Raw genomic sequence first — 120,000 nt, forward strand, 5'->3', positions numbered from 1 at the left:
AGTACTTATGTTAACTTTATGAACTTAAATACAAATACATTGGACATAAATAAGACAATAGAAATGTAATACCAGTGATTAAGCTACTAATATATACTGAAGTAAGTAAAGCGGGTCATGTTTGCATGTTTGGAATTGGAACAGCTGAAATCAATAATATATCAGTATTCCGATATTAACCTGCGGGCCGCATTAAGTGAAGGTGGGGGCCGCATGTGGCGCCCGGGCCGCCAGTTGCCCATGTATGGTCTAGGGGTTTGATCCTCACTTCGCGTGGCGAGAGGTCCCGGGTTCAGATCCCTTAATTCAAATACAGTATATCTCTCCTATCAGGTTTATACGATCTGGAACCCTTGTGAGATCTTGTCTCATTTATATAAACTCTCTGTGGAAATGTCAATCCCTCTCTTCTATGTCTCTTCACCTACCAGAGAGAAAGCATTCTCTCAGTGCCGAAAATCCCACACAGCACCAAAACCTCTACCTCTACATGGTTTTTCAGTCTGGTGGTGTCAATCCGTTTCTCTACAGTCAAATCAAGCTGAGTGATGTCTATCAAATGCACCACATCTGTCACAGGCTCAAAGACAAGCTAAATAACTGAATTCAACACAGGGACACCACCTGCCATTTGCACATTTCCAATGATTGCTTATTTTTTGGCAAATGTGTTCATTGACCTTGATCTAAACACATTTTATCAATTGATTTATGGGCCATCTTGAATTTGACCTCTCACGGTCCTCAGGGGTCAAATCTGAGTTCCCACCACATCTGAAAATAGTGGATATAATGACAGCAATGGTCATCACAATGCAATTCTTTAAGAACTGATTTTTACCCGTTTCTGTCAAGTTTGATTTGCTGGCATATTGACCTACAGCAACGAATACTGTTTGTTTATGTTTATGTTTTTAAAGATAGTGTACAACGCAGGACACCCAGCATTTATACACAAGGTTACACTGCCACTTGGTGGATATGCCAATACACTACAGTCCACTCTGTATTGGAACAATTGCAAGGCTCATCATTTCGCCCTTTGGCAGAAACCTTGCATCTCTATTTTTCAACATTGTATGTTTTTCCCCCTGTAAATGAATCCCTTACTTCGTCGTACAATAGTGTCAGCCAGGCAGAAGTAGCAAAAATAGCCAATCTACAATTGTACTTTCTGTTTGACTATGTTCACATTGAGCCCATATTCAGAATACTGATTTTTAGACCAGCAGCTAAAAATGAGGAAGTGAATGTCAGACAGAAGTCTTTTAAAGTGAAATGCCCCTTTTAAGTTTAGTTTAGCTTAGATAGTTTCACTATACATCATTCTAATTGTGTTTACTTTAATTTGGCATAATAGGGTGCTATACATTATGAATTGTTTGGTTGTTGAATTTACAGTAAATGCAACTAACATGGTTAAAATGGAGTTTGAAGTTACAATGGGTTTGTATAGGAAGGGGGCGTGTCTGATAAAAATTTATATCAAATATCTAAATACTGAATCAAGCAACTTAAAAACTGTCCAGGGTGCTCCCAAAAGCCTGAGTAGACAATAAAATGACCAAATGTTTTGGGTAAAGTGAAATATCCCTTTAAGTTGCTTGTATTTCGTATTTAGATATTTGATATTCATTTTATCTGCCACGCCCCCCGAAATGTCCATATATAGGCATTATGGATATCCAGTTGTCCAGAACGTCCGATCTAACTTATATGCCCGTATATGGGCATGACAATTTATGGGTATATACTGATGACATCAGGCATCTCCAATCTCCATATATAGGCTTAAAAGGTACATGGACTGACAGATACAGAGATCTCCATATATGGGCATAAAAGGGACACATACTTTATTACATTCCTGTTTTATTATTTCATATTTGATTTTACTTTTATATCTTATAAATTAGGGGTCAAATACATTTCAAATGACATTATATAAACAGGTAACAAACAAAAGAAATAAACAAACAGCTCAACAAATCAAAATTTCTTTCACAAGCCCCTTCCCACCCAAACAATTCCCATTGTCCTTTACCCCCTCAAATCACAGATCCACCCGTAAACGATAAACAAAGACACAACATCAGTTACATATTCAGGGCGCTATCACGGACGGTCGCTTACTCGCTTTACAAACAATAATAAACAGCCCCTCTTTAAGATCCGAACGGCCTCTTGTATCCGCGGTTCCGAGATCCGTCTATTATGTCCTTATATCCAAACGAAACGTAAATGTCTTCCGCAACGACGGTCCAAATAATAACTAAAGTTCGGGGTACCCCTTAAATTGTAATCCAATAAACAGTACGCACGGGTTTATCTCACCGGCAGCGGCTCTGTCAGATTCCACACACCGACCAGCGTCTCATCCATAAATCCAGCGCTCGTAACCCCACGGCAACAACGACAAGCTCCTCTTCCGCTGGGCTCGCTAGTTCTTGCGTCTTGGCTGCAGCTTATTATGTTTAAACTTAATGTCTTAATGACTCCCGCGTAATCAGACCCATTACCCCTCACGCAAATAGGAAATGTTCATATTGACTTAAAGTCACTTCATAGTCACAAACAAGTTTCATATCAATCCAACATGCATAGGTCGTCAAGCAGATAAATATAATAATATAATGTGCATTTGTCATAAACTATAAACAAAATAAGACAAAACAAAAGAAATGGAAAAATTGATAAAAGGTACAAACTTATTTACCCCTTCTCAACTACTGATATTATAATTGTATATAAATATATAGATCACAGGCAGACTGACCATGCTGCGTTGAAGTGGCTCATATCATTCAAGGAGACAGAGGGACAAGCTGCCAGATGGATCGAGCAGCTACAGGCCTTTCAGTTCACCATACAGCACAGAGCGGGTGTGACACGTCTCTCACGCCGACCGTGTGCCCCAGGCTGTGGCCACTGTGACCAAGCTGAACAACGTGAGGCGGAAAACCTACAAGCTGGCGAGGTTGTCTGTCAGGCCTTGTTACCAGTGAGAGAGAGAGAGAGGGTGGGGAGATCTGACTAGGACCACTCCACTTCATCCACAGGTCGATGGCCTCTTGAAGCGTTTCATGCGGACCCTAAATGCCCAGTTGACTCTCACCACTGCCCCTGATCAGAGTGATTGGTACTTGCAGATACCGCTTATCCTCATGGCGTGTCGAAGTGCTGTCCAAGAGTCCACTGGTTGTACTCCTGCCTTGTTGATGTTGGGCAGGGAGCTGAGGACGCCACCTGACCTGGCCTATGGACGGCAGCCATAGGCAGCCATTTGGCTGGGCCGGAATATGCCAGAAAGTTACAGGACCAGACGGAACTGGCCCACGGCTTTGCCAGGCAGCAGGCAGAACAGGCGGGAGCCCGTCAGAAGCGCGGCCATGATGACGCATTCGTCAAAGGTCAGGACTTCCAGGCTGGGGACTTGGTCTGGGTGAATGGGCCCAAGAGAGTGAAGGGCCGCTGCCCCAAGTTGGACAGCGTACATATTGGGCCCTGCTATGTGGTCAAGAGAGTGGGGGAGGTGGTGTATCGTGTGAAGCTGGCTCCTAGGGGTCGATGGTGGTCCGGCACCCCTAATAGGGACATAAATGGCGTATTCAATCCCGATATCCCCATATATGGATAACTGACCTACCCAAGTCTGAAATCATAGAATCTCTCCTGGAACTCTATATATGGAGATAACTGACATACCAAGCTCTGCCATCAGAGACCCCCTCCTAGAGCCCCATATATGGAGCTAACCGAAAGCACACAAGTGTCAGCCTGACCTCATAGACCCTATGTTTGGGCATTACTGACATCGGGGCTCCATATATGGATATGACTGACATCACCCAAATGACAGTAGCACCACAGCCAAGAGCATAAATGAAATGAAATCCAATTGTTCATTCTCCGTCATCTCTGAACCCTGAAGACATCAACTACCTCTAAGAGAGAAGCAAAGTGTCCTTGTTATTTCAGATATCTGCTGTCCTCTGTGCCAAGATGGCTGACCAGCCATTCAATAGAGACCAACAGGAAGCTGACAAGCTGACAGCTGACGGAGGTAAGTAAGCCCTTGTATAATTATGTATTAATTTAATTATATATATATATATATATATATATATATATATATATATATATATATATATATATATATATATATATATGTGGGCAGGATACCTGCATGTCTTACCAGCACAAAGATTGTTTTAGGTGTTGAGCGGTCGTGCAGTCCTCTCACCACCCTCTCGCCTTCAGAGGGTCATTGCCCAACAGGTGCAGAAACTGCCACGTGTAGAGCGGCCCAAGAAGGTGCATCTTTGTTATTCGGAGATATACATATATACATATATATATATATATATATATATATATATATATATATATATATATATATATATATATATATATATATATATACTGTGTACATACATCTACTGATGCCTAATCTGGACACATCTTCAGTGATGTTCCTGGAATCATAGGACGTTTCGGGTCTCGCAACATCATACGCCCTCCTACAGGTGACCCAGCCAGGGCTGATCAGACCCCAGCTTGTGTCCAGATGGCTAGCTAGCTACCATGACTCCATGGCTCCCCTCTTTTGAGCCACAGCGATTTTGAGGCCCTCTCTGCCGCATCGGTGGTACTGCGGATTGCTCTCCTCTTTCTCTCTCCCTCGATGCCTAAACTGCTGAAGGCTCTGACCAAGGAACGGGCTGCAATATGGCTGGGGAACTTCAGCTGATGTTCAAGGTCCACCAACAACTGCCAGTCTCTTGCAGACGTCAGGATGCCTGCAGATGTTTTTCTGGCAGAAGTTGGCTTGTCCCCAGCTCTGACAAAGGCGATGGTGTTCTTGGAGTGTCGGAACTGCTTTGACCACGCCAGTCCTGTGCTGATGGCTTCAGCAATGGTCTTCAGGACTTGGTCATGCCTCCACCTGTACCGTCCATCTCCAAGTGCCTTTGTACAGCAACTGAGGATGTGGTCCAGGGTTCCTCGCTTGGAACACAATGGGGGCATGCTGGTGTCTCTGCTGTGCCCCATGTGTGCAGATTTGATGGGCTTGGAAGCACATCATACACTGCCTGGATTAGGAATTTGATGCGGTGAGGCTCGGCTTTCCAAAGCTCAGCCCAGGTCACTTTCCTCTCAACCGCATTCTCCCATCTTGTCCAAGCTCCCTGTTGCTTCATTCCCACTGCCTTGCAGGTTCTTGTCTCCTCCACTGCCGCTCTCACCTCCTCCTGAACAAGACGGCGCCCTTCCTTCCCACTGGTGTTCATTTGGGGAGTTGGAAAGGATCCTAGCCCAGCTCGACCTTGTGTGACCACTCCCACCAGGCTCTTGTGACGCAGCCTTGCCTCTGCCTCTTGAACTGCTTCCTCTGCCCTCCATTTCCTGCCAGTCCTGGTTCACGGGGGTCTATGAGGTTGTTACACTCTCCCAACTCCTGCTCTCTTGCGGGGTCGCTGTACGTCTGATTCAGATGTTGGTCTATGTCATCCTGCGAGGAGGCCAGTTTGCCACTGCGCTTCTGCCCCAGCAAATCCTTAGTGAACTTGAAGGGGTTAGCGATGAAAGCGGCTTGTTTACGTGCTCTCTCGCACCGCCACCTCCGATGCCACTCGGCCCGGCGGAGAACTCTGATGTTTTTCCGAAGGATGCACATTAGCTGGGCCAGGCCAGTGCGTTCCTCTTCTCCTGCCGCCTTGTACTGGGACTTGAGCACTTTCATCTCCTTTCTGATGTTGTGGATCCTTACAGCTCTTTGATTCTTTGAGTAAGATGTTCCGGAGCTTTTCTTCTCCTCCTCGCCGAACCGTTCAGCTGCGATGCTGACAATGATTGTTGTCATAGCTTGTAGCTTCCTGTCGGCCTCTCCCTTCGCCATTGCCTCCAGAATTTGGTCGACATCGTCATCGAACTGCTCCCAGAGTGAGGTCATGCTAGCTGCAGGCCATTTGATCCGCCTCCTGTCAGACTTGATGCTCGAGGGAGTTGTCTGCAACACTTGGAGGTTCTGGGCACTATGGGGTGACTCCGGGCCTGGCACCTCCTGCGTCTCACCAGGTGTAACACCTGTGCGTTGTGTTGCTTCTGCTCTCAACAGACTCAGTCAGCAGACTTTACCGCATGTACACTGCTTACTCATAGTCGTTTGTCCATTGCCTGGGTCCGTTGTCCGTAATTAATTTGGAGAGCATTGTGAGCTTGTGAAACCCACTTACTTTCTTTCTCCCTGTGTGTGTGTGTGTGTGTGTGTGTGTGTGTGTGTGTGTGTGTGTGTGTGTGTGTGTGTGTGTGTGTGTGTGTGTGTGTGTGTGTGTGTGTGTGTGTCAGAAGCCCAGTCCAAATGGTGGAGCCGTCCTCACATCGTGGCTGCTGCCATTCTGATCATCACCATCGTTGGTTTGTCATTTGCACTCAGCGGTAAGGCAAATCTAATATTCCAGTTCTATTTGTCTGCATCACTTCATATTTCCTGTATAGCAAAATGATTACTATCAGAATATAGATATATTTAACGCTTAACAAAGAATAGCCTATACGTAGGTAGTGGTTAATTATATGTCTGATCTCTGTTCCAGTGTGTGCGGCGGCTGCAGGTGTAACTACGAATCAGGAACATGACGTATTTATTGTTGGCGGACAACCAGCAAAGCTTTCGTCTGCTGTCAGCGTTCAAATAGTCCGTGGAGCGTCCAGAAATCACATTTGCAGTGGGACTGTCGTGGACAACCAACACGTTTACCTTCCTGCACAATGCCTCAAGTAAGTTTATTCAGCTATCTTTAATATAATAGATGCATGGCATGGATTAAAGCCGTCTAAATTAAAAAAAGACAAGAATATAGCATTTATTTTTCTTCCAGGGACATCAACCCAACGACTGCACTGATAGTCCAGTATGGAAGGACCAACCTGGATGACGAGGGCGGTGAGACCAGACGCGTTAATGATTTCAGGATCAACCCAAAGTGGGATGAAACGTAAGGATGTGCACGGCTAACCAAAATCAAAGTTGTTATTGTGCTATTAATAACTAATATTGGATTATTCTCATCTCCCTATAGCGGGCGGTGGAGCAACGACCAAGCTCTGCTGAAAATGGACTCGCCTATCACCTTCACTGAAGACATCCAACCTGTATGCCTGGCAGACGACGACAGTTTGTTTCCTACCCACACCAAAGGCATCGTGTACGGCTGGGGTGACATCGAATCAGGTAAGCACGGGACCCCCAAAATGGCACCATGTTATAATAGGCCAACATTTAGGTGAAAACAGCAGATCTACAATAATCGCATAAATAATGGTTTCCATTTTTAAATGGTTCCTCTGTTCACTGTATGTAAACACTTAAGCCATTGTCACACAATGTGAGCTTGCAGATCTGCTATTTTCTGAAAATGTGTTTGCCAAAAACAGGGTCGCAGGGTTGAAAGTTGTTTGTTTGTATTTATAGGAGCACTGCCACCACCTAGAGCTCTTCAAGGAGTCAACGTTACCGTAACTGACCATAGAGCTTGTAAGGAAATCCACGGCGGAAGGGTAGATGACGACATGATCTGCGCAGGAAACCTGGAAGGAGGCCAGGACACGTGCGACGTAAGAATGCCATTCAAATCTTAATGGAGCACTTTCACAATTACTACAGCCTTTCTCTCTTCCTGGAAAGTTAGTACGCTGAAATAGAATCAATAAATCAGATGTAGAAAAAAATGTAAGAAATTGTAAAGACTTTACATTGTAAGAATGTAACAGTGTGCTTCAACAGTAACTGAGCGCTAGGAGAGTTAACAATGCTTTACTTGTGTTTTATCAGGGCGACGCTGGAGGTGCCCTCATATTCAAACAAGGTGATGATTCGGTGATGGCAGGTTTTGTCATACGTGGACCTCGAACTTGTGGCATTCCAGGCGTGCCCACCGTTTACTGGACGTCCAACAAGAAGTTCATCACCTCTGCCATTGAAGGTGTGTTCATGTTTTAACGTCCTGGCACACAGTCATTGAAGCAATGCTGTGTGTGTGTGTGTGTGTGTGTGTGTGTGTGTGTGTGTGTGTGTGTGTGTGTGTGTGTGTGTGTGTGTGTGTGTGTGTGTGTGTGTGTGTGTGTGTGTGTGTGTGTGTGTGTGTGTGCGCGCGCGTGTGTGTGTGTGTCTCATTAAATGTAAGCTATTTAATTGTATGTATTTAGAGCTGTCCTGGTGTGTTTTATCATGTGTAGAGATGAGAGATCCACTTCCAGAGTGCGGGACTCGGCCGCCTGCAGTTGGACAAGACAAGGATGAGGACGAGGCTCGAGACGAGGCTGCAGTTGTCCGTATCGAGAACGGTCAAGTGGCTGCTCCACATTCCTGGCCCTGGATGGTGTACACCGAGGTAAATATACATTATACATATAAATATACTTTATACAACGCGTTGAGAGCTTGTAGATCGGCTATTTTCAGAATGTATATAAAGTGTTGGAGCTAATTTTCATACTATAGTAACACATTTGGCTGGGGACCCCCTGGAACCCCCCTCAGAGACCCCTGGGGGTCCCCGGACCCCTCTTTGAGAACCACTGAGCTAATAGAACAAAGTCATATCTTGGAGAAGTGCTTAATTTATGCTCCATTGTACGACGGTGTCACACGGCAAAAAGAGACGATTTACAAGCTCACAATATGTCTGCCTTTGATTCACACATTACCTTTTAACTTTCAGTGGTCCGATGGAAGCTTTCTTGGGGGTGGAGCACTGATTAATCAGTATTTTGTTGCGACCTACCACGCCAGGTAATACAAACATACATATTCATGACATATAAGTAAACACAGTTTCAACCTGGCCTCACTATTCTGGTCATTAGTCATTATAGGTGCAAGATGTCACAAAATGGACAAAAACATTCAAATGAATAACGAAAATAGCTGATCTACAAGTTCACAACGTGCCACAGCAATGCGTTTTGACCTTGTAGATCGGCTATTTTCGCTATTCATTGCACAACGAAGTATGTAGGGATAAAGTGGTTAAATATGTCAAATGTAACAACCAACCAGTAGCTCTGCTACATTTGGACAAATGTTAATATAGTTACTTATTGATAATGGAATGAAAGTGAAATCATCATTTGTTTCTGTTGTCTTCTCCAGTCCTGGTTTCTATATGGTGTTGGGAGCTCATGACCTTTCCTCTACCACTGAGGACACTCAGAGGATCAAGGTTGAACAGGTATGATCATCAAACATGTGTCAGAACATATTACATAACTAACACTATGTTCACACTGACACACCAGATCTGATGTTTGGCCTCTCTGGATGGAATCAGATGGTTTTATCAATATTTTATCTTATGTGGTTAATCTAAACATGTGTCTGTCATTTCTCTGATAGGTCTTCAGGCACCCCAACAGGACCATCTCCAACTTTCCTCAGTATCGCATGAGGTTGGCCAAACTGTCCAGCCCTGTGAAGTTTAACAAGAATGTTAAACCTGTGTGTGTCCCTGAGGCTGGTGACTTCCCCCCTGCTGGCACGACCTGCGTTATCACTGGATGGGGGCGGGACCGCGCAGGTGAGGAAACAACATGAACACACATTCATGTCCTGGGATGTAAACAGATCTGCACAGCATTAACGTAACTTCCTTGAGGGCTTTAGGGCGGGACTTGCTGTACTTCTGCTTAGAGACTTCACTGGCAATTCATAATCTCAATATTATATTCAGAGTGAAAATAGATGATCTACAAGCTCACATCACATCACAGCATGTTGTGAGCTTGTAGATCGCTATTTTCACTATTTTTGAAAATGTGTGAACAATAAATAAATACATCCGTATTTTTTTTCCTATAATGACATGCCAAAAATAGGGGTTAAAAAGTGGTTAAAATATGTATTTTGTAAAGGAATTGAATTGTCCTCTTTATTTATAGATGAGTGTGTACAAAGTCCTCAACTTTGAATCCTGTGCGTTTTTTCCCTCCAGGACCACCATACCACACTGACCTGCTCCATGAGACTTCTGCCACTATCATCACCAATGATCAGTGCAGACGTGACTATCCTTGGCCCGAAGAAATCACCAACACTACGTTCTGTACTGCAGCCTCTGAGTCCTATCCCTCCGTGGTGAGTAACACAGAGATGAAAACATCAACATGATATTTACACATAGAAACACACATTGAAAAACACAACTGCTTTTTGTTTCAGAATGACTGGGGAGGACCTCTGATGTGTGAGAACGACGAAGCCTCCTGGACGCTGTTTGGTATCATCTATGAAGGTTGGCGCAGATATCCTTCTGTGTACTTCAACGTCACCTCGATGGCTCCGTGGATGAACCAAATCCTCAGAGCAGACGAAGCCAGCCGTCAAGTCTGCTTTAAGAGATTTGATGGTTAATACTTCAGTTTGCAGGACAGGTGCACCTCTGAGAAACATCTCACACACGCAGATGAGTTAACCTCTTCAACCCTGGTGCACCTGTTTTCATTCAATTAACCACTTCAACCCATTCAAACCGGGAAAGCATCCGTGACAAAAATTTACAAAAAAAGGAGATCTACAGATCTACAAAAATAGCAGCTCTACAAGCTCACAGCGCGTCACTTCGTGCCGCGCTGCAGCTTGTACATCTGCTATTTTAGAAAAAAAAGTGAAAAATATAGATTTTTTTTTTAACACAAACCCTCTCTTCTGGGGGGGGGGCCCCTGGCACAAAAAAACATTTGATGGGGGTCCGCAGCCAAATACATTACAATTTTGGGGGGTCCTTGCCACGAAACAGTTTGAGAACTACTGATTTAGAAGACATTTGTAGAAAACCCTGGTCTACCTGTTTTTATTTAATGAAAGGGGAGGGGCCCTCCCTGCACGCTGTATGGGTGATCTCCCTGCACCGGGCCGGCGGGGACCGGGCTCCTGGCGGAGGGAGACCCGTTTTTTTTTTCCACTGCCTAGCAACAGGTGCCAATAGTTGTTAGAAAAGGGGTAGAGGAGGACAAAAAGGGGAAAAAAAATCCAAAGAGAAACACATAAAAAGCCCCTCAGAAAGCCTTACCATGTCTATGTCTATCTTAATTTCTTTTGTTTCTTTTTATTCATGTAAAATGTAGCCAGGGTTTGTTTTTGTTATGTTTTTTATTTGTTCTAAAATGTCTGTCAGTATGTTGTTTTCTTTTCAAATGTCATTTTTCAATGTCTCTGACTTTGTGGATATTATTGCCAAAATTATCAATACTTTTACTATTCTGTGCCTACGGGTGGACAGACCTTAGGAAGGGTGAGAAGGGAAAAAAATAAAAAATAAAAAACACCCAAAAAAAGTATAGAAAAAAAAATAACTTTACAGAAGGGAGCAATAAAAAAGGGGGGGATGTATTTCCAAATGCCATTGGATTTTTTTTTTGGGGGGGGGGAGGGGGGACAAATTTAACGTTGACCAGTGTACCAGTATCTGTCCTGAGTTTGAACTATATGTCAATAAAACTCTCTCTCTCTGTATGTACTTTGTACTTGTGTCTTTTACTTTTAATGTACTTGATGGGATGAAGATTTTACCATGACATAAAAAAATAAGAAAATAAAATGCAACTTTTTAAGTGTAACCTCTTAATTATGGGTTGGTATGCTATCTATGGAATTTTTTCCTGTCAAGAGAGTCCTTTATACCAGAGGGTTATTTAGTAAATTAAATGAGTCCAGCATACAGGAGTTTCAGGGGGTGAAAAAAAGAAAGAAATCTGCCTCTGAGTCCACAGTGGCCCACACTGCCCCAACTGATTGTACCATTTCTCCTGTGCCTCATTCCTGTCAATATGTTTTCAAACACCAGTGTCTTTTGAATTCTTACCCCATACACATCTTCAAATGAGTCCAGTGACTCTGATTCTGGGCTGAGCATGAGTGAACCTTCCTGATCAAGTAGGGCACTCATTTAAGGGAAAATACAAAAAGTTAGAACAAGGAGATAAGAGGTTTATGCCCGACAGCGACGATATGTCATAGATGACTGATGTCATAGACTAGCCAATGAAGATCCACATGGAAGCAACGCTGTTATTATACCCCCCCCCCCCCCCCCCCCCCTCTCCTCATTTACACCACGGCACAGAAGGGGTCTCAGGTGTCTAGAAGAGGGTGTTGTTGTGAATTTAAACAGTTTGGTGTGTTTGTAAATGTATGGGTTCATGCCGTGAGTGCATGAGAACTTTTATTTCACTTAAATCCATGTGTCCATGTGGACGATTGATAATTAACAACTAAATTGTCGGATGATAAGGCCGCCTGTCACCCCAAAAATAATAACTTAAAGGGCAGTCGTCTGCTACAGTGTGTGTGTGGGGAGGATTTAATCGTGCAATCGGCTGGACAGATCAGCACCTAATGTAGGCCTAGTGTTTGTGCACACACTATTATTATTATTCATCTACTTTCTTTTTGTTTGTTTCTGTTTTCTTTTTTGTTGTTGTTAGCATATCGTTGTTGTCGGGCAGAAACCTCTTATCTCCATATTCTAACTTTGTATTTTTTCGTAAATTAACGTCTTATACTTGATCACACTACAGCGTCAAACAAAAGCATCAATAGTAGCAGATCTACAAGATCGAAACGCGGCGCGAAGCGACACGTTTTGATCCCTCTACCATACACCAGACAGCAAACCGCCCGCCTATGCACAGCCACACCAGAACAGGCTCCAAAACACCTTGGACAGAACCTTTCTCCACACTGCTGTCCAGGGTGTGGAACAGCCTACCAGGGACCAAGTGAGGACCACTTCACTTCTGTCTCTCAGGTTGCAACAACAAGGAGGAACCAATATTTTATTGTTCCCCACTTTGAGAACCACTGCCCCTAGACCAGTGTTTCTCATAGTGGGGTTTAGAGACCCCTCAGGGTTCCTTGGGGGATCCAAATGGACCCTTGCAGGTCTGTAACTCTGAGAGTGTGCAAATGGAACCAAATGGACCCTTAAAGGACCATTTCAGAGATTTTGAAAAAGATGAAGCAGACAACCACATACTCTTCCTGATTGTGTCTTTCCAGTCACAACATGGCCTTCCCTGAATCGCCACTCTCAATATACCATTCTGCTATGGACAACCGGAACACTCGCCCCAAAACACACTCGCCCCCATTTTTTTCGTGCCCCCCAGCAGTTAAGTTTAGTTAAGTTAAGTTTAGCGATAAGGTTAGGTTTTGGCACCATTTTACTGAGGTTACGTTTAGGAATAAGGTTATGATAGGCATAGTTTTACTGAGGTTACATTGAGGAATATCTGGTGGCGACCGAGGTCGGTGGATTTGACCCGGGCGAGCGTGTTTTGGGGCGAGTGTTCTTGTATTCTTGCAGAGTGGTGAGAGGGATAGTGTGGGCAGGATAAGGGCCTAGATCTGCTCTTTTCGGCTTTCGGCTCACCAACTAAGGCCACACCCGCACTTTAAAAAATATATAGAAATTGCATTCATAAAATCACAGCCATAAAATGTTGATGTCTTATTAATACAGCAATACTTGCTATATAAATGGCAGATCTACAAGCTCACAACATGTCACAACGTGACATGTGATCAGCATTTTTTTCATTAAAGATATTTGGTGTAGAGGGAAAAAGGAGCAGACCCAGCATAGAGCCCTGGGGGACTCCGGTCAACTAAGTACGTTACATGGGGTTTAAGTGTTTCAACATACAAGCTGATGAGACGTCAGTGCAGACAAGACCATGAGAAGATAACAATGAAAGGACTAACCGTCTCACAAGACCAAGAGGAGACATGATCCTCCCTCATGAGGAGACCATAGACAGTAAAAGGTATGGACAACGTTACGCCCATAGACTCTACAGACCGTAAACAAAGCCTATTTAATCCGCCATCTTTCTATATCCTATGCACTCAGAGATGAATGCTATTGGTTGGGACCAGAGCGGGGGGAGGGGGGGATGCTATTGGTTGTGTAGCTTGTCAATCAAATTATCACAAGGTAGCCACGCCCCTCCTACAGCATACTGTACTTTATAATCAATTTAAAAACAAATGGGGCCATATTTACCAAAACGCATATCATGGTGATTGAAAGAAGACTTTAAACTAGCAACTGGAAGCATGTTGCATGACGCATGTCATATGAGCTTGTAGATCTGATTTTTTTGAAAAATCGTGAAATATTTTGCAAATCTTTGAATATATATACATTTTGTATATATTTAAACAATATATATTCAAAGATTTGCTAAACTTTTCATGATTTAAAAACAAAAATTGCTGATATCGCGGCACTCGCGCTATGAGCTTGTATATCTGCTATTTTTGAATGGCCAAAGTATAAAATTATGGTTCAAGTGTTACACAGATGCGTTCCCGGTTTTAATAGTGTTAAAACACTTGAAATCAGATGCTCTGGTTGTGTCCTCTCTTCACTGATGTTCACATAGGTTTTTGTCACTGCTCACTCCTACAGTTATTCGTAGAGACAACCACACGTCTCCTCCGATAAGCATGTCATCAAGGCTGCTTCTTTTCACCTGACAGGTGAGTTTGTACTTGTCTAGTAACACTCATCTTAAAGGGAACGTATAGTCTTCATGTTATCCCTAAGTTAAGATCATTGACTGTTGCCCCTCACCTTCTGTAATTACTGTACAAAAGCATTATTCAACCTGATCTGTTGTATTGTTCTCCATGATTCTTTTTCACTATATTGTCCATGTCTAACAGAGACAGACTTTACAGTATGACCCGTATTGCCTCCAAGATTAGTGGACTTACCACACCCACACTTTCTGATGTGAACAATAAGGCCATCACACGTTTAGCACTTTCAATAGAAAATGACACTGATCATCCCTTACTTACAACATAGTCACTGCTCATGGCCATCTGGACGGAGATACAGAACTTTGAAATGGGAAAAAAGTTTGTTTTTGTAGGAGTTTTGTCCCTTCAGCCATTGCAGCATTAAACAAACTGCCTCTCTGATATGTTTTTTTGTGTATACTGGGGACTTCATGTATTGTGTCTTGGTGTTATGTTGTTCTGTGCTATATGGTGATGTGTTTTTCTGTTGGAACAGACTGTGAAGATCAATGTCCCTGAGGGGAAACTAAAGACAATCATTATCATTAACATAGTAGTTAGAGCCCGACCGATGCCAGATTTGTGGGTCCGATGCCAATCTCGAATTTGGAGAGTGAGTCCTAAACCACCGATTACCTTTATGTCTTTGACCCATATTTTGTCAAGAAGCAACATTTTTAATTGAACTTAACTTAGATTTGATTCAAGTTTCTATTACAGAACTTATAAGCAGAACAATAGATAAATAAACATAACTTTTTATTTAACCACTAGTTCTCCCCCAAAATGACTTTTTTCCCTATCGATTAGTCACCCCATGGAGACTTGAATTCATGGATATATTTTTTTTTTGTCTCATTCCTAAGCCAATAATTGGATGACCAGCAGCGGTTCCGGTAGGAGACACAAAGAGTCTCCTTTGTGTCTCCTACCGGAACCGCTGCCTACCGGTCTGCTGGTCATCAAATTATTGGCTTAGGAACGCAATATAAAATGAAATAAAATATCCATGAATTCAAGTCTCCATGGGGTGACTAATTGATAGAATTGTTTTTGGGGTGAACTATCCCTTTAGGCCCTATTCAAAAATGTAAAAAATATATACGATCTCTGTGGAGTCTGGGGGTTAGAATCCACCGCGGTGCTTCCGGCTTTGTCAAGCTCAAGCGGAGCCTGTCAGCAGGGGAGTGATGGGCGGGAGGAGTAGGTAAGACGAAGGCTCTACGTCCTCCCGGTGGGGGCTCCTCCTCACTGGCAGGTGAGTCAGTATGATACAGCAGCAGTGACAACACACAGTAAGGTGTGGGGAGGAATCAATGAGGACTAAAAGTGGGGAGAAAAAAAATAGTTCAAAGCAAAACATTAAATGAAAATGAAAAAACTAAAAACAAATAGCCGATCTACAAGCTCACAATGCAAGGAATCGCAATGTTTTCTCCTATAACAACATGCCTAGAACAGGGACGACAGGCGTAAAGAGGTTAAACATCAGTACACATTGACTGCATGATATACCGCTGTTGTAAAACAAAAGTCAAACTAGAAGTCTCCGCCAGGTCAGGTAGATTATTGTGGCCTCCTGGTGGCGCTATAATAGGTCAATGTGAAAAGGGTGCCATTTCCTCCCCTGGCCTAGTGGGAATGTGTGTGCAAAATTTCACGGAAATCGCACACTGCATTCATGATTTGAGGAATTTTGTTCAAAACGGACCTATCCTGCAAACTTTGGAAGCCAATGTTAGCCAAGTAGGATGGAATATGAAAAATCAGACAGATCTGTGTTGATCACATGGCTATGGAGATACTGTGTACCGATTTGCGTGTTTTTTGGACAAAATCTGTAGGAGTAATATCAAAAAATGTGTTTAGCAAAAGTCGGCCTCATGGTGGCGCTATGACAGGCTGATCTAAAAAATGTGGGGCAGAGGTTCTGCTGTGGCATCCAGGGAGTGTGTGTGCGCAGTTTCACAGCGACCGGGTCAACGGTGGCGGAGATTAGCTGGTCGCAGACAGAAGGACGGACACACACACAGACGGACAGGGGGCAAAACATACTCTCTCGCCATGCCTTTCAGCCTGGTGGAGACAATAATGATCTACCTAGCCTGGAAACCAGACTAATCTGCCATTGCAAAAAAAAATAAGTTGCCCTCATCAGATTTGGTCTGGCACGGCTCAGTTGTGATTGGATTTCACTCCCGCCGAAGTAGTGAGGGACCAATCATATGGGCCGGGTTTATCACCAGTGGCATCTGTTGAATTGGCCCCTTGGAAATGCAGGCTCCACACAGAGATTCCAGACTAATATCTACACAGTGATATTAGTCTGGCCACCAGGCTATGAGATACCGGACAAACCCACATATGGGCAGTGGTGGGAAAAGTACTCAAATGTTTTACTTAAGTAAAAGTATCAATACTGCAATGTAGAAGTACTCTGATACAAGTAAAAGTCCAAAATAAAGAATTTACTTGAGTAAAAGTACAAAAGTATTGGTATCCAAATGTACTTGCAGTACCAAAAGTAAAAGTACTAAAATATTTGAAAATAGCAGATCTACAAATTCACAACGCGTTGCGATGCGACGCGCTATGAGCTTGTAGATCTGCTATTTTCAAATAGCCTACGTATAAATAGGTCGAAAGTGATCAATGTATGTTTTATAATAATTCGAATCTGCAAAGTAACTAGTAACTAAAGTTTTCAAATAATTGTAATGGAGTAAAAGTACAATATTTACCTCTGAGATGTAGTGGAGTAGAAGTAAAAGTATAGACAATTGGAAATACTCCAGTAAAGTAAAAGTACTTAAAAATGGTGCAGCACTTGAGTAAATGTACTTAGTTACTTTACACCACTGCATATGGGTCTGAACCTGGATGGATGAAACACAGTGGTTCAGTAATATCTGTTCCCAGCACACTCATCAGAAAAGGTACAGAAGCACATCACAGCAGAACAACTTAAAAAGCAGTAAAACAGCAAAACACTGAAGAATTGAGAGATCTTGACGTATTGAAAATACTCTGGAATGATTCTGTTAAAATAGAACCGTTTAATAATTAACCTTTAAAAGGGAAATGTCATCATCTTCATCAGCCAGAACAAACGAGAGTCTGAACAGGCTGTGAGTACAGTTTACAACATTTAATATTATAGACATTTTATATACATTTCTTTTCAGCCGTTTTTTGTTTTGCTTCTTTGAGACACAATCTTTCAAACCTGTCGTTTGTAAAACAAATAAAAGTACAAAACACCAAACTGATCAGAATGTTGTTGTTTTTTTCTCCTCGTTTTGGAAGACTAGAAAAAAATACTTTGATGGTACTAATCGTGGTTCTTGATCGTGGTATTAATCATGCAATTAGACAAACAAAGATGTAGTTTGGTACACCACACATTTTAGCATGTTTGAAAATAAAATGGTTTTACAGAATAAAACAAAGGTTTTATGAATCCGTACGAGCCTTAAAATACGTCCCCTAGCAACACACACTGGCCCGTTACCTGGCAACTGTTGCCACGGTAACCATTTGGTTGTGACTGATGAGACAGGTTTTAATTCTGCAGTGAGACCGGTTTTAGTCCTGCAGTGAGACAGGTTTTAGTCCTGTAGTGAGACAGGTTTTAGTCATGTAGTGAGACAGGTTTTAGTCCTGTAGTGAGACAGGTTTTAGTCATGTAGTGAGACAGTTGGCCCTGTAGTGAGACAGGATTTAGTCCTAAAGTGAGACAGGTTTTAGTCCTGCAGTGAGACAGTTCTATAGTGAGACAGTTTTTTAGGTAGTGAGACAGGTTTTAGTCCTGCAGTGAGACAGTTGGCCCTGTAGTGAGACAGGATACAGTCCTAAAGTGAGACAGGTTTTAGTTCTGCAGTGAGACAGGTTTTAGTCCCGCAGTGAGACAGTCAGTCCTGCAGTGAGACAGTCAGTCCTGGAGCGAGACAGGTTGTAGTCCTGCAATGTGACAGTTAGTCCTGCAGTTAGACAGTTTGTGATTCTGCAGTGAGAAAGTTTGCAGTCTTGCATTGTGTGTGAGACAGGTCAATCCTGCAGTGTGTGAGACAGGTCGCAGTCCTGCAGTGTGTGAGACAGGTCGCAGTGCGAGTGAGACAGGTGTAGGCAGATGTGCGGGGGCGGGGCTATAGCAGAGAGGATTCTTAAAAAACACTTTATTTTACACTAATATGTTAAATATGCAAATAATGCTTGAAAAGGATGACAATGATTGGCCAAAACAGTTCATTTTCCGCTACATTGACGACGAGTAGGGGGCGGGACTTTAAAACGCAGGGCCACCCAACCACCCACCCACCCACCCACCCGGAGGATGGAACCGTGGCCGTGGTAACCGCGTCCTCCTCCCCGTCCCATAGGCTGTAGCGTTTCAGGAGCAGCAGTGTTTTTGTGAAGGGTCCTCGTGTTGTCCTCTACGCCAGTGGGTCTCAACGTCCGGCCCGGGGGTCCACCAGCGGTCCAAATGGACCCTTGCGGGTCTGTAACTCTGAGAGTGTGCAAATGGAACCAAATGGACCCGTAAGACGGGTCCATTTGGTTCCATTTGCACACTCTCAGAGTTAAATGAAGTTTACAGAATAGATTAGGATACCACTATGGTTTAGTTCAGTGATTCTCAACTTTTTTAAACTTCAAGGACCCCCAGCTGGATATGCATTAGACCAGTGGTTCTCAACGTTTTCAGGATGTGACCCCCCCCCCCCCCCCTACCCTGACAAGCACTTGGAATTGTAGGAGTTGAGGCATTACATTTAGTTTGACTCGGTTCCACAGATAAATAGTGAAAATAGCAGATCTACAAGCTCACAACGCCTCACAGTAGATATGTATTTCCAAATTGTTTCTCCTCTTCTTTCTTGTATTATTTGACAATTTGGCCCAACGTTTGACCAGTTTCTATAGTATAGTTTGTTGATTACTTTTGATGCAGTAATGGTCTTTTTCTTTACTTTTTCTTTTCTTTTCGAGGTGTTAAAAAGGTCTTAAACGTCCTAACATTGTCACTTTACCGTCATCTGGCGACCACCCACCCCGGGGGTCCCGAGCCACAGGTTGAGAACCACTGCATTAGACCCCCACGCCACACTTTTTTAATCTCTGGGACCTCCAATCTACACTGTAAGAAATCCTCAGTGTTAATAGAAACCCATTCCTTTTGTACGCTCCCAGAGTTACAGACCCCGTGTTAAAGAGTCCATTAAGGACCCCCTGGTGGTCCCCCGGACCGGACGTTGAGAAACCAGCGCTCTTTTACACGTACACCCTGGCGAGGGCGTCGGCCCCCGCGGAGGCGATGTAGGCTTTGGAGGGGTGAAAGGTCACGTCGTAGATGGCCTCCTCGCTCTTCTTCCTGTGCGCCGTTATTTCCTGAACGCACGTCTTGCTGTCCAGGTTCCACAGGCGCACCGAGCAGTCGTGGCCTGAGGGGGGCGACACAGAACAAAGAAGTTACAACCTCTTATTGACACTTATCTCACAGATATTTTTGCTGAGCTCAACAAGCTGAACAGCTCCATGCAAGGAAGATTCAAACGTTTTACAGCTGTACGGATTTATTAAAAAGATGAAAAGGTGGATACAGCGAGTGGAGAGTGGTAATATAAGTAGCTCGGGAGTGGCTTATTGTCGGTAACAGCCCATAACACGCGGGAGTCTGTCCCCGGTACAATGCGCTAGACCCCTGGGAGATGGATTGCTGAGGTTGAGCTCCACATCTACCATCAGCTCCAAGCCGAGCCGTGCTACCAAGCCGTGCTACTCATACGCTGAGTTGGCAGTGCCCGGGATCGAACCCATGACCTTGTGGTCTATAGGCGAGAGCTCTACCGACTGAGCTACCCTGGCTATGTCACAAAACCTGACTATGTTTCCATCATTTGAGGATTATACTGACAGTACTGACATTAAAGACATTATCAGTGGCCATTTGAGGAGGCTTGTGTCTCAATTTGAAAAGTACTTTGCCGAGTCTGACCAGGATCTGACCAGATCCTGCTCCCATTCAGTGATGCAGCAGCAGAGGGTTCAAGCTTAACTCCCACAGAAGAGGATCAGCTCATTGACATGTCCGCAGACTCTGTTAAGAGGCACACGTATGAAACACAGCCCCTTGCAAAGTTCTGGATGAGTTGTAAGGCAGAATTCCCAGAGCTTACAGCAAAATCAATGAAGTTGTTACCTTTTGCAACAACCTACCTCTGTGAGAGTGGGTTTTCCACACTGACTTATCTGAAGAGTAAGTACAGGGCTAGGCTGGAGCCAGAGAATGACATGAGACTGTAGACAGACTGTGTGCAACTCACCATGCCCAGAAATCACACTAACTGTAAGTGTAACTTATAAAAGTTATTGATGCTAAATTATTTCACCTTTTGCTTCAGTGATTGGAATAGCCTTGAATGAAAATGCTGCATTTTTATGGTTTTGTCAAGAAGTCAGGAAGCATGTTGTACCTTGTACTCATTTATAAAAAAATATATATCCACAAGTTTCCTAGGGGTTGTGGGCATCACTTCCTGTCAATTTGATTGGATCAAATTGACAGGAAGTGATGCCCACAACGCCCTAAGGAAACTTGTGGATAGAAAAAAAGAAATGGAAAAAAGAACAAAAAGAGAAACTTGTCAAACCAGCTGTGAAATGTGTCTTCAGTGTTGCACATTTGTCTCACATCACACAATTGTGTGATTGACTGAAAGAGACTTATTTTGAGAGAGGACTTGGGCTGTCCTGCTTGGTCCATGCAGGGAGAAGACACTTTTGTAAATAGTTTATGCATTCAAATGTGTCAGTATATCCAACAAAAATGTTGTGCTTGCCAATGATATCCCTGATCTTTACTGATAATAAAAATGCTTTGAAAACCTTTTTTTTTTGTCCAGCTCATGACTGTGATAGTGTGATTAGTGAGTAACAAGTAAGAAAAAAAAACTGAATCTTAACCCATGGAATGGTGCATGAACCCCCACCACTATTGTGTGGGGTCGGTCTATGATGGACCCACCCGACACAATAGTGGTGGTCCCCAGGTTGCTTTTAGTCAGGATGGTGGTCCCTGGGTCAAAATCAGTTGAAAACCCCATGTCTAAACAATGTACTATTGAAATGACCATTTGAAACTATAACATACCAGGTAAACAATGAACTTAGCATCCATTGGTCCACACAGTGGTGGAAAAAGTACTCACATTTTGTACTTAAGTAAAAGTATCAATACTGCAATGTAGAAATATACTCTGTTACAAGTTTTTAAAAAAAAATGCACTTGAGTAAAAGTACAGAAGTATTTGCATTAAAATATATATAAGTGCTGAAAGTAAAAGTACTCATTTTGCAAAATGTCCCATTTCAGAAGTTTCCAGATGTATGAAAATGCTTTGAAAATAGCAGATCTACAAGCTCACAACGCGCCACAAAGCGACGCGTTGTGAGCTTGTAGATCAGCTATTTTCAAATAGCCTAAGTATGCATAGGGATGAAGTGGTTAGTGTATGTTTTGTAATGATAATCAAAATCTACAAAGTAACTTAAGTTTTCAAATAATTGTAGTGGAGTAAAAAGTACAATATTTGCCTCTGATATGTAGTGGAGTAGAAGTAAAAGTATTGAAAATTGGAAATACTCTAGTAAAGTAAATACTTTACTTTATTTGTTTATTTAGACAGGACAGAGCATATTAATGAACGTCACATGAACGTAAATACACCGGATTTAGCAAAGATGCAAATTTTCATCCGCAGTCCTCACACAAAACATAAAATCAGAAAAACAATACACTCGAACACAGTACACTACTGCTCTCTGCTCTTCTATTGAGATCCTGTGGTCTGGTAGGACACCTACTGGCTGACAAGTGGTACTGCCTGGAAGGCCAAATTCAACATCTCCCCTGATTTAAGAAGGTTTATTCTTATTAGCTCTGTGGTACAAATGTCACCACTGAGATCTCAGGAGGGACAAAAGTTACAGATTGCACCTTTAACCTGAATCCAACTTATTATTAACAAAGATAATTTATAAACAAAGGGGGGGGGGTAACCCCCATAACTCTGAAAGTGTACAAATGGAACCAAATGGACCTATAAGTGTCCATTTGGTTCCTTAACTATCAATCATTTAGCTGGGGACCCCCTGGAACCCCCTCAAGGACCCCACTTTGAGAACCACTGCTTTAACCCATTCAATCCGGGAAAGTATCTACAAAATGTCTTCTAAATCCTAACAGTTTTCTGAAAACCTTGTTATAATATCAGTGGTGCTCAAAACTTTTCATGTCAAGGACCCCCAACATTATATGTATTTGGTCGCAGACCCTCATTTCAAAATATGTTGTTCCAGAGACCCCCCCCCCCCCCAGAAGCAAAGATTTGAGTTAAAGATGTTAAATTGTAAAAAAAAAAAGAAAAGCAGATCTACAAGATCGGTGCCGCGTTATGATCTTGTATATCTGCTATTTTTGAATAGCCCAAAGTATAAAATAATGGTTATAGCTAAAGAATCTAAAATGACACAGATGCTGTTACATATCTGTGTATTTAAGAAGGGTTCTATTTATTATAATTATTGCACAGTGTTTGGTATGCACCCTGACCTAAGAGCCGTCAGCAGCCGTGTGCATTGGCAGTGTGTAACATGCTGGCCATGGTGTTACACACTGTCCATGGAGATGGTGCTCAGGGAAAGTTTGGTCTAAATGTGGTGTCCAAAAGTTTGGTAACACCACGTTCTGTACATCCTGTTTGTGAAAATGTTGAACTTGCTAAGAAGACATGTTAAAATGAAGACTTTCGGGGCAACCTTCGGCTGACCGATTGTTAGATTACTTGTTAAGCAGTTTGATTTGATTCCTCCATAATACAACTCTGTTTGTGATTTTTGCCTATAGAGCTACCGGCGCCAGTTTCATGTACAAAGCCAACTTTTTATGTAGTTTAGAGTAGTTAGATTAGAGTAGAGTTCTCTTGTAATTTTCATTTGGTGTAGATAAGGTTAGTAAGAGGTTTAAAAGTAAGGATAGGTTTAGCTTGGTTTATTTGGTTATTGCTTTGCGCCGGGGCTCATTTTCTGTGTATGTCTAAAGTTAAATTCTTGTCTTGAAAATTGTCTATTTGTAAATTCATTGTATGTACAAATTCATTTCAAACCTAAAAAGAAACCAAAGGAAGGTCATGCAATAAAACAACAATTCACTTTTCAACCTTATGTCACGGTCCTTTCATTCCCTAGACTAAGGATCGTAACAGATGCGTTTCCGGATTAATGAATTAATAGATTAATGAATAGATCTCAGTGCTGATTGGTCACTTACTGCCCAATCTGGGAACCCATCGCCAAATGAAAAGGAAAAACATTCTTGAGAGATTACTTACTGCCTGACATCAGATAGATGCCGTTTGGGTCCACAGCCAGACTGGTCACTGCGTCCAAGTGCGCCACCATGGCATGGATCACTTTCCCTGCACGCACACACACACACACACACACTTATTAACCATATTCATTTTCGTAAAATTTCACATTTCTTTCTGTTCCTTTCTGTCTTTCTGTTACGCCAATTGAACCTTTTTCAAGACCCGCCTGTGTTCTCGCCCCTCTCTCACAGCCATTATTAGCTGCTGTTGCTTGGTTGGACAGAAATATTCTCTTTCCATCCATTACCACGTGTTTTTCCTTTTTTTTTTAAACGTGGCCTCCGTAAGAGGAACATCTCGGGTGCGAACACAAACAAAGCTGATTCAGACAATATAGAACATCACCAAACCCAGTACTGTTAGTTTTTTTAATAAAAGTGTTAACTTCCTGCTGATTTTACTATTTGAAGATCCGGATCTGCGGATCCAGTCCGGGTTTTCTTCTTAATACAAATAGCAAAATCAACAGGAAGTTAACATTTATATTAAAAAACACAAACAGTACTGGGTTTGGGGATGTTCTATATTGACTGAATCATCTTTGTTTGTGTTCGTTTACTTGCTAAAAGAGTGACTTTGAGGGCTGTTTTACCGTACAATGTAAGTCAATGAGGAGCATATTTTGAATTATCCATTTCTAACCAATGGAGCAATTATTTTAGATTTCTTGTCCAGCTTTGGAGTTGCATCATGACAAGGTAACTACACAAGCCAAACCTCTACCAAAGTGGTCTTGCCCTTTAAGCAAACTCAGCATAAACAACCAGAAGGAGGCCGAACGAGGGCAGAACAAGGTGGATGGAGCCTGCTTTTTGGTCGGTCAGGGGCCAATCAGAAGGCTGACAAAAGGGTCAATTGACCCTTTGTCACACACAGCTGTGTGGAAAAGAGATAGTATGAGATTAATGCAGTCAAAGTCTCACCTGATTTGTTATCAAAGAACTTGATGTGTCTGTCCTCGTGAGCTGTGATGGTGATGGGTAGTGTAGGGTGACTCACCACCCTGTTGATGTGGTTGATACCTGACACAACATGACACACACAACATGGTTTATACCTGACACAACATGACACACACAACATGGTTTATACCTGACACAATATCTTTACCATAGAAATACATGGAACACTGTCTTTACCATAGAAATGCATGGCAGACTGTCTTCACCATACAAATACATGGAAGACCGTCTTTAATATAGAAATACATGGCAGAGTCTTTACCATAGAAATACATGGAAGACCGTCTTTAATATAGAAATACATGGCAGACTGTCTTCACCATAGAAATACATGGAAGACCGTCTTTAATATAGAAATACATGGCAGACTGTCTTCACCATAGAAATACATGCATACATGGCAGACTGGCGCTGCCAGCTCAAAAGGCGTTCTATGTGGACAACGCCCCCAATAGTTCAAAATGATTTTTAAAGTTAGACTTACAATTAGGAAAAGATTCAGGATGTGTCCTCAAAGTTTAGTAACACTAAAGTATGTGTGTGTGTGTGTGTGTGTGTGTGTGTGTGTGTGTGTGTGTGTGTGTGTGTGTGTGTGTGTGTGTGTGTGTGTGTGTGTGTGTGTGTGTGTGTGTGTGTGTGTGTTCGTACTTGTGTCTCCTTGTCCGTGGAGGACCAGGGTTGGCTGAGAGGTCTCCAGGTCAAAGGTCACGATATCTCCACTGCTGAATGACGTCACCATGTGGGCGGGGTCACAGCCGATGAAATCTACTGATGTCGGGATGCCGTGTTCTACACACACACACACACACACACACACACACACACACACAGAGCCATTTAAATATATATTCAAATCATTTGAAAATTAGATCTACAAGCCTGAAGCTTTGTGATCTTGTAGATCGACTATCAAATCTACATTTTTCAAATTGATTGGAAAACTGCACTTTATGACAAAATATAGGTTCCAAACATTGGTAATCAATGGTTAAGGACATTGGTTCTGGGACCAGGGGGTCCGCAGCAAAACGAGGAACAGTTTCAACACTTTAAGTGTTAAAATATTAATTCGGGGGTCCTTGACATGAAAAGGTTTGAGAACCACTGCTCTAGTGTTAAGTGTCACGTTTTACAGATGTTCTACATGTTGTGCAGATTTATCATGAAACGTTTCTTTTTACTTTTTTTGGCTGTTCACGAACTTCTTTGTCATCAAAAATACAGCGTATGATGCGATTATATCAGATTCAACACATATGGGGTCAGATAAACCCTATACATATAAATGCAATGCACATAAACATACAGTATATTTACACTTTTAAAAATGTTCAACCATGTCAACAAAACCTTTTATTTTTTATTTTGAAGTATGAAATTCTGTATTTCAGTTCTTAGTGATGACCAACATATTAAATATGTGATCATGAATTGTTTCTAACTGTATGTTTTGATATACATTTGATATATATTTGATATTTTGTGTCGTTTGTTGCAGTTGTTTGACTGCTGAATGTTTATTGGACCACAATGCTTTGTTTTTTCTGTCATTTAAAAAAAGAATCAATCAGATATTCAATCAATCAATCAATCAAAGTTCCAACCTGTGTTAGCAGAGAAGGTGTTGATACATGGGTCCTTCTCCTCCGGGTTCCACAGCTTGACCGTTCCGTCCGCAGAACACGACAGGAGGCGGTTCTTAATGCCGCTGTAAGCCAATCCCCACACAGCGTCTGTGTGGCCCGCCCAAGAGCCCGCCAGCACCGTGGGGTCTGATTGGACCACAGAGAAAGGGGAGGCGTTGATAACTTAATGGTTACATTTGCCATATGTTTTGTCATATATTTCAAAGTTGTTACATTGTATTGTTGTGTTAGTACAGTCCCTTTAACATTTCACTGTTTGTACTGAGAGAGATGCTAGCTTCATTGTTTACCCGGTATCCAATAGTATCAATGTATAGATTATTAGTTTGATAGTATAATGTTCAGACTGATGCGTGTGTGTGTGTGTGTGTGTAGGCCTGTCCCGATTCAGCTTTTTCACTTCCAATACCGAAACTGCAGACATGATTTACGTCTGATACCGATCCGATCCTAGTTGTTTTTTTATATTGGTCGATATCGATATCAATCCGATACCAACATGTATTTCTGTCTCTCTATTCTGACTGATATCAGGCAGGCAGCATACTTTTATATCTTTACTTTTGTATTACTTATTTTGTAGTCTGGAATGTTGGGAAAGGCTTGATCCAATATATACGTCCCCAGAATAATAGTCCACAACACACCCATTTATATGATTTATTATTAACCAATGGGTTCAATCTTCTGCTGATATGGGAGTACTCATATCTAAGGTGCATGCGTGTGGTGTGTGTGTGTGTGTGTGTGTGTGTGTGTGTGTGTGTGTGTGTGTGTGTGTGTGTATGTGTGTGTGTGTGTTTGCGTGCGTGCGTGTGTACACCCTACCGTAGTTCTGGTATGGGTCAACAGTAGAACTTGGTACGTTCCAGCAGCAGATGGTAGAGTCCACTCCTCCAGTGAAACACTGAGCTCCACTGGAGCTAACCGCTAACGACAACACCGCTCCGCTAGCAAAACACAAAGGTTACAATTCAGCCCTCACTTATCACATTAGGAGGATTTTGCATGTGTAGTGTCGCTCTGTGTGTGTGTGTGTGTGTGTGTGTGTGTGTGTGTGTGTGTGTGTGTGTGTGTGTGTGTGTGTGTGTGTGTGTGTGTGTGTGCGTGGAAATGGCCTAATAAAAACTATGAGTGTGTTGATGCATACCTGTGAGCTCTGAACGTATAGATGGGTTCCACATCGAATGAGGCACTTCTATAAAAGCACAAACACCTTCATGAATATCATCATCATCATTCGCATAAATGTCATCATCCTTATAATCAGACCACAATTAAAAGTTTTCATTTTCTCTCCAATTTAGTCGTTATGCCAACCCTCCTCATGTGTACAGTATAGTGAAGTCCCTGTCACTGCTGACCCCTAGTGTTGGTGTTGGGGAAGGCATAGACAACCACACTAGTCCCCATGTAACACATTAGAAGTCTCCAGCCTCCAGTCTCACTAGGACTGTGTAACGCATGTGGAGGAACACGCCATCCCTCCCTGCTCTGTTCCCTGCAGGACAGGTGCAGTGACAGAGATCACCCTCCCCTGCTGCTTCAATTCTGTTCGCTGGAAGCGGAAGAAACTGCAGAGGAATCGAATCCCAGTTTCCACAGAGGAGGGCAGAAACTCTATCCCTGCGCCACCCAGACACCCCTATGTGAATGAATGTAGTGTCTATTGTATAGTCTACTGTCTGAATAGATGTCGTAGTAGTAGTAGTAGTAGAAAATAGTGGTAGTAACAGCATTAGTACCTACGTACTTTTTAGTAGGTAGCGTTTTGGTGAGGTTCCACAGTTTAACCGTGTGGTCTTCAGAGACGGTGATCAAGCAGGGTTCTACAGGATGGAAGGCCAGACACCGGACTCCGTCAAAGTGACTCCGCAGGACGAACTGAGGACTCCATGTCTTACGGAACGAAGACTCCTTATTGGACAACAGCTGTAGAGGAGCAGGATGTCACACGTTGTGTGTGTAAGTGAACAGTTTGCGAGTGCGTGTGCGTGTGTGTGTGTGTGTGTGTGTGCGTGTCTTACGTCGTAACTGTAGTCCGTTTCGTCGTTGGTAACGGTGAGGTCAGCGAGTTCACCCAATCCAAGGACACTCTCTAGGACATCGTCTGGCCCCGCCCCCAACATGAAAGACTTCCCACTTCCTGTTGGGAAGGACAACGGCTCCACTGAGAGAGAGAGAGAGAGAGAGAGAGAGAGAGAGAGAGAGAGAGAGAGAGAGAGAGAGAGAGAGAGAGAGAGAGAGAGAGAGAGAGAGAGAGAGAGAGTTCTCATTGAGATGACAGAGCAGAGATGTCACTGTGATAGTTGAGTGACTGTATAACAGTTGGCTAACAATGTATATACTCTCCACTACACCACTGGTTTTAGTCTCTCGAGCCAGACTGTTGCCTCCCACAAGTTTCAAACCCTTCCGTCAAACAGTGGTTCTCAAACTTTTTCATGTCAAGGGCGGCCTTAACACATCCACCGCCAAGGGCTAATCTCATAATGTACTCACCAGTGCCAAGGTTTTATTGTTGTTTTTTGTTTTTTTCAGGTCGCCATAGGCCCCGTTAAAATCCTTTAGATTGCCCGATCCACTGTTTGTAAACAACGGGCACATGTCCTGGTGTCTACTCGTCGAGACCGCGTGTCAAACGGAGCCGCCATGTTTGAGTTCTGATCGTTTATGTTAACATGGGAAATGCGAGGATGAAAAACTACATGTCCTGTACAGGTTTTACAGGGCTTTTTGTGTACGACTTAGAATGAAGGCAGACGGGAAACAAAAAACGTGATCGCACTTCCGGTCGACATCGGGTGGTGTTACACTGAAAATGGTCCCCCTGGAAAATTGAAAAAAAAAAAATATCGAAAAAAAGGAAAAAGCACCACAGCCCGTAGGCTACGGGATCGGCGCTTAACCGTTGGATTTAACGGCCCGTAGAACTACGGGCCCGGCGGTCAATGTGTTAATACATATAATGTTGGGGGTCCTTGACATGAAAAAGTGTCGGCGTTGTCGGCGTTGTCTCAAAAATAGTAGATATACAAGCTCATAGCGTGGCACCGAGTGCCGCGCTATGAGCTTGTAGATCTGCTATTTTTGAGAAATCGTAAAAATGTGTGCAAATCTTTGAATATATATTTTTTCAAGCGAACATTTGTAACTCAAATCTTTGCTTCTGGGGGGTCCCTGGAACAAGATGATGAGATGGGGGTCCTTGGCCAAATACATATACATTTTGGGGTCCTTGACATGGAAAAGTTTGAGAACCACTGACATAGTAACATAGTAACCCAAATATATGAGCTATGAGCTTGTATATCTGCTATTTTTTAATAGCCAAAGTGTAAAATAATGGTTATAGGCTGTTGCTAAAAATCTAAAATGACACAGATGTGTTCCCGGATTGAATGGGTTAATATGTCACTTGTAAACCGTACTGGTATACTGTCATTTTTATCAATAAAGGAAATCTCGTACATACAGAAATGTTGTACATAATATTGTAGGTGTTTCTTACATTTTGAGCCCTGGGTCCAGTGTCTTGCTCAAGGACACTTTGACACGAACCCCTTTGAAGCCGGGGATTAAACAGGGAACCTACCGATTCCCTACCCCTGTGTACTGTTATATTATACAGTTTTGTGTGTGTGTGTGTGTGTGTGTGTGTGTCTCACCCCATTCCGTTCCGTCTCCAGAGCTGCGGGCCTCTCCAGCCCCCTCACCCTCCCCCTCCAGAAAATCAAACTCCTTCATCACTTCCTCCTCCTCCTCCTCATCATCACCCTGCTCCGTAGCCAGACCCTCATTACACATCTACACACACGCGCACACACACACACACACACACACACACGCACACACACACACACACAGTATTACACATTTCGTATCGTCTCTGTAGGATGGCAACCTCATATGTCCAAAACTGTTACATTTCAGGATTCAAATGGAGAACAACGATATTATACACATTATACCTAATGCTTTTTTTATACTTAAGGTCTTTACACACCAGCTGCAAAATGAATAAACAATACGAATAATTTCCCATCACATGACTATTCATAGTGTGTGTGTGTGTGTGTGTACCTTTGTTTTGTGTTTTTTTGGTCTGTGTTTATCTGTGATGTCATCGATAATGTCTCCCTCATCATCCTCGTCTTCATCGCTGTCGTCGGCGTTCTCTAGGAAGTTAAACGTCTCCAACACGTCAGGACTCCTACACACACACACACACACACAGAGACACACACACACACACAGACACACAGACACACACACACACACACACAGTGTATAAATACATATTCACAGATATTACAGTAATCACGGCCGGGATATCCTCCTATAATTAATCAAAGCTCTGTAGTGGTGTGAAAAAATCTGTTCTGCCGGTTGTCCTCAGTGGCTGGAGCAATTGATCTGAATTTGCACACAGCCATTCACCATTACCATGCGCACAGAACAGCGAAGCCCGTTTTTCACTTTCCCGAAATGTCAGCTGTTTATTAGCGTTTTTGTGTTCGCTGGCTCCCGGGTTGCCAAATCATGTGCGCATATCCCCCCACGGGTATGGTCTAGTAATGTATAAATGGTACATGATCCGTTATCAAACTGTTAAAAGCAGGGGTCATCAACAGGTCCTCAGAGATACTGCAGGGGAGACCGCCAAATCTTTGTGCGATAGGGACTATATTTTTCATTTTTTCACATTAACCACTCAGGGTTTCCACTAGACAATTTTGGAGCCAGCCACCATGGCCGACAGGATTATATTTTATCGGCCAAAGAATAAATGTATCGGCCATATTTATAGGTAACGTCACATGCGTGTTTGCAGATACATGCACCAACCAACTGATCATTACACCTCGTTACGTTAGCGATGAGCTTCTTTCCACTTTATCACAGATGCAATCTTCCTGTTTTTATAGTTAACTAAATAATATCTATCTACTCTATCATGCAGAGGTGTTGCGCCAAAAAAGAACTGAATAAAGTGGCCGCGAGTGAACTGCTTGTGCGACTCCGTCGCACAGTATGAACAAATTAATATATGTTTTGGGCTTTACATCTCATTTAGCTCTGGTCCATAGCAAGAAGGAGTTCTCCTTAACGCTATGGCGTAGGGGTGTGCCGACATATCGTCCCGCGATATATCGCGATACGTTTTCGTGGCGATATGTATCGTTTTGGAAAAAATAAATATAGTTTTTAAAAAAACTAAAAAAAAAAAATTTGGGTGACATGTTTCTTTTTTTTCGGGTCAGGTGCCCTATTTGGATTCAAAAAGGCTATTGTAGCTGAAAAGCTACAAGTTTGCATGTCTGAATAATGCAAAAACTGAATTATTTGTTTGCATTTGCTTTTTTTCTCCCCCATATATTTTCATAACAAAAAAGTGCGTATCGTATCAAAATCGTATCGAAGTTGTGAGCCCAATATCGTATCGTATCGTTTCGTGAAATTAGTGTATCGGCACACCCCTACTATGGCGCTTTTGAGCCTTTGCACCACAGCAGTCTTTAGTAAAAATAATAAAAAGTTGAAAGCCTACTCTACTTAGTGGGAACACTTTGAGCCCCCCACCTCACGTCTAAAATACACTTTTTGGACAGAAAAGAAAATATTTCACCGGATGGAAAAATCTGGTCAATAGAAAAATTCCATTGACCAGATCTGTAGGGGGCGCAGTGTGTGTGTGTGTGTGTGTGTGTGTGTGTGTGTGTGTGTGTGTGTGTGTGTGTGTGTGTGTGTGTGTGTGTGTGTGTGTGTGTGGGGGTGTGTGTGTGTGTGTGTGTGTGTGTGTACCTCTTCAGCTCCTGCTCTTTCCTCTTGGCGTCGTTTCCGTTGATGAGCAGGGCGCCGTTGTGCTGAGAGGACGACAAACCCAACAGAGAACGAACTCTCTGACAACGAACGTCTAGGATAGTGTCTGTGTAGCCTACCTCCTGAAGATACCTGCAGAGAGAGAGACATAGAGACAGACAGGGACAGAGTGAGAGAGAGAGAGACATTAACGTCTAGGATAGTGTCTGTGTAGCCTATCTCCTGAAGATACCTGCAGAGAGAGAGACATAGAGACAGACAGGGACAGAGTGAGAGACATTAACGTCTAGGATAGTGTCTGTGTAGCCCACCTCCTGAAGATACCTGCAGAGAGAGACTAAAGCCAGATTCCATTCCCCAAAGCTCGGTCACTCGCTCACTCTCCTCGCTTCCTCCACTCGCGCCTAAGCCCCGCCCCTGCGAGGAGCCGAGGATTATTTGTGAGGACGAGTGGTCGAGTGGTTGCCGTCAAAGGATCGGACTGCACTGGGTCCGTCATTTCAAAGCGACAGAAAATTCCGCGATCACTTATGACGTCTCAAACAGCTGGACCAGAGCCGTGGATGAAAATATACATGCATAGAATAATATGCAGGTATAGAATAATACAGAATATAAGAATAGACAATTCATCAATGTGGATGGCCACATTGTTATCTTTATAGTTAACATTTTGTGCAAAGCCATTTATTCCTGAAATAGTGAACGAAGCGCCAGGATGAGCAAACTTACATTTATGAATTAAATCCTGACCCGTCCCTCTTTTTGCTCGTACAGTCCCCAGACCCCCCACCCCCCGCAGCAGTCCCGCACGGCACTGCTGCTTATAACAGCCACCGTATTACGTATTACAGAGTATATCTGACTCTGAATTACATCATTCATGCAGGGTAGCCATACGTCCTCTTTTACCCGGACATATACTCTTTTGGGGGGTTTCATAAAATCCTTCAAATGTTTGGGATTTTGAGAGTTTGGGTGATATCCCTCCCACTTCTGGGACGAAGAAAAAAGAAAAAAACTCAGACGATTTTGTGATTTTGCTTGATATTGTTTGATAGCGAAATAAATCATGACTGATAGACATGAAAGAAGACCATTCACAGCAAATACAGAATTTTTATTTTTAAGAATCGGTTCAGAATTAAATGAGTACGGCTATAGTTAAAGCGTAAAGTGTCCTCTCCTATATTCAGTCTATATATAAATACAATACATTATTTTAAACATAATCTTTGTCACAGTAATTTATAGTAGTCCATGCACTGCATTGAGACATGACGCAAGGAGAGAAATGAACTATCAGCTTTAGACAGAATAAGTGTGCACAATAGAGCACCGAAGTCCTGACGTGACTCGTTCATCCCCAGGTTTGCGGAAGTAATTTCTCTATGGAGAATAACATTGGGTCATATTAGAATCGTCTCATATAAGAATTGTGGTCCAAAAATAAACACCGCGTGTCGGCGTTATTGTCAGGGAGGGGGTTCTGTATCGTTTATGATAGTCAGTCACTTATATTTGATACAGTCTGTTTCTGGCGAAAATGTAACTAATTCGGCGGAAGTAACATTAGCGTTTTCTCACCGTCAGTTGATGCTTCATATCCATAAGAGTCAACACGCCGGGGTCATTTGTTTATTTTTGGAACACAGTTCTTATTTGACGCGATATTAAATACGTCTATGGGATTCAGAACGGGGGTGGAAAACTGCGAACCAGGTAGACAAACAAAGGATGTGTAAATGACGTCAGACTTCGGCGGTCTATATACAATGTATATAGGCTAATTGTATTATACTTTATATCGTATTGTTGCGTCTTTTCAGTCAATTTACACTGTGTGTGTGTGTGTGTGTGTGTGTGTGTGTGTGTGTGTGTGTGTGTGTGTGTGTGTGAGATGCGCAACGAGTGATCGGCGGGGGCGAAGGGGGGGGGCAGCCGGTGTTTTCGGGGCATGGTTTCGGGTTTCAAGCAGTGTGTGTGTGGCCACATGTGGAGGAGGACCATGTATACGTCACGGGAGAAGGGAAAAAACAAAAAAAACGTGTACACGTGATGCGGAAGTCTGCCGCGGAGGAGCTGTGGAGAGTGGTCGAGCCTACACTTGATGTACACTCGCTAAATGCGGAAGTAGAGAGCCTCCTCGGCTCCTCCACTCGACTCCACTCGCCTCCTCCAAGAAGCAACTGAGTAATTGGAATTTAGCACATCCGGTTTGGAGTCGGAGTGACCGAGTGGGAGTGAGCGAGTGGCCGAGATTTTCGGGTTTGGAATCTGGCTATAGAGACTAGCCTGGGATCAATACCTTTTTCGGGTGTGTGATCCGGTCGGAAGCGGAAGCAACCCTATATGCCTCACCCCCAAATAACTCCGGCCACGATCAAGGGCATTGTCATTTTAGGACAAAATACAAAATAAATATAAATGTGAGTGTAATTTCCGGAGACTATTTAGACTAGTCTACCTTTGTAATCGATTCAGCATTTAAATTGGGGAACCAAAACAAAGCGGCTCCGCAAAACCGGAAGCAGCAAAAACCGGAAGCCAGAAGCTATTTATTTTCTTTTTTTAGGCGTTGCCTAGACCGGATCACACGGGCCATTTAATAACGAATACCAGGCTGGAAATACTGGTGATGCGAGGTTACATAGAGACAGACAGGGACAGAGAGACAGAGACAGAGAGAGAGAGAGAGAGAGAGAGAGAGAGAGAGAGAGAGAGAGAACTTTAACCCTGGCGTGCCCATTTTAGGCATGTCATAATATGTTCCAACATTTGACAAGAAGACACCATCTTATGATGAAGTATAAAATAGAGCTTAAAGCTGCAATCTGTAAGATTAGTGTTCTGCTAGGGATTCAAACCCACATCCCCTGCATTAGTGCCAAAATGTCTACTGTTGAGCTGTGACTGAGACTCTCTTTGGACTCTCAGTATAACATGCAGTACCCCTTGTCAACCAGTAGGTGTCCTACCAGACCATAGGATCTAAACGTGTCAGTGGAAGAGTAGGGAGACCACACTGCACATGAACCAGTTATATTGTGTTAAACAATTTAGACCTGAAGCCCATTCTAATAACACTTTATAAATCATAAGAGTTTCTGAAAAACTAAAAATATATATATTTCTCAGCCTCTGCAGCAGATGGAAACATGAAATGTAAAACATCTTTGGCTTTTCCTGAAGATTACTTTCATTTGCCCTAATGTTCATTAAAATATTATTACAAAATCAATTAAAAAAAGAAAGAAAGAGACATTTATGGAATTCACAATGATTTGGTTGTATTTCCTTTGATTATAATTTAGATTATCAATGTATTTTTAATGAACATAAGGGCAAATGAAAAGTAATTTTCAGTGATAGCCAAAGGTTTAAGCTCTCAAATGTTTCTTTTAGTTTGTTTGTATATATCTGCTACAGAGGATGATAAATAAATATATATAGCAACAAATGACCCAGACGTGTTCCCAGCATGAGTGGTATAACAACGTACAGTATAGTAATGTTTCATGAGTGGTATAACAACGTACAGTATAGTAATGTTTCATGAGTGGTATAACAACGTACAGTATAGTAATGTTTCATGAGTGGTATAACAACGTACAGTATAGTAATGTTTCATGAGTGGTATAACAACGTACAGTATAGTAATGTTTCATGAGTGGTATAACAACGTACAGTATAGTAATGTTTCATGAGTGGTATAACAACGTACAGTATAGTAATGTTTCATGAGTGGTATAACAACGTACAGTATAGTAATGTTTCAAACACACTAAAGGTTTTGGACTCCAGCTTTAACCCATTCAATCCGGGAACACATCTGTGTCATTTTTACATTTCTTTGGCTATTCAAGAATAGCAGATATACAAGCTCCTAGCGCGGCACTCTATGAGCTTGTAGATCTGCTATTTTTGAAAAATCTAGAAAATGTGTATATATATTTAAAGCGAATATTTGTGACTCAAATGTTTGTTTTGTTCCAGGGGGGTCCCTGGAACAAAACATTTTGAGATGGGGGTCCCTGGCCAAATCCATATCTAAAAATGTTTTCTAAATCCTAACAGTATGTTGCTATATCAGTGCTGCTCCAACTTTTCCATGTCAAGGTCAAGGACCACCAAAATTATATGTATTTGGCCACGGACCCCCATCTCAAAATGTGTTGTTCCAGGGACCCCCCCAGAAGCACAGATCGGAGTTAAAAATGTTCGTGTAATGGGAAACATTTGCCGATAATAGCAGATCTACAATCTCACAACGCCTTGCGCGGGGGGGGGGGGGTCCCTGCTTCATCTCTCTCTCAGCTAAGGGGTCCTTGGCCTGAAAAACTTTGAAGACCCCTGGTTTTAAACAACGACAAAAACACAGAGAATAGCTCATCTAGAAGCTCACAACACGACAGATTGTGAAACCTTTGGATAATGTTTGAACATTTGCATAATGTTCACCTATAATGCCAAGCAAAAAAATCGTGACACGTCAGCTACATAGTTGCTGATATCGATATCGTCCTAAAATGTAATATACTGATATATTGCTCAGGCTCTAGTGCTAATGTGTCTTGTTCCATGTTAAACAATACCTCTACATGCTGTAGAACATTGGTAAATGATTCATATTTATTTACACACACACACACACACAGGCACACACACACACACACACACACACACACACACACACAGGCACGCACAAAACAAACTTTTGCACTTAGCGTCATTCATGTTTTACCATATCCATTCGCCAGAGTGGTTTTGTGTGTACAGAGTGTGTGTGTGTGTGTGTGTGTGTGTGTGTGTGTGTGTGTGTGTGTGTGTGTGTGTGTGTGTGTGTGTGTGTGTGTGTGTGTGTGTGTGTCTCTTACTGTCGTAGAAGCTGTCTTCCCTTAGCCTGGGACCAGACGAATCTGCGAGTGCAAAAAATAAAATGCACTCTGCGCAGTGATATAGTCTGTCAACGCCAGGCTAGTCTTCCCTGTTTCCAAGTCAGCTGACTGTCGGCAGGAACTGCTGACACCTCTGTGTCTTTATATTCCTCTAGAGAGGAGAGGAGAGGAGAGGAGAGGAGAGGAGAGGAGAGGAGAGGAGAGGAGAGGAGAGGAGAGGAGAGGAGAGGAGAGGAGACATTTTATGTGGATGTATGGTGTTGTACTGTTTGTAATGTAAACACAGTCTATAAACCGACCTCCGGTTTTTGCCAGACCCAAGGGGTCGGGCTTACATGAGGCTTTGTACCTGTTTCGTCCATACATGGGCATGGTCACTTTGTCCTCCGGCCCCAGCCAAAAAAAGTCTGTCCCCCTTTCGTCCATACATGGGCATAGACACAGGCTGACACGTCATGTGAAGTCCGGTATAGCCGTGACGTAGTGCTCTGATCTTATAAAGTACTTATTCTGGGTCTGGCAGAACCAGGTCTCCTCGTCTTATTATTATTTAAAAACAATGTTGTTTACCCCAAAATAAATGGCATGGCTTCCATGTGGATCTGAGACTTCATTGGCTAGTCTATGACGTCAGTCATCTGTGACATCAGTACTATGACTTCAGTCATCTATGACATCAGTCATCTATGACATCAGTACTATGACTTCAGTCATCTATGACATCAGTCATCTATGACATCAGTACTATGACATCAGTCATCTATGACATCAGTACTATGACGTCAGTCATCTATGACATCAGTACTATGACGTCAGTCATCTATGACATCTGCACTATGCAGGCATGCAATCAGAGCAGGGGTGGAAAAAGGTGACAAGATAGGGCATGTGCACAGAACAATTTCTGGGGCCCAAAAACATTTTAGCGGGTGGGAACACCACCGTGTTAAGCTATACAGTTTGTTTTCAGTATTCTCCAGATTATTTTCTCATTGACTCATAAATGTTAATAGAAAATATTGTTTCCCTGATAGGCCTGCCACCCCCAGAAGCAAATAATTGAGTAAATTATTTTGGCTAAATATATATTATATATTCAAAGATATGCGCACATTTTCAAGATTTTTCAAAAATAGCAGCTCTACAAGCTTGTATATCTACTATTTTTGAATAGCCAAAGTATACAATAATGGTTAAAATGGTTAAAATGATTGTGACATGCATTAACCTATTTAGCTGGGGACCCCCTGGTACCCCAACAAGAATCCCTGGGGGTCCCCGGACCCCACTTTGAGAACCAATGATCTATGACGTGTGACTCCAAATTTGGGCAAGGTTTGAGCCTGATCAGAGCCACTTTGACTCCATTATGAAAGTATAAAGTTAAACATTTCAAAAAGTATACAACGTGAAACAGACAAACTAAAAAACAAAAAGTCATTTAGGTCTCCTGAGCCATCTAGAAGAGGGTCTGTGAGTCTGACCGGGGGCTAATCTCACAAACAACTGCACTGAGCAGTGCAAAATGTACATGCTGCCAGCAAGGTCAGCATCATAGACTTTCTGTACAGTTATGTAGATCTGATCTCCTACCTGTCTGGTAGCTGGACGTTTTGACTCCCTGGTTCAACTCTGTTCCATATTTTAATTTGTGATATTTAGCTCTGTGGGGAAAACACAAAAAAATCATATAAATAATATTAGAGCATCTTTAATCATCATATTATTAATCAAATTATTTTTTATGTATAGTATCTGGATATCCATACAAATCTTATATATAACATTGCAGCACTGACACATTCATACGATACATTTACAGAAATATATTTGACGCTGTCACAACAATATATTGTTATAAAGATGAATGCTTGTTACTGTAACTTGCCTCTCTTGTTTCAAAGCGTATTCCAACATTTTTATTCGTCGGACCAAATCATTCTTCAGGTTCTCTTGTCCTTTCCTCTCTCCCTGGAGGAACGCTATCCTCGCCTGGACCACGCACGCACGCGCGCACACACACACACACACACACACACACACACACACACACACACACACACACACACACACACACACACACACACACACACACACACACACACACACACACACACACACACACACACACACACACACACACACACACACACACACACACACACACACACAGTAAGCTCGAAGGTTTTCAAACTTTTTTTTATCAAACCGGGGCAGAAGGAAAGAAAAATGGGGGAGAATAATAATAATCATTTTAATAATCATTTTTATTTCAATTCAAATTCAATTCATAAGATTATTGTGCCAGTTTGCACTTACATCAACCTGGCATCCCTAAACGCGTCGCGTTTAGAGCTACTTTTGACACTTTTGTGTGACGCTGTAGTAATGATCCTATACACGAATCCACGGAGCACTGCTCTGCGCGCAGCCATTGCTGCGGTGTCAACGCTCCGTGGACGCGACACCGCAGCAATGGCCGCCTACAGGCAGCTACAGGCAGCGCGTCTGTGGATTAGTCTATAGTAGGGCATTCATTTACGGAAAATAAATTGTTAGATAAAGGAGTTTTCTGCCCGACATATTTTATACTTTGGCTATTCAAAAATAGCAGATCTACAAGCTCATAGCGCGGCACCGAGTGCCACGCTGGCACAAAATATTTTTGAGATGGGGGGGGGGGGGGGGGGGGTCGGCAGCCAGATACATGTCATTTTGGGTGTCCTTGACCTGAAAAAGTTTGTGAAAAGGCTAGCATGACAGTAGTAAAAAAGGCTAGCATATACAGTATGGAGCTGACTCATGGTTTGTTTATGGTTATGTTGTCATAGTGACGTGGCCGTGGTTTGTTTTTGTTGTCATAGTGACAAGGCCGTGGTTTGTTTATGGCTGAGCCTGGCGCAAAGAAATTAGTCAGCTCCATTTATGGCTACAAAAGGGAGCATGCCCATATATGGCCATATATTGATGACATCAGGGATCTCCATATATGGGCATAAAAGGGAGCATGCCCATATATGGCCATATATTGATGACATCAAGGATCTCCATATATGGGCATAAAAGGGAGCATGCCCATATATGGCCATATATTGATGACATAAGGGATCTCCATATATGGGCACAAAAGGCACTCTAGATGTGAGGGCCAAACTTGTACTTAGTTACTTTACACCACTTGTCACATGATATGTACATGAGTCAGAGTCATGTTGTTAAAACACAAGGAGAATAGGCTACATGAGAGCCTTTGTCACTTATGGACAATCTATTTCACAAGTAAGTGATACACCAGAGACTTTCTACCAATGATGATTAAACTGGTGAGATCATTTATTTGTTATTTTGGCTGCTCAGTTGTAGATTATGTGGATTCTTTATTCTATGATCTTTCCTGAGAGTTATTGGATTCTGTTTTGTTGGTTTGGATTAAATTCTTTCTCAGTGAAAAAATAAAAAGAATGATCAAATGTCAATTAATTAAAAAGAAAATCTACATTTGTGTACATGTCACAAATGTTTGCACTGACGCACACACTTTATTCTACGACCGCCTACGTTGTGTTATGGACATAAACTGTATGGCAATATTATTTAGGTATTTACATTGCAATTTATTACATTGCAATTTTATTTACATTCAATTATACAGTATATTAAACAAATGGGATATTAGATTGTCCTCTTCCGTGCCTCAGTCTTGGGAATACATGGAAGGAAGAGGGACAGAGACGCAGGACACCATATTTTAAATCCTGGCCACAGGATATTGCATAAAGCTGTGTGCATTGTTAAAGTGTGTTGGGTAAAATACATCTTTATGTGTGAGTTGAGCTATACGTAATAAAAATGGATATGAGTTGTAACTGTGCTTGCACCACTTTATTTTTGTTGACACAAAATCTATTCGCCAAAAATCACTGATCTACAAGCTCACAACTAAGTTGCATTTACACCAAATATGTTTTTCCGTCTACAAGCTCACAACGCGTCCACGTTGTATGATCTGCTATTTTGGGAAAAATCATGAACATTTTTGCAAATCTTTGAATATGTATATATATTTTAAAACATTTGTAACTAAAATCCTTGTTTCTGGGGGTCCATGGAGCTAAATATTTTGAGATGGGGATCCGCGGCCAAATACATATACATTTTGGGTGGTCCTTGACAAGTTTGAGAACCACTGATATATATAGCAACATACTGTACGTTTAAAAAAAAAAACTGTTAGGATTTAGAATTTGTAGAATCCCCAGAAGCAAAGATTTGAGTTACACATTTTCGCTTTAAAAAAATATATATATTCAAAGATTTGCAGCTTGTAGATCTGCTATTTTTGAGTAGCCAAATAAATCTAAAAATGACACAGATGCGTTCCTCCCGGTCTTTATAGGTTAAAGGACAAGGGTTCACTAGCATGAAACCCTACATTCATAAACAAGTTCACTGGTTGTCTTGTAGACAGTTGTCTACTAGCTTGAAACCTCTACGTGTTTGTGTGTGTGTGTGTGTGTGTGTGTGTGTGTGTGTGTGTGTGTGTGTGTGTGTGTGTGTGTGTGTGTGTGTGTGTGTGTGTGTGTGTGTGTGTGTGTGTGTGTGTGTGTGTGTGTGTGTGGGGGTGTGTGATCTCACAGTGCACAGCACTGGACCAGTCTGAAGCTACAGGGAAAACTGGCTTTTATTCCTTTTGCAAATCACTCACTGTCCCATTCTGTCCTCTCAAATAACACTATTGGTGAGGACATTCTAATCTTCACCATTAAAGCACGTCTACAAGTGCTGCAGACCAAGTTTAACTTGGCAACCTGGTATCCATCAGAACATGACCCACACGGTATTCTACACCCAGTACCACATGACAAAGAGACAGTCGCACACATCTTAAATGGCTGCAGCCACTATAAAGGACTGTACATTGCCAGACATGATCGTCTGGTGGATCTGGTCTCAGACAGAATCAGAGAAGTACAGGAAAGGACAACAAAAATGTGTAAACACAGCACTGTAAAACTAGACTGGTTTGATCACAATGACACACATGTCAATTCACTGCAAGATATTCCAAATACCCCAGATATTGTGTTCATTAATGAAATGAGAAAAAACGTTACTATCTTCGAAATAGGCTGCCCATTTGATTTGTATATGGACATTTGTTTTACATCCAAACGTATGAAATATCAGACTTTGGTGGAACGTATTATGGCCTTGGGATATAACTGTCAACTTATTGTCCTTGTGTTTGGGAGTCTGGGCCACGTCCACAAACTTGTGCTCCACGGCATGCAATTAGGAGGATTGCAAAAGACAAATGCAAAAAAGTTGGCTAAATACTGTTCTGTCTCAGCTATTATGGGCAGTCTGTCTATCTGGAGAAGGCGATGTTTCATTTACCCTTGAGTGGCAAAAATAAATAAAACACAACTGTTGAATTTCTGTATATAGTATGTCATCAATTCGTTATATTTTTTCCTCTGTGTGTTAAGCATGTGCAGCAGTTGTATCTGTTTTGCCCGTATAATGTGACCTTCTTCTGATCAATGTTTGGATCTATCATGTATTGCGCTTTTTGTGCAGATCCAAATAAAATAATTCAAATGTGTGTGTGTGTGTGTGTGTGTGTGTGTGTGTGTGTGTGTGTGTGTGTGTGTGTGTGTGTGTGTGTGTGTGTGTGTGTGTACCTCTTCAGCTCCTGCTCTTTCCTCTTGGCGTCGTTTCCGTTGATGAGCAGGGCGCCGTTGTGCTGAGAGGACGACAAACCCAACAGAGAACGAACTCTCTGACAACGAACGTCTAGGATAGTGTCTGTGTAGCCTACCTCCTGAAGATACCTGCAGAGAGAGAGACATAGAGACAGACAGGGACAGAGTGAGAGAGAGAGACATTAACGTCTAGGATAGTGTCTGTGTAGCCTACCTCCTGAAGATACCTGCAGAGAGAGAGACATAGAGACAGACAGAGACAGAGAGAGAGAGAGACATTTTGGGCATGTCATTATAGGCAAAAATGTTCCAACATTTTACAAGAAGACACCATCTTATGATGAAGTATAAAATAGAGCTTAAAGCGGAAATCTGTAAGATGTGTTCTGCTAGAGATTCAAACCCACATCCCCTGCATTAGTGCCAAAATGTCTACTGTTGAGCTGTGACTGAGACTCTCTTTGGACTCTCAGTATAACATGCAGTACCTCTTGTCAACCAGTGGGTGTCCTACCAGACCATAGGATCTAAACGTGTCAGTGGAAGAGTAGGGAGACCACACTGCACATGAACCAGTTATATTGTGTTAAACAATTTAGACCAGAAGCCCATTCTAATAACACTTTATAAATCATAAGAGTTTATGAAAAACTTTACATAATTGTCAACTTTCACTAAAAATATATATATTTCTCAGCCTCTGCAGCAGATGGAAACATGAAATGCAAAACATCTTTGGCTTTTACTGAAAATTACTTTCATTTGCTCTAATGTTCATTAAAACATAAATGCAATATCAATAAAAAATAAATAAAGAGACATTTATGGAATTCACAATGATTTGGTTTTATTTCCTTTGATTATAATTTAGATTTTCAATGTATTTTTAATGAACATAAGGGCAAATGAAAAGTAATTTTCAGTGATAGCCAAAGGTTTAAGCTCTCAAATGTTTCTTTTAGTTTCTTTGTATATATCTGCTACAGAGGATGATAAATAAATATATATAGCAACAAATGACCCAGACGTGTTCCCAGCATGAGTGGTATAACAACGTACAGTATAGTAATGTTTCATGAGTGTTATAACAACGTACAGTATAGTAATGTTTCATGAGTGTTATAACAACGTACAGTATAGTAATGTTTCATGAGTGGTATAACAACGTACAGTATAGTAATGTTTCATGAGTGTTATAACAACGTACAGTATAGTAATGTTTCATGAGTGGTATAACAACGTACAGTATAGTAATGTTTCATGAGTGGTATAACAACGTACAGTATAGTAATGTTTCATGAGTGGTATAACAACGTACAGTATAGTAATGTTTCATGAGTGGTATAACAACGTACAGTATAGTAATGTTTCATGAGTGGTATAACAACGTACAGTATAGTAATGTTTCATGAGTGGTATAACAACGTACAGTATAGTAAACACACACAAGGTTTTGGACTCCAGCTTTAAGCCATTCAATCCGGGAACACATGTGTCATTTTTACATTTCTTTGGCTATTCAAGAATAGCAGATCTACAAGCTCCTAGCGCGGCACTCTATGAGCTTGTAGATCTGCTATTTTTGAAAAATCTTGAAAATGTATATATATTTCTTAAAGCGAATATTTGTAACTTAAATTGTTTGTTTTGTTCCAGGGGGGTCCCTGGAACAAAACATGTTGAGATGGGGGTCCCTGGCCAAATACATATCTAAAAATGTTTTCTAAATCCTAACAGTATGTTGCTATATCAGTGGTGCTCAAGAGCTCATCTAGAAGATCACAACACGACAGATTGTGAAACCTTTCCATAATGTTTGAACATTTGTATAATGTTCGCCTATTGACATGGCCAAAACATCGGGAGCTACATAGTTGCTGATATCGATATCGTCCTAAAATGTAATATACTGATATATTGCTCAGGCTCTAGTGCTAATGTGTCTTGTTCCATGTTAAATATTACCTCTACATGCTGTAGAACATTGGTAAATGACACAGACACACACACACACACACACACACACACACACACACACACACACACACACACACACACACACACACACACACACACACACACACACACACACACACACACACACACACACACACACACACACACACACACACACACACACACACACACACACACACACACACACACACACACACACACACACACACACACACACACTTTTCACTTAGCGTCATTCATGTTTTACCATATCCATTCGCCAGAGTGGTTCCGTGTGTGTGTGTGTGTGTGTGTGTGTGTGTGTGTGTGTGTGTGTGTGTGTGTGTGTGTGTGTGTGTGTGTGTGTGTGTGTGTGTGTGTGTGTGTGTGTGTGTGAGTGTGTGTGTGTTGGCAGGAACTGCTGACACCTCTGTGTCTTTATATTCCTCTAGAGAGGAGAGGAGAGGAGAGGAGAGGAGAGGGCACATGTTATGTGGATGTATGGTGTTGTACTGTTTCTAATGTCATCTATGCTGTCTAATGACAACAGGCTACATTGATGAGGTGATAATAACTATACTCTCTCATTATGTTGTTCTTGTACATGTACCTGCTCCAGTGGTAAAGGGAGCTGGTTGGGGCTGGTGGTGGGGGCAGCCTCACTCGTTCCTGTCAAAGTGACAAATATCAAATATGGGCGATGTCTGATGGAAACCTTGTACGGACAAAACCGTTACCTTTCAGGAGATGGCAGAAAGAACCTGCGTTCCAATGGATTAAATGTATCATTTAGTCACAAGCTCTTGTTTACACTTTTCATTGGTTCTATATTTATCAAACCCACAGACACACTAAATCCTCATCAATTTCAAAATAATAATCTGTCTACAAGCTCACCATGTGATGCGTTGTGAGCTTGTAGTACGGCTATTTCTGCTACTTTTTTGTTAACACTCCAGTACAACAAAATGGGGAATTAATTTACCAACAAACATAAAGAGATACAAGGTTTCTGCCAGACAGCAACGATATACACAGATACATTACATTACATTACATTACAGTCATTTAGCAGACGCTTTTATCCAAAGCGACTTACAATAAGTGCATTCAACATATAGGTAGGGAACGAAACTACTAATCACCAGAAGTCTTAAGTGCATTTCCTGCAAAAACAAGCAACCAAGAGTATACCTAGCGCTAAGGTAAAAGTGCAATATATCAGCTACCTACTTTTTTAAACAGATGAGACAAAATAGCAAAATCAAATGAGCACGAGCTAAAACAAATAAGTGTATCGACTAAACAAGATCCAATAAAACAATACAAAAATAAAACAAGAGTTCGTACAACTAGTTAACAACAAGTAGGCCAGGCAAAGAGGAAGGGTAGTGTTTCCTGAAGAGGTGGGTTTTCAGCCTGCGGCGAAAGATGGGCAGTGACTCTGCTGTCCTGACATCAGTGGGAAGTTCATTCCACCACTGTGGGGCCAGAACAGAAAAAGGTCGTGACCGTGTCGATCGACCAGAAGGACCCTTGAGTGACGAGGCAATCACTCGCCCCGAGGTGGCAGACCGAAGTAGTCGGGAAGGGGTGTAGGCATCGACCATAGCCCGGAGGTAAGAAGGAGCTGTTCCTTTCACTGCCCTATAGGCTAGCACCAGGGTTTTAAACTGAATGCGAGCCGCTACAGGGAGCCAGTGCAGAGAACGGAGAAGGATAGTTGTGTGGGAGAACTTGGGGCGGTTGAACACCAGACGAGCCGCAGCTTTCTGAACAAGCTCCAGAGGTCTGATGGCTGATGCCGGAGCACCAGCAAGGAGGGAGTTGCAGTAGTCCAGGCGGGAGATGACAAGAGCCTGGATGAGCACCTGGGCTGCCTTCTCCGTGAGGAAGGGGCGAATCCTCCTGATGTTGTAGAGGAGGAATCTGCAGGACCGTGTCACTGATGCGATGTTAGCCGAGAACGACAGTTGATCGTCCAAGGTCACACCCAGATTCTTCGCAGTCCGAGTTGACGTCACCACAGCATTATCAATGGTGATGGCCATGTCTCGTGCGGACAGCCCTTCCCCGGGAGGAACATCAGCTCGGTCTTGTCCAGGTTGAGCTTCAGGTGGTTCGTCGACATCCACTCCGAGATGTCAGCCAGACAAGCAGCAATGCGTGCCTCCACTTGTGTGTCAGAGGGGGGAATGAGAGGATCAGCTGGGTGTCATCGGCATAGCAGTGATAGGAAAAGCCATGGGAGTGGATGACAGCACCAAGAGATGTAGTGTATACAGACAGACAGACAGACAGACAGACTCACCTCCTCATGGGACCCCATGCCTCCCTGCTTGGCACTCAGTTACCATGTGCTCATGTTTGAAATAATACCACATCAGCATCAAGGGTTGGATTGGGCGCCTCGCGCTACATAAACAGGAGAGAGACTCCTGCCCTATGGGCCACAGATAAGAAGATAGAGGGAGGAGGGAGAGTGCTAGGAGAGGGTGAGGCCTGCTGTCTCTTCCTCTTCCCGGAGGTGGTTGCAAGAGAGGGCATCATCACACGTTCCTGTCCAAGTGACACATATTAAATATATACACAAAAAGACTGACAGACAGACAGAGGAAAATACAGAGAGACTCACCTCATCCTTCTCTTCCTCTGGAGCTGACTGTTGCTTCCCCTTAGAGGTGGTCGGGGCTGATGTGGAGGACGTCTCAACGTGTTCCTGTCAGTGAAAAATATTAACCACTTAAACACTATATACTTAAAGAACTAATATACAGTGCACTAGTGTTTAGAGTAGCCAATCATCCCCCCCCCCTTTTCTCCCCAATTTTAGTTGTGCCAATTAACCCATTTAGACCCGAGGCCACTTCTACAAATTCCTTCTAAATCAGTAGTTCAAGATTTTTCAAAAATATAAAAAAATAGCTGATGTACAAGTTCACAGCGTGGCACAAAGTGACGCGCTGTGAACTTGCATATCTGCTATTTTTTAATAGCTAACGCAAAAATCGAAAATTACCGGTTTCCCGGTTTATTAATTCCTCCTACTGCTTACCAATGTTGTTGTGTTTGATTTTATTTGATTTTGGAAAAATACATACAAGTAATCACAATTTAACTTAAACCCAGGATATACACATTAAACGTAATGAAACACTTATTTCCAATGTGGTCCTGCGACGTAAAATAAAAATAAATAGTCCAATCAAATGTACCATACTGGCTCACCTGCTAGCTCACTGGATCTACTAGCTCACTGCTAGAACATCGGCCATTATTGGCGAATGTTCCCCCTAGAATAGCTTGAGGTTCAAGTGGTTAAATGAATGCACCTGGGTGTATGAACCCTGTCTGCAGAAGTATCTGCACTGACTGCAGCCAACTCCCCATACGTTGACCTTCGTTACAAGGAACCTTTTGCGTCGGTTGCACCAAGGTCCCATGTTGACAAAGACATAGAGTATGATAACTGTGTCCCCCTATCGGTATGCAAATAAAACGGTGCAGAGTTGACAGATGTGGGTGTGAGAGTGAGAGTGCTCGCTTGGGTGTTGAGTTGGTGACTCGCTCAGACACACCTGGCGGCTGGCGGAGATAAAGTCCACTTCTGACGGAGTGCCTGCCTTGTTGTAACTTAAAATAAGTGTTAAATAGCTCTGTATTCTAATAGTAATCATTGCTATGGAGTGTTCAGTAACAGGGGTCTCCCCGTCTCTGCTCGTTAGTAAACAATAAATGTATTTTGAGGTTGGGATACCACTTTTATACATCAGTAGAGAGAAATAGGATAAACAAGTGAAATTGGAGATGAAACAAAAAATAAAAACTTTAAAAATAAAATAATAATACAATTTAAGCTGATATATGGATAGTCTCTCCTGAGAAAGTATTTTCTGTTTACTAAAGTGCTGGAGAGACGAGGAGACCGCTGTTACTGAACAAACACAAGCATAAAAGGAGAGACTCACCCCTTCCTGTTCTTTAGTTCGGGCGGCACTGCATGTCTCATTCACCTTCATCAGCCTCAGTGATTCTCTGTCCATCGTACGGAACAACTCCCTGCAGTCGAGGCAGCCATGGCAGTTGGTGGCTGGTGGTGAGACCGGTTCTGGCTCGACGGCCTGGATGTCCTCTGGCTCCTTGTCCAAGTCCAGCCTGCTGACCTATAGGGTTTGTCAGGATCACCAGTGGCGGAGCGTCCGGGGAGGCCAGGGAGGCGGCCCAGGAGGGCCCAGGCCGTCAGATAATAAATCGGTAAAATCAGGCAAAAATAAGAATTAAACAACATAACCCTAACCTAACCCTACCCTAAAACCGAAATAAAGTGACAAAAAGCCCCCCAAAAAGTGACCGAATCCGCCGAAAACCGTGCGCGTGCATGCGCAGGGGGGGCCTGATCACTGTGCTGTGCCTCCCGGCCCGGCTTTGAGTTGTTCCGCCACTGAGGATCACGTCATTTTAGTTGACGATACATTGTTGTACAAATAATTGCGATTTTTTACGATTGTATTGTGTTTTTGGCATTTTTGAGACATAGACCAGTAGTTTTTTTTAAACTGAACGCTCATTAGAGAGTATTCAGATGGAATCAAATGGACTCTTACAGGTGGTCCATTTGGTTTCATCTGTACACCCTCAGAGTTCACAGACCTGCAAGGGTTCCACTTGGTTCCTAACTATCAATCACTAAGCTGGGGACCCCCTGGAACAGTTTTCTTCAAAATGATCAAATGTTGCTATATATCGTTGGTGTCGGGCAGAAACCTCTGATCTCCATATTTTTACTTTTTGTTTTTCGTAAATTAATGCCAGACTTGATCATACTACAGCGTCACACAAAAGCATCAAAAGTAGCAGATAAACAAGCTTGAAACGCGGCACGAAGCGCCACGTTTTGAGCTTGTCGATCTGCTACTTTTGAATTTGAATCCTGAAAATGAACAGTTAGCTGTTTACAGTTAACAGTTAGTTAGTAACATAGCTGCCATATTTGATACGGAACAAAATCAAGCGACGCAGGTTGATATGAGCCAGGTGCTCTGAGCCTTTGATTAGACAGCGGTCAGTTATTGAGCTCAGCTGTCATTATTCAGAAATAACACACAGCTGAATTCAGTGATTGACCAATCAGAATCAAGCATTCAACCAAGCCGTGTAATAAACCTTTGTATTCTACAAGTTCTCAAATCTAATTCTACAAGTTCTCACATCAACTGTATTTTCTCTGGCATTTTGCAACCCATTTACCTTAGATTTAAATGAGCTCAAAGCCGACTGATCTTCCCGGGTCTTCTCCCACACATCGCTGCCTTCACTGTCACATTCAGAACAGTGTGAAGAGAGGAGGTGGACATCACTAGCTCCACAGTCCTCTAGATCGGCGTGTGTTTTCATGTGTTCAGTTGAGGTGCTGGCTAGAGGCCCCGTCTCTCTCTTGTCATCATCATCTTTCTTCTGTATTAGTAATGCCTGTGTTGACAGTGACACACCAGTCTCCTCTGTCCTTTGAAGTAGCTCCTTCTGTTCCTCTTTAACCAGCGGAGGCTGAGGTTCCTCCTTGACCTGGACCAGACCAGGGCTCCTCTCCTGCAGCTCAGGAGAATCCTCTTGGCACACAGTAACGACCAGGATATCTAGAGGAGAGAGAAGAGTACTTTCTGATTGGATCAGATTTACTACTCATACACAAATGTTTTTAAAGTATCCCTGTTTCCAGATAAGAATGATTTGTCAAGTAACTAGACTTCATGGTTCTGTACATTACGAGTTAAACGAGGATTACATTGTACTCAGCGTTTGTGAAGCGTCGTCTTGGAGCTGCCATGTGAAGATCTCATTTCTGTATGTGTATAGTACAGGCAGCACACTAGTAAAGTTACAGTGAACTACAGAAGAATTCATGTTTTATTTTTGAGGATTTAACATATTCACCATACACTTGGCCTAAGCCATTCATTTATTACATTTAATGTAATGTTATTATGTTGAATAAGTGGTTGTACAAATATCACGTTTAAGCACTTTAAAAAAAAATGATTTTATATTATGTATCTGATTGCCTGTATTTACTAATGAAAAAGTAGCCTTGTGCAACAAGACAATTGAGTTGCATCATATCATCAAATTGAATCGTTATCGTTGGTGAATCGTAATAAAATCAAATCATGAGGCCAGTGAAGATTCACAGCTCTAGCAGGAGCATGACGCAAGACTGCATAAAGTGATAAAAGATGACAGATAGAAGTGTATTAACAAAAGATGATAGACAACAAACAGAAAGAGAAAAAATAAAGAAAGAGAAGCAGCATCAACTTACTGCAATCTGGGTGGACTTCCAGTACCTCCTGTTTAACAGAAACGTCCGTGGCTGGGTCTGGAGAGTTCACCTTCAACTGCAGTCTGTACTCCACACACTGGTCTGGATTGAAGGAATTGAATAAGGACTTTTAGTAAGACTAAGAGTCTAAAAGCTCCACTAGCTGCTACACTGAACCGGCTCAAAGTGGTTTGAATCGATCAACAATGCCATCCTTAGAGCCTCGCATTAATAAGCTCTGTGCATCATTGTAGTCCCGTGGTCAAAGGTAGCATATTCATTTTCAGTTCCATGCACATAAGGTCTCATTTCTGTTTCCAGTTTACATATCTGCTGCTGTATCAATAAAGCAAAGCTATGGGAAACCAAACCAGAACCGGAGAAGGGTATGCCACCTTTGGGGAACGCAGGACTAGAGTTATGGACAGTGTCAGGGCTAAACATTTAAATACAATAAAACAAGAGTTAAAGTTAAGATGATTATTAGACAGGATTACAACATTACACATTCAAAAACATTCACACATACCCCCCCCCCCCCACCCACCCAAAGATCTGAAATACAACTTGAACTTGTTCAATTATTTGTAAACAGGACAAGTTCAGAAATGTTTGACTGTTGTTGTCGACCCTTTATTGAGCATGCATTAACTGTACTGTAGTCCCAGGTGTCCTGAACGTGGCATACCCGTTTTCAGAATTTAACACAGTAAAACTGTACCAGAATGCCACTGCATCAAATTAACTTTAGTCTCATGCTTTACAGTGAAGATGGTAAAACTATCCCTAACATACTTATTCTGCATGTCAGTGAGTGTAGCTGCAAGCGACTCAGAGCGTATCCTCTAGTCCTATCTGGATGTATTCAACGACGATAAACCCAAAAAAGGTTGCACCTCTATGGAAAGCTTGGGTAAATAAATCCTCTTTGTCTTTGCAAGCTTTGGTTTCACAAATAATCCTCAATTATTTAGCAACTTTCTCTCAATAAACTCCCTAAAGTGATGATTTCTTGGGTGGGTTGCACTCACACGGATTAACCCATTAAGAACTGAGGACCCGATTCTACAAATGTCTTCTAAATCCCAACAGTTTTCTGGAAAAAAAACCCCATGTTGCTATATCAGTGGTTCTCAAACTGTTTCATGTCAAGGACCCCCCAAATTATAAGTATTTGGCCGCCGACCCCCCCATCTTAAAAGATTTTGTTTCAGGGACCCCCAGAAGCAAAGATTTGAGTAAAAAAAACGTTGCTTTCAAATATATTATATTCAAAGATTTGCACACATTTTCACAATTTCACGATAGATCTACAAGCTCATAACAAGCTATGAGCTTGTATGTCTGCTATGTTTTAAGAGCCAAAGTATAAAATAATGGTTTAAGTGGTTAAAATATACACCTCAAATCTAAAATGGCACAAATGCTTTCCCAGTCTCAATGGATTACGCTTTAACCTGGATATTAAATCAATCTGATGATAGTGTTGACACTGTTGTGTCAGAAATATCATCGTATTATGTGATGCAATGGCACTGTGATTGTGTTGTTGCCTTATTAGCACAGGGTGTGATACTGTAAAACTTTGACACAGAGACTTTGCAATAGTGCAGGCAGGTGGACAGAATGGGCTGTCTGTCTACACCAGGGGTCCCCAAACTGGGGGTCTGGACCACCAGGGGGGTCCCCAAATAAATTTATTTTTTTGGGGGGGGGGGTCCCAAGATGATTAGCTTAATGTGCCACATTGATTTCTCACGCAACAGTAAGCAAACCAACATACAACATAGTGTATGCAGGGTGTCTGCACATTTCTGAATTTACAATTTAATGTCTTTTAAGACCTGTCTTAGTTTGACCCAGGCAGATGTGACTGCTTAAATCAGTCATCAGTCATCACACTGTTTAAAGTTAGATACTGTTTAAATCATTTGGATACAATAGAGAGCTACTTTTAACAGAGGGGTCTGAGCCAGGTTTTGTTCACAGGATAATCAAATAAATAAATAAAAAGTAACAGTGATTATAGGCGCAAGACAGTAACATTGTAGCCCTCGAATGTCTGTGATCTTACATACATTTCATGTATTTGAAATACATAAAATGTATGTCAGATCACAGACATTCTAGGGCAAGTAACATTGTTGCTATTTATTTACACTGGCCAATTAATCCAATCAAAATCAATCAGTGCCAGAGGGTCCCAATCATCATAACCACCATACAATCCATATTATATACGTTGGATATTTTTGAGAAATGTTGAATAATTTAGATAAAAAAAATAAAAAATACAAATCTTCTCTTGTGGGGGTCCCTGGAGCACCCACATTTTTAAACATACGTTATAATCATGCTAGTCCTGATATGACGAAACTTCAACCTGGTTTTTGCACTTTGCCCATTTACGTCCGTACATATAAACGTTCAGATTTCAAATATAAAGTGCAGACCCCATGGCCACAGATGTTGCAATTCACTTCGGGTGGGTATACGTACCCGTATTTTCCGTATTGTTCAATAAAAAGCATTTTAATCCGATTGGGAGCCATTTTCTCATAGATGTATAATGTATCAGAGTGCAATACACCTCCCCAACCAATAGGGTCGCATAGTTGAAAGCGTGGAGAAAATTCGGAGAAAATGGCCACCAGTCAGATTAAAATGCTTTTTATTGAACAATACGGAAGATATGGGTATTTCTGAAGGCCCGTCCATAATTGCAACATCCATGACCATGAGGTAAGCACTTTATATTTGAAATCTGAACGTTTATGTAGATGTACGCACTGTAAAAGGAGAAAGTGCAAATATCAGGTTAGTTCAGCCATGACGCTCGTGACGGACGAGCGTCGTGTGATCCATGGCTGTTATCATGCATAATAAAACTACATAGACAGACTACATACCTATTCGGTGTCATTTGACCACTGGCTCCAACATTGCGGCTTTCTGCATCTCTCTAACCGTTGTCCAGACCCTTTGTTTCCTTTAAAACCCAAATAACAGCAGTAGCTTCATTGAACACTATTTTGGGTTTGTTATCATAGTATAAAGTTATGGTAAAGTTAACTCTCTCATGACAATAAACAGGCGTTAGGCTTCCGGTAGCAACTTTCAAAATAAAATACACAAAGATGAACGGTAATTGTTTTTAACCCATTAAGACCTGAGGCCGATTCTACAAATGTCTTCTAAATCAGTAGTTCTCACACTTTCAAGATTTTTCAAAAAGAATCAAAAATAGCAGATGTACAAGCTCGCAGCGCGACACGAAGTGGCGCGCTGTGAGCTTGTAGATCTGCTATTTTTTAATAGCCAACTTAAAAATAAAACATGACAGATGCTTTTCCCTGCAGTTCTAATGGGTATAATGCATACAACTCCAACAATATGCAATGCGTTGAGTTTGTTCATCAGCTATTTCAGAATAGTAGAAATAGCAATAGACCTTAATTGGTTAATGTATGTTTTGTAACAGTTTACACCTACAAAGCCTTATAGACCTAAACTATAATTGATGTTGATCCCTTGGTAATGCAGGTGACAGCTCAGTTAATGTTATCGTTGCCTTTCAGGACTGTAATAGACAAGTTAAACTAGCCTATATTTAAGAAGTTGTAAAAATAACTAGTAAATATACTAGTTTGCCTATAACCTGACTCTTCTGAATGAAATAAATGGCAGTATTACCCATTATATTCTAACCAAAACCAGTGGTGTAAAGTAACTAAGTACATTTACTCAATTACTGTACTTAAGTACAATTTTGAGGTACTTTTACTTTACTGGAGTATTTTCAATTTTCAATACTTTTACTCCACTACATCTCAGAGGCAAATATTGTACTTTCACCCCACTGCAATTATTTGAAAACTTTAGTTACTTAGATTTAGATTATTATCATTTAAAAAAAAACATACAGTACATTAAACCACTTCAGCCCTATATACTTTGGCCCTATATACTTTGGCTATTTGAAAATAGCCGACCTACAAGCTCACAACGCGTCGCAAAGCGATCCCCATTAGATCAGCTATATAAGCAACTTGACATACAAAACTGTCACATGACAGAGTACTGTGTTGAAACAATTTGTCATCAGAGCATGCTGTGCAATTTACAAAAAACATATCCTCAAAGCTGCGTGTAGGAGTTAACATTTCTATACAAACTGCATGATTATAGTTAAATGTGTCTTGTCAACAGAGGTGCATAATGACAGGTATAATAACACCAAGACAGTTTGCCCAAGATTGCTTTTATTGCTACTCGTCATCAGTGTCAAACTCGGCTTGTGCAACCATCTGCATTATATTTAGTTTAAGCTGCGCCTTCTTTCTCGGAGCCAAGCGTTTGCAGGCAGGGACCAAGCTTAAAAAGAAATATTCATCTTCATCCAACGGCTTGTGGGCAGCTTCAAGCAGTCCCTTATGGTGGCCATTCATCTCCTGTCGTTGTTGTTCTGTTCTGCGTTTAGGTCATTTGGTAGAGGGTTGGACGGGGATCTCGTCACTGGGTGGGCCCACAGCCTGGGATGCAGAGGGTGGGACACTGGCAGGTCGGCCGTTGCATACGGCATTGATGTCTCGGACAGCAGTGTCCGTGTGTTTCCTGTAAATGTGTAACTTCATGTTTTTTGTAAGCATCTCTACATTGCAGTATTGACAAATGCTACTGTGTGTCCGTGATTTTGCCCGTTGCACTATGGGGGGAGGGTTGTCCAGGGCCAGGCCAGGGCTGCAGTCCTCCTGTCCGCTGCGGTCGTCCTCCTGTCCGCTGCAGTCGTCCTCTTGTCCGCTGCAGTCGTCCTCCTGTCTGCTGCAGTTGTCGGATGCGACCTCCTGTCTCTCGTCTACCTGAGACAAAAACAGTCAAAAAGGTTTAACCTCTAACAAGGGTTTTCAATGCACACTTTAACAGGCAACGCGAAAAATGTACTTTTCAAAATTAAGCTACTAAAAAGGGGGGAAAAAATTCTACTTTCAATAATAATTCCTTTTAACTAATCATGAATATTGAATATCTAATATATGTACATTTACACAATTGATTTTTATGTAATGTCAAGGTGCAATCTTTTTTTTATATGTATAGTACATTGGTTCGACCCTTAACCCTCGTTAATGCAACTTTTGTGTCAGCACAGTGTGTTTTAGATGTACTGGAGGAGCTGAGCTTGAACATCTAACATTAAAGAAAATGCAACATCTTGTCAAAATGGATTGGACACAGCCAAATGATCAACACAATAAGTGAATAGTGTGGGAAAAAAACACCCAGCTGTGCCAGAGGGGTTAATATGCATCTGGGAAACAGACAGTGTCCGGCACGTTTCCAAGTGCCTCTGTGCATCCTCCCTTCTGATTACTGTTTTACTGCAGAAAGCGCAGTGGAAATGGCCACATGTTCCAGTCCTGCAGGCCTGATGGCATTTTGTTATGTAGAAATCTATAAAGAGACAAAAAGGATGATGTCCAACATTGTGTGATTTCCCTATGAAAACAGGCTAGACAAGGTCTAGGGATTTAAGTGCTTATTGTGTCACAACAAGACCTAACCTGGAGTGTGTATATAGAGGTGAAAACAAAGGAAAGAAACAAAAGGAGATGGACTGGCCTCTCAAAAACGGAGACATTGTTTGGAGCCCATATTCAGTTACTATTTTTTAGACCAGCAGCTAAAAATGAGTTAGTGAATGTCAGACATAAGTCTTTTAAAGTGAAAGGCCCCTTTTAAGTTTAGTTTAGCTTAGATAGCTTCACTATACATCATTCTAATTGGCAGGTGAGCCAGTAGGGTACAACGGCAGTGTGCCCTACACAGAAATGTGTGAGGAGGAATTAATTGGCGTATTTACAAAATTGGTATGAGGGGGAGGGACCCCATGCCTCCCTGCTTGGCACTCAGTTACCATATGCTCATGTTTGAAATAATACCACATCAGTATCAAGGGTTGGATTGGGCGCCTCACGCTACATAAACAGGAGAGAGACTCCTGCCCTATGGGCCACAGATAAGAAGATAGACAGCTTCCTCTGGAGCTGACTGTTGCTTCCCCTTAGAGGTGGTCGGGGCTGATGTGGAGGACGTCTCAAAGTGTTCCTGTCAGTGACAAATATTAACCACTTAAACACTCTTTACTTAGTAAACTAATATACAGTAGTGTTTTTTTTTCTTCTGTTCTTTTCATCGTTTGCCCCCTTTTGCTCCCCGATTTTAGTTGTGCCAATTAATTCCTCCCACTGCTTGCTAGCCTGGGACCAGACCAATCTGCAAGTGCAAAAAGAATTTGCACTCTGCGATTTGGGTCTGGTACCGCTCCATAGAGAATCCATTTCCTGCTCCAGAAGACGTGTGTGACCAATCAGGGCCCAGTATTCGAATATGGGAGACTGTAATTGGTAGTTGGTTGTAGGTCTAACCAATTGCGTCGAGGGCCATTGTTTTGATCCCGCCCCTTGGGAAAAAAAAACGTCCTTATGGAAGCACCAGACTCATATCCACACAGTGATATAGTCTGGCTACGCCAGGCTAACTGCTTGGCACTGTTGTATTTGATCTGATTTTGGTCAAATAAATACAAGTAATCACAATATAACTTAAACCCAGGATATATACATAAAAGCATAAATAAAACACTTATTTCCAATCTGGTCCTGCAACATAAAATCTAAATAAAATGTCCAATGAAATGTACCATACTGGCTCACCTGCTGGCTCACCGGATCTACTATTTCATAGCTAGTAGATTGGCTATTATTGGCGAATGTTCCCCCAGAATAGCTTGAGGTTCAAGTGGTTAAATGAATGCACCTGGGTGTATGAACCCTGTCTGCAGAAGTATCTGCACTGCAGCCAACTCCATACGTTGACCTTCGTTACAAGGAACCTTTTGCGTCTGTTGCGCCAAGGACAGCCTGACATAATGATAACTGTGTCTCCATATCGGTATGCAGATAAAACGGTGCCGAGTTGACAGATGTGGGTGTGAGAGTGAGAGCGCTCGCTTGGGTGGTGAGTTGGTGACTCGCTCAGGCACACCTGGCAGAGATAAAGAAAACTTCTGACGGAGTGCCTGCCTTGTAACTTGTTTTTGATTTCTGTTAAAATAAGTGTTAAATAGCTCTATATTCTAATAGTAATCATTGCTACTGTATGGAGTGTTCAGCAACAGGGGTCTCCCCGTCTCTGCAGCTCGTTAGTAAACAGAAAATGCTTTTTCAGGTTGGGATACCAATTCAACCAATTCATCAGTATAGAGAACTCATAGGATAAACAAGTGAAATTGGAATAAAATATACAAGGCAAAATGTTTTTTCCTTGGCCTCTAGAGAGTGTGCAAACAAAGTTTTACACAGATCGGTGCAGTTATTGGTAAAAACATGAATCGGCCTGTTAAAGCGCCACCATGAGGCAGATTTGAAAAAAATTGGCATTTCTTCCTCTGCCTAATGGGAATGTGCGTGTGAAATTTCACGTAATTTAAACAAACTGCTTTTGCTTTAACAGTCATTCAGATAAGATTGTAAATCTGGCTGCATTAAAAATAGCAGATATACAAGCTCACACGCTTGTAGTGAGCTTGTAGAGCTTGTAGATCTGCTATTGTGAGCTTGTCGATCTGCTATTTTCAAAATATACAGCGCTTCTGCGAGGGCACTCTCTGGAGTTTAGACCGGTGCAGCGGCGCTGCTGTTATATTTTCATGGCCACCGCGAGATCAGACATTTAACCCATGGTCCAACACACACCAGCCTTCATCCATTAATGTTCTCTCCAGGCTCTCTCTCATTAATGCGGAGCTGCCCCAACCATTTCTCCATTGCCTCATTCTTGTCAATGTTTTTAAACACCAGTATCTTTTGAATTCTTACCCATACACATCTTCAAATGAGTCCAGTGACTCTGATTAGTCCTGGGTTGAGCATGTGTGAACCTTTGACTCTACAAAAATGTGTAATTTGTAAAGGTATTAAAGAATCTATAAGTTCAATTACATTTTACATTTTCGTCGATTAACAAATCTTTGTTTTGGTTGATGGCCTTCCTGCCCTGGCATTTGGCTCAAAGAACATACAACACCAAAAGCCAAGTGGCCTTGCCCTTAAAATGACAAAGTTCCAGGCCTGCTTGGGACTCAGCGATGCATGCGCTGAGTTTGAAGTCAATCGGTCAGACGGTTCTCGAGATACGCGAAGGACACACACACACACACACACACACACACACACGAGAATGCATTCCCCACCCGGTCATTCAATACCCATTGTACCTGATGTACGACAGAAGGCTTGTCCAAATATGGAGTCAAACGTCGTAGATACAGTACATCATAAATGACTGACGTCATAGAAAGACAACATGAAGTCTGAGATCCACATGAGATCCACATGCTGTCATTAGACCCCATCTGTCTGTACAGAAATGAGACCTGTGTGTTGTCACATCTTCACTTCAGCTTGAAGGGTCAATGTCAGTGCTTAAACTTGGCCATGTATGTTGGCTGCAGACCCCCATTTGTAAATACTCAGATACACGTTCCACCTCCCCCCATATTTAGGCAAGACAGATGTCAGCAACACGACAATCTGGGAACCCATCTGCACAGAAAAAAAATGATAATTTTCCTTTGATTTTGTCTCTGGGGGCACCACCCGCTATCCCGTGTAGAGACCGGATGTCGGCCCGTTCACTCTCCTTCAGCCCTCCTCTTCCGGTGGTGCGTCTGTGTTTTCATTCCTACTAACAACAAACTCTACACGTTGTAACGGTAGTTGTTGACAGATTGAGCTGCGGAGCTCTGAATCTGTCTTGAGAGATTATCAACAGGACAACAGAAATGTACAGAGATGACATGCCATTATCAGGCCCGGTCTAGTTTACATGCTGTATGTCGTCTCTGTCGGGTGGAAACCTCATATGTCCAAAACTGTTACTTTTCAGGATGCAAATTGAAAAATAGCCAAAAGTAGCAGATCTACAAACTCACATTTGTTTTGTGGATCTGCTTCTTTTGATGCCTTTGTGTGACGCTGTAGTATGATTATGTAGGGCATTCATTTACAAAAAACTAAAAGTTAGAACATGGAGATAAGAGGTTTCTGCCCAACAGCGACGATATGTCATAAATGACTTGTGTTTGTTGAGGACATGATTCCTATATCTACTACTTTTCATCATCGTGAGCTGCAATAGATGTAAGTTTAGAGTTGTTGTCCTATGCTGCAGCAACATGAAAATGTATACATTAATATTGAAGTCAAAATGTATTAAAGTAATGCACGAGTAGGCTAACTAGAAGTACTGAAAGTTACTTTTATAATGCTTCTCCACACTGCTGTCCAGGGTGTGGAATAGCCTACCAGAGACCAAGTGAGGACCCCCTCACTTCTGTCTCCAGTTGCAACAACAAGGGGGAACCAATATTAGATTTTTTATTCATTAAGTTGTTATAATATTTATTAATTTCTAATCACAGGTCTATTATATGGGCCTTCTGTATGTTGGTATGACTGTCTGTCTGTCTGTCTGTCTGTCTGTCTGTCTGTCTGTCTGTCTGTCTGTCTGTCTGTCTGTCTGTAGCCTCGATCTCCAGGCTTTTATTGTTTAGTTTTTAGAGTGCAGTGGGCGTCACTCTTAATGTTGTGTTGACAGGGCGGGGGCTGACGGACAGATCGGTGAACCAATGGGATCAGGCGCATTCTCTCCGTGCTGATTTTAAACCCGCCCCTCAATACACAAAAGCAGGAAGGCTAGTGCAGCCTAGTCTGTCTGTGGCTGAAAGTCTAATAATTAGCGAGGCTAATGGGGTTTTGTGTTGTATTTCAATGTGAACTCTGCCTCTTGACAGCACATGCGTTAACATGGAATCACCCATAGAATGGCTGATAAAAGCCTAGTAGAGCTACTGGACCATAGATATGGGATGATAACGGATAACATGGGTAAATTCTCTTTCTACTAGCCTCGGAAACCCAGGCTTTTTTTTTTGTTACTGCACTGCCACCAAAAAAATATGCATCTCTGGCCAACAGAGTCTATCTGCAGACTGCAGACTAGGGGGCGTATCTCATTGTGGGCGTTTCAGAAAGGGGGCGTATCCCATTGTGGGGGTCATACCTATGTTCCCCGGACCTATGTTACCCCACTAAGGTTATGGTTAGGGTTAGGTTTAGGTTAGGTCCTATATTCCCCGCTCTCCTAGGAAAGCGGGGAACATAGAACCTGGGGAACATAGAACCTGGGGAACATAGGTAAGGTCCCGAGGAATACGAAACGCCCCCCTATAATGCGAAACGCCCCAACAATAGGATACGCCCCTAGTCTGCAGTCTGCAGACAGACCCCTCTCTCTCTGGCTCCCTTCAAATCAGGCCTAAAAATCCATCTCTCAGGAGGCCAAAGGAGGAGCTAAACTCACTTCCCCCATAGAAAGGTGTTGGCATTCATTCCTACAGTTGTTTTCTTCCCTTTTTTCCGTTTCATATTTGTTGATGATATTGTATGTTGGTGTTATTTTTATGCTATCTTGATTAATTGAATACATAGGACCACAATGGACTTTTTTGTGTTATCCTTTTTAGCTCAAATGTCTGACTGTACCTCGTGCTGTTTACATTTATGTCTAATAAAGTATTCAATTCAATCCACATGTTGGTGGCAGCATAGTAGAATGCATTTTGTCCCATGTTTGAGCCCAATTTTGGGGGAACAAGGTCAGATGAACTCCTGGCCATATTTGGTGGCGCAGAGATTTGGTGTAGACAGAAAATACAACATACCCAGTGTCAGAGTATCTGATGTAAATGCCTGTCTGTGTCAATTTTTTTTATGCCCATATGTGGAGATCCCTGATGTCATAAATATATGACGCCTATATATGGGCATATTGGTTGGATCTGACCAACTTTACACCGAGGACCGCTCTCCCTTGGGACCAGGGAAGGAATTTCACGGAGGACCTACTGTATGTTGGTATGACTGTCTGTCTGTCTGTCTGTCTATTATATGGACCTACGTATGTTGGTATGACTCTGTCTGTCTGTCTGTCAATTATATGGACCTACGTATGTTGGTATGACTCTGTCTGTCTGTCTGTCTGTCTGTTATATGGACCTCTGTATGTTGGTATGACTCTGTCTGTCTGTCTGTCTGTCTGTTATATGGACCTCTGTATGTTGGTATGACTCTGTCTGTCTGGTTGTCTGTCTGTCTATTATATGGACCTACGTATGTTGGTATGACTCTGTCTGTCTGTCTGTCTGTCTGTTATATGGACCTCTGTATGTTGGTATGACTCTGTCTGTCTGGTTGTCTGTCTGTCTATTATATGGACCTACGTATGTTGGTATGACTCTGTCTGTCTGTCTGTCTGTCTGTCTGTCTATTATATGGACCTACTGTCCATGTGGAGGACAGATGCACCTGTTGCCTCTTGTATTGTGCTTAAGCATGATTGAGTTCACAATTAAAGTTCCACTATGTTTTAGTTTTGTTAGTTGTGAATAACATGTTAGGAGTATGTTAATACAATACACAACTGTTGGTTGTATTTGGTCTCCCTCTCAACTCAAACTTTATAAAGCACATTTACACCGACCAAAGGTCAGAATAAAGAATTCTGACTGACAATGTCAAAGAAAAACAGAATAAGAGAAAATGACAAAAAAAAGGATAACCAATAATAAATTACAAGCAGAAATAAAAAGGTCTAAAAACAGCATTACAGAGTTATAAAATGTACACAATCAAACAGTGTCAAAGGCTGTAGTGAAAAAAATGAGTCTTCAATAAAGCTTGAAGCTGCTCTTCTATTGAGAAATGTCGATCGTGTGGTCTGGTGTGACACCTACTGGTTGACAAGTGGTACTGACTGAAGGTCATAATAATAATAATAATAATGTGTACCCTGTTAGATGAGGGAAAAGAAAACGCAAGAGCTGAAACCTTTCCCTTCTGAACATTTCCCCTGCACAGCACAGGGAACCCGTATTTGAATCTAGGGTATTACGTATTATATCTCTGCTGTCGGGCAGAAACCAACTATGTCCAAAGTATTAACTTTTCAGGAAATGAAAAAGAAAAGAACATGTTTTTAAAACAACACAATACCGTCTCATCAAAGTTGGTATTCTGACTGTGTCATTATATTATCACCACTTTTCCCAGATCCATCTCAAGTGGAGTTAGGAGGTTTTTGAACATTAATGTGGAGATAGTCATGTTCATCATTGATTAGAATGAATGAATGACCTGAGTTGGAGTTAGGTGGTTTGGCCGACAGTTTGGGGATCCAATGGAGTTAGGAGGTTTAGTCAGAAGCGCTTTGTGATTTTCATTGGTTAAATATTTGTAAAACCCACAGACAGACGGAAATACGAAGGTTTGTGTCCGACAGCGACTATATAGATTTAAGCACCTAAAGTGTCTTGTGTTTGATCAATTGGTTCATGTGTGGTTATTTTGAAAGGCAATACCCAGAAATATAAATACCTCTATAGGGCAGTAGTTCTCAAAGATTTAAATTTCAAGGCATTTCCCATAGCTCTGAGAGAGTACAAATGGTATACTGTAAGGGTCCACTTTGTTCCATTTGCACACTCTCAGAGTTACAGACCTGCAAGGGTCCATTTGGATCATCCACCCCAAGGAACCTAGCCTGACACTCAGCCTGAATTTTCATTTCGTTTCACTCCATTATTCAGTCTGAAAGCCCTCTCAATGCAGTCTATTTCTGAGATGGGGGCGTGGCCAAAGTTTTTTTTTCAAAGACTCTTTGGCGATTGGTTCATACTGGATTATCCCGATCCCGATTCGTCGTACAGATTTTCAACCGAGAAACACCCGCCTTTGACAGCGTCACCAGACCCTGAATGTGAGGCAAACGATTCAGGGGGTGGAGCCAGGCTACAAGGAACCCTGAGGGGTCTCTACACCCCACTTTGAGAACCACTGGTCTAGGGGCAGTGCTTCTCAAAGTGGGGTCTGGGGACCCCCACGGGTCCTTGAAGGGGTTCCACAGCATTGTCCAACATTCATTTGGGGGTGCTTTACGTGAGAAGGTTTGAGAACCACTGGCCTATAGGGCACCATGACCATACAAGCTGCAAATACACAGACAGTAGATGCAAAGGTTGTGTTTTTTAACAGTTGTGAAAGAAAGAAAGAAAGAAAGAAAGAAAGAAAGAAAGAAAGAAAGAAAGAGGCCCAAATTGTTTTCAATATGGCTGATGTGCAAAGAGTCTATTCCAAATGAACATTTTGAAATGATGGCTGTTACTGTATGTCAAAACCTCTCGCTTGAACTTAAAAGGAAATTGCAAACTCACTCATAGAATAATTGAAATGACAAAGAAACACACACACACACACACACACACTGTTTCCTGTTACAACTCACTGCCTTGACAACGGCAGTCACATGTTTCATTGCCACCCGGTCATTGGGTCCCAAAATGTCTCAAAATGACAGCAATGGTGCAACAGCTTGAATCACATTAGTATACAAACAGCAGACAACACAAGCAGCAGCAGCAAAGAAAGAAAGAAAGAAAAAAAGGTTCCTACCTTGAGCCGTCTTCTACTTGACTTCTTTAGTTGTGTAAGTGATGGCCAGGGTCAAACTTTGGATAGAGAGATAGAGCCCCGCAATCTCTAATTCATCCTCAGATGAGCCCTCCAGCGGCGTCTCCAGTCATCTCCATCCTCCATACATCTGGCTAGCTCTCCAGTGCTTTCCTCCCCTGCTTGGAGCTTCCAGGTGTCAATGGCAGTGACCGACCAGCCTCGTTCTCCTGGCTGCCATGTCACTCAGCCTTGGTCATAATTTTGGGGGTCCTTGACGTGTTTGAGCACCACTGACATGGCAACATACGGTTAGGATACGGCCTACTTTGGAACGATGCAAGTTGGGAACAATGAAAATAGGGAATGCATGCCCCACCCTGTTATGCAATACCCGTTATACCCGTTGTCATAGCACCCGTTTTAACAGTCCGTCTGCCTTTTGTGCCCTTATATGGAGATCTCTGTATCTGTCTGTCCGCCTGTATCCCTTTTATGGCCATATATAGAGATCCCTGATGTTATCTATTATGGGCATATATGGGCATATGGGGGGGACCAGCAGTTGTGGAAAGTCCTTGTGCAGTGAGTGGTAAAAACGTCTGTGGAGAATGTCTGAAGAGTGCAAACTGACTGAGAAGTGGACTGACTAACTAATCAAATGGCAGGTGTGGGGAATTGAGCAGGTGTGGGGAATTGGGCAGGTGTGGGGAATTTGGCAAATGAAGCTTGGGCTGGGGTTGACATGGCAATCAATTGGCTCATTTGGGCCACAGCCAGAGCCTTTTCTGGTGGTTCTGGACAACCGCCTATCCGACTGAGTCGGGCACTGCACTCACTCGGGTCATCTGCGACGTGTGTGCCGAATTTGAAGTTGTGCGGTCAAGTGGTTCTCGAGATATGGGTTTTACAGACCTTTTTTAATAGCCAAAGTATAAAATAATGGTTTAAGTGGTTACACGGATGTGTTCCCAGTCTTAATGGGTTAATGTCCTGACCTCACTGCTCCATGCAGCTTACATCACTGTTTTCTCCTCTGCCTCTTTGCTGTGTCAGTCACAAAGCGGGGAGTGTAGATCAGCACAAAGTCAGTGAAAACCAGTTCAAAGATGGATCAGGAAAAGAACGACAATTTTTGATTGGATCCAGGCCAGGACCAAAAAACTGCAAAGAATTTGCAACTCAAATCTGGGCTTTCTGTGTTATCCTTTTAGCATTATTGCATGACTGTACCTCTGTACTTTTTTGTACACGGTTAAAGTATTCAATCAATCAAAAAACACTGCAAATTAGTGGGAAAAAAAAGTGTCAACCTCTCCTCATGCAGCCCACACTCCTACTGAGCTGTTTCCTGTATATACTCTGCAGACTCCACCCTTCCATTACCAATCAACCAACCACAGTATTCGAACCATCCAGCCAATATGTTTTAATCAATCAGCTAACAGGATTAACAGGCACCTCCTCAATCAGATCATCAAAAGGAGTAAAGGAGTAAAGGAGTGTAAAACCCTACTCACTTTCAAAACTGCCCTAAAGATACACCTTCAGGAGGCTGCAATTCGAAAATGGCCCCTGTCTAAGTCTTAACCTACCCCTCCCTACCCCCCCCCCCCCTCTTTCATTTTCCTCTTTTGTATATATATATATTTTTTTTTTCTCTCGTCATACCAGTAACCTGAAAGCTGTTTGTTTGACATTCTGTATAGTAGTGTGTATATCTGCCTGCCTCTTATATTTCATCATGATTTGTGTGCATGGGGTCCTCATCTTAAACAAGCGTAATGCTTAATGAGGGTTTCCAGTTTAGTAGACCTTGTATTGTGAATTTGTACTTCCATGTACTGTTATGTACTGTCATGTACTATTCTCATGTCTTTCTAAATAAACTACATCAATCAATCAATCAATCAGGCACCAATCACCCAACTACACAGCTAGGCTTCAACAGGCCGCTCCCCCATTACAGCGTCTTCCTGTGCAGATTAACCAAAAAGATATTAAAGAGATTCAGAATGTGCACCTTCTGTGTGACTGGGAATCTACAAGTAACAAGCAGCATAAAATACATTGAAATATGAATGTGTGCTGCTGAACTTAAACATATGGGGGAAATGTGTCTACAGGAGGCTTCTCTGTGACCAGTGTTGTAAAGTAATGAAGTACATTTACTCAAATACTGTACTATAGCAAAATGCTTTTACTTCTACGCCACTACATCTCAGAGGCAAATACACTACAATTATTTTAAAACTTTAGTTACTAGTTACTTTTTTTTAGAGAGATTTTGAATGTTATAACAAAACGTACATTAACCACTTCAACCCTACTGTATATAATACTGTACTTTGGCTATTTGAAAATAGACAATCTACAAGCTCACAACACGTTGCAAATCGACAGGCTGTGAGCTTGTAGATCTGCTATTTTCAAAAAAAGTTTTTATACATATTGAAATTCTACATAATGTGTACTCTTACTTTTGGTACTTTAAGTATATTTTGATGCCAATACTTGGCATACTTTTACTCAAGTAAATCTTTAATACTAGACTTTTACTTGTAGGAGGAGGAGTATTTCTACATTTTGGTATTAATACTAAGTAAAGGGGGGGGGGGGGGTCTATAGACTGTGCAAATGGTTGAGGAGTTCCATTTGTATATTATTATTCAAGTGTACCGGTGGGTGGCTGGTAATGTATTTGATGCCCGGGGAAGTGTTCCTTCTGCCAAGTTACAACCAAAGCCGAATCCTATATTCCACACTGTTACTGGGTACACTGTGTGTGTGTGTGTGTGTGTGTGTGTGTGTGTGTGTGTGTGTGTGTGTGTGTGTGTGTGTGTGTGTGTGTGTGTGTGTGTGTGTGTGTGTGTGTGTGTGTGTGTGTGTGTGTGTGTGTGTGTGTGTGTGTGTGTGTGTGTGTGTGTGCGTGCGTGCGTGCGTGCGTGCGTGGAGAGCGAGAGAGAGCGAAGAGAGAGAGAGAGAGAGAGAGAGAGAGAGAGAGAGCAAGAGAGAGAGAGAGAGAGCGAGAGAGCTGTGGTGTACAGATAACAGTCTCTGCTTGATGGCCTGACAAATTAAGTAGCAGAGCATTAAACTTTGTGTGCGTGTGTGTGTGTGTGTGTGTGTGTGTGTGTGTGTGTGTGTGTGTGTGTGTGTGTGTGTATACCAGAGTATAATCACGATAATCACAGCCTCATTGAGCGACCACATTTAGGATCCAATAAACCACCATCACTCTGACGGCTTTAGTGTGTCTGAGAGACAATGTGTGGAGAGAGAGAGAGAGCTTGTAAATCTGCTATTTTAGCTTTTTTTTTATTGGAATCCTGAAAAGTAACATTTTTATTTAATTTCAAATACATTTAGTTATACTTATGTTAACTTTATGAACTTAAATACAAATACATTGGACATAAATAAGACAATAGAAATGTAATACCAGTGATTAAGCTACTAATATATACTGAAGTAAGTAAAGCGGGTCATGTTTGCATGTTTGGAATTGGAACAGCTGAAATCAATGATATATCAGTATTCCGATATTAACCTGCGGGCCGCATTAAGTGAAGGTGGGGGCCGCATGTGGCGCCCGGGCCGCCAGTTGCCCATGTATGGTTTAGGGGTTTGATCCTCACTTCGCGTGCGAGAGGTCCCGGGTTCAGATCCCTAAATTCAAATACAGTATATCTCTCCTATCAGGTTTATACGATCTGGAACCCTTGTGAGATCTTGTCTCATTTATATAAACTCTCTGTGGAAATGTCAATCCCTCTCTTCTATGTCTCTTCACCCACCAGAGAGAAAGCATTCTCTCAGTGCCGAAAATCCCACACAGCACCAAAACCTCTACCTCTACATGGTTTTTCAGTCTGGTGGTGTCAATCCGTTTCTCTACAGTCAAATCAAGCTGAGTGATGTCTATCAAATGCACCACATCTGTCACAGGCTCAAAGACAAGCTAAATAACTGAATTCAACACAGGGGACACCACCTGCCATTTGCACATTTCCAATGATTGCTTATTTTTTGGCAAATGTGTTCATTGACCTTGATCTAAACACATTTTATCAATTGATTTATGGGCCATCTTGAATTTGACCTCTCACGGTCCTCAGGGGTCAAATCTGAGTTCCCACCACATCTGAAAATAGTGGATATAATGACAGCAATGGTCATCACAATGCAATTCTTTAAGAAACTTTTACCCGTTTCTGTCAAGTTTGATTTGCTGGCATATTGACCTACTACAGCAACTAATACTGTTTGTTCATGTTTATGACACCCAGCATTTATACCCAAGGTTACACTGCCACTTGGTGGATATGCCAATACACTACAGTCCACTCTGTATTGTAACAATTGCAAGGCTCATCATTTCGCCCTTTGGCAGAAACCTTGCATCTCTATTTTTCAACATTGAATGTTTTTCCCCCTGTAAATGAATCCCTTAAATGAAGCCAGGCAGAAGTAGCAAAAATAGCCAATCTACAATTGTACTTTCTGTTTGACTATGTTCACATTGAGCCCATATTCAGAATACTGATTTTTAGACCAGCAGCTAAAAATGAGGAATTGAATGTCAGACAGAAGTCTTTTAAAGTGAAATGCCCCTTTTAAGTTTAGTTTAGCTTAGATAGTTTCACTATACATCATTCTAATTGTGTTTACTTTAATTTGGCATAATAGGGTGCTATACATTATGAATGTTTGGTTGTTGAATTTACAGTAAATGCAACTAACATGGTTAAAATGGAGTTTGAAGTTACAATGGGTTTGTATAGGAAGGGGGCGTGTCTGATAAAATTAATATCAAATATCTAAATACTGAATCAAGCAACTTAAAAACTGTCCAGGGTGCTCCAAAAAGCCTGAGTAGACGATAAAATTACCATTTTTTTTGTGGCAAGTGAAATATTCCTTTAAGTTGCTTGTATTTCGTATTTAGATATTTGATATTCATTTTATCTGCCACGCCCCCCGAAATGTCCATATATAGGCATTATGGATATCCAGTTGTCCAGAACGTCCGATCTAACTTATATGCCCGTATATGGGCATGACAATTTATGGGTATATACTGATGACATCAGGCATCTCCAATCTCCATATATAGGCTTAAAAGGTACATGGACTGACAGATACAGAGATCTCCATATATGGGCATAAAAGGGACACATACTTTATTACATTTCTGTTTTATTATTTCATATTTGATTTTACTTTTATATCTTATAAATTAGGGGTCAAATACATTTCAAATGACATTATTTAAACAGGTAACAAACAAAAGAAATAAACAAACAGATCAACAAATAAAAATTTCTTTCACAAGCCCCTTCCCACCCAAACAATTCCCATTGTCCTTTACCCCCTCAAATCACAGATCCACCCGTAAACGATAAACAAAGACACAACATCAGTTACATATTCAGGGCGCTATCACGGACGGTCTCTTACTCGCTTTACAAACAATAATAAACAGCCCCTCTTTAAGGTCCGAACGGCCTCTTGTATCCGCGGTTCCGAGATCCGTCTATTATGTCCTTATATCCAAACGAAACGTAAATGTCTTCCGCAACGACGGTCCAAATAATAACTAATGTTCGGGGTACCCCTTAAATTGTAATCCAATAAACAGTACGCACGGGTTTATCTCACCGGCAGCGGCTCTGTCAGATTCCACACACCGACCGGCGTCTCATCCATAAATCCAGCGCTCGTAACCCCACGGCAACAACGACAAGCTCCTCTTCCGCTGGGCTCGCTAGTTATTGCGTCTTGGCTGCAGCTTATTATGTTTAAACTTAATGTCTTAATGACTCCCGCGTAATCAGACCCATTACCCCTGACGCAAATAGGAAATGTTCATATTGACTTAAAGTCACTTCATAGTCAAACAAGTTTCATATCAATCCGATACAACAACATGCATAGGTCGTCAAGCAGATAAATATAATAATATAATGTGCATTTGTCACAAAACTATAAACAAAACAAGACAACAAAAGAAATGGAAAAATGGATAAAAGGTACAAACTTATTTACCCCTTCTCAACTACTGATATTATAATTGTATATAAATATATAAATCACGGGCAGACTGACCATGCTGCGTTGAAGTGGCTCATATCATTCAAGGAGACAGAGGGACAAGCTGCCAGATGGATCGAGCAGCTACAGGCCTTTCAGTTCACCATACAGCACAGAGCGGGTGTGAGCCACGCGAATGCAGACACGTCTCTCACGCCGACCGTGTGCCCCAGGCTGTGGCCACTGTGACCAAGCTGAACAACGTGAGGCGGAAAACCTACAAGCTGGCGAGGTTGTCTGTCAGGCCTTGTTACCAGTGAGAGAGAGAGGGTGGGGAGATCTGACTAGGACCACTCCACTTCATCCACAGGTCGATGGCCTCTTGAAGCGTTTCATGCGGACCCTAAATGCCCAGTTTACTCTCACCACTGCCCCTGATCAGAGTGATTGGTACTTGCAGATACCGCTTATCCTCATGGCGTGTCGAAGTGCTGTCCAAGAGTACACTGGTTGTACTCCTGCATTGTTGATGTTGGGCAGGGAGCTGAGGACGCCACCTGACCTGGCCTATGGACGGCAGCCATTTGGCTGGGCCGGAATATGCCAGAAAGTTACAGGACCAGACGGAACTGGCCCACGGCTTTGCCAGGCAGCAGGCAGAACAGGCGGGAGCCCGTCAGAAGTGCGGCCATGATGACGCATTCATCAAAGGTCAGGACTTCCAGGCTGGGGACTTGGTCTGGGTGAATGGGCCCAAGAGAGTGAAGGGCCGCTGCCCCAAGTTGGACAGCGCACGGATTGGGCCCTGCTATGTGGTCAAGAGAGTGGGGGAGGTGGTGTATCGTGTGAAGCTGGCTCCTAGGGGTCGATGGTGGTCCGGCACCCCATATAGGGACATAAATGGCGTATTCAATCCCGATATCCCCATATATGGAGATAACTGACCTACCCAAGTCTGAAATCATAGAATCTCTCCTGGAACTCTATATATGGAGATAACTGACATACCAAGCTCTGCCATCAGAGACCCCCTCCTAGAGCCCCATGCCGAAAGCACACAAGTGTCAGCCTGACCTCATAGACCCTATGTTTGGGCATTACTGACATCGGGGCTCCATATATGGATATGACTGACATCACCCAAATGACAGTAGCACCACAGCCAAGAGCATAAATGAAATGAAATCCAATTGTTCATTCTCCGTCATCTCTGAACCCTGAAGACATCAACTACCTCTAAGAGAGAAGCAAAGTGTCCTTGTTATTTCAGATATCTGCTGTCCTCTGTGCCAAGATGGCTGACCAGCCATTCAATAGAGACCAACAGGAAGCTGACAAGCTGACAGCTGACGGAGGTAAGTAAGCCCTTGTATAATTATGTATTAATTTAATTATATATATATATATATATATATATATATATATATATATATATATATATATATATGTGGGCAGGATACCTGCATGTCTTACCAGCACAAAGATTGTTTTAGGTGTTGAGCGGTCGTGCAGTCCTCTCACCACCCTCTCGCCTTCAGAGGGTCATTGCCCAACAGGTGCAGAAACTGCCACGTGTAGAGCGGCCCAAGAAGGTGCATCTTTGTTATTCGGAGATATACACATATATATATATATATATATATATATATATATATATATATATATATATATATATATATATACTGTGTACATACATCTACTGATGCCTAATCTGGACACATCTTCAGTGATGTTCCTGGAATCATAGGACGTTTCGGGTCTCGCAACATCATACGCCCTCCTACAGGTGACCCAGCCAGGGCTGATCAGACCCCAGCTTGTGTCCAGATGGCTAGCTAGCTACCATGACTCCATGGCTCCCCTCTTTTGAGCCACAGCGATTTTGAGGCCCTCTCTGCCGCATCGGTGGTACTGCGGATTGCTCTCCTCTTTCTCTCTCCCTCTATGCCTAAACTGCTGAAGGCTCTGACCAAGGAACGGGCTGCAATATGGCTGGGGAACTTCAGCTGATGTTCAAGGTCCACCAACAACTGCCAGTCTCTTGCAGACGTCAGGATGCCTGCAGATGTTTTTCTGGCAGAAGTTGGCTTGTCCCCAGCTCTGACAAAGGCGATGGTGTTCTTGGAGTGTCGGAACTTCTTTGACCACGCCAGTCCTGTGCTGATGGCTTCAGCAATGGTCTTCAGGACTTGGTCATGCCTCCACCTGTACCGTCCATCTCCAAGTGCCTTTGTACAGCAACTGAGGATGTGGTCCAGGGTTCCTCGCTTGGAACACAATGGGGGCATGCTGGTGTCTCTGCTGTGCCCCATGTGTGCAGATTTGATGGGCTTGGAAGCACATCATACACTGCCTGGATTAGGAATTTGATGCGGTGAGGCTCGGCTTTCCAAAGCTCAGCCCAGGTCACTTTCCTCTCAACCGCATTCTCCCATCTTGTCCAAGCTCCCTGTTGCTTCATTCCCACTGCCTTGCAGGTTCTTGTCTCCTCCACTGCCGCTCTCACCTCCTCCTGAACAAGACGGCGCCCTTCCTTCCCACTGGTGTTCATTTGGGGAGTTGGAAAGGATCCTAGCCCAGCTCGACCTTGTGTGACCACTCCCACCAGGCTCTTGTGACGCAGCCTTGCCTCTGCCTCTTGAACTGCTTCCTCTGCCCTCCATTTCCTGCCAGTCCTGGTTCACGGGGGTCTATGAGGTTGTTACACTCTCCCAACTCCTGCTCTCTTGCGGGGTCGCTGTACGTCTGATTCAGATGTTGGTCTATGTCATCCTGCGAGGAGGCCAGTTTGCCACTGCGCTTCTGCCCCAGCAAATCCTTAGTGAACTTGAAGGGGTTAGCGATGAAAGCGGCTTGTTTACGTGCTCTCTCGCACCGCCACCTCCGATGCCACTCGGCCCGGCGGAGAACTCTGATGTTTTTCCGAAGGATGCACATTAGCTGGGCCAGGCCAGTGCGTTCCTCTTCTCCTGCCGCCTTGTACTGGGACTTGAGCACTTTCATCTCCTTTCTGATGTTGTGGATCCTTACAGCTCTTTGATTCTTTGAGTAAGATGTTCCGGAGCTTTTCTTCTCCTCCTCGCCGAACCGTTCAGCTGCGATGCTGACAATGATTGTTGTCATAGCTTGTAGCTTCCTGTCGGCCTCTCCCTTCGCCATTGCCTCCAGAATTTGGTCGACATCGTCATCGAACTGCTTCCAGAGTGAGGTCATGCTAGATGCAGGCCATTTGATCCGCCTCCTGTCAGACTTGATGCTCGAGGGAGTTGTCTGCAACACTTGGAGGTTCTGGGCACTATGGGGTGACTCCGGGCCTGGCACCTCCTGCGTCTCACCAGGTGTAACACCTGTGCGTTGTGTTGCTTCTGCTCTCAACAGGCACATCCTCGCTTGGTGGATATTTAAGCCATGGATGTTCTTGCAGACTTTACCGCATGTACACTGCTTGCTCATAGTCGTTTGTCCATTGCCTGGGTCTGTTACCGTTGTGTCCGTAATTAATTTGGAGAGCATTGTGAGCTTGTGAAACCCACTAACTTTCTTTCTCCCTGTGTGTGTGTGTGTGTGTGTGTGTGTGTGTGTGTGTGTGTGTGTGTGTGTGTGTGTGTGTGTGTGTGTGTGTGTGTGTGTGTGTGTGTGTGTGTGTCAGAAGCCCAGTCCAAATGGTGGAGCCGTCCTCACATCGTGGCTGCTGCCATTCTGATCATCACCATCGTTGGTTTGTCATTTGCACTCAGCGGTAAGGCAAATCTAATATTCCAGTTCTATTTGTCTGCATCACTTCATATTTCCTGTATAGCAAAATGATTACTATCAGAATATAGATATATTTAACGCTTAACAAAGAATAGCCTATACGTAGGTAGTGGTTAATTATATGTCTGATCTCTGTTCCAGTGTGTGCGGCGGCTGCAGGTGTAACTACGAATCAGGAACATGACGTATTTATTGTTGGCGGACAACCAGCAAAGCTTTCGTCTGCTGTCAGCGTTCAAATAGTCCGTGGAGCGTCCAGAAATCACATTTGCAGTGGGACTGTCGTGGACAACCAACACGTTTACCTTCCTGCACAATGCCTCAAGTAAGTTTATTCAGCTATCTTTAATATAATAGATGCATGGCATGGATTAAAGCCGTCTAAATTAAAAAAAGACAAGAATATAGCATTTATTTTTCTTCCAGGGACATCAACCCAACGACTGCACTGATAGTCCAGTATGGAAGGACCAACCTGGATGACGAGGGCGGTGAGACCAGACGCGTTAATGATTTCAGGATCAACCCAAAGTGGGATGAAACGTAAGGATGTGCACGGCTAACCAAAATCAAAGTTGTTATTGTGCTATTAATAACTAATATTGGATTATTCTCATCTCCCTATAGCGGGCGGTGGAGCAACGACCAAGCTCTGCTGAAAATGGACTCGCCTATCACCTTCACTGAAGACATCCAACCTGTATGCCTGGCAGACGACGACAGTTTGTTTCCTACCCACACCAAAGGCATCGTGTACGGCTGGGGTGACATCGAATCAGGTAAGCACGGGACCCCCAAAATGGCACCATGTTATAATAGGCCAACATTTAGGTGAAAACAGCAGATCTACAATAATCGCATAAATAATGGTTTCCATTTTTAAATGGTTCCTCTGTTCACTGTATGTAAACACTTAAGCCATTGTCACACAATGTGAGCTTGCAGATCTGCTATTTTCTGAAAATGTGTTTGCCAAAAACAGGGTCGCAGGGTTGAAAGTTGTTTGTTTGTATTTATAGGAGCACTGCCACCACCTAGAGCTCTTCAAGGAGTCAACGTTACCGTAACTGACCATAGAGCTTGTAAGGAAATCCACGGCGGAAGGGTAGATGACGACATGATCTGCGCAGGAAACCTGGAAGGAGGCCAGGACACGTGCGACGTAAGAATGCCATTCAAATCTTAATGGAGCACTTTCACAATTACTACAGCCTTTCTCTCTTCCTGGAAAGTTAGTACGCTGAAATAGAATCAATAAATCAGATGTAGAAAAAAATAAGAAAGAAAGTAAGAAAGTAAGAAATTGTAAAGACTTTACATTGTAAGAATGTAACAGTGTGCTTCAACAGTAACTGAGCGCTACGAGAGTTAACAATGCTTTACTTGTGTTTTATCAGGGCGACGCTGGAGGTGCCCTCATGCTCAAACAAGGAGATGATTCGGTGATGGCAGGTTTTGTCATACGTGGACCTCGAACTTGTGGCATTCCAGGCGTGCCCACCGTTTACTGGACGTCCAACAAGAAGTTCATCACCTCTGCCATTGACGGTGTGTTCATGTTTTAACGTCCTGGCACACAGTCATTGAAGTAATGCCGTGTGCGTGTGTGTGCGTGTGTGTGTGTGTGTGTGTGTGTGTGTGTGTGTGTGTGTGTGTGTGTGTGTGTGTGTGTGTGTGTGTGTGTGTGTCTCTCATTAAATGTAAGCTATTTAATTGTATGTATTTAGAGCTGTCCTGGTGTGTTTTATCTTGTGTAGAGATGAGAGATCCACTTCCAGAGTGCGGGACTCGGCCGCCTGCAGTTGGACGAGACAAGGACGAGGACGAGGCTCGAGACGAGGCTGCACTTGTACGTATCGAGAACGGTCAAGAGGCTGCTCCACATTCCTGGCCCTGGATGGTGTATACCGAGGTAAATATACATTATACATATAAATATACTTTATACAACGCGCTGAGAGCTTGTAGATCGGCTATTTTCAGAATGTATATAAAGTGTTGGAGCTAATTTTCATACTATAGTAACACATTTGGCTGGGGACCCCCTGGAACCCCCCTCAGAGACCCCTGGGGGTCCCCGGACCCCTCTTTGAGAACCACTGAGCTAATAGAACAAGTTCATATCTTGGAGAAGTGCTTCATTTATGCTCCATTGTACACGCGGCAAAAAGAGATCTACAAGCTCACAATATGTCTATCTTTGATTCACACCTTACCTTTTATCTTTCAGTTCCCCGATGGACGCTTTTGGATGGGCGGTGCACTGATTAATCAGTATTTTGTTGCGACCTACCACGCCAGGTAATACAAACATACATATTCATGACATATAAGTAAACACAGTTTATTATCACTCTGTCTGTCTCTTCATCTCTTTCAACCTGGCCTCACTATTCTGGTCATTATAGGTGCAAGATGTCACAAAATGGACAAAAACATTCAAAAGAAAAGCTATTCATTGTACAACGAAGTATGTAGGGCTAAAGTGTTTAAATATGTCAAATTTAACAACTAACCAGTAGCTCTGATACTTATGGACAAATGTTAATATAGTTACTTATTGATAACGGAATTAAAGTGAAATAATCATTTGTTTCTCTTGTCTTCTCCAGTCCTGGTCTCTATATGGTGTTGGGAGCTCATGACCGTTCCTCTACCACTGAGGACACTCAGAGGATCAAGGTTGAACAGGTATGACCATCAAACATGTGTCAGAACATATTACATAACTAACACTATGTTCACACTGACACACCAAATCTGATGTTTGGGCTCTCTGGATGGAATCAGATGTTTTTATCAATATTTTATCTTATGTGGTTAATCTAAACATGTGTCTGTCATTTCTCTGATAGGTCTTCAGGCACCCCAACTCCACCGACTCCAACTTTCCTCAGTATCGCATGCAGTTGGCCAAACTGTCCAGCCCTGTGAAGTTTAACAAGAATGTTAAACCTGTGTGTGTCCCTGAGGCTGGTGACTTCCCCCCTGCTGGCAAGACCTGCGTTATCACTGGATGGGGGCGGACCAGATACCCAGGTGAGGAAACAACATAAACACACATTCATGTCCTGGGATGTAAACAGATCTGCACAGCATTAACGTAACTTTCTTGAGGGCTTTAGGGCGGGACTTCCTGTACTTCTGCTTAGATACTTCACTGGCAATTCATAATCTCAATATTATATTCAGAGTGAAAATAGATGATCTTCAAGCTCACATCACTTCACAGCATGTTGTGAGCTTGTAGATCGCTATTTTCACTATTTTTGAAAATGTGTGAACAATAAATAAATACATACTTACGTTTCTTTCCTATAATGACATGCCAAAAATAAGGGTTAAAAAGTGGTTATAATATATATTTTGTAATGGAATTGAATTTTCCTCTGTATTTATAGATGACTGTGTACAAAGTCCTCAACTTTGAATCCTGTGTGTTTTCCCCTCCAGGACCATGGCACACTGACCTGCTCCATGAGACTTCTGCCACTATCATCACCAATGATCAGTGCAGACGTGAACATCCTATTGGCAGCTGGATCACCAACACTACGTTCTGTACTGCAGCCTCTGAGTCCTATCCCTCCTTTGTGAGTAACACAGAGATGAAAACATCAACATGATATTTACACATAGAAACACACATTGAAAAACACAACTGCTTTTTGTTTCAGTATGACTGGGGAGGACCTCTGATGTGTGAGAACGACGAAGCCTCCTGGACGCTGTTTGGTATCATCTATGATGGTTGGCACAGATATCCTTCTGTGTACTTCAACGTCACAGCGATGGCTCCGTGGATGAACCAAATCCTCAGAGCAGACGAAGCCAGCCGTCAAGTCTGCTTTAAGAGATTTGATGGTTAATAATTCAGTTTGCAGGACAGGTGCACCTCTGAGAAACATCTCACACACGCAGATGAGTTAACCTCTTCAACCCTGGTGCACCTGTTTTCATTCAATTAACCACTTCAACCCATTAAAACCGGGAAAGCATCCGTGACAAACATTTACAAAAAAAGGAGATCTACAGATCTACAAAAATAGCAGCTCTACAAGCTCACAGCGCGTCACTTCGTGCCGCGCTGCAGCTTGTACATCTGCTATTTTAGAAAAAAAAGTGAAAAATCTAGATTTTTTTTTTAACAAAACCCCTCTCTTCTGGGGAGGGGGGGGGACCCTGGCACAAAAAAATAAATAGATGGGGGGTCCGCAGCCAAATACATATAATTTTGGGGGGTCCTTGCCACGAAACAGTTTGATAACTACTGATTTAGAAGACATTAGAAAACCCTGGTCTACCTGTTTTTATTTAATGAAAGGGGGGGGGCCCTCCCTGTGCGCTGTATGGGTGATCTCCCTGCACCGGGCCGGCGGGGACCGGGCTCCTGGCGGAGGGAGACCCTTTTTTTTTCCTGCCTAGCAACAGGTGCCAATAGTTGTTAGAAAAGGGGTAGAGGAGGACAAAAAAGAAAAAAAACGCATAAACAACCTCTCAGAAAGCCTTACCATGTCTATGTGTATCTTAATTGATTTTGTTTCTTATTATTCATGTAAAATGTAGCCAGGGTTTGTTTTTGTTATGTTTTTTTTTTGTTCTAAAATGTCTATCAGTATGTTTTTTTTTTTTTTCAAATGTCATTTTTCAATGTCACTGACTTGAGGGTACTGTGGATATTATTGCCAAAAATATCAGTACTATTACCATTTTGTGCTTACCGGTGGACAGACCTTGGGAAGGGTGGGAAGGGGGAAAAAAAGGGGAAAAGCACCAAACAATGTATAGAAGAAAAAAAAACTTTACAGAAGGGAGGAATAAAAAAAGGGGGGGGACATGTATTTCCAAATGTCATTTACAATGTTTTTACTTTACTTTATTATGGATCCCCATTATCACTTGCCTAAGCATGGCTATTAATGTTCATGGTCTTTTTTCGATTGTTTCTTGTTTACTTAAACAAAAACATATTTATATATATATATTTGTATAGTTTTTTTCTCTCTGCGCTCATGTTGTACACTGTCTGCAAAGCAAACATGGTGCTTAATAAACACAAGTTTAAAAAAAAGAAAAAGGAAGGATAACTGGAACATTGAGCCCCTGAGAACACTGGGCACCATTTTATTTTTAATATTTGTTTACAAATGTGGGGGGAATACATATCATATATTTTTTCAATTACATTAAAGGCCCACTATTTCTACAAATGCTAGAAAACCTGTGATAGCCACTAGCCAGTCATAAACAAGAAGTTGAAGGGTACTAGGTCTGATAATGATCATGTGCATGTTAAAATTATTTATGACCATTTTCCAAAGCATGCATTTATTCTTTATTTTATACATTTAAGGGAAAAAACTGAAAATTTAACATTGACCATTGTACCAGTATCTGTCCTGAGTTTGAACTGAATGTCAATAAATCTCTCTCTCTCTGTATGTACTTTGTACTTGTGTCTTTTACTGTTAATGTACTGTGGGATGAAGATTTTACCATGACTTAAAAAAATAAGAAAATAAAATGCAACTTTTTAAGTGTAACCTCTTAATTATGGGTTGGTATGCTATCTATGGAAAGGATTCCTGTCAGAGACTTTATACCAGAGGTTTATTTAGTAAATGAAATGAGTCCAGCATACAGGAGTTTCAGGGGGTGATAATAGGTGTTACTGTATACTGTGTATATATAGTCTGAAATAAATAACACAAATAAAAGGTCTTTGACTTTAACATAAATCAAACATCTATGTGGCAGTTTAGCTATATCTGTTGTGTCACATGGGCACAGATCAAAGAACAAATTGTCAACATGGAGAATAAACGTGCCAAAGCCTTCTGCCCCTCAAAAAAATTGAGTCCTGAGTCCACAGTGACCCACACTGCCCCAACTGATTCTACCATTTCTCCTGTGCCTCATTCTTGTCAATATGTTTTTAAACACCAGTGTCTTTTGAATTCTTACCCCATACAGCATACACATCTTCAAATGAATCCAGTGACTCTGATTCTAGGTTGAGCATGTGTGAACCTTTGACTCTACAAAAAAATAATGTAAATGTATTAAAAAATATATTAAGTTACATTTATTGACATTTTTGTCAATTAAAAATCATGGTGTTTTGTTTGATGGCCTTCCTGCCCTGCATGGCATTTGTCAAAATGACAAGGTTCCAGGCCTGCTTGGGACTCAGCGATGCATGTACTGAGTCTGAAGTCAATTGGTCAGACGGTTCTCGAGATACGTGAAGGACAGATACACATGCACGCATGCATGCACACACACACACACACACACACAAAATGTGCATAATTTGTTAATAGACTGCACTATTGTTGTTGTTATGTTATATAATTGAAAATGCCAATACATATATTGTTTTAAAAATAAAAAATAAAAAAACTCTACACGTTGTAACGGTAGTTGCCGACAGATTCAGCTGCGGAGCTCTGAATCTGTCTTGAGAGATTAGCAACACGACAACAGAAATGTACAGAGATGACATGCCATTATCAGGCCCGGTCTAGTTTACATGCTGTATGTCATCTCTGTCGGGTGGAAAGCTCATATGTCCAAAACTGTTACTTTTCAGGATAGAAAATTCAAAAATAACCAAAAGTAGCAGATCTACAAGCTCAAATTTGTTTTGTGGATCTGCTTCTTTTGATGCCTTTGTGTGACGCTGTAGTATGATCAAGTAGGGCACTCATTTAAGGAAAAACACAAAACGTTAGAATATGGAGATAAAAGTTTTATGCCCGACAGCGACAATATGTCATAAATGACTGATGTCATAGACTAGACACATGAAGATCCACATGGAAGCAACGCTGTTATTATACCCCGTCTCCCCCCCCCCTCCCCCTTTACACCACGGCACAGAAGGGGTCTCAGGTGTCTAGAAGAGGGTGTTGTTGTGAATTTCAACAGTTTGGTGTGTTTGTAAATGTATGGGTTCATGCCGTGAGTGCATGAGAACTTTCATTTCACTTAAATACATGTGTCCATGTGGAGGATTGATAATTAACAACTACATTGTCGGATGAAAGGCCGGCTGTCACCCCAAAAATAATGACAGTCGTCTGCTACAGTGTGTGTGGGGGGAACCTAATCGTGCAAACTGCTGGACAGATCAGCACCTAATGTAGGCCTAGTGTTTGTGCACACACTATTATTATTATTAATCTACTTTATTTTTGTTTGTTTCTGTTTTCTTTTTTGTTGTTGTTAGCATATCGTTGTTGTCGGGCAGAAACCTCTTATCTCCATATTCTAACTTTGTGTTTTTTCGTAAATTAACGTCTTACTTGATCACACTACAGCGTCACACAAAAGCATCAATAATAGCAGATCTACAAGCTTGAAATGCGGTGCGAAGCGACACGTTTTGCTCCCTCTACCATACGCCAGACAGCAAACCGCCCGCCTATGCACAGCCACACCAGACGCTAGGCTCCAAAACACCTTGGACAGAACCTTTCTCCACACTGCTGTCCAGGGTGTGGAACAGCCTACCAGGGACCAAGTGAGGACCACTTCACTTCTGTCTCTCGGGTTGCAACAACAAGGAGGAACCAATATTATTTTTTTCCTGTGGGGGTCCCCAGACCTTACTTTGAGAACCACTGCCCCTAGACCAGTGGTTCTCATAGTGGGGTTTAGAGACCCCTCAGGGTTCCTTGGGGTGGATGATCCAAATGGACCCTTGCAGGTCTGTAACTCTGAGAGTGTGCAAATGGAACCAAATGGACCCTTACGTACAGGACCATTTGAGATATTTTGAAAAAGATGAAGCAGACAACCACATACTCCTGATTGTGTCGTCAGTTCAGACAAGACCATGAGAAGATAACAATGAAAGGACTAACCGTCTCACAAGACCAAGAGGAGACATGATCCTCCCTCATGAGGAGACCATAGACAGTAAAAGGTATGGACAACGTTACGCCCATAGACTCTACAGACCGTAAACGAAGCATATTTAATCCGCCATCTTTCTATATCCTATGCACTCAGAAATGAATGCTATTGGTTGGGACCAGAGCGGGGGGGGATGCTATTGGTTGTGTAGCTTGTCAATCCAATTATCACAAGGTAGCCACACCCCTCCTACAGCATACTGTACTTTATAATCAATTTAAAAACAAATGGGGCCATATTTACCAAAACGCATATCATGGTGATTGAAAGAAGACTTTAAACTAAACACTCTGTCCTGTGCAATTTGTGATTATGAAGCCTAAAAACCAAACAGAAAAAAAAAGTGTACTCATATGTTCCAATGCCAAAAACACAATTAAATCGTTAATCACAATTATTTGTGTGACAATTAAACGTCAACATAAATGTGTAATGGTGACGGTCCTAGAGGAGACGACACTTTCACATGCCAGGTGTTCTACATCAGGACACTAATGTGACGTTCTGGAGTATTTACTGTAGCGTTGAAACCTACATTAACCCCAAAATCTGTGTAACCACTTTAACCATTATTCTATACTTTGAACATTGCGCACATCTTTGAATATATATATATATATATATTTTAACTCAAGTCTTTGCTTCTGGTGGGTCAATGGAACAACATATCTTGAGATGGGGGTCTGCGGCCAAATACATATAATTGTGGGGGCCCTTGACATGAAAACGTTTGAGAACCATTGATTATAGCAACTTAAGTTTTTTTCAAAAAAACTGTTAGGATTTAGAAGACATTATTTTGTAGAATCCCCCAGAAGCAAAGATTTGAGTTACAATGTTCGGTATAAAAATATATATATTCAATGAATTGCACAAATTGTCATGATTTTTCCAAAAATAGCAGATCTACAAGCTCATAAGCTTGTATATCTATTTTTGAATAGCCAAAGTATAAAATGATGGTTTATGTGGTTATACAGATGCGTTCCCGGTTTTAATAGGGTTAAAACACTTGAAATCAGATGCTCTGGTTGTGTCCTCTCTTCACTGATGTTCACATAGGTTTTTGTCACTGCTCACTCCTACAGTTATTCGTAGAGACAACCACACGTCTCCTCCGATAAGCATGTCATCAAGGCTGCTTCTTTTCACCTGACAGGTGAGTTTGTACTTCTCTAGTAACACTCATCTGAACCCATTCAATCCGGGAACGCAGATTTGAGCTTTAGAACCATTATTTTATACTTTGGCTATTCAAAAATAGCAGATCTACAAGCTCATAGCGCGGCACCGAGTGCCGCGCTATGAGCTTGTAGACCTGCTATTTTTTTTTTAATCGTGAAAATGTGTGCAAATCTTTGAATATTTATATTTTCAAAGTGAACATTTGTAACTCAAATCTTTGCTTCTGGAGGTCCCTGGAACAAAATATACATTCAAAGATTTGCACACATTTTCAAGATTTTTTTCAGATCTACAAGCTATGAGCTTGTAGATCTGCAATTTTTTGAATAGCCAAAGACATCTAAAATGACGAAAGATACTTTCCCGGAGTGAATGGGTTAAAGGGAACGTATAGTATTCATGTTATCCCTAAGTTAAGATCATTGCCTGTTGCCCCTCACCTTCTGTTATTACTGTACAAAAGCATTATTCAACCTGATCTGTTGTATTGTTCCCCATGATTCTTTTTCACTATATTGTCCATGTCTAACAGAGACAGACTTTACAGTATGACCAGTATTGCCTCCAAGATTAGTGGACTTACCACACCCACACTTTCTGATGTGAACAATAAGGCCATCACACGTTTAGCACTTTCAATAGAAAATGACACTGATCATCCCTTACATACAACATAGTCACTGCTCATGGCCATCTGTAGGAGTTTTGTCCCTTCAGCCATTGCAGCATTAAACAAACTGCCTCGCTGATATGGGATGTTTTTGTGTATACTGGGGACTTCATGTATTGTGTCTTGGTGTTATGTTGTTCTGTGCTATATGGTGATGTGTTTTTCTGTTGGAACAGGCTGTGAAGATCAATGTCCCTGAGGGGGAAATACAGACAATCATTACTAGAGCCCGACCGATGCCAGATTTCTGGGTCTGATGCCAATCCCGAATTTGGAGAGTGAGTCCTAAACCACCGATTACCTTTATGTCTTTGACCCATATTTTCTCAAGAAGCAACATTTTGTTAACTTAGATTTGATTCAAGTTTCTATTACAGAACTTATAAGCAGAACAATAGACCACTAGTTCTCCCCCAAAATGACTTTTTTCCTATCGATTAGTCACCCCATGGAGACTTGAATTCATGGACATTTTTTTTGTTTTTGTCTCATTCCTAAGACAATAATTGGATGACCAGCAGCGGTGCCGGTAGGAGACACAAAGAGTCTCCTTTGTGTCTCCAACCGGAACCGCTGCCTACCGGTCCGCTGGTCATCAAATTATTGTCTTAGGAACGCGAAGAAAATGCAAGTCTCCATGGGGTGACTAATCGATAGAATATTTTTTGGGGTGAACTATCCCTTTAGAACCTTTTCAAAAATGTAAAAAATATATACGGTCTCTGCAGAGTCTGGGGGTTAGAATCCACCACGGTGCTTCCGGCTTTGTCAAGCTCAAGCGGAGCCTGTCAGCAGGGGAGTGATGGGCGGGAGGAGTAGGTAAGACGAAGGCTCTACGTCCTCCCGGTGGGGGCTCCTCCTCACTGGCAGGTGAGTCAGTATGATACAGCAGCAGTGACAACACACAGTAAGGTGTGGGGAGGAACCAATGAGGACTAAAAGTGGGGAGAAAAAAAGAGTTCAAAGCAAAACATTAAATGAAAATGTAAAAAACTAAAAACAAATAGTCGATCTACAAGCTCACAATATGATCTACAAGCTCACAATTTTGTTAAAGAGGTGGTGCCATGGTTTTGCACTTTTTCTGTTTTTCATGTGTCTATGAGGTTGATAGAACTTCATTAAGCCCCCTGGTGGTGTTTTTATGGTGTTTTATGTCTTCTCTGACTATTTTGAGTTTCTACCTGGAGGCTGAAACCTTGAGGGTCAAACGTGCCAATAGAAAAACAGCCCTTTAGTGACACAGTAAAAATATACCCTCCCCCTCATTATCATAACACAACAGGTGTGGGCATGAGGAGGAGGAGGGACTAGGACAGGTGGGTGGTGCTAAGGTGGTGGAGGAGGTGCTAAGGTGAGAACCAGGTATACTTAATGAACTGGAGGCGTGTCCACATAAAAACATAATTTTAACACTTTCTGTACACTTTTTTAAAAAAAAAATCTTCCTCCTAGTATAACCATAATACCTGATGATTATGTTTTAGGGGGGGGGGGGGGGAAATCACTGAAAATCACGACACCCCGTCTTTAACGACATGCCTAGAATAGGGACGACAGGCGTAAAGAGGTTAAACATCAGTACACATTGATATTAGTCTGGCCGCCAGGCTATGAGATACCGGCCAAACCCACATATGGGCAGTGGTGGAAAAAGTACTCAAATGTTTTACTTAAGTAAAAGTATCAATACTGCAATGTAAAAGTACTCTGTTACAAGTAAAAGTCTGAGATAAAGATAAAGAATTTACTTGAGTAAAAGTACAAAGGTATTGGTATCCAAATGTAATTAAAAGTACCAAAAGTAAAAGTACAAAAATATTTGAGAATAGCAGATCTACAAGCTCTATAGCTCAGATCTACAAGCTACAAGCTCACAACGTGTCGCGATGCGACGCGTTGTGAGCTTGTAGATCTGCTATTTTCAAATAGCCTACGTATAAAATAGGTCGAAAGTGATTAATGTAGGTTTTATAATAATTTGAATCTGCAAAGTAACTAGTAACTAAAGTTTTCAAATAATTGTAGTGGAGCAGAAGTAAAAGTATAGACATTTGGAAATACTCCAGTAAAGTAAAAGTACCTAAAAATTGTGCAGCACTTGAGTAAATGTACTTAGTTACTTTACACCACTGCATATGGGTCTGGCTCTAGAACCTGGATGGATGAAACACAGTGGTTCAGTAATATCTGTTCCCAGCACACTCATCAGAAAAGGTACAGAAGCACATCACAGCAGAACAACTTAAAAAGCAGTAAAACAGCAAAACACTGAAGAATTGAGAGATCTTGACGTATTGAAAATACTCTGGAATGATTCTGTTAAAATAGAACCGTTTAATAATTAACCTTTAAAAGGGAAATGTCATCATCTTCATCAGCCAGAACAAACGAGAGTCTGAACAGGCTGTGAGTACAGTTTACAACATTTAATATTATAGACATTTTATATACATTTCTTTTCAGCCGTTTTTTGTTTTGCTTCTTTGAGACACAATCTTTCAAACCTGTCGTTTGTAAAACAAATAAAAGTACAAAACACCAAACTGATCAGAATGTTGTTGTTTTTTTTCTCCTCGTTTTGGAAGACTAGAAAAAATACTTTGATGGTACTAATGGTGGTTCTTGATCGTGGTATTAATCATGCAATTAGACAAACAAAAATGTAGTTTGGTACACCACACATTTTAGCATGTTTGAAAATAAAATGGTTTTACAGAATAAAACAAAGGTTTTATGAATCCGTACGAGCCTTAAAATACGTCCCCTAGCAACACACACTGGCCCGTTACCTGGCAACTGTTGCCACGGTAACTATTTGGTTGTGACTGATGAGACAGGTTTTAATTCTGCAGTGAGACCGGTTTTAGTCCTGCAGTGAGACAGGTTTTAGTCCTGCAGTGAGACAGTTAGCCCTGTAGTGAGACAGGTTTTAGTCCTAAAGTGAGACAGGTTTTAGTCCTGCAGTGAGACAGGTTTTAGTCCTGCAGTGAGACAGTTGGCCCTGTAGTGAGACAGGATTTAGTCCTAAAGTGAGACAGGTTTTAGTCCTGCAGTGAGACAGGATTCAGTCCTAAAGTGAGACAGGTTTTAGTCCTGCAGTGAAACAGTTCTATAGTGAGACAGTTTTTTAGGTAGTGAAACAGGTTTTAGTTCTGCAGTGAGACAGGTTTTAGTCCCGCAGTGAGACAGTCAGTCCTGGAGCGAGACAGGTTGTAGTCCTGCAATGTGACAGTTAGTCCTGCAGTTAGACAGTTTGTGATTCTGCAGTGAGAAAGTTTGCAGTCTTGCATTGTGTGCGAGACAGGTCACAGTCCTGCAGTGTGTGAGACAGGTCGCAGTCCTGCAGTGCGAGTGAGACAGGTGTAGGCAGATGTGCGGGGGCGGGGCTATAGCAGAGAGGATTCTTAAAAAACACTTCATTTTACACTAATATGTTAAATATGCAAATAATGCTTGAAAAGGATGACAATGATTGGCCAAAACAGTTCATTTTCCGCTACATTGACGACGAGTAGGGGGCGGGACTTTAAAACGCAGGGCCACCCAACCACCCACCCACCCACCCACCCGGGGGATGGAACCGTGGCCGTGGTAACCGCGTCCTCCTCCCCGTCCCATAGGCTGTAGCGTTTCAGGAGCAGCAGTGTTTTTGTGAAGGGTCCTCGTGTTGTCCTCTACGCCAGTGGGTCTCAACCTCCGGCCCGGGGGTCCACCAGCGGTCCAAATGGACCCTTGCGGGTCTGTAACTAACCGGGTCTGTAACTGGAACCAAATGGACCCGTAAGACGGGTCCATTTGGTTCCATTTGCACACTCTCAGAGTTAAATGAAGTTTACAGAATAGATTAGGATACCAATATGGTTTAGTTCAGTGATTCTCAACTTTTTTAAACTTCAAGGACCCCCAGCTGGATATGCATTAGACCAGTGGTTCTCAACCTTATCAGGATGTGACCCCCCCCCCCCCCAAAAAAAATCTTATTTGAACTGGGCCCCCACCCTGACAAGCACTTGGAATTGTAGGAGTTGAGGCATTACATTTAGTTTGACTCGGTTCCACAGATAAATAGTGAAAATAGCAGATCTACAAGCTCACAACGCCTCACAGTATTATGAATTTCCAAATTGTTTCTCCTCCTCTTTCTTGTATTATTTGACAGTTTGGCCCAATGTTTGACCAGTTTCTATAGTATAGTTTGTTGATTACTTTTGATGCAGTAATGGTCTTTTTCTTGACTTTTTCTTTTTCTTTTCGAGGTGTTAAAAAGGTCTTAAACGTCCTAACATTGTCACTTTACCGTCATCTGGCGACCCCCCACCCCGGGGGTCCCGAGCCACAGGTTGAGAACCACTGCATTAGACCCCCACGCCACACTTTTTTAATCTCTGGGACCTCCAATCTACACTGTAAGAAATCCTCAGTGTTAATAGAAACCCATTCCTTTTGTACGCTCCCAGAGTTACAGACCCCGTGTTAAAGAGTCCATTAAGGACCCCCTGGTGGTCCCCCGGACCGGACGTTGAGAAACCAGCGCTCTTTTACACGTACACCCTGGCGAGGGCGTCGGCCCCCGCGGAGGCGATGTAGGCTTTGGAGGGGTGAAAGGTCACGTCGTAGATGGCCTCCTCGCTCTTCTTCCTGTGCGCCGTTATCTCCTGAACGCACGTCTTGCTGTCCAGGTTCCACAGGCGCACCGAGCAGTCGTGGCCTGAGGGGGGCGACACAGAACAAAGAAGATACAACCTCTTATTGACACTTATCTCACAGATATTTTTGCTGAGCTCAACAAGCTGAACAGCTCCATGCAAGGAAGATTCAAACGTTTTACAGCTGTACGGATTTATTAAAAAGATGAAAAGGTGGATACAGCGAGTGGAGAGTGGTAATATAAGTAGGTCAGGAGTGGCTTATTGTCGGTAACAGCCGATAACACGTGGAAGTCTGTCCCCGGTACAATGCGCTAGACCCCTGGGAGATGGATTGCTGAGGTTGAGCTCCACACCTACCATCAGCTCCAAGCCGAGCCGTGCTGCCAAGCCGTGCTACTCATACGCTGAGTTGGCGGTGCCCGGGATCGAACCCATGACCTTGTGGTCTGTAGGCGAGAGCTCTACCGACTGAGCTACCCGGACACAAAACCTGGCTATGTTTCCATCACTTGAGGATTATACTGACAGTACTGACATTAAAAACATTATCAGTGGCCATTTGAGGAGGCTTGTGTCTCAATTTGAAAAGTACTTTGCCGAGTCTGACCAGTGGCAGCAAGTGGATCCTGCTCCCATTCAGTGATGCAGCAGCAGAGGGTTCAAGCTTAACTCCCACAGAAGAGGATCAGCTCATTGACATGTCCACAGACTCTGTTAGGAGGCACACGTATGAAACACAGCCCCTTGCAAAGTTCTGGATGAGTTGTAAGGCAGAATTCCCAGAGCTTACAGCAAAAGCAATGAAGTGTCTGTTGTTACCTTTTGTAACAACATACTGTACCTCTGTGAGAGTGGGTTTTCCAAACTGACTTATCTGAAGAGTAAGTACAGGGCTAGGCTGGAGCCAGAGAATGACAAGTTATTGATGCTCAATTATTTCACCTTTTGCTTCAGTGATTGGAATAGCCTTGAATGAAAATGCTGCATTTGTATGGTTTTGTCAAGAAGTCAGGAAGCATGTTGTACCTTGTACTCATTTATAAAAAAATATATATATCCACAAGTTTCCTAGGGGTTGTGAGCATCACTTCCAGTCAATTTGATTGGATCAAATTGACAGGAAGTGATGCCCACAATGCCCTAGGAAACTTGTGGATAGAAAACAAGAATTGGAAAAAAGAAAAAAAATAGAAACTTGTCAAGCCTGCTGTGAAATGTGTCTTCAGTGTTGCACATTTGTCTCACATCACACAATTGTGTGATTGACTGAAAGAGACTTATTTTGAGAGAGGACTTGGGCTGTCCTGCTTGGTCCAGGGAGAAGACACTTTTGTAAATAGTTTATGCATTCAAATGTGTCAGTATATCCAACAAAAATGTTGTGCTTGCCAATGATATCCCTGATCTTTACTGATAATAAAAATGCTTTGAAAACCATTTTTTTGTGTCCAGCTCATGACTGTGATAGTGTGATTAGTGAGTAACAAGTAAGAAAAAAAACCTGAATCTTAACCCATGGAATGGTGCATGAACCCCCACCACTATTGTGTGGGGTCGGTCTATGATGGACCCACCCTACACAATAGTGGTGGTCCCCAGGTTGCTTTTAGTCAGGATGGTGGTCCCTGGGTCAAAATCAGTTGAAAACCCCATGTCTAAACAATGTACTATTGAAATGACCATTTGAAACTATAACATACCAGGTAAACAATGAACTTAGCATCCATTCGTCCACACAGTGGTGGAAAAAGTACTCACATTTTGTACTTAAGTAAAAGTATCAATACTGCAATGTAGAAAAATACTCTGTTACAAGTTTTTTAAAAAATAATCCGGTATTCAAAATGCACTTGAGTAAAAGTACAAAAGTATTTGCATTAAAATATATATAAGTGCTGAAAGTAAAAGTACTCATTTTGCAAAATGTCCCATTTCAGAAGTTTCCAGATGTATGAAAATGCTTTGAAAATAGCAGATCTACAAGCTCACAACGCGCCACAAAGCGACGCGTTGTGAGCTTGTAGATCAGCTATTTTCAAATAGCATATGTATTCATAGGGCTGAAGTGGTTAATGTATGTTTTGTAATGATAATCAAAATCTACAAAGTAACTTAAGTTTTCAAATAATTGTAGTGGAGTAAAAAGTACAATATTTGCCTCTGATATGTAGTGGAGTAGAAGTAAAAGTATTGAAAATTGGAAATACTCTAGTAAAGTAAATGCACACTCAAACACAGTACACTACTGCTCTCTGCTCTTCTATTGAGATCCTGTGGTCTGGTAGGACACCTACTGGCTGACAAGTGGTACTGCCTGGAAGGACAAATTCAACATCTCCCCTGATTTAAGAAGGTTTATTCTTATTAGCTCTGTGGTACAAATGTCACCACTGAGATCTCAGGAGGGACAAAAGTTACAGATTGCACCTTTAACCTGAATCCAACTTATTATTAACAAAGATAATTTATAAACAAAGGGGGGGGGGGAAGCCCCCATAACTCTGAAAGTGTACAAATGGAACCATTTGGTTCCTTAAGTATCAATCATTTAGCTGGGGACCCCCTGAACCCCCTCAAGGATCCATTCAATCCGGGAACGCATCTACAAAACAGTTTTCTGAAAACCTTGTTGTTATAATATCAGTGGTGCTCAAAACTTTTCATGTCAAGGACCCCCAACATTATATGTATTTGGTCGCAGACCCTCATTTCAAAATATGTTGTTCCAGAGACCCCCCACCCCCCCCCCAGAAGCAAAGATTTGAGTTAAAGATGTTAAATTGTAAAAAAAAAAAAAAAAAAGCAGATCTACAAGATCATAGCGCGGCACCGAGTGCCGCGTTATGATCTTGTATATCTGCTATTTTTGAATAGCCCAAAGTATAAAATAATGGTTATAGCTAAAGAATCTAAAATGACACAGATGCTGTTACATATCTGTGTATTTAAGAAGGGTTCTATTTATTATAATTATTGCACAGTGTTTGGTATGCACCCTGACCTAAGAGCTGTCAGCAGCAGTGTGTAACATGCTGGCCATGGTGTTACACACTGTCCATGGAGATGGTGCTCAGGGAAAGTTTGGTCTAAATGTGGTGTCCAAAAGTTTGGTAACACCACGTTCTGTACATCCTGTTTGTGAAAATGTTGAACTTGCTAAGAAGACATTCTTTCGGGGCAACCTTCGGCTGACCGATTGTTAGATTACTTGTTAAGCAGTTTGATTTGATTCCTCCATAATACAACTCTGTTTGTGATTTTTGCCTATAGAGCTACCGGCGCCAGTTTCATGTACAAAGCCAACTTTTGATGTAGTTTAGAGTAGTTAGATTAGAGTAGAGTTCTCTTGTAATTTTCATTTGGTGTAGATAAGGTTAGTAAGAGGTTTAAAAGTAAGGATAGGTTTAGCTTGGTTTATTTGGTTATTGCTTTGCGCCGGGGCTCATTTTCTGTGTATGTCTAAAGTTAAATTCTTGTCTTGAAAATTGTCTATTTGTAAATTCATTGTATGTACAAATTCATTTCAAACCTAAAAAGAAACCAAAGGAAGGTCATGCAATAAAACAACAATTCACTTTTCAACCTTATGTCACGGTCCTTTCATTCCCTAGACTAAGGATCGTAACAGATGCGTTTCCGGATTAATGAATTAATAGATTAATGAATAGATCTCAGTGCTGATTGGTCACTTACTGCCCAATCTGGGAACCCATCGCCAAATGAAAAGGAAAAACGTTCTTGAGAGATTACTTACTGCCTGACATCAGATAGATGCCGTTTGGGTCCACAGCCAGACTGGTCACTGCGTCCAAGTGCGCCACCATGGCATGGATCACTTTCCCTGCGTGCACACACACACACACACTTATTAACCATATTCATTTTCGTAAAATTTCACATTTCTTTCTGTTCCTTTCTGTCTTTCTGTTACGCCAATTGAACCTTTGTCAAGACCGGCCCGTGTTCTCGCCCCTCTCTCACAGCCATTATTAGCTGCTGTTGCTTGGTTGGACAGAAATATTCTCTTTCCATCCATTACCACGTGTTTTTCTTTTTTTTTTAAACGTGGCCTCCGTAAAGAGGAACATCTCGGGTGCGAACACAAACAAAGCTGATTCAGACAATATAGAACATCACCAAACCCAGTACTGTTAGTTTTTTTAATAAAAGTGTTAACTTCCTGCTGATTTTACTATTTGAAGATCCGGATCTGCAGATCCAGTCCGGGTTTTCTTCTTAATACAAATAGCAAAATCAACAGGAAGTTAACATTTATATTAAAAAACACAACCAGTACTGGGTTTGGGGATGTTCTATATTGACTGAATCATCTTTGTTTGTGTTCGTTTACTTGCTAAAAGAGTGACTTTGAGGGCTGTTTTACCGTACAATGTAAGTCAATGAGGAGCATATTTTGAATTATCCATTTCTAACCAATGGAGCAATTATTTTAGATTTCTTGTCCAGCTTTGGAGTTACATCATGGCAAGCTAACTACACAACCCAAACCTCTACCAAAGTGGTCTTGCCCTTTAAGCAAACTCAGCATAAACAACCAGAAGGAGGCCGAACGAGGGCAGAACAAGGAGGATGGAGCCTGCTTTTTGGTCGGTCAGGGGCCAATCAGAAGGCTGACAAAAGGGTCAATTGACCCTTTGTCACACACAGCTGTGTGGAAACGAGATAGTATGAGATTAATGCAGTCAAAGTCTCACCTGATTTGTTATCAAAGAACTTGATGTGTCTGTCCTCGTGAGCTGTGATGGTTATGGGTAGTGTAGGGTGACTCACCACCCTGTTGATGTGGTTGATACCTGACACAACATGACACACACAACATGGTTTATACCTGACACAACATGACAAACACAACATGGTTTATACCTGACACAAAATGACAAACACAACATGGTTTATACCTGACACAACATGACACACACAACATGGTTTATACCCGATACAACATGACACACACAACATGGTTTATACCCGATACAACATGACACACACAACATGGTTTATACCTGACACAACATGACACACACAACATGGTTTATACCTGACACAATATCTTTACCATAGAAATACATGGAACACTGTCTTAACCATAGAAATGCATGGCAGACTGTCTTCACCATACAAATACATGGAAGACCGTCTTTAAAATAGAAATACATGGCAGAGTCTTTACCATAGAAATACATGGCAGACTGTCTTTACCATAGAAATACATGGCAGACTGTCTTCACCATAGAAATACATGGAAGACCGTCTTTAATATAGAAATACATGGCAGACTGGCGCTGCCAGCTCAAAAGGCGTTCTATGTGGACAACGCCCCCAATAGTTCAAAATGATTTTTAAAGTTAGACTTACAATTAGGAAAAGATTCAGGATGTGTCCTCAAAGTTTAGTAACACTAAAGTATGTGTGTGTGTGTGTGTGTGTGTGTGTGTGTGTGTGTGTGTGTGTGTGTGTGTGTGTGTGTGTGTGTGTGTGTTCGTACTTGTGTCTCCTTGTCCGTGGAGGACCAGGGTTGGCTGAGAGGTCTCCAGGTCAAAGGTCACGATATCTCCACTGCTGAATGACGTCACCATGTGGGCGGGGTCACAGCCGATGAAATCTACTGATGTCGGGATGCCGTGTTCTACAAACGCACACACACAAACGCACACACACACACACACACACACACAGAGCCATTTAATATATATTCAAATAATTTGAAAAATAGATCTACAAGCCTGAAGCTTTGTGATCTTGTAGATCGACTATCAAATCTACATTTTTCAAATTGATTGGAAAACTGCACTTTATGACACAATATAGGTTCCAAACATTGGTAATCAATGGTTAAGGACATTGGTTCTGGGACCAGAGGGTCCGCAGCAAAACGAGGAACAGTTTCAACACTTAAAGTGTTAAAATATTAATTCGGGGGTCCTTGACATGAAAAGGTTTGAGAACCACTGCTCTAGTGTTAAGTGTCACGTTTTACAGATGTTCAACAGATGTTGTGCAGATTTATCATGAACTGTTTCTTTTTACTTTTTTTGGCTGTTCACGAACTTCTTTGTCATAAAAAATACAGCATATGATGCGATTATATCAGATTCAACACATATGGGGTCACATAAACCCTATACATATAAATGCAATGCACATAAACATACAGTATATTTACACTTTTAAAAATGTTCAACCATATCAACAAAACCTTTTATTTTTTATTTTGAAGTATGAAATTCTGTATTTCAGTTCTTAGTGATGACCAACATATTAAATATGTGATCATGAATTGTTTCTAACTGTATATTTTGATATACATTTGATATATATTTGATATTTTGTGTTGTTTGTTGCAGTTGTTTGACTGCTGAATGTTTATTGGACCACAATGCTTAGTTTTTTCTGTCATTTAAAAAAAGAATCAATCAGATATTCAATCAATCAATCAATCAAAGATCCAACCTGTGTTAGCAGAGAAGGTGTTGATACATGGGTCCTTCTCCTCCGGGTTCCACAGCTTGACCGTTCCGTCCGCAGAACACGACAGGAGGCGGTTCTTAACGCCGCTGTAAGCCAATCCCCACACAGCGTCTGTGTGGCCCGCCCAAGAGCCCGCCAGCACCGTGGGGTCTGATTGGACCACAGAGAAAGGGGAGGCGTTGATAACTTAATGGTTACATTTGCCATATGTTTTGTCATATATTTCAAAGTTGTTACATTGTATTGTTGTGTTAGTACAGTACCTTTAACATTTCACTGTTTGTACTGAGAGAGATGCTAGCTTAATTGTTTACCCGGTATCCAATAGTTTCAATGTATAGATTATTAGTTTGATAGTATAATGTTCAGACTGATGCTAGGTTCCTGGCTTACCTGTGATCCTAGTTTACTGAGGCACTACAATGACTGTCTCTCTGCATTTGATGTATGTGTTTATCTTGCTTATTTTAAGTCGCTCTGGATAAGAGCATCTGCTAAATGCCTAAATTGTAAATTGGAGAGAGACAGAGAGAGAGTGAGAGTGTGTGTCGTGTGTGTGTGTGTGTGTGTGTGTGTATGTGTGTTGTGTGTAGGGCTGTCCCGATTCAGCTTTTTCACTTCCAATACCGAAACTGCAGCCTTGATTTTCGATACCGATCCGATACTATTTGTTTTTTTACTAGTCGGTCGATACCGATATCAATCCGATACCAACATGTATTTCTGTCTCTCTATTCTGACTGATATCAGGCAGGCAGCATACTTTTATATCTTTACTTTTGTATTACTTATTTTGTAGTCTGGAATGTTGGGAAAGGCTTGATCCAATATATACGTCCCCAGAATAATAGTCCACAACACACCCATTTATATGATTTATTATTAACCAATGGGTTCAATCTTCTGCTGAAATGGGAGTACTTGGATCCACTAAGATGCATGCATGTGGTGTGTGTGTGTGTGTGTGTGTGTGTGTGTGTGTGTGTGTGTGTGTGTGTGTGTGTGTGTGTGTGTGTGTGTGTGTCTGTGTACCGTAGTTCTGGTATGGGTCAACAGTAGAACTTGGTACGTTCCAGCAGCAGATGGTAGAGTCCACTCCTCCAGTGAAACACTGAGCTCCACTGGAGCTAACCGCTAACGACAACACCGCTCCGCTAGCAAAACACAAAGGTTACAATTCAGCCCTCACTTATCACATTAGGAGGATTTTACATGTGTATTGTCACTCTGTGTGTGTGTGTGTGTGTGTGTGTGTGTGTGTGTGTGTGTGTGTGTGTGTGTGTGTGTGTGTGTGTGTGTGTGTGTGTGTGTGTGTGTGTGTGTGTGTGTGTGTGGCCAAATAAAAACTATGATGTTGATGCATACCTGTGAGCTCTGAACGTATAGATGGGTTCCACATCGAATGAGGCACTTCTATAAAAGCACAGACACCTTCATGAATATCATCATTAGCATAAATGTCATCATCCTTATAGTCATCAGACCACAATTAAATGTTTACATTTTCTCCCCAATTTAGTCGTTATGCCAACCCTGATCATGTGTACAGTATAGTGAAGTCCCTGTCACTGCTGACCCCTAGTGTTGGTGTTGGGGAAGGCACAGACAACCACACGTGTCCCCTGGTAACACATTAGAAGTCTCCAGTCTCCAGTCTCACTAGGACTGTGTAACGCATGTGGAGGAACACGCCATCCCTCCCTGCTCTGTTCCCCGCAGGACAGGTGCAGTGACAGAGATCACCCTCCCCTGCTGGCTTCAATTCTGTTCGCTGGAAGCGGAAGCAACTGCAGAGGAATCGAATCCCAGTTTCCACAGAGGAGGGCAGAAACTCTATCCCTGCCCCACCCAGACGCCCCTATGTGAATGAATGTAGTGTCTATTGTATAGTCTACTGTCTGAATAGATGTCGTAGTAGTAGTAGTAATAAATAGTGGTAGTAACAGCATTAGTACCTACGTACTTTTTAGTAGGTAGCGTTTTGGTGAGGTTCCACAGCTTAACCGTGTGGTCTTCAGAGACGGTGATCAAGCAGGGTTCTACAGGATGGAAGGCCAGACACCGGACTCCGTCAAAGTGACTCCGCAGGACGAACTGAGGACTCCACGTCTTACGGAACGAAGACTCCTTATTGGACAACAGCTGTAGAGGAGCAGGATGTCACACGTTGTGTGTGTAAGTGAACAGTGTGAGCGCGTGTGTGTGTGTGTGCGTGTGCGTGTGTGTGTGTGTGTGTGTGCGTGCGTGTCTTACGTCGTAGCTGTAGTCCGTTTCGTCGTTGGTAACGGTGAGGTCAGCGAGTTCACCCAATCCAAGGACACTCTCTAGGACATCGTCTGGCCCCGCCCCCAACATGAAAGACTTCCCACTTCCTGTTGGGAAGGACAACGGCTCCACTGAGAGAGAGAGAGAGAGAGGGAGGGAGAGAGAGAGGGAGTTTTCTCATTGACCTGACAGAGCAGAGATGTCACTGTGATAGTTTACTCTAACTTTTTCATGTCAAGGGTGGCCTTAATACATATAATGTTTGGGGTCCTTGACATGAAAAGGTTTAGTACCAGGAACCCCCAGAAGCAAAGATTTTAGTTAAACATTTTGTTTAAAAAAATATATATTCAAAGATTTGCAAAAATGTTTTAAAAAAATTTAAAAAGCAGATCTTAGTGCGGCACAGAGGGCCGCGCTATGAGCTTGTATATCTGCTATTTTTTAATAGCCAAAGTGTAAAATAATGGTTATAGGCTGTCTGTGTCAAATCTAAAATGACACAGATGCTTTCCCGGATTGAATGGGTTAATATGTCACTTGTAAACCGTACTGGTATACTGTCATTTTTATCAATAAAGGAAATCACGTACATACAGAAATGTTGTACATAATATTGTAGGTGTTTCTTACATTTTGGTGGGTGCTACAACATTGAGTTGGGATCACCAGTGTTTTACCAAGAAAACGTTCATTTTCAGCCCTGGGTCCAGTGTATTGCTCAAGGACACTTTGACACAAACCCCTTTGAAGCCGGGGATTAAACCGGGAACTTTCCGATTCCCTACCCCTGTGTACTGTTATAGTATACAGTTTTGTGTGTGTGTGTGTGTGTGTGTGTGTGTGTGTGTGTGTGTGTGTGTGTGTGTGTGTGTGTGTGTGTGTGTGTGTGTGTGTGTGTGTAGTGTAGTGTAGTGTGTCTCACCCCATTCCGTTCCGTCTCCAGAGCTGCGGGCCTCTCCAGCCCCCTCCCCCTCCCCCTCCAGAAAATCAAACTCCTTCATCACTTCCTCCTCCTCCTCCTCATCATCACCTTGCTCCGTAGCCAGACCCTCATTACACATCTACACACACGCGCACACACACACACACACACACACACACACACACACACACACACACACACACACACACACACACACACACACACACACACACACACAGTATTACACATTTCGTATCGTCTCTGTAGGATGGCAACCTCATATGTCCAAAACTGTTACATTTCAGGATTCAAATGGAGAACAACGATATTATATACACATTATACCTAATGCTTTTTTTATACTTAAGGTCTTTACACACCGGCTGCAAAATTAATAAACAATACGAATCATTTCCCATCACATGACTATTCATAGTGTGTGGGTGTGTGTGTGTGTGTGTGTGTGTGTGTGTGTGTGTGTGTGTGTGTGTGTGTGTGTGTGTGTGTGTGTGTGTGTGTGTGTGTGTACCTTTGTTTTGTGTTTTTTTGGTCTGTGTTTATCTGTGATGTCATCGATAATGTCTCCCTCATCATCCTCGTCTTCATCGCTGTCGTCTGCGTTCTCTAGGAAGTTAAACGTCTCCAACACGTCAGGACTCCTACACACACAGACACAGAGTCACACACACAGACACACACAGACACACAGACACACACACACACACACACACACACACAGTGTATAAATACATATTCACAGATATTACAGTAATCACGGCCAGGATATCCTCCTATAATTAATCAAAGCTCTGTAGTGGTGTGAAAAAATCTGTTCTGCCGGTTCTCCTCAGTGGCTGGAGCAATTGATCTGAATTTGCACACAGCCATTGACCATTACCATGTGCACAGCTGTTTATTAGCGTTTTTGTGTTTGCTGGGTTAACCCTAACCCAAAAATACACTTTTTGGACAGAAAAGAAAATATTTCACCGGATGGAAAAATCTGGTTAATAGAAAAATTCCATTGACCAGATCTGTAGGGGGCGCAGTGCGTGTGTGTGTGAGGTGTGTGTGTGTGTACCTCTTCAGCTCCTGCTCTTTCCTCTTGGCGTCGTTTCCGTTGATGAGCAGGGCGCCGTTGTGCTGAGAGGACGACAAACCCAACAGAGAACGAACTCTCTGACAACAAACGTCTAGGATAGTGTCTGTGTAGCCTACCTCCTGAAGATACCTGCAGAGAGAGAGACATAGAGACAGACAGGGACAGAGTGAGAGAGAGAGACATTAACGTCTAGGATAGTGTCTGTGTAGCCTATCTCCTGAAGATACCTGCAGAGAGAGAGAGACATAGAGACAGACAGGGACAGAGTGAGAGAGAGACATTAACGTCTAGGATAGTGTCTGTGTAGCCTACCTCCTGAAGATACCTGCAGAGAGAGAGAGACATAGAGACAGACAGGGACAGAGTGAGAGAGAGACATTAACGTCTAGGATAGTGTCTGTGTAGCCTACCTCCTGAAGATACCTGCAGAGAGAGAGACATAGAGACTAGCCTGGGATCAATACCTTTTTCGGGTGTGTGATCCGGTCGGGAGCGGAAGCAACCCTATATGCCTCACCCCCAAATAACTCCGGCCACGATCAAGGATATTGTCATTTTAGGACAAAATACAAAATAAATATAAATGTGAGTGTAATTTCCGGAGACTATGTAGACTAGTCTACCTTTGTAATCGCATTTAAATTGGGGAACCAAAACAAAGCGGCTCCGCAAAACCGGAAGCAGCAAAAAGCAGAAGCCGGAAGCTATTTCTTTTCTTTTTTTTTAGGCGTTGCCTAGACCGGATCACACGGGCCATTTAATAACGAATACCAGGCTTTCCTCCGAGGTGGAATGCGAGGTTACATAGAGACAGACAGGTACAGAGAGACAGAGACACAGAGACACAGAGAGACAGAGAGACAGAGAGACAGAGAGAGAGCACTTTAACCCTGGCGTGCCCATTTTGGGCATGTCATTATAGGCAAAAATGTTCCAACATTTGACAAGAAGACACCATCTTATGATGAAGTATAAAATAGAGCTTAAAGCTGCAATCTGTAAGATGTGTTCTGCTAGAGATTCAAACCCACATCCCCTGCATTAGTGCCAAAATGTCTACTGTTGAGCTGTGACTGAGACTCTCAGTATAACATGCAGTACCTCTTGTCAACCAGTAGGTGTCCTACCAGACTATAGGATCTAAACGTGTCAGTGGAAGAGTAGGGAGACCACACTGCACATGAACCAGTTATATTGTGTTAAACAATTTAGACCAGAAGCCCATTCTAATGACACTTTATAAATCATAAGACTTTCTGAAAAACTTTACATAATTGTCAACTTTCACTAAAAATATATATATTTCTCAGCCTCTGCAGCAGATGGAAACATGAAATGTAAAACATCTTTGGCTTTTACTGAAAATTACTTTCATTTGCCCTAATGTTCATTATAAAATAAATGCAAAATCAATTTTAAAAAAAAGAAATAGAGAGACATTTATGGAATTCACAATGATTTGTTTTCATTTCCTTTGATTATAATTTAGATTTTCAATGTATTTTTAATGAACATAAGGGCAAATTAAAAGTAATTTTCAGTGATAGCCAAAGGTTTAAGTTCTCAAATGTTTCTTTTAGTTTGTTTGTATATATCTGCTACAGAGGATGATAAATAAATATATATAGCAACAAATGACCCAGACGTGTTCCCAGCATGAGTGGTATAACAACGTACAGTATAGTAATGTTTCATGAGTGGTATAACAACGTACAGTATAGTAATGTTTCATGAGTGGTATAACAACGTACAGTATAGTAATGTTTCATGAGTGGTATAACAACGTACAGTATAGTAATGTTTCATGAGTGGTATAACAACGTACAGTATAGTAATGTTTCAAACACACACAAGGTTTTGGACTCCAGCTTTAACCCATTCAATCCGGGAACATATCTGTGTCATTTTTACATTTCTTTGGCTATTCAAGAATAGCAGATCTACAAGCTCCTAGTGCGGCACTCTATGAGCTTGTAGATCTGCTATTTTTGAAAAATCTTGAAAATGTATTTATATTTTTAAAGCGAATATTTGTAACTTAAATGTTTGTTTTGTTCCAGGGGGGTCCCTGGAACAAAACATTTTGAGATGGGGGTCCCTGGCCAAATACATCCTAACAGTATGTTGCTATATCAGTGGTGCTCAACAGCTCATCTAGAAGCTCACAACACGACAGATTGTGAAACCTTTCCATAATGTTTGAACATTTGTATAATGTTCGCCTATTGACATGGCCAAAACATCGGGAGCTACATAGTTGCTGATATCGATATCGAGAGGAGAGGAGAGGAGAGGAGAGGAGAGGAGAGGAGAGGAGAGGAGAGGAGAGGAGAGGAGAGGAGAGGAGAGGAGAGGAGAGGGCACATGTTATGTGGATGTATGGTGTTGTACTGTTTCTAATGTCATCTATGCTGTCTAATGACAACAGGCTACATTGATGAGGTGATAATAACTATACTCTCTCATCATGTTGTTCTTGTACATGTACCTGCTCCAGTGGTAAAGGGAGCTGGTTGGGGCTGGTGGTGGGGGCAGCCTCACACGTTCCTGTCAAAGTGACAAATATCAAATATGGGCGATGTCTGATGGAAACCTTGTACGGACAAAACCGTTACCTTTCAGGAGATGGCAAAAAGAACCTGCGTTCCAATGGATTAGATGTATAATTTAGTCACAAGCTCTTGTTTACACTTTTCATTGGTTCTATATTTATCAAACCCACAGACACACTAAATCCTCATCAATTTCAAAATAATAATCCGTCTACAAGCTCACCATGTGACGCATTGTGAGCTTGTAGTACGGCTATTTCTGCTACTTTTTTTGTTAACACTCTTGTACAACAAAATGGGGAATTAATTTACAAACAGACAAAGAGATACAAGGTTTCTGCCAGACAGCAACGATATACACAGATACAAACAGACAGACAGACAGACAGACTCACCTCTTCCTCTGGAGCCATGTGAGGTCACTTCTCCTTAGAGGTGGGGAGGGCTGGTGTGGATGGTGTCTTCTCCTCACATTCCTGTCAAAGTGACAAACATTAGGGGCGCTCGGGTGGTGCAGGGGGTAAAGTACCACCACATCCACAGTGGTGCATCCGGCCGGGGGCGAGCGTATACCGTATATGAATAACTGTCCAGTGTAGTGTTCAAGGGGAGGGTAGCCGGGTGAGGAGTTTGATCTTTGTTGCTGTATTTCTACAGGCTGTGGCAGGACTCGGAGCGGGGGGGCACTGGGGGGCTACATCCTCCCGGTGGGGGCTCCTTACTGGCAGGTGAGCCAGTAGGGTACAACGGCAGTGTGCCCTACACAGAAATGTGTGAGGAGGAATTAATTGGCGTATTTACAAAATTGGTATGAGGGGGGGGGGGGACCCCATGCCTCCCTGCTTGGCACTCAGTTACCATGTGCTCATGTTTGAAATAATACCACATCAGCATCAAGGGTTGGATTGGGCGCCTCGCGCTACATAAACAGGAGAGAGACTCCTGCCCTATGGGCCACAGATAAGAAGATAGACAGAGGGAGGAGGGAGAGTGTTAGGAGAGGGTGAGGCCTGCTGTCTCTTCCTCTTCCCGGAGGTGGTTGCAAGAGAGGGCATCATCACACGTTCCTGTCCAAGTGACACATATTAAATAAATACACAAAAAGACTGACAGACAGACAGAGGATGCTGATCGGGGCTTATGACTCTTTTTCCTATCGATTAGAACCCCATGGAGACTTGAATTCATGGATTTATTTATTTTAATGTCGCATTCCTAAGCCAATAATTTGATGACCAGCAGCGGTTCCGGTAGGAGACACAAAGAGTCTCCTTTGTGTCTCCTACCGGAACCGCTGCCTACCGGTCCGCTGGTCATCAAATTATTGGCTTAGGAACGCGATATAAAAATAAAAAAAATATATTCAAGTCTCCATGGGGTGACTAATCGATAGATTTTTTTGGGGTGAACTATCCCTTTAGGCCCTATTCAAAAATGTAAAACATATATACAGTCTCTGTGGAGTCTGGGGGTTAGAATCCACCGCGGTGCTTCCGGCTTTGTCAAGCTCAAGCGGAGCCTGTCAGCAGGGGAGTGATGGGCGGGAGGAGTAGGTAAGACGAAGGCTCTACGTCCTCCCGGTTGGGGCTCCTCCTCACTGGCAGGTGAGTCAGTATGATACAGCAGCAGTGACAACACACAGTAAGGTGTGGGGAGGAACCAATGAGGACTACAAGTGGGGAGAAAAAGGGGTAAAAAGCAAGAAATAAAATAAAAATAGAAAAAACTAAAAACAAATAGCCGATCTAAAAGCTCACAATGCAACGGATCGGCTATTTTTTCTCCTATAACGACATGCCTAGAACAGGGACGACAGGCGTAAAGAGGTTAAACATCAGTACACATTGACTGCATGATACCACTGTTGTAAAACAAAAAGTCAAATAATGGTATGGCTGATCTACCTAGCCTGGAAACCAGACTAATCTGCCATTGCAAAAAAAATAAGTTGCCCTCGTCAGATTTGGTCTGGCACGGCTCAGCTGTGATTGGATTTCACTCCCGCTGAAGTAGTGAGGGACCAATCATATGGGCCGGGTTTATCACCAGTGGCATCTGTTGAATTCGCCCCTTGGAAACGCAGGTTCCACACAGAGATTCCAGACTAATATCCAGTGGCGTAACATAGAGTGCGTGCACAACCTGCGCGCGTGCGCGAAACGCAAAAAAAATCGTGTCTAATTCGGTCTAATTCGGGTCTAATTCGGTTCTACTTGACCAATATAAATCAACTTTTTTATTTATTTTTGCTGTAAAAATATTTGCATCAGCGCAGGCGGGGCCCCCCCTGCTGGTGGCCCCTCCGCACCGCATCACTTGCTACCCCTCTGTTACGCCACTGCTAATATCTACACAGTGATATTAGTCTGGCCATGGCAGGCTATGAGATACCGGACGAACCCACATATGGGCAGTGGTGGAAAAAGTACTCAAATGTTTTACTTAAGTAAAAGTGTCAATACTGCAATGTAGAAGTACTCTGTTACAAGTAAAAGTCCAAAATAAAGAATTTACTTGAGTAAAAGTACAAAAGTATTGGTATCCAAATATTTAAATATTTGAAAATAGCAGATCTACAAGCTCACAACGCGACGCGCTGTGAGCTTGTAGATCGGCTATTTTCAAATAGTCTACGTATAAAATAGGTCTAAAGTGATTAATGTATGTTTTATAATACTTGAATCTGCAAAGTAACTAAAGTTTTCAAATAATTGTAGTGGAGTAGAAGTAAAAGTATAGACAATTGGAAATACTCCAGTAAAGTAAAAGTACCTAAAAATTGTGCAGCACTTGAGTAAATGTACTTAGTTACTTTACACCACTGCATATGGATCTGGCTCTAGAACCTGGATGGATGAAACACAGTGGTTCAGTAATATCTGTTCCCAGCACACTCATCAGAAACGGTACAGAAGCACATCACAGCAGAACAACTTAAAAAGCAGTAAAACAGCAAAACACTGAAGAATTAAGAGATCTTGACTTATTGAAAATACTCTGGAATAATTCTGTTAAAATAGAACCGTTTAATAATTAACCTTTAAAAGGGAAATGTCATCATCTTCATCAGCCAGAACAAACGAGAGTCTGAACAGGCTGTGAGTACAGTTTACAACATTTAATATTATAGACATTTTATATACATTTCTTTTCAGCCGTTTTTTGTTTTGCTTCTTTGAGACACAATCTTTCAAACCTGTCGTTTGTAAAACAAATAAAAGTACAAAACACCAAACTGATCAGAATGTTGTTGTTTTTTTCTCCTCGTTTTGGAAGACTAGAAAAAATACTTTGATGGTACTAATGGTGGTTCTTGATCGTGGTATTAATCATGCAATTAGACAAACAAAAATGTAGTTTGGTACACCACACATTTTAGCATGTTTGAAAATAAAATGGTTTTACAGAATAAAACAAAAGGTTTTATGAATCCGTACGAGCCTTAAAATACGTCCCCTAGCAACACACACTGGCCCGTTACCTGGCAACTGTTGCCACGGTAACTATTTGGTTGTGACTGATGAGACAGGTTTTAATTCTGCAGTGAGACCGGTTTTAGTCCTGCAGTGAGACAGGTTTTAGTCCTGTAGTGAGACAGTTGGCCCTGTAGTGAGACAGGTTTTAGTCCTGCAGTGAAACAGTTCTATAGTGAGACAGTTTTTTATGTAGTGAGACAGGTTTTAGTTCTGCAGTGAGACAGGTTTTAGTCCCGCAGTGAGACAGTCAGTCCTGCAGTGAGACAGTCAGTCCTGGAGCGAGACAGGTTGTAGTCCTGCAATGTGACAGTTAGTCCTGCAGTTAGACAGTTTGTGATTCTGCAGTGAGACAGGTTGCAGTCCTGCAGTGTGTGAGACAGGTCGCAGTCCTGCAGTGAGACAGGTGTAGGCAGATGTGCGGGGGCGGGGCTATAGCAGAGAGGATTCTTAAAAAACACTTTATTTTACACTAATATGTTAAATATGCAAATAATGCTTGAAAAGGATGACAATGATTGGCCAAAACAGTTCATTTTCCGCTACATTGACGACGAGTAGGGGGCGGGACTTTAAAACGCAGAGCCACCCAACCAACCACCCACCCACCCACCCGGAGGATGGAACCGTGGCCGTGGTAACCGCGTCCTCCTCCCCGTCCCATAGGCTGTAGCGTTTCAGGAGCAGCAGTGTTTTTGTGAAGGGTCCTCGTGTTGTCCTCTACGCCAGTGGGTCTCAACGTCCGGCCCGGGGGTCCACCAGCGGTCCAAATGGACCCTTGCGGGTCTGTAAGGAACCAAATGGACCCGTAAGACGGGTCCATTTGGTTCCATTTGCACACTCTCAGAGTTAAATGAAGTTTACAGAATAGATTAGGATACCAATATGGTTTAGTTCAGTGATTCTCAACTTTTTTAAACTTCAAGGACCCCCAGCTGGATATGCATTAGACCAGTGGTTCTCAACGTTTTCAGGATGTGACCCCCCCCCCCCCCCCACCCTGACAAGCAGTTGGAATTGTAGGAGTTGAGGCATTACATCTAGTTTGACTCGGTTCCACAGATAAATAGTGAAAATAGCAGATCTACAAGCTCACAACGCCTCACAGTAGATATGTATTTCCAAATTGTTTCTCCTCCTCTTTCTTGTATTATTTGACAATTTGGCCCAATGTTTGACCAGTTTCTATAGTATAGTTTGTTGATTACTTTTGATGCAGTAATGGTCTTTTTCTTTACTTTTTCTTCTCTTTTCGAGGTGTTAAAAAGGTCTTAAACGTCCTAACATTGTCACTTTACCGTCATCTGGCGACCCCCCACCCCGGGGGTCCCGAGCCACAGGTTGAGAACCACTGCATTAGACCCCCACGCCACACTTTTTAAATCTCTGGGACCTCCAATCTACACTGTAAGAAATCCTCAGTGTTAATAGAAACCCATTCCTTTTGTACGCTCCCAGAGTTACAGACCCCGTGTTAAAGAGTCCATTAAGGACCCCCTGGTGGTCCCCCGGACCGGACGTTGAGAAACCAGCGCTCTTTTACACGTACACCCTGGCGAGGGCGTCGGCCCCCGCGGAGGCGATGTAGGCTTTGGAGGGGTGAAAGGTCACGTCGTAGATGGCCTCCTCGCTCTTCTTCCTGTGCGCCGTTATTTCCTGAACGCACGTCTTGCTGTCCAGGTTCCACAGGCGCACCGAGCAGTCGTGGCCTGAGGGGGGGGGGGGACACAGAACAAAGAAGTTACAACCTCTTATTGACACTTATCTCACAGATATTTTTGCTGAGCTCAACAAGCTGAACAGCTCCATGCAAGGAAGATTCGTTTGTACGAAAGATTTGAGGGATTTATTAAAAAGATGAAAAGGTGGATACAGCGAGTGGAGAGTGGTAATATAAGTAGCTCGGGAGTGGCTTATTGTTGGTAACAGCCGATGACACGCGGGAGTCTGTCCCCGGTACAACGCGCTAGACCCCTGGGAGATGGATTGCTGAGGTTGAGCTCCACACCTACCATCAGCTCCAAGCCGAGCCGTGCTACCAAGCCGTGCTACTCATACGCTGAGTTGGCGGTGCCCGGGATCGAACCCATGACCTTGTGGTCTGTAGGCGAGAGCTCTACCGACTGAGCTACCCGGACACAAAACCTGGCTATGTTTCCATCACTTGAGGATTATACTGACAGTACTGACATTAAAGACATTATCAGTGGCCATTTGAGGAGGCTTGCGTCTCAATTTGAAAAGTACTTTGCCGAGTCTGACCAGTGGCAGCAAGTGGATCCTGCTCCCAATCAGTGATGCAGCAGCAGAGGGTTCAAGCTTAACTCCCACAGAAGAGGATCAGCTCATTGACATGTCCACAGACTCTGTTAGGAGGCACACGTATGAAACACAGCCCCTTGCAAAGTTCTGGATGAGTTGTAAGGCAGAATTCCCAGAGTTTACAGCAAAAGCAATGAAGTTGTAACCTTTTGCAACAACCTACCTCTGTGAGAGTGGGTTTTCCACACTGACTTATCTGAAGAGTAAGTACAAGGGCTAGGCTGGAGCCAGAGAATGACATGAGACTGTAGACACACTGTGTACAACTCACCATGCCCAGAAATCACACTAACTGTAAGTGTAACTTATAAAAGTTATTGATGCTCAATTATTTCACCTTTTGCTTCAGTGATTGGAATAGCCTTGAATGAAAATGCAGCATTTTTATGGTTTTGTCAAGAAGTCAGGAAGCATGTTGTACCTTGTACTCATTTATAAAAAAATATATATCCACAAGTTTCCTAGGGGTTGTGAGCATCACTTCCTGTCAATTTGATTGGATCAAATTGACAGGAAGTGATGCCCACAATGCCCTAGGAAACTTGTGGATAGAAAAAAATAAATGGAAAAAATAAAAATAAAAATAGAAACTTGTCAAGCCTGCTGTGAAATGTGTCTTCAGTGTTGCACATTTGTCTCACATCACACAATTGTGTGATTGACTGAAAGAGACTTATTTTGAGAGAGGACTTGGGCTGTCCTGCTTGGTTCAGGGAGAAGACACTTTTGTAAATAGTTTATGCATTCAAATGTGTCAGTATATCCAACAACAATGTTGTGCACTGCTTGCCAATGATATCCCTGATCTTTACTGATAATAAAAATGCTTTGAAAACCATTTTTTTGTGTCCAGCTCATGACTGTGATAGTGTGATTAGTGAGTAACAAGTAAGAAAAAAAACCTGAATCTTAACCCATGGAATGGTGCATGAACCCCCCACCACTATTGTGTGGGGTGGGTCTATGATGGACCCACCGACACAATAGTGGTGGTCCCCAGGTTGCTTTTAGTCAGGATGGTGGTCCCTGGGTCAAAATCAGTTGAAAACCCCATGTCTAAACAATGTACTATTGAAATGACCATTTGAAACTATAACATACCAGGTAAACAATGAACTTAGCATCCATTGGTCCACACAGTGGTGGAAAAAGTACTCACATTTTGTACTTAAGTAAAAGTATCAATACTGCAATGTAGAAATATACTCTGTTACAAGTTTAAAAAAGAAAATCCGGTATTCAAAATGCACTTGAGTAAAAGTACAAAAGTATTTGCATTAAAATATATATAAGTGCTAATAGTAAAAGTACTCATTTTGCAAAATGTCCCATTTCAGAAGTTTCCAGATGTATGAAAATGCTTTGAAAATAGCAGATCTACAAGCTCACAACGCGCCACAAAGCGACGCGTTGTGAGCTTGTAGATCAGCTATTTTCAAATAGCCTAAGTATGCATAGGGCTGAAGTGGTTAGTGTATGTTTTGTAATGATAATCAAAATCTACAAAGTAACTTAAGTTTTCAAATAATTGTAGTGGAGTAAAAAGTACAATATTTGCCTCTGATATGCAGTGGAGTAGAAGTAAAAGTATTGAAACTTGGAAATACTCTAGTAAAGTAAATGCACACTCAAACACAGTACACTACTGCTCTCTGCTCTTCTATTGAGATCCTGTGGTCTGGTAGGACACCTACTGGCTGACAAGTGGTACTGCCTGGAAGGACAAATTCAACATCTCCCCTGATTTAAGAAGGTTTATTCTTATTAGCTCTGTGGTAGAAATGTCACCACTGAGATCTCAGGAGGGCCAAAAGTTACAGATTGCACCTTTAACCTGAATCCAACTTATTATTAACAAAGATAATTTATAAACAAAGGGGGGGGGGGGAAGCCCCCATAACTCTGAAAGTGTACAAATGGAACCATTTGGTTCCTTAACTATCAATCATTTAGCTGGGGACCCCCTGAACCCCCTCAAGGATCCATTCAATCCGGGAACGCATCTACAAAATGTCTTCTAAATCCTAACAGTTTTCTGAAAACCTTGTTGTTATAATATCAGTGGTGCTCAAAACCTTTCATGTCAAGGACCCCCAACATTATATGTATTTGGTCGCAGACCCTCATTTCAAAATATGTTGTTCCAGAGACCCCCCACCCCCCCCCCAGAAGCAAAGATTTGAGTTAAAGATGTTAAATTGTAAAAAAAAAAAAAAAAAAGCAGATCTACAAGATCATAGCGCGGCACCGAGTGCCGCGTTATGATCTTGTATATCTGCTATTTTTTAATAGCCCAAAGTATAAAATAATGGTTATAGCTAAAGAATCTAAAATGACACAGATGCTGTTACATATCTGTGTATTTAAGAAGGGTTCTATTTATTATAATTATTGCACAGTGTTTGGTATGCACCCTGACCTAAGAGCTGTCAGCAGCCGTGTGCATTGGCAGTGTGTAACATGCTGGCCATGGTGTTACACACTGTCCATGGAGATGGTGCTCAGGGAAAGTTTGGTCTAAATGTGGTGTCCAAAAGTTTGGTAACACCACGTTCTGTACATCCTGTTTGTGAAAATGTTGAACTTGCTAAGAAGACATGTTAAAATGAAGACTTTCGGGGCAACCTTCGGCTGACCGATTGTTAGATTACTTGTTAAGCAGTTTGATTTGATTCCTCCATAATACAACTCTGTTTGTGATTTTTGCCTACAGAGCTACCGGCGCCAGTTTCATGTACAAAGCCAACTTTTGATGTAGTTTAGAGTAGTTAGATTAGAGTAGAGTTCTCTTGTAATTTTAATTTGGTGTAGATAAGGTTAGTAAGAGGTTTAAAAGTAAGGATAGGTTTAGCTTGGTTTATTTGGTTATTGCTTTGCGCCGGGGCTCATTTTCTGTGTATGTCTAAAGTTAAATTCTTGTCTTGAAAATTGTCTATTTGTAAATTCATTGTATGTACAAATTCATTTCAAACCTAAAAAGAAACCAAAGGAAGGTCATGCAATAAAACAACAATTCACTTTTCAACCTTATGTCACGGTCCTTTCATTCCCTAGACTAAGGATCGTAACAGATGCGTTTCCGGATTAATGAATTAATAGATTAATGAATAGATCTCAGTGCTGATTGGTCACTTACTGCCCAATCTGGGAACCCATCGCCAAATGAAAAGGAAAAACGTTCTTGAGAGATTACTTACTGCCTGACATCAGATAGATGCCGTTTGGGTCCACAGCCAGACTGGTCACTGCGTCCAAGTGCGCCACCATGGCATGGATCACTTTCCCTGCGCGCGCACACACACACACACTTATTAACCATATTCATTTTCGTAAAATTTCGCATTTCTTTCTGTTCCTTTCTGTCTTTCTGTTACGCCAATTGAACCTTTGTCAAGACCCGCCCGTGTTCTCGCCCCTCTCTCACAGCCATTATTAGCTGCTGTTGCTTGGTTGGACAGAAATATTCTCTTTCCATCCATTACCACGTGTTTTTCATTCTTTTTTTAAACGTGGCCTCCGTAAAGAGGAACATCTCGGGTGCGAACACAAACAAAGCTGATTCAGACAATATAGAACATCACCAAACCCACTACTGTTAGTTTTTTTAATAAAAGTGTTAACTTCCTGCTGATTTTACTATTTGAAGATCCGGATCTGCGGATCCAGTCCGGATTTTCTTCTTAATACAAATAGCAAAATCAACAGGAAGTTAACATTTATATTAAAAAACACAAACAGTACTGGGTTTGGGGATGTTCTATATTGACTGAATCATCTTTGTTTGTGTTCGTTTACTTGCTAAAAGAGTGACTTTGAGGGCTGTTTTACCGTACAATGTAAGTCAATGAGGAGCATATTTTGAATTATCCATTTCTAACCAATGGAGCAATTATTTTAGATTTCTTGTCCACCTTTGGAGTTACATCATGGCAAGGTAACTACACAACCCAAACCTCTACCAAAGTGGTCTTGCCCTTTAAGCAAACTCAGCATAAACAACCAGAAGGAGGCCGAACGAGGGCAGAACAAGGAGGATGGAGCCTGCTTTTTGGTCGGTCAGGGGCCAATCAGAAGGCTGACAAAAGGGTCAATTGACCCTTTGTCACACACAGCTGTGTGGAAACGAGATAGTATGAGATTAATGCAGTCAAAGTCTCACCTGATTTGTTATCAAAGAACTTGATGTGTCTGTCCTCGTGAGCTGTGATGGTGATGGGTAGTGTAGGGTGACTCACCACCCTGTTGATGTGGTTGATACCTGACACAACATGACACACACAACATGGTTTATACCTGACACAACATGACACACACAACATGGTTTATACCTGACACAACATGACACACACAACATGGTTTATACCTGACACAACATGACACACACAACATGGTTTATACCTGACACAACATGACACACAAAACATGGTTTATACCTGACACAACATGACACACACAACATGGTTTATACCTGACACAACATGACACACACAACATGGTTTATACCTGACACAACATGACACACAACATGGTTTATAGCCGATACAACATGACACACACAACATGGTTTATAGCCGATACAACATGACACACACAACATGGTTTATACCCGACACAAAATGACACACACAACATGGTTTATACCTGACACAACATGACACACAACATGGTTTATAGCCGATACAACATGACACACACAACATGGTTTATAGCCGATACAACATGACACACACAACATGGTTTATACCTGACACAAAATGACACACAAAACATGGTTTATACCTGACACAATATCTTTACCATATAAATACATGGAACACTGTCTTTACCATAGAAATGCATGGCAGACTGTCTTCACCATAGAAATACATGGAAGACCGTCTTTAATATAGAAATACATGGCAGACTGGCGCTGCCAGCTCAAAAGGCGTTCTATGTGGACAACGCCCCCAATAGTTCAAAATGATTTTTAAAGTTAGACTTACAATTAGGAAAAGATTCAGGATGTGTCCTCAAAGTTTAGTAACACTAAAGTATGTGTGTGTGTGTGTGTGTGTGTGTGTGTGTGTGTGTGTGTGTGTTCGTACTTGTGTCTCCTTGTCCGTGGAGGACCAGGGTTGGCTGAGAGGTCTCCAGGTCAAAGGTCACGATATCTCCACTGCTGAATGACGTCACCATGTGGGCGGGGTCACAGCCGATGAAATCTACTGATGTCGGGATGCCGTGTTCTACAAACGCACACACACACACACACACACACACACACACACACACACACACACACACACAGAGCCATTTTTAAAATATATATTCAAATTATTTGAAAAATAGATCTACAAGCCTGAAGCTTTGTGATCTTGTAGATCGACTATCAAATCTACATTTTTCAAATTGATTGGAAAACTGCACTTTATGACAAAATATAGGTTCCAAACATTGGTAATCAATGGTTAAGGACATTGGTTCTGGGACCAGGGGGTCCGCAACAAAATGAGTAACAGTTTCAACACTTAAAGTGTTAAAATATTAATTTAGGGTCCTTGACATGAAAAGGTTTGAGAACCACTGCTCTAGTGTTAAGTGTCACGTTCACAAACTTCTTAGTCATCAGAAATACAGTCTATGATGCGATTATATGAGATTCAACACATATGGAGTCACATAAACCCTATACATATAAATGCAATGCACATAAACATACAGTATATTTACACTTTTAAAAATGTTCAACCATATCAACAAAACCTTTTATTTTTTATTTTGAAGTATGAAATTCTGTATTTCAGTTCTTAGAGATGACCAACATATTAAATATGTGATCATGAATTGTTTCTAACTGTATATTTTGATATACATTTGATATATATTTGATATTTTGTGTCGTTTGTTGCAGTTGTTTGACTGCTGAATGTTTAAATTGACCACAATGCATTGGCTTTTTTGTCATTTAAAAAAAGAATCAATCAAATATTCAATCAATCAATCAAAGTTCTAACCTGTGTTAGCAGAGAAGGTGTTGATACATGGGTCCTTCTCCTCCGGGTTCCACAGCTTGACCGTTCCGTCCGCAGAACACGACAGGAGGCGGTTCTTAATGCCGCTGTAAGCCAATCCCCACACAGCGTCTGTGTGGCCCGCCCAAGAGCCCGCCAGCACCGTGGGGTCTGATTGGACCACAGAGAAAGGGGAGGCGTTGATAACTTAATGGTTACATTTGCCATATGTTTTGTCATATATTTCAAAGTTGTTACATTGTATTGTTGTGTTAGTACAGTCCCTTTAACATTTCACTGTTTGTACTGAGAGAGAGATGCTAGCTTCATTGTTTACCCGGTGTAAGAGCCAAATGGGTGAAACATGTGTAATGAATTGGTGTGAACATGGGTGGCGCTGTTGGCTATATAAGTGTCAAGTTCACTGCCATGGGCAGGAGGTTTTGACCCGGAAGGGCAATGGTTTTTGACCGCAGGTTACTGCTATTTGAATCACCACACCGCGAAATGTTTGTATGAAAAGTTTAGTCATCTGTCTATGGAACCCAAAATATACTATTGTGCACGGTGAAGAAATAAATACATATTTCTATATGAAGAAATGCCTGCATCGTATTATTGGAACACTGAGACACAGCGAGCGGGTTGTTATTAGATTAGGAAAAGTATCGGCGCGTCAGCCAGGTCTAACTACGGGCTCATCTCCTCAGTAGCTCCGTATGAGACGGGAGCTCCTTTAATATTAGTCAAAAACCCAACAGATTGGACCTTCGTCTGGAAGCTGCGGGAGCTTCGCTACGTTTGGGACGTGCAGAGGCGACGCGAGAGGACGGACGAGGGGAGCTGCTGTTGCCGTGGAGTTGAAGAGGATTCACGTTCACCTGTCCACTGCGTTCTGCTGCTGCGTCAGCCGTCGGGGGATCGCCGGGCTGCAGCAGTCCATGGTGGTAATGAGGAGCTACGCTACGGTGCTAATCCGAGGCTTGGCTGTGGAGCAGTATTGGACAGCTATCACCGCACGGCGCCCACCGCACGGAGGTATGTTGTAGCGCTACATAGAATGGCCATTTAGATTAATTTGTGCACGCACATAACTTGGGGGCGAGCGTAAATCCATGGTTGCTGAAGAGGAATGACAATTGACTTTTATTGATTTCGTGTTGACTTTCTTTGCACTGACTTTGTTGCGCGAGCTACTGTCGTTTGATTCACTGACTATTTATTATGGCGACCCGCAGAGCGGCGTCAGACGTTGTCATGGAGACGGGCGTGCGCTCCGCTGCTAGCGGTGACGTCACGGTTGAAAAGCGAGTGGTTAAACTGACTCCAAAAGCGCTTGCTGAAAAATGTGAAAAGTTGCAAACGGGCAGAAAGGCTAGGCTTAACATAGCAGCCAACATAAGAAATGCAATCCAAGGTTTCATGGTAAATAATGAAAAAACAAAGGTACAAAATGCTCTTACAGAACTGGTTCAGGTGTGTAATGAAGCAAAATATATGCATGACAATCTGTTGGGTTTTATGCCACTGGATGAAAAGGAAAAACAAGAAATATGGTATAAAGCAAAAATGTTGTCAAACAATGAGTGTATTTCAAATGCAAAACTGTGGGTTTCAAACAATGAAGGTAATGATGAAATTGAAATTGAAAATGCAAATGAAATTAATGGTGCAAATGAAAATGATGGTACAACAACTGAAGGTGGTGTTCATTTAATTGATGATGGTATTTGTCCAAATGACAGTATTTCCAACATTGCAAGTAAACATTCAACCAGGAGTGGTAAAAGTGGTAGATCAAGTACAGCCTCTGCAAGAATAATAGCAGAGGCTGATAGAGCTGCACTTGTTGCCCGTGCGACAGTTTTAAAGGAAAAACATTCTTTGGAGGACCAGGAGCAACAGTTGAAGGAGCAGGAACAAAGACTGAGGAGAAAAAGAGAGCAACTTGAAGTGGATGCTGAATTGGCTGCAACCAATGCAAGGTTGGCTGTGTTAAACTCCTCTGAAATAAAAGGTTCCTCTCATGCACCTTCAAATGCAATGAATTCCTATTTGGAAAGGGAAACGAGGAAAAGGGAAAATGTCAATGTATTAAATCCTATGGCAAAAGAATATCGGCCTGGAAAATCAATGCAACAAAATAAACTAACACAACTGTCAATACCACCAAACAAACAAGTGGATGTGAGATCAAAGGAACGTGGCCAATGGCATAGCACTGCTACTAACCACAAGGAACAGGAAAGCAAAATGGTAACAAAATGGCATTTGCAAGGTCAATCAGCAACTGTTCAATTGAATAAGGAAAAGCCATCAACAAATCATAAAATCAATCATGTTCAAATCAATCAAAATCAATCTGCAAACCTACTTACCATCATGGAGAGGCAAAATGAAATAACCGCTGCTCTGGTGCAGCAACAGCATTCCAGCTCTCTGCCACCAAGAGTCATTCCAACATTTGAAGGTGACCCTCTCCAATACAGGGCATTTATTAAAGCATTTGAGCAGGGAGTGGAGGAAAAAGCAACAGAAGCTGATGCTTTGTATTATTTGGAGCAATTCACAAAAGGACAGCCACAAGAATTGGTGCGTAGCTGCCAGCATATGGATCCTGAGCGCGGCTATGCAGTGGCAAAGGGTCTCCTACAGGAACATTTTGGAAATCAGTACAAAATAGCAACTGCTTACATGCAAAAGGCCTTGGCATGGCAAACAATAAAATCAGAGGATGTCAAGGCACTCCAAGCCTACTCATTATTCTTGCGCGGCTGCTGCAATGTAATGGAGGAGCTTCAGTACATGCAGGAATTGGACATGCCTGTCAACATGAGAGCCATAATGACAAAAATGCCATACAAGATGAGGGAGCAATGGAGGACCAAAGCTCATGGCATTATGGAAAACACCCATGAAAGAGCTCACTTTTGGGATCTGGTTATATTTGTTGAGCGAAGTGTCCGTATCCTTTCTGACCCTCTGTTTGGTGACATACAGGATCCAACATCTGGGGTAGTTGGCACAAAGACTCTCACAAGGTTTAGTGCATACCCAGGGAACAGAGTGAAGGAGAACATTGTTGCCACCACAGTAGCATCTAAGGACCTACCTGAGAGAGCCAAGGAGATGACATCACCAACATCAGGTTCAGTGACTGTCGAGGAAGCTGAATGCGTTTGCTGTGCTAGCAGTCACACATTGGAGGACTGTAAACAGTTTAAGGAGAAGACGCATAAGGAGAAAATACACTGTTTGAGGGAAAGGGGAGCTTGCTTTGCATGCTTATGTGTTGGTCACATGAGCCGTGATTGCGAAAGGCGCGTCACATGCAAGGTTTGTGGTCAGACACACCACACCGTGCTTCACATCAAAAGGCAACCCCCAGCCCCAGAACAGTTTGAGGAACCATCTAATGACCAACCGACTGCACAGCAAACATGTGGACATACAGGGGCCGGTAAGGACCGGTGTGTGTTGTCCATTCTACCTGTGAGTGTGAAAACTGCAAAAGGAAACATCATACGAACGTATGCCTTCTTGGACCCTGGTAGCTCAGCCACGTTCTGCTCTGAACATCTAATGCAGAAGCTGAATATCACGGGCAGACGAACCAAATTCTTGTTGAGCACCATGGGGCAAGAGACCGTTGTTCCAGCCTACTCCTTAACTGGTTTGGAGGTAGCTGGTTTGGACAGCAATGTATTTCATGTGCTCCCAGAAGTTCTCACACAGAAGAAAATGCCAGTCACTGCTGAGAACGTAGTGACACCTGAAGAACTGGCTAAATGGCCGTACTTGTCTAACGTACACATCCCACGCCTAAGAGCAAATGTCGACCTGTTGATTGGAACCAACGCTCCCAAGATATTGGAACCTTGGGAGGTCATCAACAGTCACGGGAATGGCCCGTATGCTATTAGGACGGTGTTGGGATGGGTAGTTAATGGTCCACTGAATGGAAGCAGTGGTATGGTGGACGCAGAGTTTCCCTCTGTTACAGTGAACAGGATCTCTGTGTGCAGACTGGAAGAAAGGCTGACCAATCAGTACAATCACAACTTCAACGAAGTAGCTGTGAAGGAGAATGAAATGTCCAGAGAAGACCTAAGGGTTGAAGAAAGTGTGGAGAGTTCAGCAGTACTTCAGGAGGGGAGGTACTGTTTGAAATTGCCCTTTAAGAAGAAGGAGGTCTGGCTGCCCAAAAATGTGGCTAGGCAAAGGATCCAGGGTTGGAGGAGAAGGTTCCTCAATAACAAAAGCTTGCAACAGGAGTGTGAAGCATACATGAACAAGCTCGTAAGGAAGAACATGCAGCAGGAACTCTGTAGAAGAGGATGTGGGTGGTATGATGACTTGCCACAGGACATCCTACACCATTGGAAAAGGCGGTTGAAGGAGTTGGACTTCCTGAATTGCAACAGGTGGCTTGAAGGTCCTGCCTTTCTTTGGAAGCCAGAGGAGGATTGGCTCAAAACTGTGGCAAACGTCTCAGTGGACTTGAATGACCAGGAGGTCAGAAAGGAGGCAACAGTAAATGCCATCAGTTTGTGTGACATGTCTAGTCCTACTTACCAACTCGTTGCCTACTGCTTAGACTCGAAGAGGCTGAAGACAGCAGTGGCCTGGTTCCTCAGGTTGAAGGTCACGTCGTTGAAGCAGAGCCGGCTGAGAAGAACCAAAGGGAAAGGAGTTTGGCAGCTGGAGATATGGACTCTTCAGCTCCTCATGGGTCCTGGCCACTTGGCAGGGTTCTGGAGGTCTTTCCTGACAAACAAAGTCTGGTACGTTCCATGAAATATCAGACTAAAAGTAGCACCAGTGAGGCCAGTGACAAAGCTATGTCTGGTTCATGAAATGTAGAAGCAATGGAATCCTTTTGAATTTAATCAACATGTTTTGGCTCCTTTTTTGTTTTGTTTATTTGTTTTTGAATTGTTATGTCTGCCTGCCTTAACAATTAGGGGCCGGTGTGTAAGAGCCAAATGGGTGAAACATGTGTAATGAATTGGTGTGAACATGGGTGGCGCTGTTGGCTATATAAGTGTCAAGTTCACTGCCATGGGCAGGAGGTTTTGACCCGGAAGGGCAATGGTTTTTGACCGCAGGTTACTGCTATTTGAATCACCACACCGCGAAATGTTTGTATGAAAAGTTTAGTCATCTGTCTATGGAACCCAAAATATACTATTGTGCACGGTGAAGAAATAAATACATATTTCTATATGAAGAAATGCCTGCATCGTATTATTGGAACACTGAGACACAGCGAGCGGGTTGTTATTAGATTAGGAAAAGTATCGGCGCGTCAGCCAGGTCTAACTACGGGCTCATCTCCTCAGTAGCTCCGTATGAGACGGGAGCTCCTTTAATACCCGGTATCCAATAGTATCAATGTATAGATTATTAGTTTGATAGTATAATGTTCAGACTGATGCGTGTGTGTGTGTGTGTGTGTGTAGGGCTGTCCCGATTCAGCTTTTTCACTTCCAATACCGAAACTGCAGCCATGATTTTCGTCTGATACCGATCCGATCCTAGTTTTTTTTTTTATATTGGTCGATACCGATATCAATCCGATACCAGCATGTATTTCTGTCTCTCTATTCTGACTGATATCAGGCAGGCAGCATACTTTTATATCTTTACTTTTGTATTACTTATTTTGTAGTCTGGAATGTTGGGAAAGGCTTGATCCAATATACGTCCCCAGAATAATAGTCCACAACACACCCATTTATATGATTTATTATTAACCAATGGGTTCAATCTTCTGC

The 120,000-nt window shown here is 42.2% G+C and overlaps 4 protein-coding genes across 4 annotated transcripts in view; all 4 read right to left on the reverse strand.

Annotated features, from left to right (window-relative positions):
- The window catches only part of LOC308074635 (striatin-3-like), a gene marked incomplete at both ends in the record, with an annotated part of 38,520 nt that extends 36,138 nt beyond the window's left edge, over window positions 1–2,382 (reverse strand). The window contains one exon of the mRNA XM_080414142.1: window positions 2,335–2,382. Within this exon, the coding sequence (XP_080270268.1) occupies window positions 2,335–2,382 (48 nt within the window). The remainder of the gene's footprint in view (window positions 1–2,334) is intronic.
- Window positions 2,383–19,317: 16,935 nt separating this feature from the next.
- Window positions 19,318–70,598, reverse strand: LOC308074636 (striatin-3-like; the record flags this gene model as incomplete). The annotated part of the gene is made up of 24 exons (XM_080414143.1): window positions 19,318–20,028; window positions 23,977–24,063; window positions 24,942–25,040; window positions 25,629–25,769; window positions 26,585–26,752; window positions 27,455–27,576; window positions 27,777–27,824; window positions 28,380–28,558; window positions 28,654–28,796; window positions 30,295–30,433; window positions 30,710–30,839; window positions 32,432–32,581; window positions 37,423–37,498; window positions 38,941–39,011; window positions 39,236–39,339; window positions 42,138–42,189; window positions 43,032–43,181; window positions 45,437–45,456; window positions 47,644–47,727; window positions 48,977–49,171; window positions 50,256–50,641; window positions 51,325–51,426; window positions 56,003–56,183; window positions 70,551–70,598. The coding sequence occupies 24 exons, from the start codon at window positions 70,596–70,598 to the stop codon at window positions 19,859–19,861; spliced, it is 3,045 nt and encodes a 1,014-aa protein (XP_080270269.1). The 3' UTR covers window positions 19,318–19,858.
- A 17,569-nt stretch (window positions 70,599–88,167) lies between these two features.
- LOC308074637 (striatin-3-like) lies at window positions 88,168–102,851 on the reverse strand (the record flags this gene model as incomplete). Its single annotated transcript, XM_080414144.1, has 14 exons — window positions 88,168–89,164; window positions 92,860–92,946; window positions 93,821–93,919; window positions 94,612–94,752; window positions 95,577–95,744; window positions 96,627–96,748; window positions 96,960–97,007; window positions 97,558–97,736; window positions 97,848–97,990; window positions 98,785–98,923; window positions 99,404–99,443; window positions 99,866–100,015; window positions 102,375–102,433; window positions 102,834–102,851. 14 exons carry the CDS (start codon window positions 102,849–102,851, stop codon window positions 88,995–88,997), a joined length of 1,563 nt encoding a protein of 520 aa, XP_080270270.1. The 3' UTR covers window positions 88,168–88,994.
- Window positions 102,852–106,928: 4,077 nt separating this feature from the next.
- LOC308074638 (striatin-3-like) overlaps window positions 106,929–120,000 on the reverse strand; it is a gene marked incomplete at its 5' end in the record, with an annotated part of 32,201 nt that continues 19,129 nt past the window's right edge. Inside the window, 5 exons of the mRNA XM_080414145.1 lie at window positions 106,929–107,620; window positions 111,431–111,517; window positions 112,393–112,491; window positions 113,318–113,458; window positions 114,227–114,394. Of these exons, the coding sequence (XP_080270271.1) occupies window positions 107,451–107,620; window positions 111,431–111,517; window positions 112,393–112,491; window positions 113,318–113,458; window positions 114,227–114,394 (665 nt within the window). The 3' untranslated portion in view covers window positions 106,929–107,450. The remainder of the gene's footprint in view (window positions 107,621–111,430; window positions 111,518–112,392; window positions 112,492–113,317; window positions 113,459–114,226; window positions 114,395–120,000) is intronic.

The sequence above is a fragment of the Gymnoscopelus braueri genome (genome assembly GCF_963280865.1).
Source record: "Gymnoscopelus braueri genome assembly, chromosome: 19".
Lineage (NCBI taxonomy): Eukaryota > Metazoa > Chordata > Actinopteri > Myctophiformes > Myctophidae > Gymnoscopelus > Gymnoscopelus braueri.